Source organism: Rhagoletis pomonella, unplaced genomic scaffold (assembly GCF_013731165.1).
Source record: "Rhagoletis pomonella isolate Grant_MI unplaced genomic scaffold, Rhpom_1.0 Rhpom_scaffold_00004, whole genome shotgun sequence".
Taxonomy (NCBI): domain Eukaryota; kingdom Metazoa; phylum Arthropoda; class Insecta; order Diptera; family Tephritidae; genus Rhagoletis; species Rhagoletis pomonella.
The window spans coordinates 16,130,100-16,257,135 of record NW_023458558.1 but is presented as its reverse complement, the minus strand read 5'-3'; the positions used below and the strand labels follow the sequence as shown (position 1 = coordinate 16,257,135).

At 33.3% G+C, this 127,036-nt stretch overlaps 3 protein-coding genes across 18 annotated transcripts in view; 2 read left to right on the top strand and 1 right to left on the bottom strand.

The window, feature by feature from the left end:
• The first annotated feature begins 29,687 nt into the window (after positions 1-29,687).
• LOC118738123 lies at positions 29,688-70,478 on the top strand. The gene is made up of 10 exons (XM_036469044.1): positions 29,688-29,893; positions 31,501-31,622; positions 61,249-61,565; positions 61,730-62,864; positions 62,964-63,104; positions 63,836-63,960; positions 64,079-64,207; positions 64,844-65,562; positions 65,637-65,802; positions 67,749-70,478. The coding sequence occupies exons 1-10, from the start codon at positions 29,688-29,690 to the stop codon at positions 70,266-70,268; spliced, it is 5,580 nt and encodes a 1,859-aa protein (XP_036324937.1). The 3' UTR covers positions 70,269-70,478.
• Positions 70,479-87,344: 16,866 nt separating this feature from the next.
• On the top strand, positions 87,345-90,270 carry LOC118737103 (mitochondrial pyruvate carrier 1). The gene is made up of 4 exons (XM_036467400.1): positions 87,345-87,496; positions 87,638-87,793; positions 87,859-87,959; positions 89,578-90,270. The coding sequence occupies exons 2-4, from the start codon at positions 87,708-87,710 to the stop codon at positions 89,736-89,738; spliced, it is 348 nt and encodes a 115-aa protein (XP_036323293.1). The 5' UTR covers positions 87,345-87,496; positions 87,638-87,707; the 3' UTR covers positions 89,739-90,270.
• A 12,792-nt stretch (positions 90,271-103,062) lies between these two features.
• Positions 103,063-127,036, bottom strand: part of LOC118737101 (heterogeneous nuclear ribonucleoprotein R) — a 110,682-nt gene continuing 86,708 nt past the window's right edge. For 8 of the 16 annotated variants that reach the window (XM_036467382.1, XM_036467388.1, XM_036467385.1 and 5 more), the window contains exons 11-13: positions 122,420-122,601; positions 117,971-118,223; positions 103,063-104,154 (exon numbers count right to left, since the gene is read on the bottom strand). In XM_036467382.1, the coding sequence (XP_036323275.1) occupies positions 103,982-104,154; positions 117,971-118,223; positions 122,420-122,601 (608 nt within the window). In that variant the 3' untranslated portion in view covers positions 103,063-103,981. Of the gene's footprint in view, positions 104,155-117,751; positions 118,224-121,510; positions 121,933-122,419; positions 122,602-127,036 lie in introns of those variants that run through there. The other 8 variants (XM_036467394.1, XM_036467395.1, XM_036467396.1 and 5 more) reach the window with 6 other exon arrangements.

Below are 127,036 nucleotides of genomic sequence, written 5' to 3'. Positions count from 1 at the left end.
AAAAACAGCAACTTCCTCATTAAATAATTTCAATTAAATGCGAAAGTCAAAACTAAACTGGATATTATTGACACACACGTATATACCTATATATGTATAATAGATTCATTTTTATTGTAAAACTACATAGCATTAATCACTTTTAAATTGCCAGTCCGTAAGTGCATTTCCGTGCATTGCTAACAAATCAAAACTGTCAGAAATGTCTAAAAGCCTATTGGATCGGCACAAATGCATACCTACTTACACTTCATTGTTAACAAAAAAAAAAAAAAAAGCAGTGAAAGTTTTCCCATGCCAAGCAATCAAAACTCATAATAACAAAGCAAGTTTGATTTAGCATTGTAGCTTGACATTAGGCAAACCGCTTTTGGAAAATATTGATCGGAAATTAACTGAATCATAGCGGTACCACCACAATTGGTTATACAGACACACCAAACTTGGCCAGCATTGAAAATGAAATTTGAACAAAAACATTTGAAAAGGCAATCGAAATTGCATATGTTTGAGTGCACACACTATAGTAAAGAGCGACACATAAACACGAAGTTAGAGGTATGCATACACATTTATGCTCTATTTCATGCATAATGGACTTGAAAAATGTAAGTGATAGCGATGTTATAATCTTTTGCGTTACGATGCTATTTCGCTTTCATTAATTCTTAATACAGCGATGTGGTAAATTTTTCGATTATTTTGCGATTTTATGGTGTAAAACAATTGGGGCATGCCTTTTTTGTGCGCCGAATTTTTTCCGTTGCTCTTTGCTGTCTTTTTTTTATTTTGTTGTGTTACCGTTAATAAAAGTCAAGTGAGAATTTTCGCTTACAAGAAAGTTGCCATTATTTAAAAACAAAAAAAAAATTTATAAAAAAATAAAACCGGTGCATGCCTTGCATTGCACCAACAGCTGGGGAATGGTATTGCGTCCACATTTTTTTTTTATTATTTCTACAAAATTAATCGATGTTTTTATATTTTTTCTTTTATCTTTGCACTTCTTTGAATAATAACTCCGTATATACGCAAAACAACTAGAAAAGTTTGTTAATACTGCACGCCCACGCTCTTCCCACCACATGTAGTTACTCGTACAACCATAAAATGTTAACTTGTTGAATTTACTTTGGTTTCGCGTTTTTTTTTTGGATTTCTACCATCTTTGGTTTACGATTATTAATTTTCCATTATTTATAGTATATATGTATATACATTACGGTGGTCCAAAATAAGTAATGTCGGAATTCTAATGCTCTCACCCCCTAGGATTGTTTTGTAGCGAAAAACTACCGCCTTGTTTTTTTTTTTTTTTTTTTTTTTTTTAATCAAACAATATTTAGATGTCGCTCAAAGCGGTCAAAGTTTTCCATGTATTTTATATAGGATAAAAATAATTTTTCGTCGAAATGGTATAGCATTCTTGAAAAACAATGCACTATGCAACAAATTTCAAAAAGTTGGAGGTGATGGAAATTTTACTAGTAGCATTTGATTAAGCTGATCAAAGAATGAAAAAGTGCCAAGAGATTTAAAAAAGTTGCGTACCATTTCTTTTTTGTCTCAATTTGAAGTTGGAGAAATAAGATCCCAATGAAGACGTACAATTTCCAAAGTTAACGGAGCGGGAAGGGAAGGGAATGGTAGGAGTGTTTGGCACAGCTCAAAGTTCAACTGACAATTTTTTAGATAGATTTATTTAGGTATGAAGTTTCATACAAAGAAAAATCTCTACCTTTCAACCATTGGAAAAAAATTTTATATTTTGAGACTTCCGCTAAAATTTTAAGATATTACCCTACTTCAAAAATTGATTTTTTATAAATAATTTTTTTTTTAATAACCTCAGATAATTAAAATGGAAGAGTTTATTAAGCTTAAAAGGTCAACATAGAAATGTTTAAAAATTGTATCAACGGAAACAAAATAATGAGATTTATTTTCAAAACGATCTTGCTCACGTAAACCTGCATATTTTTGTTTAAATTCTACAAGATTTCCTCATTAATGTGATACCCATAGTTCTTCTCTAAGCACATTTCTCTGAATTTTCAAGAAAAGGAGTTTTTATTATTGCCATCAGCGCAAGTTACAAATCCCGAAAGTTCCGGGATTATTTGCCAAGAATTCCGGGATTTTTGGTACCGTAAAACAGCCGGGATACCGAGATCCCGGGATTAACATTCCTAGTATGTGTATATATATATATATATGTATGTGGCTGCATAGTTTTCAACAACAAATATTAAGATAAATAAAACTATGTTTTTCAAAATTAACCAATCTAATACAACGGTACATTTTTTACAATAGATGAAATGCGCGAATGATTGACTCTGAGCGATTGATAGAAAATATTGTTAATTGCGTTGAATATCTACATATATGGGTGTGATGAACTCGCATTTGCTAAACACGCAAATAAATAAACAAGCAATTCGCGTGTGTTTACATGCTGCTTATTGCAGGTCATTGATACGTTTCCAAATATTTTTTTTTTTATGTACAACATTAGGATAACACTTTGTTCTCCAATGTGAGTCATTGAACGTGTTCTAAGTAAGTTTTTAGCGGTCAGTAGGTGCAACAATAAAAATTACAGTTACATATACATATCTACCTACATACGTTCTTATGTATGTGTTGTATTACATGTGCAAAAAGATGCTAGACATATTGCGGAGAATGACCTGCCAAAGTCTGAAATTTTTGCGATTCTAGCTTGCATATTTACTTTACAATATTTTACTTAGCTTTGACCTTTGACACACGACGCCGAGAAGATTATATACGTACCTGTTTATTTTTCGTGCATTTTAGGAAGATGAGTCCAAAGGGCGAATCGATCAGTGCATTAAAGAATCATACGAGCGCTTTCTCCGCCATTTAAATACAAAAAAAATACTTCAAACGCTCAATAGTATATATATTTGAATTTTGACCTTAAAACAAAAGAATGTTTGTAGTATTTAAAAAACAAAATATTTAAGTATGCGATTGCTACTTTTTCAAAAGGTTACAATAAATAAAAAATCATGGTGAAATAATAATAAGGTGTTGTCACTTAGGGGGTGGTTGTTGTAATTTTGGCAATTTCGGCATACCAGCGTTACAGTAATGCCTACTCTATTTATTCCAATTTCATTTCTGGGCAAAATGGAACAAAAAATGGAGCATACAATTTTGTGAAAAAAGTATGCGCAGGTATCACTGTTTCTTTGTTTCGCTTTTCCTTTGACCTGGTTTCAAATTCATTGGAAAATTTGAGCGATAATTTCCAATATTTGTGATTTTGTAAGTAATTTTTTGGTAAAATATATACTATATATATCCAACATATTATTGGAGCAGTGCCTCGGATTGCTACGATAATGCATTTTGGTCTAACAATTTAAACGCATAATTATTTTATAATATAACTGATAGAATTCAGAAATGTTATTTTAAATTGGTAACGAAAATAAAGGTCGTAATAAAATTGCCTTTAAAGTTTAGATATTTAAAAACTATGTACGCATATACATGTACTTCAGAACTTCCATACGGGCTAATATGTAATTTTTATTAGAATTTAAGAATAATTAAATAAAGGGAACGGTATAATTTAATTTGTTTTAATATGAATAAATGAAAGACGGAAAATAGTCCTTATTTTTTAAGTTTTAACCATTGTCATATGTGTGTGGTACGACCGAGTGGCCTTTTAAATTTTACAAATAATAATTTTTAGGCAGAAAAATTGAACTGAATAATAATTATTAAAATCAATATATTTGATCGAAAAAATAAAAATTAAGTAATAATAATTTATTTTGAGCGAAAAAATGAAACTGTAATTACACTGGTTTGCAAAAATATTATTTTATTGATGCAAACTTCATTTAACTGGTGTGGGGTCCACTGATATATGTATGAATTGGAAATAGTACCCAAAAAGTAGTAAAAATAATCATAATCTTTTCTCCCTTTTTCTACTACCCCGAAATGCATGGCCGCAATTGGCATGCAGAAAAAGTGAGGTTATGTAAGTGACATCACCTTATATTTATTTCACCATGATAAAAAATAAATATTTTGCGCTTATACATTTGCTAGCGCTCGGCCAAACTTCTCCTCGAAAATAATCAACCGTAAACTGATGTTGCAAGACCTGCGCATCATAGATTAATTAGAGTCGCGGCGATCTGGCTTAGCCACCGATATCCTACAATTGATCGGCTTTGGGTTTACTTTTATAAAGGTCTGCGAAAGATCAAACGGATGAAGAAAATGTGATGAAAATTTCGGGTTTCATAGGAAATTGAACGCCCTATAAAAAAGGTCTGTTGTTATTTATTTAATTTTTTTCTTTTTGCAAAATATATCTAAATTAACCTTAATATCTAGTCAAATATGATAAATATGTTAAAAAGGCTACCTTAGTTTTAAATGTAGGGTCATTGTTACATAAGATCGTGTCACACAACTGGGCTTTTGCCGAAATATGTTTCTTTGTCCCAATCACGAAAAGCAACTAGTTCGCATTTTTCAATTGAAGTTCGCTTCATTGTACCAATCATGTGACTACAACAAAATTGTCGTTTCAGTTTGCACCAATAGCCCAATATACAATATTTAAAAATCTTTTACAAATGTACCAATCATGTGACACTGCCTTTACAGTGGTTTTTAGAACAATTTTGATTACCGAAGTATACGTAGGATCACCTTTTTTTAGAAAATCGAAATTTTATTGATATTTTTATTTAGTACATGTTGCAATTTCCTTTATGGCAGTTTTTGTGTGTTTCGGTTTTCTATTTTTATACCCAAGCGCACTTGTGCACAAGGATATTATAACTTTGTTCACATAACGGTTGTTTGTAACAGGCAAAACGAATCGAGATAGAATAACGATAATTTAGTAACAACTGAAGATTATTCACTCAAAATTGATATGCATTTACAATCATGTTTAGGCGAAAAATAAGAATATTATAAATTTTTGGAAAAGGGGCGTAGCCACGCCCACTTAAGATTGCACGTATGTATATCCTGGGAACCGCTCCACAAATTTCGCCAAAACTTGGCACGGTTGTTGGTCTTGGTCCAACATAACCAATCGCGGGAAATTTTTAAAATCGGACTATAACCACGGCCACATTTCATATAACGGTAATTTAGAGAAATACGAAATCTTCGATAAATCAGTAAGTACCGAAGGTAATTTATTCAAAATTGAGTTTTTAATAATTCTTTGGCACAAAATACGTTTGTGATCAAATTTTGGAAAATGGGCGTGGCACCGCCCACTTATGATCATATATATGTATGGCGGTAACCGTTGGACCAATATGCACCAAACTCGGTATGGTTGTTGTGCTTGCCACATAAAAGCAAAACATTGAAAATTATTGAAATCGGACTAGATTACGCCCACTTTTGATATAACGGTAAATTACTGAAATGCCTGAAACTTCGATATTTCGGTTACGCCCGAACTTAGACTTTTTACTTGTTGTATTTCATTTAAAGTTTATATGTTTATAAGTTTACATACATACGTATGTATTTGTAAAATTAGCAAAACCGGAAAGCTGCCGGCTGTTAGTCGGATTGCCTTTGAGTCTAGTAAAAAAATAAATTAATAAAAACCCACCCCCAGGCCCGTTTGGCATAAAAAATTGTCTGGTTCGCCGTTATTTGGGCGGTAGCGGGGGAAAACCATATTAATATTGTTCTCATTGTAAAACAAGTTTGAAACAATTTTGAATGCAAACGCAGCAGGGCAGCACAATGCCGCCGCGAACAATTTTTATGTTCGATATTTATAGCCTAGGTATGTTTTGTTTGCTCTCCTTGACTGCTAAATATTGTTGCTGGTATTGGAAATTTCGCGTATCAATGGCAACTAGTTTCAATATTTGCATAGTTATAAGCTTATGTCGTTAACTATATATACACATACATAAGTATATATGTAAATACAAACATACATACTACATATGTATGTACATATAAAAATATTTGAATGCCATTGGGTTTCCAATATAATTAAAGCGAGCGAAAGTGGAAAGAGCTGCTGCACAATGCTTGGATTAAATATTATTTAGTTTCTGAAGATACCTCCAGCAAATACTCCTAAATCACATACATACATACATAGCTGACCTACTTATGTAGATATGTATTAGCCGCTTGTGCCTTCCTTGTTTGTTATCCTTACAGGTATTATGAGTAAATTTGAATATTTAATGCATATAATTATCGAGAATGATATAAATTATGCATAATGAATGAAATGCAAATACACATTTCACTTAAAATCAATGAAAGTGTTGCGATGGTATGTGGCATGTGGAGCGGAGTTTCATCTAAAGCTTGTGCATGGATTATTGCATTGCAACAATTTAATATCCTTATTATAAATTATAAGTTAATAATTCTGCTCGTTAAACTGACTAAAATAATGACGACTGTTTTTTTTTTTTTATTTTTGGTTTTGGTGCAAGGGAGCTTTAATTATTAAATCACGTTGCATCATCCAGCATACTCTCATACGACGATCCCCACGGCCTTGGTTCCTCTCTTTCATAATTTTTAGGTCCTGCTCAAACCGTTCCCCTTGTTCTTAGCTAAAGGATCCAAAATTCTCTGGGAACTGATCAAAATGACTGTAGACGTGGTACACTTTTATTGACATATTGCAACCTATGGTTTTTAAGCTCCTCAGCATGGCGTTTCATTGAATGACTTAACGTCCGCTCACAGTGGTTCAAAAAATTGGCATTGACCCTGTCTAAAAATTTTTAAGTGCGAAGCGCCGAAAAAGTTGCAATTTCGAAGAAGAAAATCGATTCTCTTGTTTCAGTTAATAAATGTTACATAAAAAAAAAACTAGTTGAAAACAATTGTAAGGTTCCCCCAAAACGAAAATAAATCAAAAAAGAATTGAAATTTAACGATCCATAAAACTGCATACCCAAAATTTATCTATGTACATATATAAAAACAGTCACTTTTTTCATTAACCTTACAATTATTTTCAACTAGTTTTTATTATGTAGCATTTATTAACTGGAACAGGAGAATGGATTTTCTTCAAAAATGCTACTTTTTGCATACTTTTCACTAAAAAATTTATCTAAGCTTATAAAAATTCAAAAATCGGGCTCAACTTATTTTATGAGCTTTCATAAAAAAACATAATAATACACTTGGTTGAAAAATGAAGGCTCCAGTGAATTATGGACATTAAATTCCAGTTGTGAACCACTGTGCGCTGTGTAAAGCGCCAACATATTATTATTATTATTATTATTACTTGGCTTTCTAGAATTTTTTTTAGTAAATTCAACAAACAAAGTGAAGTTTCAAAGCATTCAACGACCTTAAGAAATCTGTATCCTTTGTTGAAATTCTTATTTCTGGGACATCGAAAGTTCGCATTTCAGAATAAGCCCCTCACACCTGAAGAAAAAAAAATACCGTTTCCCAAATGAAAAATTGGTTAGAACGCTACTTATTTATTGTTTAACTTGTATATCTCGAAGCTTCCTCAACCACAGCAGCGAATTTTTTCTGATTTTATATGCTGACGACTATTCGATATAGGCGTCCGGGAATGGGGTTGGTGACCTCTGCTCGAACGGTTAATTGTCTGAACTTTCTCACTTCATCACTTGCACGGATACTAACTCTCCTAGACGAAATGAACGACAACCTTTCTCATCACCTGGACAAAGGAGGTGAAGCTCCAACTAGGCATTCACCTAGGGTTTACCTTTGAGAGCCTGCTCTCCTTCTCCGCAATTGTCAACAAAGTATAGAGACACAACAAGTGGCTCATCGGCAGCATATGGAACAGAGTCAAGGAAACATTGTTGGCCGGCCAGTTGTGAATTATACTGCGCCTGGTTGGTCCCCGGGGACTAGCTGGACGCAGAAGTCATGCGGCAAAAGACTCGCTATTCTATAAGATACTGATATTAAATTTGAGAATTATTTTTATTTAATTGAGCTCCTAAAGCTATAAAGCCTACAAATACTCGCATTCATTCCCATAAATAAGGTGCCTTTTTCAAAACTCTCTCTCTCTCTCTCTCTCTTAAAACAATTATATTGGCTAAATTGCACTGGACCAAAGTTTGATACGTAGTCCGAGAAATAGCGCAAGAGTGGAACTTTTAGATACGCTTAAATTCAATAAATTCTTCGCCGTCGTTTGTTGCATTTACTCTGAATGAAATTACGCCATAAAATTCATAAAAAATTCAATACAAATGCCAGTCAAATAATGGCGTTTAATAAAAAACTCCACTGTCGATAATCATGTCATAAATATCGAAGGAATTTTATGTTCACAAAAAGGAAAAACAAAAAGGAAAAACAAAAATTGGGGGCATACTAAAACAGCAGCGAAAGCAAACGCGCGTGAAGCCCAAGTCAAACTAAAGCGGAAAGTAAAATATTAAGTTCGAAGAAAAATCTAGAAAATACACAGACCTATGCATAATACACACAAACAAAGTATAAACATGTCTACTAAATATAAACAACAACAATAATAGAAGAAACATTGACGCTGATATCAGGGAAAATCGCAAAATGGAATAACAAATTTTATACATAAACTTTCATCAGCGTCAACGTCATTGCTGCATTGCTGCATTGCCGTTATGTAGGAGCAACATTACACAGAGAAATTTTCGTTTTCGAAATTTTTGTGGAAAGTTTTACTTTTAAAAATGTTTCGACGCAGGTTTTGCGCCTACAATGTTTATTTAGGTTTCGAGAACGAAAACTTTAAATTTTTGACACGCACATTTTCAAATCGTTTTTAAAAACCCAAAAATAGCCATGTTCAAATAAAATTCTAAAATGTTTCTTTTTCATTTTAAAAACATGCGTTTTCAAATATTATATTAAAATGTTATTTTTATTAAATCACAAACAGTCATTTGGTATATAAATTGTAAATTTTTTTTGTTGTATACTTTTAAATAAGTTACAAAACTTAATTAAGAAAATACAGATGTTTTACATATATGCATTACATTTATAAACGCATACAGATTGTCTTTCCTTTCTTGCGAAATGCGGCTGATGGTTTTGCTTCACGCTAATCAGATCCTATAATTTATCATAGGAAAATTTTAAATTATTATTTCATAAAACATAGGAACTTTTACTTATAAGTTATTCTTAGCAAAGCTTTTTTTCGATAAAAGAAGTCCAGCATATCAATAATGCCTTCTTATTTAGGTGGTTAGAATGGCGATATTATACTTCAGCGCCTTTTCTGAAGAATTAAATCATATTGAAGCTTGAAGTAACTTATTTTCTACACACAAATTTTTCGACCAGCGATGCATAAAAATGAAATGTTTTTAATTATAAGTAGCTTTTTAAAATCTAAGGCAAAACGTTTTAGTTTTAAATATTTTTCATACTTAATTCACTGAAAATAAATTTAATTTTTATTTTAAAAGTGTCTCGTTTTATTTTACATGTTGAAAATTGTGTTCCTAGGGACAATATTCAAAAATGCTTCATTTTGGTTTTAAAAATACACATTTTCGGCGTTATTTTTTCCATTTCGTTTGTTCTCCTTATTCGAAAATAAAATATATCATAAGGTTCGTTTTTGTTTTGCGAATATTTCGTTTTAGAGTCGTAAATACAAGTACTGTATTTTTATTTTGTATGAAGTAAAGCGTTATCAACAAATTTTGTTTAACAATTTTTTTTAAAAACTTGCGTTTTACCCCTTTCATTTTCTCAGTGTACGACTAGAAATAAAATGTAGGCAGCTTCTTACTTGCATAGGTATATGTATAGTACGTACATATGTATGTATGCAATGTGCAACTCCGTTATGTGTAAACAACACGAATTCTAGAAAAGTATATTAACTCAAAATTTGACATTTTCGATATTATATAATTAACCAAAAATCCAGCAAAAAGTGATGTTACAACTTTTCGTTGTTTGTTGCAAATATCCACGTTAAAGTGTCCGTTCCTCGTTCTTTTAATGCATATGTAGGTATTTAGGAATTTTATATCTCCTGAAAAATGGAAATTTTTGAGTTAATGTAATTTGCTTGTGAATATGTGAGTGTGAATGTATAAGGCAAGAAAATGCTGGGAAGTTGTTCAACATTTTACAAATAGCTAAGCCACAAGCTGTGCCAATCGAAAGGGGAATAGCTAAAGAGTGCTAAAATGTATCTTCCCTATTTATATTATCGCCACTGTATCTACAGCTGATGTTTTACATATCCATTAATTTTTTTATAATTTCACTAAGTTGGCTAGGTTCATGGCTCCCTTAATTCTATGTTCTTTTTGATAACAAAAATGCTGCCACGTTTGTACGAAAAACTGTTTTTTGGGCCAGAGTACAGGGAGACTCTTATTAAATTAATAAAGAAAACATTGAAAATCGGGATTTAGTCGGTACAAAAATGAAAAACCGGGACACTTATACGTCCCTTAAAAAAAAAAACAAAAACAAAATAACGGGACAGCTTTCTCAAAATCGGTACTGTACCGTAACCAAAATGCATATCGTCGTTTAAAGTACAAAACCGCGTATGAAGATAATGCAAAACCGCGTATGTGAGGTTATATAAATTATTTTCTAGAGAGTAAAAACACTCATATTTCAAAATTGTTCTCTTTTTTATGAAGCAATCGCATTTCTGGCTAGTATATTTCAGGACGAATTTTTGGCAGCAAATGTCAGTTACGCGGTTTTTGCAGAATGACGATTCGCAGTTTTGTACTTTAAACGACCATATGCAATGTCCGTTTCCATTGGCTCCCACCATGACGAACATGAGAAATAGGCAACAATCGGTGATGACATATCGGCAACATCATGTCCTTCATGTCATTTTAGGAATATGTTAAGAAAACGACTCATTCAGGCAATAAATATGTAGTAAAACAACTCGATGCCTTCAGCGGACGTTTTAGAGCAACTGGTAACAAGGAATCGATACGATGGCGATATTACCGGTAAATTTGTTGCCGAGGGCAAAACACGTTTTCATATTGCCAGCAACAAAAATTTTCTGGTGTGAAGTCATTCATAAATATACACATATCGAACATCATATTCAAAAGTTTGGCATTTTTGAAATTGTGCACTAAAAATGAACACAGAGCCGAAATTTTAATTTCCAAGACAAGTGATGTCGGAAGAAGCGGTGGAAGCGAGTAAAGAGGATTTTCGCAATTTCCGACTGAAGCATGCGCGTAAAACTTTGTCGAAAAATCCCTCCCGTTTTCCAAATAAAAATATACATTTTAAAGGCGGTGCAGGCAATATCATTGCTCTTGTTGGTAGACGAATTCGTCCCCACCCAGAGCGGAGCGACCTTCCAACGCTCGATTTTTTTAGCCTCTTGCGAGACTATGATGAAAGTTGCTACGTTCCTTTATAGCGTCACGAGCTCAAAGCCGAACAGTGCAAAAACCGTAGTAATCTGTAAGGCCTGCGAGGGTTTTAACGGGACGGAGGACGGAGGACGGAGGCAGTCACGGCATTATACCACCATCCATTCCTGCTGCGTGTCACCCCAGCATACTCAGGCGGCAGAATACCGCAACCACAAGCCCAGGGATCAACAAATCCAAATCATATTTCATGATTAGTGCCGTTCAGGTGAAGGCCGTGAAGGCCGCATGCCATTTAGTGTTACCCAGGGCGAACCGCGACCTGGAGTGTCGACCTGCTCTCGACATTTTAATAGACCACAATTCATTTTTTTCACGCAGATAACAAAAATACTCGATAAGTACAAAAACTGAAACAAATTTCATGAAAACGTATAAAGCGGTTAAGCTGCATATTTACTCTATCAAAAAGGGTTGTAAACCTAATAGAACAAGTAAAGAAGTTTAAGTTCGGGCGAAACCGAGTTTTATACACCCGGCGCAGGTATCAACTATTGTCGTTCCAACTTTCTTTAAACTACCTAAAAGTCTATAGCAGTACTATTTATTGTTAAGAGATTGTTGTAAGTAGCAACTTGGAGTAAATTAACGACCTCAGTTATTGAAATAAAGGAGTTTTCGTATATCCGAAAATTACGGTTATGCGCGAAACCGGTGCAATTTTAGTCCGATTTGAATAATTTTCAACGAATTGCTTCTTCGTAGCAAGATTATTAAATTCAACAAGTTTGGTTAAAATTGATAAATCGGTTACCGAGATACACATTTGTGGTAATAAGTGGGCGGCGCCATGCCCAAAATCCAAAAATTTATAATAGTCTAATTTTTTGTACAGTGGTCATTTCAATAATTGATTTTGAGTCAATTAGCTTCAGTAGTTACTGACTTATCGTAGTTTTCGTGTTACTATAAATTACCGTTATATGGAAGGTGGGCGTGCCTATTGCCCGATTTCAATGATTTTCAGCAAATTTCTTAGCTGGATTCTAAGCAAGACTCGTACTGAGTTTAGTAAGGATTGGTGAAGCGGCTGTTAAGATACAGTATTTCATAAGTGGGCGGGGTCACGCCCCTTTTCCAAAAAATTTCATAACCATATTATTTTGTACCAAAATTCTACTTGACATACTAATTTTAAACAATTTTGATCAAATATTTACTGAAATATCATAGTTTTTGCATTTATCGAAAATACCGTTATATGAGAAGGAGGCGTGGCTACTGTCCGATAAAGGCAATTAGATAAATGACAATCTATATACCAAATTTCGTTGAGAAATCTCAATTTTTGTTCGAGTTATCGTGTACACGGACAGACGGACAGACGGATAGACGGACAGACGGGCGGAGGGACATTTGTCTATATCCATCTCGATTCCTTTAAGCTGTTACAAACAACCGTTATGCGAACAAAGTTTATAATACCCTTGTGCACAAGTGCGCTCGGGTATAAAAATACACAAATACAATAACAACAATTGTATGCTTGTTGCCTAGCGGGCCTATCGATAGAAGCTCAAACGAACATCTTCTGCTCCTCTTAACAAACGAATAGTTCGGAAAGTTGTGGTTGCTCCCAGCTATTGGGGTTTTAATTATTGTGCGAATTTTACAAACAAATAGTATACCAGTCTACATAAATACAAACAAAAGATGGCCACATTTATTAACAATCACGAAGATTTGCCTGATTTGAGTGCAAATAAGTAAGTAACTTCAAAATCTTTGAAGAACTGAATAACTTTTGCAAATCACACAATCTTCGTTTTTTCTTTTGCGGCTTCAGGCGCTTTCGACTAAAAAAAGTTTATTATTGATTATTTAAGACAAACGAAAACAGCTGTAGGCAGTTAAACATGCAAAGCAACTATGTACATACATACGTATTTTCAACGTGCAAAAGTAGTTTAGAATTTTGCTATTTATTGCTGAAAATTGACTAAAAGCCAAAAATATACCAATTAATTAAGAATTTAAAATATTTTATGCGGTCAATGCCATTTAGTTAATTAGACTCAACCCACACACACACACACGCAAACACAGACGAAGGTAATTTTTCAATACTGTTCTTCCACTGCGGCAAACGCGCTGAAATTAAATTTTCGCTTATAAGGGTAAATTTTATACAGAATTGAAAATTCACAAATTTAATTCATTTGCCTGTGTAGAGTCGCTGCTTTAAATGACAACAGTTTAAATTGTTGCAGATTTATTTGCAAATGGAATCGCATAAAACGAAATGAGAAAATACCATCGGCAACCGATGGCTACCAGTTACGTTCGTACATATGTATGTATGTATGTACATAGCTGCCAGCTACCAGCTACAAACGCAAACAACAACAACCGAATCAACAACAGCAGCAACAACCGAAAACCGTTGCATTCAAAAGGTAAATCATGATTTTAATGACGCAATTAGAGCGTAAAATTGTTGTACAAACAAAGCATTAGCAGCAGCAGCAGCAGCAGCAGCAGCAGCAGCAGCATCGGCGTCGCCGTTAACGACAGCGGCCAACAGCCAACAATTTGCTAACAACAAAAATACTGAGAGCATAATTTAAATAATTTCTGTAAATTAAAGCAGCCCAAAAAAAAAAATAAATCGCTCAAAGCCAAATTTCGTGAACTCGACCACCAGGTCGCTAGGGTGGCATAACCGCGTAGGTGCTGGTTGTTGTTGTTGTGCTGGTGATGCTAGCAAAGGAAACCAAATTCCAGCGAAAGGGGTTTGGGTGTCAATTGTTGCAAATTGCAACAATAAAATATTCGAATGTTGGTAACTTTTTAAGTGTTGCGTTGATTGCAGAGGCAGCGTGCGGATATGCCATGGAATGGGAGTGGGGGTGGGAGTGGAATTGGAATTTGTAGTGGCACTAAATGTAAGTAGTTGTGGATGTGGATGTGGATGCAGCAATGAGCGTGATGAAACAACAGCAGACGTAAGGATGTCGGTAAAACATCGATGCATCGAAAATATCGATGTTTCGCTTCGATGCATCGAAAAATTTCCACTCGATGCATCGACTTTTTTGAAAACTGACATCTCTAGCACATTGAACCATCATTCCTGTTTTTCAGTTGTACAAAAAAGAGAAGTGACTTTGGCCAGAAAAATTTAAATGGCTCCAAAAGGTTAAGCTAGAAAGCTCAGTTGCAGTAATTTATTTCAAGTTTTGTAAAACTTTGCTAATAACTCATTTGAGGTATTCTCTGAGTCTTGCAAAGCCCTTGCATGGTGTAGAGACTGCACAGTAAAAACCGATCTTCGTATGGGACAGCTTTGCAAACCGTGCAATCCGTGCACCGCGCACCGGGCTTTGCAAGACTCAGAGAATACCCTTATTTTATTGTGAAACATTATCTGAAAAATCCTATTCAAATCGATGTATCGATGTATCGATGTATGCCCTTCGGTGCATCGAAAAATATCGATGTACATTTCGATGCATCGAATCAAAGAAAAATATCGATGTCTTTTTGCCACTGACATCCCCAAGCAGACGGTGTGGGTGTAGCAGATTGTTTGTTGTGGATGATGTCGAAATTACGCGGGAGTTGCTTCCACTTTCAATTTATGTACAAAACAATGAAATATAAAATATTTGCTGAGCAATTGTGTTTACGTACACCCATACATATGGAATTTTGTTTCCTTTCTATATAAGCACATACGTATATATGTACATATGTATGTATATGCGTGTATGTTTCCGATAAATCGTTGTGCCACATTGTCTCGCACTTTTCGGAGATTTATTTGTTTCGGTTTTATTGGATTTTTGTGTCGGTTTCATTGTTTTTTTTTTGTTTTTTTGTTGGCCACTTTGAGACAAAGAGCTGCACAAGTTGCACAAGCTATACGCTGGCCACCGGCAAATGGTGGCATTCGAACATATCAAATATAAAATTCAGGCTGAGTGGCCGAAAAGTGCACTTAAACCTACGTACTTATGTTGATATGTATACATACTTACATACATACATACAAATACAAGTAGATACAATGTAGGTGCGCGGTCAGTGGGATTATATTCGTAAGTGTATTGTGGGTGCTTATAGTTAAGGTGACCAGAATTTCTTAACAAATTCTCCACATTGAAAACACATCAATTTTTTTTTATATTTATTTTAACACATAAATAACGAGTAAATTAACAATTCTACAGTACACAGCATTGCATAATTATAAGACCGCCACATATTAACAAGATTGGACTATGTAGTTTTAAATTATTTAATTGTAATTGCATTACTTGTACAAGAAATTGCTTTTTTTCTTCGTCTTTCGTCAAAGTTCGACGCTATACCTCGTTCAGTGCTATCTTTAACATATTTAATACTCTTAATCGTTTCTAAAACAACCAACGTCGGAAATTTTTTTGAGAATTTAATGTCCTACAAGAATATGCCTAGAAAAAACTTGTATGCCTTTTTTATAACCGTTTTAACGGTTCAAAAGTTCTAACATTTTTAATGAAAACAAATTTTTATACATACATACATGCTATTTATATAGACAATTTCAAATGCCCACCGATACCTTTTAAAATTGAAATTAAAAATTTTTCAAAAGGGAGATTTTCTTTCTCATTAAATAAGTATATTTAAGGCCATAAATTCGCTGGATTAGTTATTTTGTATCACCCTAATATATATTTGCAAGATTTACTCGTTTACAGTAATAAGAATAAGTGCCAACTTTTACGGAAAACACGAAGGGTAATTGGATTGCGAATTACGAATGAGAAAGCGAACTACGTAATTAGAGTGCCGTGGGAAAGCCGTATTAAATATTATTTATTAAGGCTAAAAGGCCTTTACATCGTTCAACTTTGACAGGCGGTTAGTTGAATAAAAATATTACATAATTTAACTGAAAGTTGAACAATGTAAATTCCTTTTAAATGTATTGATTGTGTATGATTAGGAAATAATAATATTCTGAACGAAATTTTTTTAAAATTATATAAAACATGAAAAGGAGGACAGAGAAAGACAATATTTTCGAGGAGGACAAATTACGTTTGAGGAGAACAATCCTGCTCAGAGGAGGACGGTTGGTCAGCTTATTATAGTGCACTTAAATACATTTGTTCTATATGAACATACACGGATAAAAATTCATGCATGCAATCTCGAGTAGTCATACAAATGTGTTAAGTTGAGCCAATTTGTAGTTATATTTCTGAAATATGGCTTTTTTTTATTGTGCTTTTACTGGTACTAAATGTAAGCCGCCGAATGCCGTTTCATACATAGATACATGTATGTCTATTAGGGTGATACTACTACAATCGAAGAATCACATATAAATTTTGATCTCGTGAATACATATGTATGTATATATTTACGCCACTTTTGATGAGCTTTTGACCCACAGTGCAATGCTTGGAGTCGAACATTTTTGTTGATTTGGATTTGGGTGAAATTTGTTTAAATTTTGTAATACATATTAAATAAAATAACTAGTTAATAAATACTTCGCAAAACAAATTTTGTTAAGTTTCTGGTCGAGCTTTACCGCCCACCACCACAGCTTAGAATCTGTTTGTCTGCCTAGGGTGCCCGCTATTAGATAGAACCTTTTCTATCAGCTTCGAATGTTGCAGTGGCGAGGAACTCAGCCCTTAGCATCAAATTAAGTTCGGTTCAAGGAGAACAGTTATTTAAAGTTCTAAAGTTACATAAGTGACCGGTAACTTTGTTAAACTAAAATTTATCGATCATTAGGGGGAACATGAAAATCCAAAAATAATTTGTTTTACAACCAAAGCACCAAATAAACTGTTCTTCTATCGCCTTAAAAACTGCATTAAGCACCTTATAAATTCAAACTGGAAACAGTTCTGGAGCAGTGATTTTCGTTCAATATATGTAAAAAAATAATTTTAATTTAAAAAATTTAAGTTCAAATATTTATACCGTGAAAAGACCTTTTTAGGGGTCTAAGGAATCTGAAGGATTTAAGTGTACTTGAAGCCAACCTCGGTTATGATGTCCTTTTCGTAAATTCAAACAAAATTTTATTGGGTTTTGGACTCTACTAACCGTTATTTTGAACACTTTAGGTCCGAATTTTTACAATTTATCATTATTTTGACCATTTAAGATTCTACCAAAACTTATTTACAACACGACTTCACTTAAACACGACTGAACTTAATCTTAACATTTTTCGAAAACATGTTTACATTTCCAATTTCCACTTGACCATTCTTGTCCAAAGTTTTTGCTGCAGGACAAATAGCGGGTAAGTTTTCACTTAAAAGTGCATTTGTGCTATAGTTATGGAACGAAAATCACTACACCAGAGTATATGTATTATATAATAGCATTCTCTTAATCGGGGCTGAATCGGTTTGAAAATGATTAGAAGAGGGAGGAAGATGTATAATTGTATAGGGTTTTCAGTTTTTTTTTTTGCGATTCAACGACAGCTTAGTCGGTGTGCTATAGTTACGAAACGTAGTATATTTATGCATGTGAAACAGTTTTATTTTTTATTTTTTGCTACACCATAATATGTAAAATATTTAAAACGAAGTCATGTAAATATTTACCTACATATTTTATTTAAAATTGTACAATTCGCCATCAGTGTACCAGACAAGCTGTCCGTCATCGTTGCACCCACACTTATCGTTGTTGTTTATTTTGCAAAACAAAGCCGTTAGGCAATAGGCAAAATCAAAAAAAAATAAATTTGTATCAAATAATTGTTGCCAGGTTTCGTCAGAAAATAACTTTATACTTCTGCAGACACATACATACATATGTATGTATATTTTCGCACATAAATTTATAAACCGTCTATTTTTATTGTTTAAAGATGCTTTGTGCGGTTTTACAGCTTAACGATGACTCACAAATTTGACTTCTTGGCTTTCGTTTGTGAGGGTATATTTGCACTTTTTATGTACTTCTACATCTCAATTTTTTTTTCTTAGTTGCCTTATTTGGCTGCTTGACGTTGTTAAACGTGCTTTGAGCATACATACATACATACATACATCCCCATGTACATATGTGCATATGCAAAAAATTTACAAAAATACCCCATTTCGTTATTTACATTTTTAAAAGAAACTTTAGACATGGTAACCGGTTAAATGTTGCTAATTAACTTTGCCGCAAATGGCTAAAGAAGGCGTTAATATTCGCGGATTTTGGTTTTCCGTTAATTTGTTTCATACATGTGCAAATTAAATACGTATTTATATACATAGGTAAAACCGTTTCAACAAAATTTGTTAATCATAATTCACTTATTCACTTAGAAAACGTAGATGAGTTTTAAGAGTTCTTTCCTTCGGAAATACATACTTATAGTACACACATTCATTTAAATATGTACATTAGGGTGACCCTTAGCCATAAGGAACAATTTTAATTTTAAATTTTTGTTAAGTCACACGCCCCAAATTGGTGAATTTTTTTCCATACAAAATAAATTCGACGCGATTTTTCAGCAACTTAAGACTTGCACATTTTGCCCTATAATTTAATGGGCTATTAAACTGCATACTCAGATTTTTCATAATTTTTGCACAGAGTTTGAAATCTGGATTTATGTGGTGTTTGTTATAACGAGCTAGACTTTTATGGAAAAATAATAAACATTAAATAAACAAAAGAAAAATAGCCAAAAATGATCAAAATGTTGCCGGCTTAATTAGCTTAATCACAAGTGTACATATGTGCATGTCATTTATCATAACCCTTGCCTAGGAGCTATTCATAAAAAGAGTTTTTTTAATTTTTATAAATCATATTTTTCATTGTGTTTATTCATTATTTATTCATTTTTTAGCTTAATACTATTTGTTAATCTGTGTTTTCTCGTGTTAGTTTTATTCCTAATTACCAGTGTATAAGTGTATTCATATTAACGGCCAGTGTTGCCATTTCAGTTACATGGTGACTAAATTTGATAATCGTTTACTCCTGTTTTGCTACAGAAATTGAATTTTGCTTCCTGATTTATTTCTTAAAATCAATCTTGTTTGGACAGTACTACTAATATACGAAATAATTTTATGCCAGGCCTTTTCCCGGACTATTCAATTCGCGGTCTCAGATTTTGTAGTTGTAATATTTAGATAGACAGTACCGACAAATTCATTTTTGTAAATGATCATTTCGTTTTCTTTCGCAGAAATGCTGCGAAATATTGGCCTATTTTAGGATAAATTTTAAGACTTTAAAGCTCTGTACGATATAAAATGAAAAAAAAAAAAAATAATAATAATAATAGTTTTCCTGGTCAAAAAAATGGTTTTTTAAAATTGTAGGCATATTTAATATTAAATCTTCCCGTCACTCAAAAATTTGCAACGGTAACACTTTGACTAATTAATAAATTTTATTTCTTCTGACATTTGCCCTGGTTGAAACTTTGTTTATTAATTTATACAAAATATATTAAGTAGGTTATGGAATTAATATCTTTGATTAAAAATATTTTTTTTTTACTTAACTTACGTACGTGCTCAAAATAGGTGAAAAATAAAATTAATCCATTCGCCTATAAGTACTTATGTACATATCTATGTATGTGTACATACATACATATGCGTGCATCTACGTGAAATTATGTAATTTAAGTAGTTAAACCACAACGCTCAGCCCGCGCCAATCAAATTCTGCGAAAAAGTGTAAATGAAATTATGCAATTAGCGTGAGGATAATTCAATGAGTCATGTTGGGCCAGTTGGCTGTTTCGGCTGGCAGAATATAACACACGGGCGGACACAGAATTGAGGCAGAGGCGTGACTGGCATTTGCAATGGGAGTTGAATTTGACAACTAATGTATCGAACCGTTCAGAAGACGCGTAACGATAACTGATTTTTTAGCATACATATCGTCGTTTAGAGTACAAAACCGCTTATCAACAAAAATGCCAAACCGCGTATCAAGATAATGCAAAACCACATTTTTGGCCAGTATATTTTTGAGGACGAATGGATAAGGATTGAGCCAAGAGCTTGTGTGGGCAAATGCAATTTTTGGCAGGAAATGTCAGTTACGCGGTTTTCCAGAATGACCATCGCGGTATGATGAAACAAATGGGCTTCATTGGTATACTGATGGACCTCTAAGTATTATTAAGTACTTATGGACAATTTTAAAATTGAGATTTTTCAATGAGACTGCTCGCCAAATTGTAATATTTGTGGGTAAAACGTCTAACGTGACTGCGGATCAATCTGAATCAACGGTCGCAATCTTCGAGGCTTGCATTATGTCAAAATGATGTGTTTGTTGTAATTCGTCCTGTCAGTTACCACCATTATGCGTAGGCCAATTCATGAAATTATCTCATGCGTTTGAGTAGAAACTGAGTGTATGAACACCAATTCATGATTTCAATTATTCGCGAAATGAAGTTTATGCTCGGAGTTTTCACTCAAATCCATGAAATGATTTCGTGAATTGGACTACGCATAAACGTCATAATTGTGCGTATAATTTCTAAGGTAATTTAAATTTTATATTTTTTTCTTGCTACTACATGAATATATATATATATATGTATATAAATTCGTGATAAGAATATATGAATACGCCTTGGAAGACAGAAAGCGAGTAAGAAGAAATGCCGAAGAAAGGAATTCGTAAGGATCTGTTGATTGCATTACAAACATTTGCATTTATTTGTTAATCATACAATAGATAATTATGTGACATCCCATCAGAACTCGGTTCTAAGGATGCTAGAAGGGCGAATTCATATAAGGTGGTGTTACCGGGAAATGAATAAATAAATTATTTATCAGAAAATGAATTAAATGAAATGAAATTATTGTTTAATTTCTAACCAAACCTATGTACGTAACTTAATCGGCTAGTGGTTTGCCGAGCCGTAAACATAAATTTACAAGCCAAATTGCCCGAGTACCTGGCACTCACACCTTTTTTTTTTAAGTTTCACTTCTATCACGTGTACGGGGCTGCACATGCTTTTTTTAAATTTGTTTAACTTTTTTCCTGAATTTTGCTAGTTGCGAATTTCCGCTAAAAGTTTGGCAGAACGCACTAACTTAATCCGTCTGCCATTTTGTACACTTGCGAGTATGTGTTGTCAAATAAAGTTGTATTAAATGCTACAGTATAGATGTGTAGATATATATATATATAGAGAGACACATGTATACACATGTATATACCCTGTAGTCAAATGTGCTAGTTTTAAACTACCTCACAACTCCTATAAACTGCATGCCCAACTAGTCAGACTAAAACCACTACTTTGGAAGTCAAAAAATAAAAAGAATTCATGAATATCCAAAAAAAAAAACACTTTTGATTAAGTACACTTTAATACATTACACATTTTTATTTAGCAGCCTTAGATTTGCCAATAATTAGTGTTAAATGTTTTGAGTGTTAATTAAAAGGAAAAATAAATACATAAATATTTCAAACTATCGGCCATTAATTTAAATGCATTTTCTTTTTATTATTATCTTTATCATTATCTTTTTTGATAATATTGAATATGGAAAAGAAATCCTTTTGTTAAAAATAAAACGAATACTATAGTTAATTTTTGAGCGAACTAAAATAAAAATAAAAGTTTTCATTAAAATAAATTAAATTCATTGCACATTTCAATCTTTTCTTTTTAAAATTTTATAAAAGTAATAATTAATGTTTAATATTTGAGATTTGGATAAGAATAAAATAAATAAATAATTCAAGCAGTTATTAAATATTCTTAATTTTTGTCTATATGTACTTTGGCTTGTTGATTGATAATTGAAATTAATGGCTTACAATATACCCAAATCAAAGTTATAATATTTTGTGTATTTTATTGTATTAAACGGTCGAAGTAAAATAAAACCGGGCATGAATAAATCGTTTTGTACTTGGTACAAGCCTGGTCAATTTCGTACTAGTTCGGTTTCAGACAGTAAATTCTAGTTTTAAACTAGTATTTTTCCTGACTAGTTTGAGGTTTCACTGCAGGGTATACATATGTATACACATGTTTGTGGTTGTATTGCAAACATTAGTCTCACTTGTGTGTATGTAGGTGAACTTTATTGGTGGATTTATTCCCGGAAAGGATGTATACGTATATATACATGCATACTTACATACATAAGTATGTGTTTCTATAAATATATGCATTAGTATTTTGTTTTATTGTTTCATATTTGTCATTCGCACATAAATTTTAATTACCCTTTTAAGCTCTAAGGCCAAATATTTGTTGTGGTTGCGAAATTTCATGATAAATTTATTTTCCTGAATTTTGGGTTTGTTGCCCACTCTTTCTCCGCAAACATATTATGAGCGATCAGAGTATATGAGTCCGAAAGAAGTCCTAGATGGGTAAGAAATATGAGTTTCAAAAATAAAAAAATTGTGACTCTTATGAATGAGTCTTTTAGGAGTCATATATGAACCAAATTATGAGCCAACACCTTGTGCCAAGACAACAACAATAAAGTTCCGATATTTATATCTAAACTTGTTTATACAGAAATTGCAAATTATTAGCAGCTGCTGCGGTTAAATGCTTGTTGGAATGTATACATATATGTATGCACTTACCTGTATGTATGCTATTTGAAACAAATTTTTGCTGAATGTTTTTGCAAATATAGTGCCTTCAATAAGACTCAAAGAAGAACCTAAAATAAGAGTCCGAATGTAATAATGATTCATATATGAGGCCAAACATTGTTTTAAAGAGTCCAAAATGAGCCGTATAGGAGGCCAATAAGAGTCCGATATGGCTCATTATGAGGCTCATTTTATGTATGAATTTAAGTTCATATAAGTCGACCTTCGGAGGAAGGGAAACATCCTCATATCGAACTCTTAAATGAGCTGATTATGAGCGTAAAGGCTCCAAAAAAGGATTCTTTAAAGACTCATTTGCGACTCCAAATGTTTGCTGGGTTAGGAATTTTTTTCTGGTTGTATTTAATGCCAACAGCTACTCTACATTGTATTTTAAATAAATATTTTTAGAGCTTTAAAATTATTGCTGGCCCTAAGGCAGCAATTAAAAAAGATTACAAATAATTTATGCAAATATTTTATGAATTGGAAAATAAAAGCAAAAATATGGAAATGTTTGTTTTTGTGGTATGAAAGGAAAACAGCCAAATACCAAATATGCTGGGCTGGAATTAAATAGAAAGAATTTAAATCACAGCATCAACTCTCAATTGGCTTCGAAAATGAGGCTATTCCTTAACTTAAATATATAAATACAAATTTCTCGTAATTCGTAAACCTTCTGACCAACTGATAACGGAGCTACTTTAGGAAAACTTTGAAACAGTATTGCTATTCTCGTTGTAAGAAAAAGTTTTTTTTAAGCAATTACGGATGTAGACTTTAAGAAATTGTACTACTTAACAGATAGCTTATGGCCTGGATCCAAAAATTGGTTACTTCTTAGAAGAGTTTTGACCTGATAAAAAAGTTAAATTAAATTTAATTAAAAAGTTCAATCAAAATTTAAATTACAGGCAAAAAATAAAAAAGGGTAAAGAGGGTTTTAATTCTGAAAAAGTTTTTTAAGGGGGCTAAATATTCAAAAAAAAATTTTGCAAACAGAAATTTTATAGACTCGATTGAAAATTAAAAAAAAAATTATGTGTATGGTCCGATTTCCCTGAAATTTCTCACGTATGTAGATAGCTTATTTCCTGGATTAACATTTCGAATATTTTTTGTGGTAGATGATCCAGGGACCGTTTTTGCTTTTCAACCATAAACCAAATTGGTATAGGACCACCTCTGGGGTACCACCTTTTCTCTAAAAAAAAGAATTATAGAAATCGGTTAACCGGGTCCAAAGTTATGCGGTAACATACTTAAAAAAAAATATTCCGAAAAATTTATATTTTAAGTCGGTTAATAAGAAATAGCAAATTAAATATTTTTCATTAGTTCTTCAAGAAAATTTACAGCAAAAGCAAACTACTTTTTCAAGCAACTGAAATAATGAAAAATATTTCTTGTGATTTTCTTGAGAGCTGCAAACATCCCTAAAACCAGCATTCCTTCTTGAGAGCTGTCAACCAATTGGAGTAATTTTAATAAAGAAAATTCCTTTTTAAATTTTTAAGCGTGATTTTATATGAATTTTCGTTTTCTTAAGCAAATGTTTCTAAGCTTAAAAAAAGAAATGCAGGTTTTTAAGAACTTTTGTAAAAAGTAGGCCAGAATATTCGCTTATTCTTCGAAACCCGGTTTTAGAGTTATTCGAAAGATGGCAATGTGAACAAAAAACGGTTCTCCATTTTCTAATTAAGAAAAAGTCGGATAAATGGGTTAATCATACATAATTTTGGAAAAGAGTAAAAAAATCAAAATTTTCAAAAAGTCGGGTCGAAGGGTATCGGTAAAATTGCCCCTTCAGTCTCACAACGGCAATACTGGCTATAGCCAGATATGTAAATGTGCTTTCAAATGGCCAGTTTTTATTGTGTGCACTTTATATATAAATAAAAATGTAAAAATATTTGTTACATATATTTGCTGATGTCTTTTCAAGCAATTTAAAATTACTTAGTATTAAATGCTGAAATATTTAATTGCCCAAAATTAGATGATTTGTCAACTAATATTGAATTGTTTGCAAAGATGTCAAATGTGTAAGCATTTGGTTTATCTAGATGATTATACATCAATTTGAAGTCAGTTGTTGCACAAGCAGAAATAAATTAATTTGTGTGAGGAAATTGGTTAAGCTATGCCGTACTGGGTACGTATAATCTACTCTCAGTGGGAGCTGCTGGGCAAAGACATAAGACTCTGTAGTGATTTTGACTCTTTTATGAATCTCGGTATTTTTAAGATGCTTACATCAACGTTTATTTTCGGAGTTGAGTGCTTGGAATGGAAGTAATTGTGGCTGGCCGAAAAAAAAGCAAAACCAATTTCAAATCACGCAGGAAGTATTGTTCAGTGTACTTGGAAAATACAGTTGGGCCGCGAAGTTATTACCAAGCTTCAAAATTTGACCTGGCAAGTCCAATATCGGCCATGATCGGCTTTCAATGTTCTATAAAACAAAAAAGAAAAAACAAAAAAATAAAAAAACGAGAAAGAATGTTTCGTATGTGCACTGAAAGCCATAATCCAACAACTTGTTATTGGAAGTTTAAAATACTCTCACCGTCCTCACCTATAAAATTGCTGCAAAAAAATAAACACACTTTTTTATTTACAAATAATACTTATCTGTTTCACAATTACGTTTCAAATACAAAATGAACAGTAGTTAAATGCTTTTGTCGATGTATGCAAATAATTAATTAAGTGTTAATCTCTCGATCGTCTTCATCAAATTGGGCAATTACAGGATACAAACAAAAATTAAATTCAAATTAATTGCAATAATTTCACGATTTTGGGTCTAACACTGAGCCAGCAGCCAGCGGCCAGCGGCATTTCGTATCCTCAGGGTCAATTAAACGATTAAACAAATTGATTGATAGCGCTTGCCATTACCATAATTGCGCTGCAGACAAATTCATTTGTTGCTGTTTGTTTTGATTAGACACATACATAAAACGCTGAATATGGCGCTGCAGCGAAGTGATTATTTCTTTGATGAAATAGGAGCAAACAATAAAATGGCAGGCTATTATAAAATAAAAAGAAAAGGAAAATGCTCACACAATAGTTAATGTATATTTTAATTGCACGGATGTTTCATTTTGTTTTTTTTTTTTTTTTTAAGATTCTGTGCACACTTTCGAGACGTGTATTGTCGCGACTGGCAATGGAACGTAGCGGAAATTACTGCACTTTTATGAGTACAGTTAGACGAATTGGAGTTGAACTTTAAGTTTGTTGTATTTCCTTTTTATTACGACTCAGCACCGTCAAAGCGAGTAAAGTCACGTTCGTATTTTACGGTGAAAAAAAAGTAGTAATACATGGCAAAGTAAGACAATTTTTCATAATTTTCAGTTATAAATTTACGAGCGTCGATTAGATCTTAACACGTCGCAACGCCTTCTATTAACGTATGTATGTGTATTCATACGATTTGTTTTTGTAATTTAATGTACAAATGTATATAAGTAGATGCTTTCGTGTGTGTGTGTGTGTGTGTGTTTGTAGCTGCTAAGTTGTGTGTGTGTGCAACGGACTGCATTATGGTAGATTGCGTTTCAAAACTTTAGCAGAAAACTTCAAGCGGGGCTACGAAAGACTTGCGAGCGCACACGGAAAATTTCAAAAGCAATAGCGATGAAAGAGGAGATACGCATACGAACATACATAAGTACATATGTACAAACATTAGGGTGGTCCGAAAACCACTTGAAAATAAACTATTTGGCAGAATTGCTATAAAATTGTTAAAAATAAATATTTTTGATCGAATAAGAATATTTCTCAATTTTGACAATTTTATTGAGCTTGAAGCCATATTTAATGACAATTATTGTGGTAAAACCACAATAGCTTACAAATGGTAGAAGTTAAAGCTGCTATTTCCGAGATCACCACATCTGCCCATCAGACTTCTTTGTCGAGTTCTCAAGCTCAAGTTCTAGGAGCTCAACAAAACTTTTGAATACGATTTGTTATTAGGCCAAAAAATATCAAAACACATAGCATATTTGACTATGAAATCTTACTAACAATTTTTTCAGGACGTGCGTGATGCGCTTATGAACATACAAAATAACACATTTTTGTATATAAGAGATAAGATTATCTATTTTGAAAAGCTCAATAAAAATTGTTGAATATTTTGAAAAAGTATTAAGTAAAATTTTTTAAGAAGGAAGGAAAAATTTAACTTTACCCATGCAAAATACATGCAAAGCTTCCAGGCTCTGCCGCACAGTGGGGCAGGAGACCCACAAAAGTGTCATCAAATAAAGTTAAGCTGTTAGACTTTCTAAAGTGAATCGAGTGTTTTCTTAGACCCATCTACTATTAGAAAAAAAAAACAATTTTGATGAAGAATATTATTTTTATTACTAAACTAATTGCCGAACATACGTTATATTAAAGAAAATGCACAATTTTGTTAAAACAAACGGTACAACAATACATCATAGCTACTTCCAGATTGCACTTTATTATAACCAAAATTATTTAATTAATTATTTAAGAAACCGTATTAAAAGGCTCGAATTTTGTACGAAAGTTTGTTGATTTTTTTTAAATGTCAATAGGTATGTGGTGCGTTTTGACACGGGATGTGTATTGTAAAGCATTATTATTAAAGTTATGTTAAAGCATCTTCATCTTCATCATTATCATTGTCATCAACAGTGTGACCAGATGATCGCAAAAAGCGAAGTTAAATTCTTTTTTAAAAACGGTTAGAAAAAATTATACGTTAAGAAAATTGAAATTAAAAACTATATAAGTTCTGCAAACCCGTTTTTCTGTAAATAACCACAACAAAATTGACCAAAACTTTTTAAATCATTTTCATCTAAACACAAATTAGCCACGGTGTTCTTGAACCAGATTCAACTGCATTGGTCTGAAGCGATGTAATCTCCGATTAGACTATTTTGGGGGGTGTTCCCGAGTTAGAATACGTGAAGTTCGAAATCGTGGCAAGTGCCGATTTCAAAAACGGTAACTTTTTCGATTTTCAGGTTCGCTTTCGATAAAGTGATGAATAATACCATAATTATTTTACATTATTTTATTTTACATATATACAAGTCGATTTTATACATATTTATGCATATATGTGCAGGCCCGACTATTGGGTGGGGGTCTTTCCACCCGAGGCCGCATTTTTCCTTAAAATTAGTTGGAAGATAAAATTTATAAATTTGTTTAAGTAGCTATATAAATTTAATTAATTAATATTCACATAGCTTTTACAATAAATGCGAAAGCGCATGTCTACATATGTAGATGTGCTAAGGTCATTTCCGTGATAGTCAAAACAACCGGCAATCTGGCCTAATGTGAAACATAGAAAGGTTCCGAAGTTAACACGTGTTGTCTTAATGTTGTGATCGTAATGATTTTCCCATGATTCATGAAATTTTTTGAGCTCGAAATTGTAGAGCGAAATTCAAAGAGATTCGAGGTTATTTACAACAGGGCAAAATCGAAAATCAATAGAAGACGAGTTTTTGCTCCGAGAAATAAATACATAATATAATGACAAAGAGTAGTAGAAAAAAAGAAATAATTTTTAAGAGCCTGTACAATAAAAATTCGTTTTACATAACGACCATAGCCCGGAATTGGTTAGTACCTAAACAAAATATTTATTAGTTATTCATTTTGGCATTACTTTATTGTATAATGAAATTTCTTTGAAGAAACTTCAGCTAAAAAACACCAACAAAGAATTTACTTTAGCGCGATACTATAAAATTGCACCAAAATCAGTAATAGCTCAGTGTGCAATACGTAGGCTTGCTTCACTGTAAAAACGAACTATGTACCCTAGTTAGTATTTTCATTAAGTAATAGTTGATGGTATCCTGAAATCAACTTTTTTTGCCTTTGCGGTTTGAACGGCCTAGGTTCCAATCCGCGCCTAATCGACTACCGATCGCCCTAATGTATGAACATCCATCTGTACATTCATACATATGTATGTACATATGTGTATGATAAGATTTGTAAAATCCAATGTGCGTTTATGTGTTGAAACGTTACTGAAGTAGAAAATTACAAAATTAATGTACAATGACTTAAACAATTACTCGCATGCCATATGTGTCGACTTTAAGTACAAGCGAATGCTCCTCCAAAACATTATATACACAGAAGTGCTAACACAAACACACGCATATCAATGGTTATTATTATAAAGAGTAAGAAACAAGAAAATATTATAAATGACTGTGCTGTGCAACTTTGCAATTAGTACACCTCAGCGCGCATGCATACATACATACGATATTTTGTTTTTGTAATAAAATAAAAAATAAATATCACACAAAGTTTTCATTTTGCGGTTGTGCGTTTAAAACTTTTTACACGAAAACTTTGTTGCTATTGTTGGTAATTACCGCAACAAAATACTTGCATACATACATACATACATACATGTACACTCGATTCGACATCGCACTCGAAATTGCAATCACAAAAAAAGTAGCTAATTAAAGTTGAACGCAAAAATTTTTTTGGTTGTCTTTTCTTGTTTGTGGCATTATTTCTATACTTTGTCTTCTTCTATACATACATATATATAGTATACCCTTTTAGTTTTTTGTTTTTATTTATTTATATCGTGGATAATTAAATTTTCACATTATGTTTTTACATTGTATTCCAGGACACACACAAAAGCTCTCACCCTACATACGCCATTGGGAGGCGGCGGATTTCGATCGTTCGTATTTGCACTCGGCACATCAAAAACACATCGAACAGAAGCGCCATCGGCGAAAAAGAGAACTGTATTCGGGCGAATTTGGTCCAGTTCACACTATCAGACTGAATTTCTTTGCTCATGACAGGTAAGTTGGCAATATTCAACTGTTATATAAAGTGAGATACATACATATATACATATGTATATACATACTTACTAGCTATGCATATTTTTTTCCAAAGATTAGTAATATTAATGGTTTACTCGAAGCAGCTTAAAGACTTGTTAAAAATTGTATAAAGGAATTCCAATGAATATTGTAATTGTGTTAGGTTTGCTTAAGATGGTTGCCCCGTATCAAGGGCCTCCCTTGGACCGTAAGTGTTGGTACTTTGTAACAGCACCGCTAACGGTAACTGCTGGGTTAAGCAGGCGGCGGATGTTAGTCCAAAGAGCTCCTCTAAACCAGTTAGAAAGTTCGAACGCAGTTTCCTAAGCCACAGTCTAGCAAAAGCTGCGCAGGATAAGGAACTGTTGAAACGATACCATCTCGTCGTCCTCCATGCATCTGCGACAAAAGGGGTCGGTTGTCGTACTGAGTAAACCTCGATAGGACATTGACCCACCAGAAGTAAGATAAGGCGGATTCGTCAACCTAAGGAGATACCTAGACCGCCCTGGCCCATGCTCTGTTTTTCACTCAGCGTTCGCTGAATTGACTGGAGGCCTTTTTTCCTAGCAAAGTCCCACTCTTTTCTTGACGATATTGACACGAGGGTGGCGCCCCTGGCCAGTTCAACAACCACACAATTTCCTTCGATATCGCCATGGCATGACACCCATACAAGTCTGACAAGGTAATTTTAAGACGAGATCGAAAGTGAATTAAGGCATTCCCCTACAAGCTTCGGCAGGGCATTAAGCCTGTCTGAATAGATGTTAATCTCCTTGCCGCCATCGCGCACAACAACGACCAAATGACTGCTGATCTGAAAGCCTAAATTTACGGTTCTAGCATGTGTTTGTATGGCCACGATCCATAGAAGTGGCGAGAGGACACCACCCTGAGACGTTCCCCAGGTAATTCTGCGCTAGATGGTGGCACCACCCCATTGGTTGTGCGCTGTCAAGGTCAGCGTCGGCCCAAGCTTACTCAGGGATCGTACTATTGCACGCCGGTAGTGCATTGTTAAAAGCCCGTGGTTATCGAGAAAAGCAGCTACATTAGAGTCTTTATGTATGACGACAATCGACGTCCCAATTGTGTGCAAAGCCATCTCTACTGACCATCAGAAATTCTGTGCCTAATTTGCAGCTCAAGCAGCCTCTCTAGAATTTTAAGCAGAAACGAGTAGAGACTGACTGGTCTGTAACACATGGCAGAGATGTCAAAATAAGTGAAGTTTAGTTTAAGATAGAATACCGAGGTTCAGTTCGATCCGTTTAGTGTCAGTTTAGTCGTTTCATCAAGTTATAAAACTCAGATTTAAAGGATATACTAACCACTCGAATATGATTCGTAAAATCCGAGGCACTTTCTAGAACCAGTCTGTATTAATAATTTGATCGGAAAGATGCATAATTAATTAATTTACAGTAATATATACTCTAGCTAATACTGCTGTTTCTATTAAAAAAAAAATAAATAATCATACTTTTCTAGATCTTCGAATCATTCCATCTACTCGTGCATTGGGTTAGAGACTCATTCACTGCTAACTAATAAATTTGTTCTTCATATTGGTATTTCAGAGAATTTCGCATGGTTCTACATCAGAATCCACTGTCAGTATTTGCTAATGATGTCGAAATCGAAAGTACGCATGGACCAGTGGATTATGATATTTCTAGAATATACACCGGCTCATTGGAAGGTAAGCAGGAAACAATTTTATTACGTTTTAATAAAATAAATAATATACCCTATACAAAGGCGTCAGTCAGTGTCAGTTAAATAAAAATTTATTGTCGTAAAACAAAGAAAAAACCATGATAAAAACATAGTAAGGTAAAACCGTTATCTCAACTCGTCGGCCATGATTTTTTTTTTTTGAAGTTTGTCAACATTTTAAAATCATATAAAATTTAGAGTGAAAAAAAGGAATTGTTTAAAGTTGTTTTTGTTTGAGATTGAAAATGAGAATGTGTGTGTGAGTTTGTGTGTAAAATTTTAAAATTAAATTGCTTGCAAACGTCAAGGATTTGAAAAATTCCTCTCAGCGGTTCTACCTTCCTATTTTTTATCATGGAAAAAACCGCACAAATCGTTTTTATTTTATATAGTTTTCATACGGTGAAAATGCTTAAGTTGTTATTACAATTAAACTATTAACAGTAAAGATAGCTTTTATATGGAAGAGAGAAAAGCAAAGTAAGTTCAAAGGTTCTTTTTTTTTTTGATCATGGTTGGTGTTATTTTAACATTTTTTTAATAGATACTTTATGGCGTTTTTTCGGATTTGTACAGAGCTCTTGCCGCCGTAGCCGAGTGCTTAGATGTTCCTACTGCTACTCGGCAGGCTCATGGTTCAATTTCTAGTCCCAACAAAATCAAATCAAATCAGGCTTTTTCAATACCTAAGTTGTATGAAATATTAAAGTATGGGTGTAACCGAAAGAGTGTTAAGAAATCTTTAGTTTGGAAATAGTTTTGAAAAGGCTTTATTTTTAAACTTCTTGTGAGGGGGTTGCCACCTGTTTAGAAATTTAAGTTCGACTTGAATTAAGAAACGTAGGTCATAGAAATATATATCACTATATGGGTGTCAGCGGTAAGAGGTATAAGAAGGGTTTAGTTTGAAAATATTTTGATCAGTTTAAAAAGAGAAAAATGTGAAAACCCCGACCGTTTTTGGCTGAGTTTAAGTATGCTTGGTATTATTGAAGGAAATTTCCGACATTCAGCAAAGTAGAGCGTGTATACACACATGCATATATCTGTCATTGATGGGCAAGAATATTCTAGGGTACTCATACCAATAATCGACTAGGAAGCTTATCTTCATAATTAGATTTACATAAATTTTACTTTATTATTATTACTCTTCGCACCTTTTCGATAACATACATATATAAATATTCTCAAACTTTCTTTAAAACAACTTACAAACATACACATATATCTATGTATGTACGAGCATGTATGTTCGCATGTATCTATGTTTGTTTGAAAATTATACAAATTGGAGCGCGCCTGAAACGAAACAGAACCAATAAATATCAAACACTAGGAAATCAATGATGTAGTCATGTCAATAACGTAATAAAGACTAGGAAATACATAGAATACGCAACGCTACGCAACGATAGGAAAACAGAGCAAAGCTCTCGTATTTTTTGAAAATGACCATTTCCGGGCCTCTACAGCACTCGCACACAGTTTCGTGCCGAAGTGCTCTGTCCATTTGGTCATTCATCATCTAACAGCTTGGCTGGCGGCAATGACTGTGCAAATATTTGAACTTGCATTCTCAAATGTATACTCTGACTCACATGAGCACATTTGCACAGCATCAATTTGGATTCATATATTTATCTACACATACATACATTTCTGCACATGTACAATACATACATACATATGTATGTCCATATTGGTATGATTGGGTGGGCAGTTGTAGTGAGTATTCATGCGTGTGGTCATGTGTATGCGAGTGTGTGTGTGTGTGTGTGTGTTTGTGTGTGTGTGTGTGTGTGTGTATGTGCGCACAAAACAATCCACCTTAGATTGAATGAAAGATGTCAAGGACGAAATATTTGCATTGACTATCACGAACGCAGAGGTAGAGAGTTGTTGGCATTGGTAGTGGCGGTGGCGGTGGCGGTGGTGGTAGTGGTTGCGTTAATGGCAATGGTGATGTTGTGTGGCTGGCCTGCTGGTTGGCACACTCGTTATGGATTGCTTGCAAGAGGATGCTGCAATGATTACTGCAATCGCTATTTTCCGTCGCCTTTGCCTTCTGCTTCGCCTCCATCATCGCATCGCCAGCACCTTCATTTCCATTCTCACACCATAAGCACTTTTAGCATTGTGTGCGCGTTGAAATATAATACTCGTGTAGCATTGGCAACTGTCCATTGCCGTAAACAATAACCACTTTGTGTTGCCAAAGGCAATGTCGAATGCAATATAGCTATAAATCTTACCTTCAACTCTCTCAAGGATTGTACGGAAATATACAAAAATGTTAGTAATAAAAGGAAACAAATCTAAAATCTAAAAGGCTTTTATTGCTGCATGCGCAACGTTTGGTACTTCTCTGATACTTACAATATCCATATACATATGTAAAATCTCATGCACTTATCGACAGGAGATTGAAATCAATAAAGTGGTATATATTTACCGACAAATTGTGAAAATTTAAGTTTATTTTTTTTTAGTTTGCTTCACTGCGCCCTCGCAAAGCTCTTATGGCGTCATTCATAAAACAAAAAAAAAAAAACAAAATAGATTTAAAGCGCTTCTGAAGTGAGATTTTCAAACACATTTTTTGATCTATGAAACATACTTTAATTTTTATGAATAAGGGTGTTAGCTAATATATATATATTTCCGACGATTTTTAGTCCTAGAAATTTAATTTATAATCCTATAACTCGATTTTACATAAAGTATACTGTCTTCAATTGTGTATTAATTAAATATTTACTTATCACTTTAACTGAATACATTTTTTTTTTCAAATAGGTCGCAACCCGCTACAAACATGTTTTCGGCGATAAAATTTTTTAAACCACTTTAGTTAGATATTATATTATATTAATATTTCATTTATTTCGTCAATTTAATAATTGAATAAAAACTTTCAGACAGTTGGCAACCTTCATCAAAAATATTTTTATCTGTAAACTTTCCTATACCTCTTTAGTTCGAAACCCATATTGCAATATTTAATTTATCTTATCAATTAAATCAAATTCAAATTTTCAAACAGGTGGCAGCCTTCGCCTAAAATATTTTCAACTGTAAGCCTTCAGAAATGTTTTGTCTTTTGACGACCATATTTCAATATTTACTTTATCTTATCAATGTGCATAAACTGCAATTTTCAAGCAGCTGGCAACTCTTTAATTATTTTTTTCCTATATTTAAGTTAGACTTTTAGCATTGCATCGCTGAAAACCGCATTCGATTCCGTTAGTTTTCGAGTGATGTTGCTCTAATAATAAAGAAATTGTTATCTTGACCTCTAAAACGGTTTTCAAAAATTGTGGATTTTATTTAATTTTTTATTTTTGGTTTGTATGATACACCAGTCCGATTTAATTATCGCTAGTGTAAATAAAACAAATTTACCTCAAAGCGATGGATGGTATGGTAGGAGGGGAACGGGGATAAATGGCGGCGTTAAAACTCCGACTTTACTTTTTCTTGACCACCCTAATATACATTTATGTACAAACCCAAGTATGTATGTATATATATTCTTCACATTTATTTGCGTTGGGTAAAAGAAAACTTTTATTTGGTTGTTGCCGTAAATAATTTCCTTTTCTCGCATATGTAGCATTTCGATTTTATTTATTTTTTTTGTAAAGCATACTGTATTTGAATCAGGAAGTGATTGGTTTGCAAGTATTTGCATTTCAATGCGAGCATAGTTTGCAGGCAAGAAAAAAGTAAAATTGTATTCATACATCCTGCTGCAGTTTCCATAAAGTTACAATAGCAAAAGCGGAAGGAAGTATTTATTTGAAAAAAAAATATATAGATTTTATTAAATGCTATGATCGTGGTAGTCAAATCAACTCTGGTGTATGTATGTGTGTGTGTGTGTGCGCAGTATAATAGAAATGAAGTAATTTACTTTTGATAATAAAAAAAAATTGGGGTTCTTTTTCTTTTGATGCAAAAAAGGGTCTATCAGTATTTAGTTTAATAATCTAGTTATGAATAATTTGAACGAAGTGAAATGTGGATTTGCCAGCAGCGAGCAAATAATCGTTGGGTATTTATTTGAAAACCACATACATAAATGCTTATATTTACTTGGTTGGCTATTGATTAAGACAGATATGGCAGCACTAAATGCCAGCGAGAAAAAATTAAATTTTTAATAATGTTACTAATACGCCATGTACATATGAGGAAAAATAATTTTGTTGGATAAACATTTCTTTTCTTTTTGCAAGCCCTTCCTGATGAGCTAAAGACTTAAAGCTTCAAATATCAATGTTTATAGTTATCGAATTTCATCGTATCATCGAAGTTCCTGGTTATCGAAATTTATCGAGTCGACCAATGTTTACTAAGTTATAGTACTATATCGAATTATTAAAACAGCTAAACAAATTTGTATGGAGAAATTTACTCGAATTCGAAATCGCGAACAGGCTAGCTGTTGTCAGTTCAACCGTTGTTGACCGGACAGTCCGATATTTAGTCTGTTTGTCCGCGTGATAATTAAAACAAAAACCGCGCCATGGAGTGTCCGGCGTTTTCTTATTCGATAAGCAAAGTCTTCTCAGAAATGTGAAAACTCATACGAAGAACTCGTATGTTTTATATAAAAGTGACGCCGCAAATTTATGAAATAGTCGGTGCAAATTATTTTGTTACGGGTTGGTGGCAATCGCATTGATTTTCTCAGTCGATACTTTTAAGTATTGATCGATACCGATTTAAAAAGAGCGTACAACAGCCTTAAATATGGGAAGACCATAGAGCTATTAGTGCTGAGTAAAATGATAAATTTATGTATATATACATACATATCCTGCAGAGGTTTTATGACAGTTATGTCATAAACAGGGAACGGATTTTATGGAAATTGCCTTTTTTTCTGCTAAAGATATAGAGTATATTCGATTAAGAATGTCCACGATTTAGCTTTCCCTGATTCCATATATACACATTTGATGTTGCCTTTTTTGCCTTTTTTAAGATATTTGCCTTTTTTTGCCTTTTTTAAGATATTTGATTATAGCATTTACAATATTTTTTTAAAGATTAAAAAATATACACATGCCTATGCAGCTTATAGAAGCGCAGGGACCTCTTGCCAAATTTGTGTTGGAAAAATTCAAAGCCGTTTGCTCAGCTAACGTAGGCTTGGAGACAATAAGGGATGTGGATAAAATTGTAAAGGGCGAGGAAAACGCCCTTATTCCTGATAATATGAACGTTTCAAACGTTCCATATTTAAATTTGTCTCCACTTGTATCAACTTAGGTCGAGCGCACATTTAGTACATTCAAGGCTTTTCTTCGCGAAAATCGAATGAAAATGCTGCCAGAAAACGTCAAAATGCATCTTGTGGTTCAACAACTATACAGATTAAAGTTTTATGAGTTAGAAACTCGAAAGGATAAAGTAGTCAAAGATTCAAAGTACAAATTTTTCATATAATTACTTGTAATATAAACATTTCTAAAATAAATGTATTTTTTGATTGTTCATCGTATTTTCTGTCTTTTTTTAGTGCCTTATTTTGCTTTTTTTGCAATACCTAGTGCCTTTTCCTGCCTTTTTCGCTATTTTGTTTTGCCTTTTTTTGCCTTTTTTGCAATACCTAGTGCCTTTTCCTGCCTTTTTCGCTATTTTATTTTGCCTTTTCCAGCCTATTTCGTTATTTTATTTTGCCTTTTTTATAGGTTTTTAGGTCCTAAAAATCCGTTCCCTGGTCATAAAAAATCGTAATGGAGATTCTCTCAAAATCCTTACAGAGTGCAGACATATAATTTATTTGAGTTTTGTTTAAAACAATTGCTCCAGGTTATTTGGATATAAACAATCTCGTCGCTCGATGTATATACGTACCGGGTTTGAACACATGCGTGCGCTTGGAACTGACCTCGACGCAATGCAAAGAAACTCATTTTTAATCGCAAATATTATCGGTTCAATAATTTGTTCTACTCCTGTGTATATTGCAGTTGTAGAACGCATTTTTACCGCTATGCAATTCATATGGGCAGATGAAAGAAACTGCCTTGACGTATCCATCATCCGATGTGACTTTTGTGTTCGTTTAAACGCTCCTCATTCTTGTTCCGAATTTAAGAAAACAAAATAACGTAACAATATTCCTAATATGATATAAATCGGTGTGTGCCAAATTCTAGCCCGATAGCTTCAGTGGAATTGACAAGGGAAGTTAAATAAAAGCTTGTAAAAGCAAAGATTAGAAAAAAATACTAAACGCTATAACTTCAGACGAAAAATATTTGCTAAATTTTAATAATAGACTGACAAACACGGCGTAATGTAGTTTTTATTATAAACTATAGTATGCTTTCTTGTTTTGTTACATGTAGTAACTAGAGGCCTGCACAAAGTTTGAAAATTATGAGTGCGACAGGGCGGATTGAGTTCAAAATGTTAGTACTTCAATAGAAGAGATTTCTTGGAATGGGTTAAAAATGCAGCCCACATCAAGATTGAAAATTGTTCGTGTTTAAAACCAAGGAATTATATCTTTTTTAGGAATGGCGCTCTTAACCCATCCACCACTCTGTCTGTGTCTTTATGGAAGTATTTGTGTTTCAAATTTCCTTTCAGAGAATTGTAAAAGTTTCACCAATCAAATTAAATGCGATTTTTTTAAAGCGTTTTTCATGTTTTGTAAATTTGTTTACTTTCGAAGGAACATTTCATTCTCTCGCCAAACAAAAGGCGTCCTGTTTTATTGAGCTTCTCACCAGGCAATCCTGCCTATACTACCGTGCTTACAAGAAAATTATTTTTAACTAAAACCACGAATATATCGTAAGCTAAATTTCTTAAATAACAGAGTTTTACGATATGTGAGTAGTGACTCTGTTATTTATGGTGACTGATAGCCGATGGGCAACTAAATATATACTAAAATTCGCACTAGAGATGGCAACCGGCTACTGCCTGTCGGCTATTGAGCCTAGTTGCGAAATGTTCTGTTTCCCGCTTATAACGATTTTGTTATTTGTTTACATAAATTCTTAAGCACATTACTGAGATTAATCGCTACACATAATACCAAATACGATACTGGTAGCCATTGCTACTGGACCAGCAACTACAGACGAGGCGCCATACACCGCCATACATTTACTTTGGTTAGTAAACTGGTCGTAATAATCCTCTCTAAAACAACCAATATACTTAGTTCATATGTATCATATATACACACATAAATACTCACTTAACGCAATAGTGCTGCTACATTGCGACCAAAGCCACTCAAGTTTGCTTGCGTACCTACGCCTATTGTGCACATTTGACATTCGAAAGTGTTAACTTATATTACACAATAAGTCAACCAAGAGCAGGACATACAAATTAGGCGTACGTGATGAAACAGGAAATTTGGCATTTGTCATTGTAAGTCTGCCGTACACGCCTAACTCTAAAACATTTTACAAGGCAATTTTGAAAAAAAAAAATATTTTTCGACCGTAACTATGGGTCGTCTTTTTACATTTTTCGGTGATAACTACAATCGTATGTATGTATATTTGACCACATTGTTCTTCTGAAATATTCATACATACACACTTGCTTAGGAAAAGTTTAAAGATTTTCGGAGAGCTTTATTTCACTGACATTAGGGTGGTATTTTGGGATGATATGAAGTGAGAGTTCAATGAATAATCTTCGGTAGATATGACGAAAAATATCGAATTTTCGAAATTGCCTGCAAAAATACTTAAGACTCGGGAGCGAGCGAACTTTTTTTTATGGTACGTTCTAATGCACAAATACATAGATATCTATGTGCGTGTACAAGTGCATTTCGATAGTCACAGAAATGTTCTAGTACGCTTTTATACTTTTGATGCAATAAAAGCATTCATAAAGAAAGTGTTTTTTTTTTTATGTTCAGGCAGCAGTCCTTTGGCAGCAGTGAATGCAAACAGCTTTTAAAAGTGTGAATAAATGGCAAAATTCAGAAGCATATGCATGCTTGCTTATACGAACTTAAATTGCATAAAACTCTGTGAACCAGAGAAAAAATATTCATTAAAAGCAGTGCGTAACTGTTTGTGATGATTTCCCAAAAGGAAAATATCAAAACCGCAAATTGGACTAAATGCGGGGATTTCTGTCAGTTTTGTGCATATGCGATAAGAGTGTGTGGAAAATGTACATATGTACAGTTATGACGACTTAACGTAGCTTGAATAGCCCAATCGCTTTAGATTTTTTCAACGAAAAAATTCCGGAAGGAAATTTTTTGACGCAGCTAGGTGACTCCTGCTTAGGTGAACACAAAATAAAATATTTTCCCCCAAATTGGGATATAGGAAATGTCCGCCATTTTGGATTTAGTGTTTTTTACAATTTTCGCGCGAATTTTGCATTAGATTTTTTCAATGAAAAAATTCCGGGAAGAAAAGAAATTTTTTGACGCAGTTAGGTGACTCCTGTTTAGGTGAACACGAAAATAAAATATTTTCCCCCAATTGCGATATGGAAAATGTCAGCCATCTTGGATTTTGTGTGTTCACGATTTGCGCGCTAATTTTGCATTTCTCACGAAAAAGGAGGAGAACAAATCTGTAGAGAATTCGATTCCCTACAAAATTCATGTGTCTATAATTTTTTTAAACAATTACATTACAATTAAACAATTGCGTACGACGTGTAGATCTCGACAAACAACGCACTCAATACAGCGGCAGGGGAAAGCTACTCCAAACTTTTTTCACAGTATCTCGGAGGTCGTATTTTTTGGCGCGTATTTCCAACTGTGGGTTCAGACAGCTGAAACTGTAATTAGCAAATAGTTTTTGTCCTTTTATCAATACGACTTTTCTCTGATTCTAAAGAGTTTTATTGTAGCGAAAATAACAATGTGTGGATTAGGACTAATTTTCATCTTTTAATTCTCGATTAAACTTTTTAAATACTTTGAACTTTATTTCTTAAAAGATATATACATATGTACATAAATACATATGCATATACATTCATATATAGATTTCAAATGCGAGTCATATTTTTGTTTTCCCCAAAATTTTTAAAGTCATAAAATATACCAGCACTGCAGGAGAAATGCAATGAAGCTCAACATATCTGAAAACCTGCAGTATTCCCTTGCAAAATATTTTTTACGAATTTTCACCTTTTCCTTCATTCTTGGCTTTGCTAAAAATGTGCAAGCCACAAACCATTTTGAAAAAAAAAACCACACCGAAACCGCTCAATGATGCTTGTTGGTTGATTAGATAAACAAAAGCTTTTAAGGCGTTAGCAGATAATCGTAGAGCACTCATCTTTTCCAAGTATGCATTTCAAATACAAACGTACTTTTCGTACTGCACGTGTGATAACTATCGTGTGTGTACTACGTACAAGCGTTCATGCAGACATGGATACCCTTTAGGGAATTCCGCTTGTATGAAACTAATGGAGTTTGAGTTAATTTTGTACTTCGCGTAATTTCTCTCTTAAATAAAAACAATATGATGAGTGCTACGGCGCATATTTTTTCATTTTAGAATAGGTAAAGTTTCCGAATTTTGGTCAAATCTCAACTTACACTGTAGGGGCGCTAAACTAACACACACAAAAATGACCGCCGAGACACGTGAACTTAATATTGCGTCGTAAATTGCGGATCCGTACACAATTTTTCAAGATCAGGTCATTTTTCCAAAATACTATTTCCATTTTAAGTTTGCATTGCGAATGGAAAAGAATTCAAAGGTTAACATGAAAAATGTTGCGCATACGCCATGTAGTCTATTTAGGATTACGGCCATGTACGAAATGGCGTAGGAGTAACATTATTTCCTACACCTATTTCATACAAAAACTAATTGGACATTTTCATTTGAACATTCACAATTTGTTTATTTATCCATTGGTACTCATCATTAGTAAGCTGAATACATAAGAAAAAAATAAAAAATGTGTAATTTTTTAAATTTTTTCCTTGTTAAAGTTTGTAATCTTCACTTGTTTCAATGTTTTTTTGTGTCATTTCAAAAGTTGAGATTTTCCCTTCAATATTATATTACTTTCTTGTTACAGTGGTAATTCGATAATCCGGACACGCGGTGGTCCGGACAAATCTACAATCCGGACTGGTCTCAAAATCGGACAATTTGACATTTTTTACTCTATAGTTCGGACACTTAATTGAATAATGGATATTTTCGTTCTATTTTGTATATTCTCGCTAAATAACGGCATTTGTCAGCAATTTTTCGTATGCGGTTATTTATGTATATATAATTTTCGTTCAATTTCATTCATTATGTATTAGTTAATACGCCAAAAAATATATATGTTTTTTCCGTCTTCATTTGGGGACTCTACTGGACCGATTTTAAAAACAAAGCCAGCATTACAGTGTAAAGGCGAATGCGAATTTTAATAAAAATTTCTACAATATGAAATGATCTACATACATACATAGTGGTGCCCAGGAGTACCCATTTATTTTAATTAATTTTTTGTGTCTGTTGCGTTTCTGTTCCAGTGTAGAGGTGCTACATCGCACAAGGTCATGTAGCTTGGAGTAATTCAGCTTGGAGTAATTCTATATAGGAAACTCTTTTGAAAGATAAACTTCGAGGGCCGCTCCAGCAAAGCCATTAATCGCCCTGTATGCCTGCAAGACAGCTATAGGCAAAAAGATGAGGAAAAAACTACAAAAAACAAAACATCTGCACTGTCTAGTCCGGTTTCAATACCTTCGTAAATACCACTCATACACTCCGACTGAGCACAATTGATAATAGCGTTGCAAGATCGAAACCTCCAAAAGAACATATTTTTATCTAAATCGCTATAAGCATAATTCTTGTCTTATCTACATTTGAATTTTTTCAATTACGCCAGTGTTTCGAAACTATTTAGTACATACTATTTCTGAAATCGTTAGAATTTTCCACATAGGTTATGTGAATATGTGCATATACATAAGTAGTATGTGTGTGTATGTGGATATGTAGGACCATGCGTACTATCTGCAAACTTTGTGAGCATTTTAATAATTTTAAGTTTTTCGGTCCATTTCGTCTATTACTAGTACTAGTCTTTTGTTCTTCAACGCATAATTTTCAATATATATACATACTAAACAGCTGCATTAATCCATTCGTTTGCAGCTTCAAAACGTTCTCCTGATATTAGAATAGCCGCTCTCTTTCATTCTATGTTAGCGAATATGAATCAAGGTCTGATTGTGCATACTTTGCATAACTTCGCACAATCATTTGTACCAGTGCCATAGAAGTGTAACTTAAGAAAATGTGAAGCAAAATCTAAGCTCAATAGATCGCTAGCTTTTAAAAGTTCTGCTAATTTCTGGGTAATGGAATACATAAAAAGTATGTATATAAAAAATTACAGTTTGAAGTTTATGCGAAGTTGTGCGAAGTTATGGGAAGCATGCATAATCAGGCCATTAGAATGCTATCGAAGAGAAATAGAATGGAGTGGAGTGAATATTCCCACTCAATAAAATATTCATATTGTCAACATTTGCAACGGAAGGTAGAGTATTTGCGAATACTCTAAATCACTGATGGGCACTGCCTTGCCCGCGGGCAAAGCCCTTTTAAGCTTTCTAAACATTTTGTATTGTCGCGACCAGAGTAAAAGCTCTCTCTGTCCAACGCTCCTCTAAATCAGTGGTCGGCAGGCCCTAGCTCACTGTGTTAGAATGCCGACCGCTGCTCTAACTCGAAAAGAAAATAAGATACACTCCGTTACACCAATGGTACTGATCATTCCATTCGCCAAATATTATACTCCCGCTCATTCGCATTCTCTTGCAGATATCGTTTGCAAACCTTGTACATGTTTTGAGATTAAAGAGAACGACCCCAAAAAAAAATGCATTCTAGCAGCAGTATAATACATACTTTCTTTTCATGGTATGGCATGCATATGCTCAGATAAATAGCGGTAAAATTGTATGTATGTAGGTAGGAATGCGTGCTGGTTCGCGTGTGCCTTAGGTGCGGCTTCTCACTTCAGTATTCGCCTGATTTTTTTTTTGTTTGTTATCATTCCATTTTTCACGTGTTACACTGCATGTGTGTGACCCAGCTTTTCGTTCATTGCTTTTTTCACGATACCGCTTTGGTGCTTTGGCGTATTTTAATTTTTTTTTTTACTTTTTTTTTTGGTTTCGTTGCCATGGCTACTGCGTTTCTCACGTTTCATATGGCCATTCGACGACGTTGTCGTTGTCCCATTTGTTAAACGCCCCGGAGTCAAGTTGAAAGCTCATTGCATGCATTCGGCGGGAAGCGAGTACCGGTACTAGTAGCTTAGCCTTTTGCTCAAGTACATGTACGAGTGTGCGTGTGTTTGGTTGCACGGGTATTTATTGCATGCTGCCCTGCCTACATACCAATGTTAATATATATGCTTGTCTGCTGCGTTCGCTAGCTAACTCCCCTTTATTGACCATTGTCATTAGGGCTCTACATGCATACATATACATATGTACATACTTGTATGTAGTGTATTAAGTGGCCGTGTTTTTCTGCTCCGGACCCGCTGTAAACAAACTGAACCGTTTGGTTGGTCCAGCCCTTTGGATTCCGCACTACATGCACATATGTACTTCCATTCATACACGTTCGTATGTATGTGTGTGTGTAAATACCCCAATTCTCCACAGTGAAATGCCAAACCAGCCTGCATAAATACTAGTTAATTAACTAGTATTTGCTAAAGCGACGGCCCACCATTTCGGCGATTTCGAGCAACTTATGCGATCAGCGACATCTGTCTTTGAATAGGCACAACCAACAGTGGCGTCGAGTGAAGACTACCGATTCTGGTTCTGAGATCTCACATTCGAGTGCACGTGGAGGTTGTTAAAGTAAGGTAAGAAAATTAATTTAAATAATTATTTAATGTTAAATATAAAATAAAAATTGTACATAAATTTGATTTCATTTGAAAAAAAACCTTAATACTCGAAAACCATAAAAAATTAGAAGAAATAATTAATTAAATTAAAAATTTCAACAAGAAATATAAAAAAAAAAATAAAAAAAGAATATAAAAAAATAAAAAAGACTCGCTTACTGAGATACGAACTCGGATCTCTTGATTTGGCGTGCCAAAGCTTAACTCTGTCGACCATTGCCACTGTTTTCACGGAGGATGGATAGGCAGTCTAGCCCGTCAACTGATATGATGCTACTAGTATTACTACTGGTAGCGTGCTGATGCACGAGCGAACAATTGACATCTCCTGAGACACCGCCATCTTAAAAATACCAGTCGCTAACTTTGAAAAAGGATGCAATGTGAACTAGTTGGGCTGAAACGCAAACTGGTAGCGTTCTGCTTCACAACTGGTTGCTTTCCCTGCAGGGTACATTTGGGCGTGAATATGTGGCGACAATGTATGTGTGTGTTCCTTTTTAGTAGGTGTGGCATGACATGCTCTAGATAGACGTACAAACAAACCCACTAACGTTTACGTACCATATAAATCACTAATGAACAAACAAGCAGCAAGTGCACAAACAAACAAAGGCTTACAAGAACACACACACACACACACACATGCATACATACATACCTCTATGAAAATAACAACATTCATTGCAAAGGGTGAAATTATTCTATTAATACTGTAATCTGATTAATTGAGAGTTTACTGTTTGTAAAAATAAACCCACATACATTCTTAATAAGCAAAAATTACCCATTTCTATTTTTAACACATACTTACATACATACATAAGTGCATGCATATACACATCCTAGCTTCATAATTTTGTAGGGAAAATCCCCTCTATGAGCCAACTTAGCTAACTTCAAAGCATACTGAATGGTTGTCGTGAGCGCGCAACCATCCTCAAGGCAAACGCGCGATTTAGTAAACAAACATCAAAAGTTTTGCTTGGGCGGAACTGGGGAATACCCGCAAGTAATTTGCGTGAGTCACCATTCATCATGGCTTTCAGCGCTTTCCCGCCAGTTGGGATAACCGAACAACTGGAAAACTGCCAAGCAACAACCAGCTAATAGTCAACACATTAAAGGCCAAAATTCGCTTCGCCTGAGTAATTGGAATATTATAATACATACATACATAATTAAGCTCGCTTGATTGCAGTAAATGTAAATGTACATATGTACATGTATATACATAGATACACACACATTAGCATATTTGCAACCCCTTACAGCAAAACAATTTTTAGAAGGCATTATTTTCATGTTTGACCGGTTGTAATGTTGTAAGTTTATGGTTTTCATCACGATACTACGAATATTTCGAAAAACATGCAATCGATGAAGTATTTACCAGTAAAAATGAAGACGATTTCATCATGGGACTTCCCTAAAGGCAAAGGGGAGGGACCTTTAGTTTTACGCCGAGAAATACACTCGGAGGTTTCCCATTGCCTGCCAAGGGGCGACCGCTGTTAAGAAAAAACCTTTTTAACAGACATTCCAAAGACGAGGAGATTCAGATCAGTTCGTCGGATAATTTTTTTTCTTTTTTTATGTATGTTACCGCATAACTTTGGACCACGTCAACCGATTTCGATAACTCATTTTGCATCGGAAAGGTAGTGTCTCAGAGGTGGCAACCATTCAATTTCTTTTGCGAGTTGCGAATAAAAACTTTGAGATCCTCCGACTAACTGGAAACAATATGTTGTTTTCTTTTTAATTTTTGTGTAGGATAAAAAATAACATATTCTGTAAACACGTACATTTGTTATGTAGTATGCATGTGAATCGCTCTTCTAGTGCTCTTTAAAATATTTTAACAACATTGTCATTGTTGAATCTATTATCGATTCGCCACTGCATTTCAAAGAAAAATATCTGATTTATAAAGCTGCCTTTACGTCCGTCGATATCCCTTTAGATACCCAGTGGATACAACTTCTTATAGCGTATACGGTGTTCAGAGAATCGCCGAAGGTAATTGGTGAAATTCGGTCTATGCCGCCAATCGCCGAGGTATGAGATACTGTGGAAAAATCAACAAATAATCTTGAAGCTAGCACAAATCATAAAAATCATAATAATAATAATAATAATGTTACTAATGAAGACAATCGATGTCCTGAGGTAGACCCGAAACGACCCCGAAATGGTGCTGAACTAGACCCGTAATAGCCCCCCTAAACTAGGCGTGCGCTAGTCCTGATATGGTACTGAAATTGCCCTAAGCTAGTCCACAAATGTTCATTTGCGCACGCAAGAAGCAACGACAGATTTTCTACTGTGTTACAGAAAAAGCAGTTACAAATTTACTGCTGGGTTAACGCAAATTTTACCCATGCCAAGAGCTAAGATTACAAATTTAAAAATTCAGAAAATAACATTAACAATCGCAAACAAATTGCAGTCAAAAATCTGTATCACCCATAAACCGCCCTATAGCGCTTCCCAGAAAAAATAGGACTAGATTGTTTCCTGCACCAAATGTAACACAAAACTAAACATGAGTTTTTGTTACATATGTATTTGAAGTTCTAACCCCAGTTTAAAAGCTTCGCTTCTTACACTTTGTTGTACATTCATAATCCCATCTATTAAAAACAAAAACAACCAAGTGCTTAAGTGGATGGAAGGAAAAGATGCACTACCTAAATTGTGCTGCACTCCAGTTGCTGTCAGATTTTGTGTACGTGAGTTCTATTTTATTTTGTGCATTTGCACTTGCATTGCCACTAAGCTTAAAAGCTTCTCAAGTGCGAGTAAAAGGTTTATTATTGACGCGCATAAGCCAGTTCGTGCGGCTGTGGCGTGTGATGACCACAGTTGAATGGTGACATTAACAAGAATTTTTGTCCTCTTTGCTACGACATATTTTAACACAGTTTCAGTAAAAGTTTACTGCATATTTTATGTGACATCGAGCATCATGGACATTTTTTTGTGCAGTTATTTTACTAGTACATACATACATTTTTTGCTGGGAATTCATTGTTTTCTTTTTAATCGATTGAGCAACATTTTGTTGTGTTTTTGTCATGTCTATTGTTTCTTGTTTATTATTTACTACATATTTTTTTTATTGCTGCTTGCTTTTGCGTTGTCAGATTTGTTCACATTTTTAGCTGACTTAACGCTTTGTTTTCCTTTTACATTGTGCTACTACATGAAAATTCTTTTAGAAACATCCTTGACAGAGAATATTAAAAATTGCAAGGGCAAAATATTTTACGTTATTTTACGTTATTTTATGTTATTTTATTTTCACTACCAAACAACAACTTTGATATGTGCGCTGCGGTTGTGTTTTATTTTGTTTAGTTTATTGTTCACTTATTCGGTTTATTTGATTTAGCTTTTGCTTTTGTTTTAGTTCGCTTTCGTTTGGGGTTTTCCGATTATTCTTTTGTTTTTTTCTGGCGTCTACTTGAGTGTCATTGCCAGTTAGTTGCGTCGTCATTGGGTCGTTAGGTCGATAGGTTGGTAGGTCGGTCGATGGTCCTGCTGTTTCGTTGTTCACTTTTGTGCAGTTGAGCAGTCATGTCACCTCGTTTACGTCTGCCATTTCCTGCCATGCGAACGACGTTCAGTTTGACGTTGTGCCTTGGATTGTTGGTGCTGCTGATGCTAATGTTGTTGCTTAAATGAAGTGTGCCTGCCACATTAATGTCCACATGTTTCAGGCGTACCAACACGCAAAAATATACAACCATATGTACTTATGTATGTAAGTATGTATTTGCTGGCACATGTTTGCTTTCGCATGGATCTGTTAAAGAAGTATAATCAACGGGATGTGCGTACAGATTTATTTATACACATGCATGCCACTTTTGTGCGCATATACGTATTTTTATGTACTTGTAAACATACATATGTACGAGTGTGTATCTGCAACGACATAACGTATACGCCATGGCGAATTCGGCAGCTTGCTGCTTGCACAGTTAAAAAAGTACGCATACGCGCTGTTGTTCGAATTGAAGTTATACATACATATATGTATGTACATATGTACATAAATATATACAGTTATTATGTATGCAAATACCTTTAGGCTTTATAAAAGGCTTTTCGTATTTTGTAAAAAGGCTTTTAACTTAACCTATATTCTTAAGCCTATGTAATCATATTCATTTGGATAATGTACTCACATCCTTTTTACGTATGGGCGAATTTAAGTACATAGATACATTCGCATACATTTTGGTATGCCACAACCTCAGTATTCACAATAGATCCGTCATATTGATGGCTCGAAAACCTGGAATCAATAAAAATGTCTCCCAAGCCCAGGCTATTTTTTGTGTATCATTTATTTTTTATTTTTAGATTTTTTTTCAATTTTCTTTTAATTATTAGATTTTTTAATTTTAAAAATAAAACAATGTTAGTTCGTTTTAATTTTTAGAAACTTATTTTTTTCTTTTACTTGCTAGGTTATATTATTAAAAAAAAAACTTTTTGGAACTTTTTTCTTTTTAATTATTATTTATTATTTAATTTTCCTTTAACTTTTATATTTTATTTATTTTTTTTTTTAAAGAAACGTTCTTTTGTATATCATTTCATTTTTATACCCGAGCGCACTTGTGCACAAGGGTATTATAACTTTGTTCACATAACGGTTGTTTGTAACAGGCAAAACGAATCGAGATAGATATAGACAAATGTATACATAAATGATCAGGATGAAAAGAGAAATCGATTAAGCGGTGACTGTCTGTCCGTCCGTCCGTCCGTCCGTCCGTCTGTCCGTCTGTGCACACGATAACTCGAGTAAAAATTGAGATATCTTAACGAAACTGGGTATGTGCACTTCTTTCGGGCGTAGGACGGATGGTATTGAAAATGGGCAAAATCGGACAATAACCACGCCTACCTCCCATATAACGGTAATTTTAAGAAATACGAAAACTGCGATATTTTAGTAACTTCTGAAGATAATTCACTCAAAACTGATATTTATGATAAATTTTAGACGAAAAATAAGAATATTAACATTTTTTTGAAAATGGGCGTAGCCACGCCCACTTATGGTTACATGTGTATATCTTGGTAACCGCTGCATCAATTTATTCCAAACTTTGCACAGTTGTTGGCCTTGATACAGCATACTAAATGGCCGAAAATTTTAAAAATTGGACAATAACCACGCCCACTTCCCATATAACGGTAATTTTCAGAAATACGAATACTGCGATATTTTAGTAACTACTGAAGATTATTCACTCAAAATTGATATTTACAATAAGTTTTAGACGAAAAATAAGAATATTATAAACTTTTGGAAAATGGGCGTAGCCACGCCCACTTATGGTTACATGTGTATATCTTGGTAACCGCTGCATCAATTTATTTCAAACTTGGCACAGTTGTTGGCTCTGGTACAGCATACAAAATGGCCGAAAATTTTTAAAATCGGACAATAACCACGCCCACATCCCATATAACGGTAATTTCGAGAAATATGAAATCCTCGATAAATCAGTAAATATCAAAGCTAGTTTATTCAAAATTGATGCTTGCAACAATTCTTTACCAAGATATACGTTTATGGTAAAATTTTGGAAAATGGGCGTGGCACCGCCCACTTATGATCACATATATGTATATCGGTAACCGTTCTACCAATTTGTACCAAACTCGGTATTTTTATTGTGCTTGCCACATAAAAGTAAACCATTGAAAATTGTTGAAATCGGACTAAAATTACGGCCGCTTTTCATATAACGGTAAATTTCAGAAATGCTTGAAATTTCAATATTTTGAACTTTAAGGACGCTAGTTTACTTAAAATTTATACACGCCGGCTTATCATGTAGCGGTAGCTTTCGGAAAGGTGGAAAGCATATATTTAATACTTGCGCCGGGTATTTAATGTTCGGCTCCGCCCGAACTTAGAGTTTCTTACTTGTTATAATTGGGTTTTTTATTTCTTTTCATTTTTATTTTTTTTTTGCTCTTAATTTTTAGTTTTTATTGTTTTAAAAATAAAAATATATCTACTCTTCCTTCGATTCGATTTAATTTCTGGAGCACTCTTCGCTAAAGCAAATGGAATAACATTTAGATCTCCTCGTTAACAAATATTTCAATTAGTCTTTCGAAATTGTAGTAATTGTAGTACATACTTACACATATTCCAAAACTATTCATTACATTTACTTGTAATTAACCACTTAGATTTTTGGAGACTACAGTAAGATTAAGTTATTGAGTTTTTTAATCCTAACTACCCCTTATCCTTTCAGCTAAAATAAAAAGTCCGTAATATATGTATGAAAACAAGTCAACTACTTAAAACCAAAAACCGAAAGGCAAAATGCACAAGGCTGACAAATTAAAACAGGCTCTAACATAAACTGTTCAAATTACAAAATGCTCAAGGGCAGTTTTTGTTTTATTGTTTCATGTGCAGAGATTCCTAGCAAAAAGGAAACATACTTACATATACATACCTACGCAAATTGCTTTAAGTATATTTAAAAAAGTACACATGTAGTATTAAAAAAGGCACACCCAAGTTCGTCTGCTCGTTGTTGCATTTCGTTTTCGTTCTTAAATTGTATTGCTGTTTGTATAGGTCAAGCGCGTCTGGAGCATCCTACATACATATTTAATGTCCTTTCGCATCGTTTGTTCTTTTCAATTTCAGTGCCCTAGGGTATATTTCTATATGTGTTCTTTTTACTTTCTGTTTTTTTTTTTTTTTTTTTGTACTCTTTATTCTACATCTGTATTTGAGGCACAACAAAATACATACACATATACCTGCTTGCAACATAAACACTTTCACGCAAGTAAACTTTCTGCGAATATTTAAATAGACTGTAAATATTTACATATGTACGTACGTATGCGTATGTATGCTTGTATAAGCATACATGCTTAAGAGTGTACATGGACTACTTATAACACATATGTACATATGTACATATTTATATTTAAGCTTCTACATAAAAATATGCCTAATAAAAGTAAAAGTCAAAATAAACAATCCACGTTGTGCGTGTTGTATATAATTTATGTGACACACTGCTCGACATATCACGGCAGTCATTTCGGTGCTCACCTCTGCACCTCTTCAATTTCTTCCGACAACTTAAAGTGCTTGTCAGCCAGCTTTATTGCTTCAATTACACATTTCTTCCTGGCCCCTCGGCTGCCGTGCTTTTACATAGAGGCGCTTGCCCAAAATTTAGTCATTCCTTTGCTCACTCATCTATGCACACAAACTCATACACTGGCAAGCAATTTGAAGAATTTATTTAGTGTTATCCTTTTTTGGGCTGTGTGTGTGTGTGTAGTGGAGTGTGTTAGTGCAAGTTTTACGTTCTCAATTTTCCTTATATTTGTTTTTTTTTTTTTTTTTTGGTTACATGTATTTTCTTTGCCTGCATACACAACAGCCACAGCAATGGCTAACAAAAATTCCAAACAACGCAGTAAATCTGCAAAGCTGGCACAGCATGGCTGACGCTATTTACATTCCTACGTGTGTGTGTGTGTGTGTACGTGTGTACGCTTGCAAGTAGCGGCAGGCAGGCAACAGGCAACAGGCAAATTAGTAACATAGCCTGCAATAGCTCACCTAGCATCAGCTTTGCACGACTGGAAGCGATTTGACTTTGCGCCGATGTTAACGCCGTCGTCTGAATCCTAACAACGCGCAAACAAATCCGCAATTTTTCGCATAGATTTAATAAAGCGTCTGCTGTTTGCTGCATGTGCGCAATTTTCGCAGTAGTAAACAGCAGTTGGTTCGTAAGTTACAAATCGTTAACTGACGATATGACAGATTTCTCTTGTTCGTTTACGACACGTACAACAAATAAAAGTTTATTAACTCAGTTTCGCTTTTTTACTTTCATAAATACATACTAGGGATGTAAGTTTTTCAGCTTTCTCCAATCCCGGGTTTTTCTGGATGTCGTTATCACAATATCGGGATTAGTCCCGGGATTTAACAAATTAAATCGAAAAAATTACTCCAATATTGTTTGAGAAGCTCTCGTACCATAAAATAAATAATAAATAAATGGGGTTGAAACCCACTTTTTTATTTAAAGTGGCGTTTTTATTTTTTCTCCCTGACGTCAGGATTTATTTTAAAGTACTTTGCAATTTCAAAGATATGATTAATTCCAAAAATCATTTAAAAAATTCAATGCAATGTAGAATAAAGATATGTATACCAAATGCAAGTGGAAATTTCTTTAGAATTTGAAAACATAAAATTTTTTTTTTTTTGGATTCACAAGGACGAATATGTAATTTTTTAAGCTGATTAAATGAGAGGAACGAAATTCGGGATGTTATCGATTTTATATAAGTCCCTAACATATAAATTTTTCAGAAACAAATATTGCGAAATTTGAAGGATAAAATTTTAAAAGAACATTTTCAATACTTACCGTCCTTCTGCGCCAAAATCTTGCATCTTTTTAAATTCTACATACATGATTTCCTCTTTAACATGATACCCATACTTCTTCTCTAAGCACATTTCTCGAAATTTTTTAAATCATTTCTGAATTATTGACGTCAGAATGAAAAAATAAAAACGCAATTTTACTATATTTGGCCCATGGTTTCACGAATATATTAATATTTGTGTTTACTACCGCGCGATGTCATATGTAAATTGAGCTAGACATTTACAAAAAAAAAATATTATTAAATAAAAAAGGAAATATAGCCAATACTGGTCAAGAAAAGGAGGCCGGGACCCCAGGATCCCGGGATTAACATTCCTAATACATACATACATAGATGCGTGTAGGAGTACATTTGAAACTCTTGCAGTTCATGTACGAACGTCGAAATGTATTGGCGCAATTGACTATGAAGCCATCAGCCACTTCATTTACGCACGCCGCGTGCATCAACTTCAATTTATGTAGACACTTCCACATATATGTACGTACATATGTTTATGTCTATAGGTATTAACTCGGACCGCAATAAAGAGACCGATCAATCCCTTTATGAAACACGTCTGTATTTGTAAAACGAGGTGCTGGCTCGGAACTAGTTTTATTTCGTCAATTTCGAACCAGTTCGCTTGTAAAGCAGCAGCGCCATCGGCGTTCGTTGTGTTGTGGGAATACTAAATTTCAAGTGTATGATCAAGGCATATCAAACAGGTAGTAGCATTAGAGCAAAAACAACTTTTGCGTGAATTTTGTTGTTGCTTCTGGTACTCGAAAGTGTCAAAAACTGTTCTGACTTTTTGCTTCTAAACCAAAGCGTGACATATGGAAAACAAAAAAAAAAAAAAAGAATTGAGGCTGGAAAAAATAAAAATTTTTGCAACTTTTTTTCTTAGAAAATTTGTTTGCTTCTCGAGGCATTGATCCATCCTTTACGAGACCAAGAAATCAGCGGTTTCGCTGCTGAGTTGTATCGCAATTTTCGGGATTTCTCGAAACTTTTCAAGATTTTCTCCGCATTTTTTCGAAATATTTCGAGATTCTTGCTTTTGGGCATTATTTTTTAAACTTTGAAAATTTTGAAGATTTTTCAGGACTTTCGTGGTTGACAACATAATGAAACGCTTTTCAAGATTTTTTTTACGGATGTTTCGGGATTCTTCATGCTTTTCTTTCCGGTTTTTTAAGAACTTTTATGACTTTTTCAGGACTTTATGGTTTGACGAAATAATAAAATGCTTCTTGATTTCTCGGAACTTCACATTTTTTGAAGAAATTTGGGGGATTCTCCATGTTATACTTTTTAGGGTTATTTATTTAACTTTGAGTATTTTATAAGACTTTAACTTTATTTTTGCAGAACTTTCGAAGTTGACGAGTTGAAAATTTTCCAGATTTTCTCCGAAATTTTTCATGATTTTTCGGAATGCTCCGTGATTTCCTTTTTGGGTTTATTTGTAGATCTTTGCGGTTTTTTTCGCGACTTTCTTTTTATTTTTTCAGGAATTCGGGATTTTTATACACGAGCGCACTTTCTCACAAGGGTATTGTAACTTTATTCGCATAACGGCTGTTTCTAACACCCTTAATTAATATAGATAGATATATATACATATATACATACCAAAATGCTCAAAATGAAAGGAGAACTCGGTTAAGCCAGGAGTGTCTGTCCATCCGCCGGTCCGTCTGTGCTCACGATAACTCGAGCAAAATTTGACCTAAGGACGGATGGTAATGAAAATGGAAAAAATCGGACAATATGCAACAACTTTTTACCTTTCTAATATGAGCACACCAACAAGGACACGTGGGTAAGACTTCATGTAGAGAAAGGAATTTTTTCAGATACATATTTAGATGAGTATGTAAACGGAAGTCTAACGTAGCAGGGATGGTAGGTACGTCTAATTAATTCTGGGACTTTGTACAAAAATTCGTCCTCCAAGTTCTAAAAATAGATAGCGATCAGACTATAATAAAATTCAGAGGCCACCATACCCGACTCGGTCCCGATGAGGTCCGAGTGGTTTCACAGAGAGTGCTATCAAAATGAAAATGTTTACCCCCACAAAGCACAGTAGATTGTAGAACATGATTCTCCTTCTAATATGCTGTCACTACATTGCCATGCATATGTAAATTTTTCCCCCGAAAAATATTCACCAAAATTCTGCCCGTTCAACATTAGTTAATTTCACTACTAGGATGTACGCGTAATCATGCCCACACATCAACTTGATTGGTGCATCACCACCACCACATCCTACACACTTGTGTAATCATTGAGTCAGTTCACCAGTTCATCAGTTACCAAATCCTATTTTCCAGCTCGCAGCTCATCATACTAAACATCCAAACTCATGCTTGCAAAATTTTCGCGTTATGCTTTGGCTCCTTCTCGCCCTTCGGTGTTTTCAAATTTTTGAATACACATACCGTACTCTTGCATACGTGCTACCGCAACCTAGGGTGGCTCTAATTTTAATTATGCGCGTTGCAGAAAAATAATACAATGGTACTCAAACCTAAAGCGCAGGGACCATAACGGTTATTATCTTTAAAATTAAAATACTAATTTAACTGTTAAAATAGGATTTTTATTTTTCCAATTAAAATTAACCTTTTTTCCGTTATAACAATAACTGTTAGGAATAATCGAAAAAATAAAATTCCAAAGAGAACGATTATTTTTGCTCGAAAAAATACAAAACAACGGTTAAATATTATTACATTTTTTTGATCGAAAAAAGTATTTATAGAGCGAAGAAAAAAGAAAATACTAGTTATTCGCATTAAGAGATTACTGAAAGTGAACGCAAGATCTCCGGCAATTCATTCAGGACTTGTCGCCTCAGTGTCTGACGATATTCCTGCATACCTACGTGTACACACATACCTACGTGTAAAAGAACTACCCTAATATTAACTCACACTTACTCGTAAACACATTTTGCCTAACTTCATTTTTTGAGTTTATGTTCTTGCAACCTTTATTGTTGCTATGCATATTTGCTATCAAATTTTTGTTAGCAACTTCGCCTAGGTGCAGCTTGTCGTCCCCACTGCCCATGTGCCCATATTCTTGGTTAACAGCAGCCAACATGTTAGCAACGGATCAGTGAGTCGGTGTGTCGAAAGCACTCGCTCCCACCACAAGGCATCCTTTTGTATAATTTAGTCATAGCAAAATTTTTGCTGTTAAGCTTCTTTTCATAGGCATTGAAAAAATGTTCGCCATCCTACTCCCCTGCTCGCATTCCATGCCACTAGCAGCTATGCACGTATGTACATACATAACTATACATACTACATACTCGTATGTACCCCAGTTATTCGGTTATGCAGCTGACGCATACAGTTATGCGGACATATTTTCACAGGAAAAAATATTTATGAATACAAGTGTTATGCACAGAGGAGCAAAGTCTTTGGCATTGTGTAATCCAAAAATGAAAAGAATCAAAAAAAAAAAACATGAATAGAAAACAACATTAAAAATCAAATTAAAAAGCGAACAAAGTAAGAAACAACAAAGTTCCAAAGTAAGTTTGGGGCAGGAATTTTGTTCTTTAAGTACTTGCACTTTCATAGACTTTTTTTTTTAAATTTTCAATGGGTGTATATGTGTATGTATATGAATGTATGTGTATACATACACATACATATGTTTGTTCTTGAAATTGATGCCCCTGTACACACACCTTTTTAATAAATTCATTATTGTTTTCCAAAACTTTGGGCAGAATATCATCCTCCTTCTCAGCTTGTCTCTTTACAACAAATTGTTTAGTAGACATGTGCAGCACTATAAAGGCATTTACCTATACATATAACATACAAATTTATATGAAATATATATAAGCATTAGGGTAGTCCAAAAATGCATGTGGGGGGGGAAAAAGTAAAGTCGGAATATTTATGCTCTCTCCCTATTTTTTATTTTGAAATCAAAAAGTATTTAGAGGTCGCTCAAAGCGCCCAAAATTTTCCATGTATTTTATATGGGGAAAAAACAACTTTTCGTAGAAATGGTATAGATTTCTTAAGAATCAATATTTTTCTATCGGGAAACTCTGCTTATCTGCAGGAGATTCCCAAAAATAATACCCAATGGCTTATTTAACCATTTTTCCATCGCAACTATAATGTATAGGTCCGCCAAAAACCCCAAAGAAAAGAATGGCGGAACAATAAAAAATCGTTAGTAGATATTGAAAAATGGTTAAATAAACAATTGGCTATTATTATTGAAAGTCTCCTGCAAAATCAATTTATGTGACCTTTGACCTTGAATAGTTTTTTTACAGATCTGGGATCGATAAGGACATTTCACATTTCATTTATTTCCCCATATATGCTTACATTCATACAAACATACACATGTGCATACATATACATATATGTAGGCACACACATAGCAAGCTTCATAATTTTTGTGGTGTAACTTTCAAAATTCCTTAAAAGGATTTGTTACCACGCTTTGTTAAGCGTTGATTCCTGCAAATATTTTAGATATTTCATAAATATTTCGTAATTAAAAACTTTCTTACCTGATAGGAATGAGTGAGTTGTTTTGTTTTTTTGTTCACGTTTGTTTACTTGAAAATCTGTGCAGATTACGAAATTGCTTTTAGGTTCAAAAATCTATTTCTCTTTTAAGTGAATTTATCGGCTAAATATTTCCGCTTTGTCACTCAGTATTCTATGGAAAAAAACGTTTAAAATAAATGTATATTAATCGCGTAAGGCAGTGGTTCACAACCTTTCCGAACTGGCGACCCACCTTTCCTTAACGTAATACCTCAACAGTTCATCGGTCCATGGGGAGGTAAAAAACCCTAACTTTGTATCGCATCCCTTTCTTATGTATGTATGTATATATAAATTACCATGAAATATTGCAAATATACAGGGTGTCTATCTTTTGGTGATACTACCGACTTCCGGTTTAGAGCGGAAGGGGGTTAAACTGACCGGAGGTCCATTTTTTCAAATTAGATATATGTACATGTTTTTACTACCGATTCGGACTCTAAGGATAAAAATTCGCAACTTTTGTATGAAATTTTTTTTGGAAGTGCCTTTTTCAACCTTTCTAAATGACCTTCGAACTTTAACTTGCCCTGAACTCCTGTCCTGTAAAGGTTCAAAAAAGCACTTCCGAAAAATTAGATTAAACCAAAAGTTGCGTAATTTTATCAACAGCAAAAATCAGAAATGTTGTTGTCCCAAATATGGACGTAATTGGTATAGTTAGTTGGCAAAATAATTAATCCATTATCAAGGCTCCGGTTCCAATTTTTTTATAAAATAAATTAAACACAGCAAAAAGGTACTTGAAGTTGATGCATTTTCAACCTAATAATTTAGTCACAGCCACATCAGTTTTAGTCTTTACGCGGGAAAAATTTTCAAAAGTACAACTTATGTGATATTAAGTTAAATTTCTCATTTTCCGTTTAAAATTCCTTAAGATAACTGCAAAAATTAATTTGTTAAAAAATCTATAGTATAGACTCGCTATATTTTAAATGAAAATTTATTTTGTTGAAAATAAATATATTACCGAAGTTTAAAGGAGTAAATCTAAAAATCATTTAAATCATAGAAAAATAATTTGAATAAAGTTTTTTAACTGGTGGCAAGCCTTTCAAAAAAAAGAAAACTTCATTGGGTATCTACAGGCCAATCCCTATAATATAACACCTCACTTTTAAAAATCGAACGAATTTTATGTACATACATACATAGGTAAATGCAACAAGAATCCAAAATTTGAACTTCAAACAGCATTTACAGAAAAAGTGTGAAAGGTTTAAAAATCAATCATGTTTTTGAATTCATCGTCCTCAATTTCACTAGGAAACAAGTTTTCATTTAGATGCGTCCATAATTGTATTTTTGCCCATATTTTATATGGAGCCGCAGCACTGTGTGACGTACGGATTTTTTTAACAGGATTCAAAAAAATGTTCGAAAAAAAATTAAGTGCAATGTATAATAATAATATGGGCACCAAATGAAAGTGAAAATTCTGTAGAATTTGAAATAGTTAATTTTTTTTTGGTTCAAAAGAACGAGTAAATATTAAAAATATTCTTTTAATTATTTTTTGTCTTTTTAAGCTAATAAAGTTGGAAGGGTGAAATTCGTGGAGGTGGTCGAGTGTACATTAGCCCTTAACAAAAAATTTTTTAAAAATTTTGAAAACGACACAGATCTGTTCGTCTTTATGCGCCAAAAAATTTAAATTTTTTTATGATACGAATATTGTCATTCTACATTGCACTGCGTTTTATAAACGATTTTTTGAATTATTAATATCTTTAAAATTTCAATGTCAGAGAGAAAAACTAAAAACGTAGTTTCACCGTTTTTGGTCGCTATTTTCGCAAATGTATTAAATTCTTTGTGTGTGTAATAGCGTTGACTGTCACATGGTTTTACAGTTATGAGAATATTATCACAAACTATTTATTTTTCATAAAACACTGAGTGACAGTTTGCAACTATTTAGCCTTGCTCCCCATGGTGCTATGATAAATTCACTTAAATACACAAAATAATTGCTTTTAGTAAGTTATTTCTTATGGAATTCGATCAATAACTTCTTCTTCTAATAGAATAAGACAATAGGACTTAAGTTGTCATTGACAAACACTAAAAAATTAGGAATCTTTTTCCTTGTGGTGAATAATAGTAGTTCGGTCTTCGAGGGATCAACGTTGAGCCAGCAGCTATCTGCCCAAGAACCCAATTCCTCTAGTGCTCTTTGAAGCATTCCGCTTATTACATTTATGCACAAACCGGCTACCATAATCACTACATCGTAAAAAAAATAAAATCTTTACCACACATCTACAGGTAAGGTCTTTAATTTGAAGTCTCATTTCTCAAACTAATTTAAAAAGTATTCCTAAACTAAGATCTTTTTAAATGTCTTTCGTCTGACATTGTGATACACATGTATTTCAATAAACTGATGAGCTAATTGGGAATTTTATTGTTCGAACAAATGGCAACCCTCCTATATAAATGTATAATTTGAATGTATCTTTTTAAACACGTGGCAACCCTCTTCGAAAATTTCAAATGGTCAAACTAAAGACTTCTTAACATTCTTTCGTTTGACTATGGTTTTTTTTTATATTTCATATACTTTTTTTTTAGTTAATTGAGTTAGACCTTTCAAACAGGTGGCAGCCCTCTTCAAAAGTATTTTCAAGCTTAATCCTTGCTAGCTCTCCTTCGCCTGACATTGCGATACATATTTTAATTAACTGATGAATTAGTGGAATTTGATTTTTTTTTAAATATGGTAACCCCGCTAAGTACAGTTCAGAAATACAAGTTTTTCAAACGCCCTTCGATTCATACCCATATTTTAATAATTCATTAAACTTATTGAATAATTTTAAGTTAACTTTTTAAACTGGTGGCAACCCTCTTTCAACACCTCAAAAATATTCTTAGCATTCAAACTAAATATTTCTTAACACTCCTTCGTTTGACATTCATATTTTGATGTTTCATACAACTTATGTATAAGTAAACTTAATTCGACATTTCAAGTAAGTGGAAACCCTATTAAAAATATTTTCAAGCTACTACTCTCTGAAACCCCTTTCGTTTGGTACCCATAAGGTGATACATATTTTTCTTACCTAATATGATTTTTTGAAGAGGTGGCAAGTCTCCTATAGTTCAGTTAGGAAACAAAGATTTTCAAACCCATTTCGGTTGATACCCATTTTGAAATAATTTATTTATTTTTTTTATTATCTAGTTTCAATATAACTTTTTAAAAGGTGGCAACTCTTTTCAAAAATATTAAAACCATATTGCGCAACTACAGTCCAAGCCATTTAATTTGGCACCTAATTTTGGAAAATCGAACAGAATGTGCAGATATGAGGGCAGTGATTATTAAATATTTGGAATTTAATGGTTCAGCAGGTGGCAACTCTTTTCCAAAAAATAAAACATCTACAGGCCAAGCGCATTGATTTGACACCCGAGTTTTGAAAATCGAGCGAACAGTGCAGACCCTTTATCCTGCACAAAAAAATGCCTTCTTGTCTTATATATATAGATTAACTACTATTTAAAACTTACATACATATCTATAAATTTAGAAAACAAATTCAACCTTCAATTCAAGTTGCATAATATTTCAATTCTATATCATTTCTACTATTTCAGGTGACGAAAATTCTCATGTGCACGCCATTCTTACCAGCGATAACCTGCTCGATGCCACCATTGAAACGGCCGATGAGCACTATTATGTAGAACCTGCGCAACGCTATTCCCGCGAATTGCCGGCAACGGGTGTGCACAGCGTCATTTACAAAGTAAGCGATGTGCAAATGCGCAAGACTGCTGCGGCAGAACATTGTGCCAGCGAACGATTGCGCCGTGATATGCTGCTAAGTGATTTGAAGCGACGGAAAGCGGCCACGGCCAAAGCGGAAGTGCCAAAATTGCTGGAGCGGCACAAACGTTGGCTGCCGGATGAGGTACATAATTACAAACACAAAAGCCGAACCAATTATGCGAATGCATGCCATTGCGCGCCGCCCGTTGTTGACGGAAAGTCCATTTGGCACGCAACTTGTGCCATTGACATTCATCGATTGACCATTCCGACTTTTATGCTTTCCACTTGTATCTATTTTTACAGCTGGCCACATCCACTGATGACCATCAAAATCCGCCGCTGCCATTGGACTTGGATGTCCCTTATAATGATGATTTCAGCATATTCGCGGGTGGGGGTACGCGTAATCGAAATCGAGAACGAGAACGAGACGGGGAACGAGAAAGAGACAATCGCGATGCCGCAGAGATCATTACAACGAAAACGGCTACTAACAATAATAACAATAACAACTACGATGACTACAACTACAATAGGGAGCGGCAACGGCAAAAGTATCAGCAATCGACAACAACAACAACGTGGCGTAATGCAGCTACAGTCGAACAAGATGCCACCGACAGATATGGCGATTTGCTGCGAAATATAAACAATGCCAACAACAATAACATTAGTGGCACGAATTCGTCCACCACTGGCGGTGGCATACAGAATCGCAACATCATTGTGAACAGTTATAATCCGAGCAACAGCAACAGCAACAGCAACAGCAACAGCAACACTAATTACAACAACAATAATAGCAATAATAATAATAACAATGGCTTACGCAAAACCTATGCAAAGCACAAGAATATCATTGTTAGCACCTACAATAATAAAAACAACAATAATAATAACAATAGCAATAATCGTTCGTATCCCTACGACTTTGTCATAAATGATGGCAGCAGTAATGCAAATGGCAACTACAATGACAACAACAACAACAACAATCGCTTCGATACGAACAACTTTTTCAACGCCAATTGGTCGACTATGTTCACCAACAACAACAATAACAACAACAACAACAATAACAACAATGATCGCCCCAGCCACAAGACGCACGTCGAAATTATAACAAAAAATGGCGCCACCAAGAAACCCAACATCATTGTAAACAATTATAATCCAGATATAATGCTAGTGCCAAATCCACAGAGTCCACACTTCAACAGCATGTTGATGACAAATTTATTGAGTGGACGAGGACGCGATGCCGCATACGAGACAAATTCCATCGATAGCGGCCGCTCGATGTACGATCGCAAAATCACCTGTATGCTATATCTACAAGCCGATCATACGTTCTTTCAGAAGATGGGCTCCGATGAGGCCAGCATTGAAGCGATTACGCGGCATGTGCAGCGTGCCAATTCGATCTACAAGAATACAGGTGAGTTCAAGGGAAAGGGACAGTGAGTAAAGACAGTGGCAGTGACAAGTAATTAATATCATTTCGCCATTGTTTGTAATTTATTTTCAACACACACAGATTTTAACAATGATGGCAAGCCAGACAATATAACATTTATGATTAAGCGTATCAAGGTGCACAATATGAATGCAATCAGGGATCCAAGTTATCGATTTCCAGGCAATTATGGGGTAGAAAAGTTTCTGGAACTATTTTCAGGTAAGATCAAATTTAAAAAATTTAATAGAGGGATCCAAATATTTTTTTTTGAATTAATTATTTTTTTGAATGCCGTAGGCACCTTTTTATGTTTAATTTTACTTAAAAAGATTCCGTCAAACCAATATTTTATTTCAACAGATGTATTTTAGACATTTTTTCGCCATGCGTAGGCTATGGCTGTACTCTGATTAAAATGCTTAGTATTAAATTTGCTAACAATAATAGCACCCTGGCGGTATATATGTACTTTGTTTTATAAGGAAACTTTGGTTTAATTCGTTTTAGTGGATAAATTGTGTTTACAAAAATAATAAACACGTTCAGACTACATACAAAGAATTTTCCCATTTTTGTCCACTAAGACGTCTCTGTGTGACGGTTTGCATCTCGTTGATTGCATTAAAATGGCAGAAATATCGCTACCTATAAAAAAGGCGCGTGTGGCACCGTACTCATATGGAGATTTGAGAAGTTAAAGAGCACTAATAACGCTTGGAATTTTAATTTTCCCATACCTTTTCCATATTTAAGTGCCGCACATCTAGTAAGTATTGCCCAGGGTTTGAAATTATTTCCAATTAAGCAGAGCTTCAAGACCACACATAGCCAAAAGTGCCTGAAGATAGCTTTACACAGAAGTCGAAATAACGAGCAATTAAAACAAAACAAAAATATATTTAAATTAATAAAATAAAGTAATTTGAGTTATTTAATTTTTCTATTCACAGAGGAAGATTACGATGCTTTTTGTCTGGCATACATGTTTACATATCGAGACTTTGAGATGGGTACCTTAGGCTTAGCTTGGACTGGTGACCTAAAAAATGCCGGTGGAGTTTGTGAGAAAAATGGAGTAAGTCTAATAAAACTAAAACTAAACTAACACTATTAATTTAAAACATTTTCACAAAAGGTAATCTCTTGTAAAAACTTATCATTTTCCTCAAAACATTTTACTTTTTCTACTTCAGCACTACCGCGGCTCTCTAAAGTCTCTAAACACTGGCATTGTGACACTACTCAATTATGGTAAACATGTTCCTCCGGCTGTATCGCATGTGACATTGGCGCATGAAATTGGACATAATTTTGGTTCACCGGTAAGTGGAGCAACTAGGGAGAGCGAGAGAGTCAAAAAAAAAATGTGGAAAAATTAACTCTTTCAGTACCAAAATTAACCGTTGACGAAAAAATCTGAAAAAAAAAAATTGTAAACGTGCTAATTTTTGAATCTTTGATTTCAAAAAGACAATTTTATAAAACTCTTACCCAAAATCGGTACTACTTTAGTCGAAGATATCACATATTAATTTTGGTCCCGTTTGGAGTCAGTTAAGGCGCGTCGCACAGGGGTCAAAGTTCAAATCAACCTATGAAAACGTCTTAACCGACTCCAATCGGGACCAAGTTTTATACACACTATGTGATAACTGTGACCGTGGTATTATCGATTGAGGCGGTGAGACTGAAAAAACTCTTTCATTTTATTTTTAAGGATCGCCCTAATGTACACATATACGCACATGTGTTACCATGTTTGGCAAGGCCACGTCCTCAAACGTTATTATTTGTATTAATATTACTTATATCAATATATTATATTATGGAAATCAAATAATTTCTTTAATGAATTAATTTAACAACCAATATGCTTATTTCACATTTATTTATTTTATTTTTTACTCTCATTTCATAAAACACACTTACATTTCATATTTGTTCCCATTTATGTCCAGCACGATCCGGAACAGTGTACGCCTGGCGGTGAGGATGGTAATTTCATTATGTTTGCCCGCGCCACATCGGGTGATAAAAAGAATAACAACAAATTCTCCCCATGCTCACTTAAATCCATAGAACCGGTGCTAAATGCAAAAGCACGTAGCGCCAAAGGCTGTTTCACCGAGCCGCAGGCATCAATTTGTGGTAACGGTGTTGTTGAGCCGGGCGAACAGTGCGATTGCGGCTGGGAGGAGGATTGCAAGGACACATGTTGTTTCCCAATGTCACGTCATCCGCGCATCGACGAGAAGCCATGCACACTAACACCACGCGCCATGTGCAGCCCATCACAGGGACCATGCTGCACTGGCGATTGTAAATTGAAATTCGGCGATAAGTGTCGCGATGACAACGGCTGTCGCGATCCGAGCTTCTGTGATGGCCGCACGCCGCAATGTCCGCCCTCGGTGAATAAGGCAAACAAGACTATTTGCAATAAGGAATTCGTTTGTTATATGGGCGAATGTACGGGAAGTATTTGTTTGGCCTATGGCCTCGAGTCATGTCAGTGCATACCGGGTCCAACCGATGACACAATTAAATCGTGCGAATTATGTTGTAAATTGCCTGGCGAGGGCAATGCATGTCGCAGTTCGTTTGAATGGAATGAGCCACCATTCGATGTGCCGGACATGTTCGCAAAGCCAGGCACACCATGCAACGATTACAATGGGTGAGTGCGAAGCGCATTTTTAGCTTTCTAATGAAGTGTTAATCTTGTTTGCTTATATGTTTTCTTGCTTTTAGATATTGTGATGTATTCCAAAAATGTCGCGAAGTTGATCCATCGGGACCGCTGGCAACACTACGTAAATTGCTATTGTCAGAAGAAAGTATTGCAACATTCAAGAAATGGGTGCAACATAATTGGTATACCGTTGTGTTGGCAGCGTTGGGTGTATTTATATTACTGGTAAGTTTCATTTAGTTTAATATATATATATATATATATATATATATATATATATATATATATATATTTTTTTTGTTAACAAAGATCTTGCCAAGTTTCCCAGATTGCTCAATCACATCAGGATTTTCAGATATTATGATCTAAAATTCCAAAATAGCTGCTTTTGACCATATTTGTAAGGGGAATAAGCAGTTATAACAACAACAAAAAAACTAAATAGTGATGTTGCAACGTCTCAAATATGGCAAAAAAACAGCTATGTTTATACTTTTAAATTTAAATATTTCAAAATTCAGACTTGATTTGAGCTATTTTGAAAACATTTTTAAGACGTCAAAATGCTTTGAATACATTTAGTCTGATCTTTGTTTCAAAAGTTTGATGGCCTGTGTAAAAAGATAATTCCTTTAACCCCCCGAGAAGAAACTGGAAAATTTAAAATTCAAAATAACAATCATATAAATTAACACAGTTCAGTAAAAGCTTCCAGATTTTCGTGGTTATTGTGGCTTTTTCAAAATTTGTAGACATAAGGAAATGGATAATGTTCTTACCTCCCAAATATTTGTGGTTTAATTGTTAATTTTTTTATTAAGGTGTTTTTCTTGCTGGATAATTGCTGCTGATGGAAATATTTTCAGCAGAAATGAATAAGCTTTTCTTGGAAAATAAATTCCACTTAGCTCTCAAGTTGTTGGCTCCTTGCATGGCAAAACTTTGTCGTGATAATTATGGGACTTAAGTATTAGTTAATTTGCTATAAAAATTAAATTTCTTTAGTTTTTCGAGTGTGCAAAAAAATTGCTCTCCCGACTCGTCAATTGTTTCATTGCTTTCCACACTCTTGTGGCTTGGAACTCCTTATATTTCGCGACGCTCTTTCGGGTCGATAACACAAAGTAGCATCTCTGCTGCTTTTCACTGCTAGATAGATACTGCAATGATCTGGTAGTTTAAAGGACCTATGAATTTCCTTTGAACGTCAGACATGATTGACTCCTTTTTGGATGTATTTTGAGGTTAGGCAAAATATTATCAGTTGTGATTTAAATTCAGTTAAACTGTAAACCTTGGGAGATTTTATGCCAAGCAAATTGTTTTGTTTCAATCTAAATTTTACAATACAAGTATATGTACTTAAATTTACGATACTATAACATATTGTCTTATTCGTAAAGATCATGAAGGTTGCGACGAAAATGTTAAATGACGAATATGAAGAGAAAATAGCTATGCAATTGCGCGAAACTAGTAAGTCCGTGATTAATCTAAGGTTTCTCGTAAATTCGCTAGAAGTGTAAAGGGATAATTAGATAAATGTGCTACTTAAAGCTTTATCTCATGCCAGTCATCATCATAAGAGGCTTTTGGGGTCTATGCTAACGCTAATTCTCAGTAATTTATACAAAACAGACTAAAATAATTATAATCGAAAACGTAAACGAGTAAGGCGCCTGTCACACCATCAATACGGATCGCGATATTTGGGTCACGATCCGGGATTGTTAAGTGTAGCATTGATGGATCGCGATCAATATCACAAGGTTTCTAAATATTTTTAAATCCATAAATTATGGCGATCCGTATTGATGGTGTGACAGGCGCCTAAGATTACGCTAGGTGCTGTCATGCAATCTCTCGTCATGCGAGCAGTTTTCATTTATGTACAAACATATTCGGCTTCGTCGATCAGCAGAAACATTTTAAGTGAGTGCGCTTCTAGTACTTTCAATACTAATCAAAAAGAATCGCATGGTTGAAAATTGCACGCCAGCGCCTGACTTAGTGATCTATGAAACCACTCTTTCACACTCAAAAACGCACAATCATGTGCTTTCAGCGCTAATTGATTTAGGCTAGCATTTATGATAAAAGAGAATACATTTTCAAAATACTATGCTATATACATATGTATCTGATTCACTTTTCACTTCAAATTTTCACAGATACTCAGCACGAAGCTGCTGGCGAAACGCTCGAATCTGAAACTAAAATCGGTGACCATAATACACAGCGCCACCACCGAAACCGTGCGTCTACCCGACGACAACAACGGCGTCATCGTGCATACGGCCGTCCGTACAAAAGTTCCGTTCAAGAAAAAAGTACGTGGCGAGCGCAGCAACAAAAGAAAGAGCGCCCACAGGAGCGGCAGTAATGGGAATATACGCGCTGGCAAGGCGAAAGATGGCGGTGGAAAGGTGGCCGCGAAGACCGGAGGCGATTTGACTGCGAAGTCGGCGCACGCGCATAGTCGCAGCGGAAAGCTGAGCAACGCGGCGGTAGCAGCTGGACTGACGTCAGCGGGTGGTGTCAGTGGCGTAAATGATGAAGTCTCGAAACCCTCGCGCACAAAAAAGAATCGCGTGGGTAGCGGTGGTGGTGCGACTGCATTGAAAACTACGCCAGTTGCAACAGCGCTTGGCACTCCTTTAGCTACCACAGTTGGTGGCGCTAAACTGGAGAATGAAACGAAGTCGAGGTCGAAGCGCTTCAAGAAGAACAGCAAAGAAATCATTGACTATTCGTCACGCAGTGGTGCTGACGCGGCGAGCGTTAGCGGGAATGCGCACACCAATACCTTTGGCAAAGTGCAAAAGTGGTTGTTAGAGTCGCCAATTGTTGTACAGCCACTATCGCATATTGAGCACTCTTCGAAAATACGAAAGGTGATGAGCAAATCGCAGTCCACGCCCGAACGCCTCGTACAGAAATCGCCGCAAAAGTCAAAGTCGGTTACGAATCTTGTCAATGACAAGGTGAAACTGCAGGTAGTCTATAAGCCGCCCTTCAAATTCGCGCTGCGGCTTTCCAAGAATATCAAGGTTAAAACGCACGTAATTGGCGGCGCAGTCAACAAACCGAAGCGACAGACACGCACTAGTACAAACGCAGCAGCGAATGGTGCGGATGGTAAACGCAAAAGCAGCAATCAAAATAGCGAGGGTAGCAAGAACTCTGGCAGCGGCGGTGGTGAGGAGATGAAGTGCAAGCGCATTGCGCTGCTACTCCGCAACAATAACGAAGACAATCAAGTATTAACTTTAAATGAACCGACCTACGAGACGCTAAATCCGAAAACCCTGCCCTCCAAGATGGAGAACCCCTTCTATGAGAATTTGCAATGCAGCGCACAAACTGGCGAAATGCGCGCCGCCAACGCCGTCAACAACGACGCAGTGGCCACCAATAGTGCTTCGACGGCATCAAACGCGAACGGGTCCAACAAATTGAACGCGAGTGTCAGTAAAATGCCAACAGACGCACATACAGCTACTGTTGCTGGCGGCGCGTTACAAAAACAACGCGCACACAACTATAACCGCTCCAATTCATTCTCAACCAACAATCCATTTGCCAGCAGTCATGCAGCAGCGTCTAGCGCACGAAAACTGAGCGAAAGCAATACCATGCAGCAGCAGCAACAGCACGCGCCACCCGCCAGCAATTTGGGACGCAACTTTGGAAGCACACAAAACCTCGGTCAGGCGGCACAAAATCAAAATCATTTAGCCAAATCGAAGAAGCGTAGCAGTTTGAACTTAAAGTTGAACAGCGCCTCTAAAAACAGCAAAGATCCGCCGGTAGCGGCACGGCGCAGCAATTCAAATATGAATTTACGCAGCCATGCTGCGGCCAATACATATCAGCCAAGTACCTTCCCAAATGACGCACAAAACTTCGTAGCAACCACAACCACCAACACAGCCACTTCCACATATGCCAGCAGCAATGGCGCCAATGCGACTGCAATAGTCGCTGCGGCTGTGCCTATACCCACAGAGCGGCAGCTGCGGCGCAGCTCCAGCAGTATAGCCTATCAACATCAGCCAAAATCCAACAGCCAAGGGACAGCTAGCATTGCAAATGCCAGCTCCGCGCTGCCGGCAACTACTTTTACGACGGCGCTACCTGCTGCGCACACTAGCTTCAGCAACATACCACGTGCCAGCCTCAGTGCCGCGCTCAACAACGGCGCCAACGCCAACGCCAATACCAATGCCAACGCCAGCGGTGCCAGCTCGAATTCTGCTGGTGTTCTAGGCAATTTTAATTTTAGTCGCGTAACAGATGCGGAACAACTAGTCGCGGTGGGAAGCTTGTCCAGTCATAGCAGTCAAGGTAGTAGTCACGCAAGCCACCCCAGCCACAACAGTAGCCACAGTAGTCACAGCAACCACCATGCACCAGCACGCCACGAGCACCGACGTAGTCGTAGCAGCGCACATTCCACAACAGCACCGCCATTAGCCACCACTGCCAAGTCAAATGCCACCGCTCCTCCAGAACAACAACAACAACAGCAACAAAAACGTTCCAACTCCATAAGACAGTTGCAGCATAGCTATCATCCGCCGCCGTTACCGAACATTGCAACGTCCAGTAATAGCGGTCAGGGTGAATATGAGCTGCCATCTGATTTGGAAGTACTATTGTCTGATGTGGAAAATAATTTAGTCAGTTAAGGGTTAATAGTTGTAAGCAAAAGGTGTTCGCTTAGCTAATTGGGTAGCGGGGTATTATTGTAAAAGAATTAAGTTATTATTATAGAGTTGTTTTCATGTGAGTTTTCAGCATTTCAGAATGAAAATTAGGCTGACTTTCAAAACGTATCAATACATTGTTTGGATACTGTTCTACTGCGGTATTGAAACTGTTTGTATATACAGAGTTGCGACCATGATTCAATAATGAAAGGTTTTGTAAGAAAAACTTTCTCTCGCTCTAATTTTATCAATGACACTCCCACCCTACTCCTAAAAACAAAAACAGTGATATTTCTTTTCCAAATTTCTTTGCAAGTTTTAAGAACATTTTTAAATTGTTAGTAGTGAAATTTTTACTTTTTAAATTTGAAGAAATGTTTGTTCTGCATTCGCTGGCGCCAACAAGACAAAATGGGTGAGAATCGTTGGACTACAGAAATTCAATGTTAAGAGACGAAATTCCCTTAAATGCCGAAATGTATTTGTCGATATTCGTGGAGACCTCTTGATTCTGCCAAGTCGCTGTAAAGTAAAGCGTTCAATGAGCCAACGAAGGTATTTAGGTATTGTACTCCACGACACAATCCTGGTGTCTCCGAATGAGATTTTGACGCAATATAACATTGCCAAACCGCATCCATAGGCCCAATCGTCACACGACAGCTCGGTTTAGTCAATGGCGCGATGTAATTGCACACTTAAAAGGTGTACGCACGAGGCGAATGTTGGCTGGCGACCAACTTTATTGAAAGCGATTAGCTGAAAGTAGAATGCAAAATTGAACAATACAAACGCCTTTTTATGGCGAATATTTTAATATTTTTTTATATTTTGATATTTTTAGTCATTCAAATTTTTTTTCGTGCAACCCGGCGGGAGTTGAACGCAAAAGTTGCCTGAAAAATCGCCTCGTGCGAAAGCCCCATTACGCCACTTCTCATTTGACGATGTAGATCACGTTCCCTATCTCAGTCGTTCAGTAGCTGCGTGCTCTGAGTTCGTCCGGCACCAATCGCCAACTGCGGCTGTGCGACATCAAAGAATTCGAAACAATCGAGCCATAACCGCGAAAGAAACGTAAGCTCCAAATTTTTTTATTTGCCGTTTTTTTGTTTAATAAATATTGCATATTTTCCGCAAACAAATAGCTTCTTCATGTCCATCAACTGGCAAACAAATACAACAAAAAAAAAGCTGAAAGTGGACCATCCATTCTCGAGTTATGCGCCATCTGACGTACGCAAGTTTGGTATAAACATAGAAATATTTATTTTTAATAACAATAGGGGGTTATATTCGATGTAAATAAGCTTGTTTAAATTAAATAATTAAATCAAATTCGTTTTTGTTTTAAAATACCACCATTCACTATTATCCACACGTTTTTATAGAATTTAGCTCCCATTTTAGGAAGTGTGATTGAATTCTTCCCCTTTTTCTTCTGCTTCCAAAAACCATCCCTGTGGGTGGGAGTGCCAAATTTTAGAAAAAAGCTACTTACAAAACCTTTAATAATTGAATCATGGTTGCGACCATATACATAGCATATTTTAAATATTCAATATAGCAATGAACCAGTTTTCTGAATTTTCCATTTTTTAAACACCAGTAACCAATAACAAACTTTGTTTCTGATGCGCTGATTGCTCTAGCGATGCGTTTCGACCACTTTTCAGATGCGTTTTGGAAAAGTATATATTTAGTCAATATTTTGTAGTTCGGCGTTATGGAAAATTATACTTTGTATGTATGCATAGCAATTGACGTTTTGGAAGTCAGCCTTTTTATTGCAACTAAATATTTACGTTTGACCTATTGCGTACACTCCATTCACAAACGATTTGTATTCTTTAAATATGAAATTTTTAAAACTAAATAATATCTCTATTGCCTTAAAACCCTAGACGTTGTAAGTTTGACACTCATTCCATGGTTTTTTTTTCATTTACGAGTATTCGATGCTTTTCTATATTTGGCGCTCACGATGGTCATGCTGTTCTGTCCCTTACCGCCGCGAAAAGGTTTTGCTCTCCCATTTACCATTAGTTTCGAGTTAATTTTCCTCTCCGAGGTTGTTGAGATCCTTAACAGCCATACCTAAACAAAAGCATTGGGCGGAGCGTTTTCTGACGCCTAGCGTTAACGCCGAAGGGCATACCTAACAGGTAAATACGAATTGGCTTTCTGCAGCCAATTTCACTTACTAACACCCTGTCCAATTGTATGAGCATGAGAAAGGAGAAAGTGAAGGAGCTTTTTTCTATATGTAGACAGCTCTTGCTGAGTGAAAACTAGGGCATTAGTGACCGCAAGGACTATACGGGGGGAGAATGATTAGCCTTACAAATCCACAGTTCTGAAATCTTGTGTGTGTTTTGCCGAGTCCATTCGTACGACATTCATTAAATTTTTATAAAAATATAGCATACTCTACAACAAAAAACATGTAAATCCGATTTTAAAATTTTATAAAACTTAAAAAAAATTTCAACAAAGGGATGCGTTTTGACCAGCATAAGTTAAAAATATTTGCGATCCCGTACGAGCCCGGACTAGTCAAAAACAGTCATCTGGAAATCGATCCCGTACTCGGTTCTCTGACAACTGAGAGGACAAAAAATATAGTAAACAAAGTTATCTCTCTGTCAGAAGTTACCAGTTTTAGTCCGGAGATTGTTTGCTGGTAAATTCTGGTAAATTGTTTAAGTGGATTCTAATGAATTTGGAGTACTTTTGGATATTCGGATGTGTGAGCTGAATTTGTTTACATACAAAATAAGCAAAAATTTTCAACCAAAATTTGGAGGTTATGTTGAAGTTGTCAGAAGTTACCATTTTTTATGAGAAAGCGGTCCCATACTTTTCAGTGTTGCTCTCTCGCTCTGAGCTAATTTTTATTTTTTTTACAGTTTTACGCGATTGGACGTGATATTTTTAGTAAAATTTCGGGTATACAATTTTGTAGTCCATTAAAATTTTGTCGAGCACTATTTGTATGGAAGAAAATGCCAATACCAATGTCAACAAAAAAAAATAAAAAATCCCAAACATCAACGGTATTATGTACACACTTGAAACTTGCATTTTATATATTAAAATTTAATGGGCTTCAAAACTGCAAACCCAAAATTTTTCTACAAATTTTATTAACTTATTCACTGGTGGTTCTTAGAATAGCGCACCCCTTTGTTGACTTTTTTTTTAATTTGCATAAAATCCTATCTATCTTGACCATGATACTAACGGGCTCGGTATATGTAAATTTGCGAGAAGAACGTCTTTGCCCATTCGAAAGGGACTAAATATCTATAGCTGTTCCACAAGATTCGCTAGTTCTTTTTCTATTGAATGGCGTACAATTTTTTCAAATGTTTCAAAAATCTAAAAAGCTGCATTGACCATAGACCTGAAGTGATTCGTTTGATATGGACTTTTTTTAAAGTTATTTTTTATGAGCACCTCGTAGGTCTTGAAACGTCTAGATACTGACAACAAGTATTCCACGCAATTCAAGTAGACTGGCCTAATGGCAGGCAGCCTCCACCACACTATCTTGCTTTTAGCGAAACTGTCCGTCGAAATATATTTTTGCATTACTAATATTGAGTGAAAAATTAAAATCTACTATGTCTGTATAATAAATATTTTTGTGATTGTAATTTATATTTGCATTCCAGTGAATATTGTTATTAATTAAGCATAAAAGGAATAACTACTTGTAATAATAGTTTTAAGTAATACTTTTGTAAGTACATAAGCATAATGAAAATACTCAATTACATGCATGCACGTACATACACATACATGTAGACTTACAAAAATTAATAAATAAATAAATATGCAATACAAAAGTCAGACATTATATTTTTGCAGCCGGTTTCATGAAAGTATTTTAAGTGAAAAATTGTATACTTTAAGTTTTAATTTTCAATTTATTTTCATCTAAATGGCTTTGATAGTTCATTGAATTTATAAGTAAATGAAATCTTTTATTTGCCGATTGGAGAGAAAAGAAATTAAATTTTTTTTTTTTTACTTAAGTGATAACTTAAAAAAAAAACATAAATCAAATTTCCATTCGAAAATCTCTTTGAACTGGCTGTTAGGTTTGTAAACCTTATTTATTTTTGGTCTAGGTACTTACTTGATTTCAATTTTTAAGGGTCTTTGCCTAAATATTTATTAAATAGTTGAAATAAACCGAAATAGTTCTGACTTATGAATCCTTGTGTCAATTAAAATTAAAAAACTAAATTAAAAATATTAAAATGCGTAAAGCGAAAAATGGCAGCAGCTGATATGTAGTGTATGTGTAGTACTTGCTAGTTTTAAGTATGTATGTATTTTTAATATTGCGTTGTGTATGTACTATTATATGTATGTATTTATGTATATGTAAAATGTATATGGTATATGTTGATAAGTAAAAAAAAATATTATAAAAGTGTTTTAACAAAACATCTTTGTTTAGAGCAACACAGCAATAATGGTGAAATGTATGTACTTAATTAATGCTTTCATTGTTATTATTGTAAAATGTATGTAAAATTTTGCAAATAATTTGTAAATATCTACGAGTGAAATTTACGTAATTACATAAAAAAAATCTCGAAGACGAATATGTATGTCCTAATCATTTTATGTCTGTGAAACATTTTAAATATTATTAATTAGTTACGATTTAAAAGAAAAAAAGCATTTAACTTACAGTTATGTAGTTAAACTTAATTAACACGATAACTAACCTAACTAAAGTACGTACACACGTACACACACATACAACTGTACATGTAAAATATCTTAACACACAAAACAAAAACATATATAGAATAAATTAATTCTAAGGCCAACTCTGAACAAACGAAAAACCACAACAACTAAAACTAAAATATACATATAAATACACATAAATAAATTAAAATTGAAACTAAAATAAATGTTGCCGCCTACCATTTCCATACAACTTAGTAAAAAAGTCGTTCAAAAATACTGCGAGAGCTGCAAAAAAAACATGCGAGAGCAATGCATTTTAACAATGGCGGTACTGCTAAATATATAAAAATCTTATAGCTTGTTTCCATCGAAGTGAAAATAAATTGTTTTCCGAGTTAATTTCATTTGAAAGCGCTGTTGTCCACACACGTGCACACGAAAAATTGTTAATTTTAAGCGATGTTTGCTTATTTATTTTGAATTCGATTAAAAACAGAAAACGGAATTAATAGGTTGGTCAATCCATGGCACACCGTCCATAGGCTGAAATTGACCATTTTTGATTTGCATGAATTTTGGTCAGAACTTTTTTTTATTATATAACATAGTACTACCAAAGAAAAAAAGGTGATATTTGCGGTTGTGTAACATCTGACATCTAAAAAATCGCAAAAGCAAAAACTTATACAAATATTTGGCCACATTTTTTTTATACCACGTCTAACTGATCTTGTAAGTTCGTGAAATTTTTAAGACGGTTTTGGTTTCAAGATATCAATTTTTCAATTAGAAAACACATTTAATAAACTTAAAAAATTAGTTAATAAAATTAAATTTTTTTTTAACGTAATTTTATTTAGAGTTTACAAAAAAATTGCCAAAACAAGACTAGAATAATTTTGTAATTATAATCGTTTTTGGGATATTCAAAAAATTAACTTGCAAAATCCCAGTAATTTTGAATTTTGCTTAGCTTTGGAAAAAATATGCCGTTGTATAGGCTATTCAAATTATGACAAAGTTTAAGTTTGTGATTTGGTCACAGAAAGAACTGCCAGCTCAAATATTTTCCGAGTCTCGATTTGAGCGAAATTGAGAAAAATTTGTTTTAGTTTCATGAATGCGACTTCGAAGCGTGCTTACTGTGAAATTTTTTATGCACACATAACAACTGATAAACAGAAAAAAATAACAATTCAATTAAATATTAGTTAAAAACAAGATGAGACGACTTTTTAGAGCAAATATTGAGTATTTTGAAATTGCCAAAGGAGCAGGGTTATAAATTGGTATTGGAATGAAAATCAATTGTGTCAACAGATAAAATTTCAAATTGAAGTGAAGAGTTGAAATTGTGCAATTTGAGGATTTTTGAGACGCGATGTAAGTTCTTCACATTTATACAAGTTTAAAAACAAACATTTTCACACAAATAAATGTTGCTCAACTTCAACACTAGCCACAATTTCAGCTGAAATGGCAATACGTACTTAATTTAGCCATACAAAAAACATGTCATCTAAAATTGCATATGAAGTTGGGAATCGAGGCGAAATTGCCTCAACCTTGTGAATACAATCCTGAAAATTATTTATTGTGAATTATAAATGAGCAAACAAAAGGGAAAACAAGCATCAATAAAAACAAAACAAACTTAACAATTTGGGCGGTGTGGAGACTCGCCATAATAGTGCATTTCCACCAAGCCTTAACTGCAGTTTATGCTTATTGGAATGAGGAGAATACAACTCCAAAACAACCAAAAAGATCACCCTCTGTTTGTGTTATTTGCATGTACCTGAGCTTTTAACTGCAGTTAAGCTCTTGGTGTGAATGGGCTATGTTTCAAAAATACATTTCATATTGGCGTCTAGAAGGTCAATATACATATATAAATGTGAATGTCTGTTTGTCTATTACCTTATAACTTTTGAACCACGACATTGAGTCGCACGAAACTTTGCACACTTATTTGTTTTTACCCCGGGAAGGTTATAGGTATGGTTTTATTTGCAAATGTGGTGGCAATTTTGCAATGGGGCGTGGCACCTCTCATAGGCCTGCAAATTTTTAATCAGCTATAACTGGGAACCATAAGTCACATAAAATAGAAATTTGGTATGCAAACATATCTATGGTAGGTGCTTATAGTAAGGTATACACATATACATAAGTTTGTAAATGGGGCATGGCACACAATATAGACGTTTAACTTCTTATCAGCCATAACTTCGTAACCACAAGCCCCCTTTAATTTCTTTTGATATGCCTTTCGAATTTAAAACACTTCGGTTTGCAGTTCGCTTAGCTTTTGTGATGACAATAAACAAGAATACCTTAAAGTCAAACCCAAAACTTTATCGAAAATAAAATGTATGACAGGAGTGTTGCGAATAGTTCCATTCGCATTCGTTATGCGAATGATTCCCATCATTTTACACATTCTCATTCGACATTCGCAATCGCATCAAATGATACGAATGTTTTGCGATTGCGAATGTGTACATTCATTTGTATTTGCATTTGCTCAGTGGGGCTGGCCCTACATACAAGCCTCTAAGAAATCGCCTCATGGGAGAAAAGGCAACAAAATTACTTTTTTTTTTTAATATAATATGCCCCTTTTGAACTTTGGCTACTAGATTGAAACACTGTATAGGTTAAGCACTTCAATGTTGTAATAATTTACAAAATTTTTAAGTGATAAAAACGATGACTTAATTTGATTATAGCATTTTCAATGTTATTCCTAGTATTTCGCATTCCGAAAATTCGCATTAACACTCGCGACTGTGAAAAATATGGCATTCGAAACATCCCTAATGTATGATAATTGCATTAGAACATGTTGTGGAATAGTATTAGAGTTATTATTCGTAAGAAATTAGGTAGTTAAAATTTAGATATTACAACATTGGTATTTATTTCTTCTATTATATAATTTGTTGGAGATATTTCTACCTAAACCTAAAAACACCTGCTGTGCCAAAAACCTAGCCCAACCAAAGCGAGTATGTAAATAAAATTTAACCCTAGTTGTGTTTCCGTACCTGTTAATTATTGAAAGTTATCAAAAACGATCAGCGTTTTGCGTTGCCGTACGCAAAAAACTTGCAAAGCAGGGGGAATTGAGAAAGAGAGAGAGAAATTCAGTCAGCTGCTCGTCTAACTTGCAAGTTTCTGCAAATCTTCTGTTCGCGTACAATTCTGGATATTTTTCTCTTATGAGACAACAGATGACAATTCACCGGAATTTTGTTGTTGGATGTTTTTTACTGGAGATTATAAACGAATGCATGTACCTATTATTGAGTAAAAATAAACAAAGATTGACAATGCAGTGACCATAAGCATGAACAAAACTAAATCAGCTGCTCTCTTGCTGCTGAGTGTTCAATGAGCCTTGATTTTTATCCGAATTCGTTTATTAATTTGAACATGCACACTTCAATTGAATCTCTCTTGTCTTTAAAGTTACTTAGATATATAATCTTTTGTTAGAGGAAGGAAGAAATTAAATACATATTAAGGTTTGTAATTTTCATTTTTATTCGCCTTATTGTTTTCTTAATCTTTCGCTTGTTTTCAGTTCAGTGTTTTTTACAATAGACTGCATTCTTCAAAACAGGCGTTTAGACGCGTCTGCTAACACCGCGCCTAAATGTATGCTGTATGCTGTAATAAAATTTTCTTAATCAGCCTCATTACGTAAGTCGTAAGTTAGGCTCAATTGTACGACTCGACAATATTGGCATTGTATACAGCCGTGCTGAAATAAGTAAACGACGAAAATCCTCGTAAACTATACAGTGCTGCCAAGTTTTCCCACTTTAATACACTAGTCGAGTGGAAATTTTAGGCAATGGCGTGAAACTTAAGATACGATTCGACTCTCGAAAAACGACTTGCATTCGACAGGGCTCTCGCAATGAGGGCGAATATATTATTTGATGGCAGTTCAAAGTATGCTCGACCTAGTCTGATGCATCCACCGGATCTTTACCATTGGCCCAGTGGCTACCCACCTTGTTTGGTGGAATAAATACTTTTTTTTACTTAAATAACTTCCCCCATTAATTTAACTTTCATGGAGGCATATTTCGACGTTATATAAGGAAAATGCAAACTGACATGTATGTACATATGTACATATATGCACATTAGACTGCATCACCAAAAAAGTAGCGATTTTTCCGGCGGAATTACAAGATCATTATATTTGAAGACTTCTACCAACATATTTCGAATAAATAAATCATTATGAAATTAGTGAAATAAAAAATAAAAATTATTTACACCTAATTCGCAGAGTCTTAGCTAGAGGAATATCAGGTGCCGATAAAACTTATAGACAACAGGTACACCAGAATCGCGAAAAGAGGGTCCTTTGGAGCCCTTTTTAACCGACTTCCAAAAAAGGAGGAGGTTATTACCACAAACTTTCCAGTAGGGTTCCATCTATTTTATATAGGAAAAAAACAATTTTTCTTAGAAATGGTATAGTATTCTTAAAAATCAATATTTCTCTTCAGCAGACTTCCAATAACAATACCTTACTGTTTATTCAATCATTTTTTTTTTTTATATTAATGATTTTCATTGGTCCCCCATTGCTTGATTTAGGGTTTTAGGTGACCCATAAAAATAGTTACTATTAAAATATGGTTAAATAAACGATTGGCTACATATTATAATATATATATATATATATATATATTTTTGTACCGAAAAAAATATATGTATTTTCAAGAATTCCATACCATTTCCACAAAAACTTGCTTTTTCCCAATATAAAATACATATTTTTGTAATAAATTAAGATGGGTATACTTTTTCTGTACAGAATAATCCTAGGTGGTGAAAGCATTAAAATTCTGACTTTACTTTTGTTTGGACCACACTAATGGAGATAGGTATGTATTTCCCGCAAGCATGGAGCAAAAGCCCATGTAAAGTGTATTTCTAAACTAAGAGAAATTCTACTCTCTTGCGAAATCCTTTCGTCCGTTCATCGGTTTTACTTAATTTAATGGATAATATTTCTAGACGATCATATAAGGTCAACCACTCGAATGACAATGACGTAACGTCACAAACATTAAAGGCCGTAGACCTTAAATTGCCCTTGATTCTGACCTGATAGGGTCAAACGAACACCGGATTTCAATTCAGTGACATCAAAATCAGAGATTTGTGGTGCACGGTTAGAAGGCTTTATGGTCCTGTGTAGCTAGTGCAACCTGATAGATCCTTTGTATCTCTTAAAGAGAGAGTCCCTAACCCAGAGTGTACAAGAAACCTTCGGCTGCCCAAATGATTCCTAAAAAAGTTATGGTGGGTGAATTCTTTATTACAAAGGATTCGACAATTGGTGCTTTAAAATGGATCAATCTTTGCCTGACCAAAGCCGGACATTAGCAGAGAACAAAACGGCTCAATTTGAATGGCCAAAATTCAGCTGGTTTTATTTCCTTCCTTACATTGCTGTTTTGCCGCATTGACGTACGTCAAAAGTAGAGAGTTGGGCGATTTTTATCAGTTGCAGAAATGCATATGTTGTCAATGTGGCGCCTTCTATTCAAAATCAAAGAGTTATGTAACTTAGATGTCAGTCAAAAGCATCCCTGTAACGCAGAAAAGAATTTCTATCTGGCGGGGCCTTTAGCCAAAGAGTCTGCAGAAAATCAAAGGGTTAAACGCAAGTTTTTAAAAGAAAATGTAAAAAAAAATTTTTTGATAAAGTCTTCATACAGAATAAAAAGGTCAGTATTTGTATTTACGGATTTAAAACGAAAAATTCGCAAAACGAAAACGAACCTTAAAATATAATTTATTTTCGCGTGAGGAGAACAAACGAAATGAAAAAATAACGCGAATTTTGAATATTTTAAATTAAAATGTAAATTTTTTTTCAGTCAATTAAGTATGAAAAATATTTAAAACTAAAATGTTTTGCTTTAGAATTTAAAAATCTTCTTACATACATATCGTCGTTTAAAGTACAAAACCGCGTATCGTCATTTTGCAAATTCGTCCTGAAATATACTAGCCAGAAATGCGATTGCTTTGTAAAAAAGAAAACCATTTTTAAATATGAGTGTTTATACGCTCTAGAAAATAATTTCTAAAACTTCACATACGCGGTTTTGCATTTTGTTGATACGCGGTTTTGCACTTTAAACAACGATATGTATAATGAAAAACATTTCATTTGTATGCATCATTTGTCGAAAAATTTGTGTGTAGAAAAAAAGTTACTTCAATAGCATTAACTTCTTCAGAAATGGCGCTGAAGTATAATATCGCCATTCTAATAATCTAAATAAGAGGACATTGTTGATACGGTGGACTTGATTGACCGAAAAAAAGCTTTGGTAAGAAAGCTTTGGTACTGCAAATCGGAAGGTCAGGAATGAACTGTGCAAATCTAATGTTATTAACATGCCCACATGTTATGTATTAAAAATGCCCTTGCATATTACACATACATAATTTTCAAATAGGTGGTAAACCCACTCAAACAAAAAATAAAAGCTTATTGCACATGCAGAGTCCATATCCTTTCACTTGGCACCTCAGTTTTTAGTCCAACAAACGGTGAAGACGTTATTATTTTAAAAAGTGGCAACGCTACTCAAAAAGTAGTACATTATTGAACATCTAAAAGCCGAGCCCTTTTATTTGACACCTCATTTCTTGTAATCCAACGAACACTACGGATTTAATAATTTTTTAGACAGCTGGCAACCCTATAGGGATTTAAAGTACTAAATATAATATTCCTATCATTACAGATGATACTTAAAAAATCTCGTATAAATCCGTTCAGTAGTTTTAGGGATTAGGAGAATTGACAGTGACTATGATTATATGATTGAATATAATAATTTTATTAACAGGTGACAACCCTATTTAAAAAAAAAACAGTGCTTTTGTAAAGGCCACTCCCTTTGATTTGACACCTCATCTTATGTAATTCAACGTGCGGATCTTATAGTTTGTGCAGGAAGCCCATTTGCTAAATCTTCGCAATCAAGGATTTTTACTTCGAAAAAAAAAATTATTTATTCTTTAACAAAACCATATACATAAATCCAAGTTTCAAACTTTGAGCAATATTAAAAAAAAAAAAAAAATCAACAAACTTTCGGAAAAATGTTTAGCTTTTTAATTCGATTTCTTAAGGAAGATTTTGAGTAAAATAAAAATCGGAATCAATAAATATTAATAACCCACACCAAGTGCTATGGACTGCTATCATAAACAGTATTTTGATTCAACTTTTAAATATGTTTTATGTATTAAAATTGCAAAAAAAATAACTTTTATTTAGAAGTTTATAAATATGTACATTTTTTAAATTGCTATTCATGTATTTATGTACGTATGTCAAGCGTAAGTTTATTACGAAATTAACTTCCAAGTAGCCAGTAGATGGTTTTAAAGCCATAAGTATTTTTCTAAGCAATGAGAAGTATTAATTATTTGAGACGCTGTTAAAGAAAATATGTTTAGACTTAATTGCAAAAACAAAATGAAGTGTAAGCTAAAGATTGCAAATTATGTATGTTTGTACGTGTACGTGAAATAAATGTAAAAATGGCCAAATATTTTCTTTAGCAGTTCAAGAATTGTATGCTAATTAAATTTCTAGCTTATCGCCACCATTTCTATGCGTTTAAAATTATGCAAGCAAGCAATTGTAATAAAGGATACTGCGGTTATGTATGAGAAATGCTCTACTTTAAGTATATTTTTTAACAAAATAACTTACCAAAAAAAAACGAAAATAAATAACAATAAATGATAGAAATGAATGTCTGTGTTTCCGTTAAAATAAATATCCCCCGTAGCGAATGTCATGCCTTAACCCTTCGTCGGGCGCAATTGATCTGTGAGGCACAGTCAGCAGCCGAAATACGTGAGTACGCAGAGCTTGAGAAGCTGGCCGACAGAAAGAACGCCCGAAAATTCTACCAGAGGGTTAGGCGGCTTACGGAAGGTTTCAAGACCGGGGCGAACTCCAGTAAGAACGACAATGGCGACCTAGTGACCGATGTACAAAATGTACTTAAATTGTGTAGGGATCACTTTTACAACCTACTGAGTAGTGGAGAGCACGAACCCCCCCAGTCGATGATGATGGAGTAGCTATCCCACCGCCTGACTATGACGAGGCTCGAATAGCGATTTAGCGGCTGAAAACCAACAAAGCTGCTGGAGCTGACGGCCTGCCAGCCGAGCTATTCAAGTACGGCGGCGAGGAGCTGATGAGGTGCATGCATCAGCTCGTATGCAGAATATGGTCAGATGAACGCATGCCCGACGACTGGAATTTAAGTGTGCTCTGCCAATCCACAAGAAAGGCGACCCCGCCATTCGCGTCAACTACCGCGGAATCAGCCTTCTAAGCATAGGTTATAAAGTCTTATCGAAAGACTGAAGCCCACCGTCTACTAACTGATTGAACCTTATCAATGTGGCTTTAGGCTGGGCAAATCCACCATAGATCAGGTATTCACAATACGCCAAATCTTGGAAAAGACCCGCGAGAATAGGATCGACACACACCATCTCTTTGTCGATTTCAAAGCCGCTTCCGACAGCACGCAGAGAAGTTGCCTTTATGCCGCGATGTCTGAACTTGGTATCCCCGCAAAAGCAATACGGCTGTGTAAAATGACGTTGAGCAATACCACCAGCTCCAGCTCCAGTCAGAATAGCGAAGGCCCATATCTCGATTTCGGAGCCTAACTTCGAAAAACGGAGAAACTACTTTTTTACCTGTGACTAAATCTCTTAAAAAAAAAATTGGTTTGGCCCAATACCCAGAAAAAAAGTTGATTTTGCCGTACAGTGTATTTTAAAACTTATATACTTATCATTGAGATGAATATTTTTTAGTCTTCAAAGACTTTTATTTTGAGACTTATATTATACAAGTCTTTTAATAATAATTATCAGTGCGAAAAAATTTTATGTATAGTCCCGAACGGGTCCCAAACCAAGCCCCAACTGGTCCAAACCAAGTCCCAACTGGTCCCAAACTACCCCCGAACTAGCCCCCACCTAGCCCCGAAGTGGTGCCTAACTAATCCTGAAATGCTGCCCGTCTATTAACAGTTAAACAATTTTTTCGCCCTCATAATTATTATGAAAAGACTTTTATAATATAAATTTTCAAATAAAAGACTTTGAAAACCTAAAAATATTTATCTCCATGATAATTATTATGAAAAAGCTTTTATAATATAAGTCTTAAGATAAAAGTCTTAGAAGACTTAAAAATATTTAGCTGTCATAATTTTTATGAAGGGACTTTTATAAAATAAGTCTTTCAATAACAATTATAGAAGACTCCAAAAATATTTATCTTAATATAATAATTATTGATTGACTTTTATTATTTTCTCTTATAATAGTTATGTCTCTGTTTATAAGATTTACACAATTATATGTTTATACGGTTTACAATGAACAAACGACGAACATACGTTCACAGTTAAAGCTTAGTATCCAGCTCTTAAGAAAAGCAAAAACTCCATATAAAATGACGTACAAGAAATGGCTAAGAAATTTTCTTGAGTCAAATTTCCTTAAGGCAGTACGCAGTTCTTCAGAAATTTAGTACGCTTTCTACTACGGTTTTCTAAAGTTTTTTTGTGAAAAAAAGAGCACAAGGCAACCCAGGTTTGCAACAGAAATATATGCCCGTTCCATTATTTCTTGAGGAAAGAGTGAGGCAACAGGCTGTGCGTTATCAAAAATGTCAAAATTCCTTGGACACACACGCGAAATAATGGCAATTTTTTCTTGACCGTTTTCTTAAGAGCTGGATACTAAGCTTAACAAACGAAAATAATGAAATTCTTGTATCTGCAGTAGAATTCAGAGCATGAATCACGTAACTTTGAAACGATATTCGTTCAAACGATACTAACTAAACGATGTCGTCAAAACACTGATTCATGTATTTGTTTTGCCGTTACGTGTTAGTGTTACGGTTTTTACATTAGTTCGTTGTTTTGTTCGGTGCCCTTCCTCCTTCCTCGTCACTCTTTTTCCCGCAAGCAAAGAACGTAAATCTATATAACTAGATTTACGTTCTTTGCCACAAGTAACAAGCTGCCGTGACAAAAGTTTCTCTGCCTGAACCTAGACTTACACAAAAAAAATACATGGGAAAAAATTACCGAACACCGAGCTAGGGATCAAGCGATACCATGCAGGTATCGATACTTTTACTTGGAAGTAGTGTCGAAGAAAAAATATTGATAACTGAAGAATATCGGATCTAAGGTATCTATACCTACTTATATCGATACTTTTGGCTATGAAGGTATTCCTTGTGAACTAAATAAGTTATTAATTTTTTATTTTATATCATAAGCTAACCATTATCTGGGGATCGTAAGCTCCAAACTATATTTTAATTTTAACTGGATTTGTTAAACTTTTTGAAAGATTTTGTTAAATTTTATTTTTCGACGCGGCAGCACTGGTTGATATGTCTGTACTGAACATTCATCCAGTCACTCTTCCATTCGAACAGTTCGCCCGTGTATACGTCGCTTTACATCGACTTTGGTGAAGAAATTGGAGCGTGTATTCATTGCACTATATCGACTGTGTCGCATTTGTTGGTTGGCAATTTAACAGCTATAAAGAACAATGGGCGCTTAATATTCGAAATAACAATGGACGAAGAATTGCCGAAGCCACATTTGCCTTAGTATCGGGTTTCGATACGAGTATTTGTTTTTCGATACCTACTCAGTACTTGGTTCAAATGTACCGATACCAAAATTGTTTGGTATCGATCGAAAAGTATCGAGTATGTACATGTTTTTACTCGTATCGTTTCATTCCTACACCGTGTAGTAGTGATGTGCTAAGTCAATACTTTTAAGTACTGATCGATATTCGGTACCGATTTAAAAAGTATCCTATACTCTCGATACTTGGTACCGAAACATTTAGGTTTGGAATAAAAGCGCACATAGGCCAAAACTATGGAAAACGGATCAGGGCAGACTCGCATATCAAAACCCGAAAGTAGGAGCCAATAGAGCTTTTAATACTGACTCAAATGAAAGATTTATATATGTATGTCGGCTCGAGGCCATAATACAGGGAAACTCTTGCTTCTTTGAATCATTTTTGTTCCAGCTGAATCGGAGGATTTCATTTTTGTAGGCCTGCGGGCAGATTCTCTAACCAGTTAGAGACAATTTTCGAATCGGTATCGGTTTTGTTGACGTATCATATGAAATATTTTACGTAAATAAGTGCGACATCGATCCGAAACTTGTCGCTAACCTAACTGGTTACGGAACAACCTAACTAATTCAGTAATGAAAGTTTTTTATAAACTTGACATGCATATAATGGCGAAGGGCATAAATGCAGAATACCTACAGTTCTCAAGTTTAAAAAAATCATATTGGGATCTATAGGGATCGTTGAGGTAAGCGTAGCGGTATATTTTTTTTTTTGAAACGGCAACAACAACAACAATTATTGAAGGTAAAAGTTTAATTTAAGCATTTGTTAAATCAATATTTGTTGGAAACCTCTTGATGGCTTTGCAGGATTTTGATGCCATTCGATAGAGAATTTAATCCTCTTTAATTTGATATACATATTTGTACATATGTATGCCTCTTATAATCTATAAGTGCGGCCTACGCAGAAAGGTGTTCTCTGCAAAAGGTGTTCAGCGCCTATTCTTCACAACACATCAAGATAATTCTACTTCCCTAAGTGCGGTCGAAGGCTTCCTATGCAGGAAAGCGTTTTCAAGAAATATTGTTTTAAAAACATGCCTAATTGGAACTTTGACCTTTAATAGTTGTTGTAGTTGTTGTTTCCCAAAAAAAAAAAAATATCCCACTACGATCACGTCAATGATCTCTATCGATCCCCGTATTATTATTTTTTTTTTTGAGAATTGTAGGTATTCTGCATTTGTTCCATGGCGAAGAGTTTAATGTAAAGAATCGGTGTCGGGTACCAAAAAGGAAGTATTGGGTGCCGAAATCTATTATTTAAGTCTTGGGTACCGAGTTTTGGGTACCGACAATTCAGCACATCGCTAGTACCAAGTTTCGGTGTGCACACAGTGAATACGCATATTAATTTAGCTTTTAGTGGAAGCAAAGAACATTAATATAGATTAATATAGCTTTACGTTCTTCGCAGAAAGGCAAACAGACATATAAATTGTGAACACTTTCAGTGCACACCATTAGAATGTAAAGATTTTACCTAAATTTAAAAATTGTTTAACTCTGGCATTACCGCGCGTAGTGAGGTGACCAAATTACTTTTATTGATTTAGACGTCAAATACTTTGACAGCTGATTGATGTTTGCAAATATTTGCTTCTTGTGTGCAAGTGAACTGTCTGGTTCGGATTCGAGTTGTTTTGGTGGGCATTTAATTGTCGCTAGCCGTTTCGACGTTGTCATTTACATAACGTGTTGCGGGAAAAGGTAGCTATCACCATCCTAATCTTTTAAAGTGTAGCATTTGTATTTAATATACCTATTGTATGGCAGTGTAATAGAAGAAGAAAGCCAAATTTAGATAACAATTTTGTAATATAAAATTAATATTTACATTTAATTTCCCAGTCTGTAGACGACCAGCTAGATCAGCCAGTGAAGTGATTCCATCAAACCACACTAGAAAGACAACATAAAGATGGCACAACGGGCACCTAATAAAAACCTTGTTGGCAGATTGGTGAACAGCCTTAAGAGCAAGGAGTTTCGTGATTATTTAATGAGGTTTGAACATCTTATATGTTACATTTCATAAATGGTATTTTATTTCTTCTAATAATCTTGCGTAGCACACATTTTTGGGGGCCAGTGGCTAATTGGGGAATTCCGCTTGCAGCAATTGCAGATTTTAAAAAGGATCCGAAATTCATCTCCGGCAGGATGACTCTTGGTAAGTTGGTCAATACGAATAAAAGCGTTCTGTTTTAGTTAGGATAGTTGAATACGTGCACACGCAAATGCATACAGTCCCGGTAGATGATTTCAGGAATTAAAAGCCCTTCCTAAAGGCCTTCATGAGAGTCAAGAGGCCTTCCACTCTACATGCCATTCTTTTTTGTATGGAGTGGCACAAATTGAAGGGCTTCCTCTTTCGCTACCCATGGAAGGCCTTCCAAAAGGGCTTTAATAGGACATACCTTAGAAGGCCTTTTGGAGGAGTTCTTTCAAAGTTCCTTCTTTAGTTTATAGAAATCATATATCTTTGAAGTATTTGCTTAAGGATTATATCAAATATGTGATATTACCTAAAATGTTTATTCAAACTCATTTGTAATGCATACCCGTAAAGTGTAAATGGATAAGCCCTTTTAGAAGGCATGCAACGAAGCCCTTTTTCAGCCCTTCTTGGGTAGGATTCTTAAAGCTTAAACAGACGGCAGCGTTGATCCGGATTAACTCGGACTTAATTCGGATCAACTGCAGTTAATTCCCCGAGTTGATCCGGATCAACGCTGCCGTCTGTTTATGCTTTTATAATGGCTTTACTTAAGAAGGCCTACCTAAATTATCTTATGGGTCATATATGTATGTACTTAAATACACATGCACTTACTGCTGGTGATGAGCGATATTTCACGTATTTATTGTCTGATTTGGTTCATTTGTAGAATATTTTTATTTTATTTTAAGAAAGCTTATATAATAATAACAATGATTATACAACCAATGAAAAAACAGCGCTAGCAATATGTAGAATATAGTTTATATGAAAGAAAAAATTTTGTTCAATGGGTGGTGCAGAAGACGAGATATTTGGGGACCCCTTTTTTGTGGTCCGATTCGGTTCAAACTTAGAAAGCGAAAAGTAGTATTATAAATTAACAAACAAAAAAACTTTAGCGGTGTATATTGCAAAAAAAAACTAATCACATGTTCATTTATGCTGCAAAGGATGTGTACTTGTAAGTAGCTGCAGTATTATTTTTAACAAATGTGGTAAACGAGTTTTACGTTTATTTGTTTCAAAAATTCATATTTTTATCATTCTTGAAATAAAAAGTTTGAAAATACCTGTACGATAATTTTTTCTACACTTTTTCTCTGAAATTCCGATTCAAACACGGCAATCGCAATTGCACTTCAAAATCGCGGTGATTATAAAATCACCGAATTCACCGATAACGGAAAATCACCCTACGCTCGTCACCAGCATATACATATGTATGTACTTTCATTAATAATTTCAATGCCCACTATTTTAGCTTAATTATGCATGCTAGTACTTGTTCAACCGGTGGGCCTCTGTGCGGGTCTATCTTATAAATCTAATTCCCAATTGTACGATTCGAAAACTTATACATTCATATGTATGTTCATTTGTAAGATAATAAACGTGTGTTAGCTTTATTTGAATGCAGCTCATGATCAGCAAATAGTTGTATTTTAATTGAAATTCACCGATTGTTCAAATGATCAATGCCCACAGAAGCTTGTTAACATTATCTTTTTATTTATTTTTTGTTTTGCGTGATAGTGATTTATTAATCAACATTATCTTTTATTTTCAGCGCTAACACTCTACTCGTGCGTGTTTATGCGTTTCGCCTGGAAGGTACAACCAAGAAATATGCTGCTTTTTGCTTGCCATTTAACAAACGCCACTGCTCAGACAGTTCAAGGTGTACGTTTTGTAAAATACGAATTTTTAGATAAGAAGCACACAGCGTAAAAAACATATAAGAACCTACAGTGCAGGTGCTACTACAATGAGCCGCTGTTATATTAAAGTCATAGTTAAATTCAAACTCAAGTGTACAAAAACTAGCACAAAATGAAAATCGAGACTTAGCGGCTCATGCGCTTAATAATGAATCCATTCTTAACTTTAAGCGCCTCACGAACTTACGCCGGCTCTATGCTTACATGTGTTCGTGTAAATAACTTCCAAAATATTAGATAAGCTCTTTGTTAATAATCGAATATGCCTCTTAGGGTATAATTATCTAAAGGAGTTAATGATATTTACTATCGAAAACAATGTAAATAATAACATATTTAAAACAAAGAAATGACTGTACCAGCCTGGTTAATCTACACTTTCTTTTAGATACATTTTAGTACTTTTAGCTATTTAAAGATCTACAACTCTTGAATGCTGGACAAGTGAATGGATGACAAAGTACAATATCAGCAAATAAAAAATTAAACTATCTTGACATGAAATAGCAAAATTGAATAAAGCGACCTTCCTTTCTATTGTATTATTGGTATCAGTCATCAAAAATGTTTGTGACGTGGGAAAGTTTTCAGGAAATAAACTGATAAGATTAAGCGGTACTGATTTAGTTTTGCATAACTGCCAGCAAATACATATTTGAAGAGGCGAACATAACATATCAAGTTTTTCAAGAGCGCATGCATAATTGAGTAGACCACTCGCAAACAGCGTCAACGACGTAGCGTAGACGTAGGTTGACGCAGACACGATCTACATTACAGTGGTGGATACAGGCAGGGGGGAAACGTTGGGTGCGATTGGGATCAACTTGTCAAATAACGTTAAATTACAGGCATCTAACCCTAATTTATTTTTCATGCAAATACATGTTTGAAGTGTTTTGCGATAAATGTTACTTTTACTTATTTTTATGAGAAGCTGTTTTTCATGGCAGAAATACACTCGGAGGTTTGCCATTGCCTGCCGAGGGGCGACCGCTGTTAAGAAAAAACCTTTTTTCTATATTTTTGTGATGTTGCTTACAATGTTGGTAAAATGAAGGATGTATGTAATTAAGTAACTTAACAACTTATTCAGAATTTTTATTGTAATAATTTAAATTGCAAATTCAATTTTGCGCTTTCCTTTTGCGAATCTTTCTATTATCCTTTCAGTGTCACTTTCAATATCTAAGTGTACGTGTAAAATGCTAGACCTATCAGTCTTTCTTCATTCATGGTACTATGCCACAATGTTTTTAACCGGCGAAGGGTTGAAAAACTTCTTTCGGAAGTAGCATTACTAGCTGGAAGTGTGACTAGAGTGCGGAGAGGTTTGTTAATCAATGGAAAAGCATATTCGTCGCGTTCTGTTGCTGATTTTGGGAATGGCTTTTCGTTTTCATTATTTGTCCATCGTTCCAACCACACTTTATATCGATGGCTGAGTGGAAGATCGACCTATCTCGGCAGCCAGTTCGAAAACGCTCAATTGAAGGCCTATCTTAAAGAAAAACGAGCTTATCTCGGTGGAAATCCTCTCGATTGGTGGAAAATTAAACTAAAATACGACAAATTGACAGATCTGGCCCGCAAATATTTGAGCGCTCCACCCGCCAGCGTTCCAAGTGAGCCCGTAAGAAATCGCATCATGGGAGAAAAGGCAGCCAACCAACTTTTTTTGAAATTTAATATGCCCATTTTGAACTTTGACTACTAGAATAAAACATTAGCTCTGATCCAATACTTTTCGTGTAAAATCCTGTAAAAATGTCAAAAAGCAAAATTATTCTCTGAAGTGAGAGTAAACAGTGAGTAACAACAAAAATTACGGGAACAAAAACAGCATTTTTCCTGTAAAAACGTCAACCAGTGATCGCTTGACACTTTTCATAATTGTACCAGAAGAAAAAGTTCGGGTAAAATCTTGCAACTTCATTCTCTACACAACTCTGCAAAAATCGCTCTCATTTACAGGATTTTGGAGTACGGGAACATTTTTTAAAAGATCCGAAAATATAATTTCTTGTGGATCGTATAGATCGACGAAATTAATACGTAAATTCGTTGATTACGGATTGCAGCCGAGCTTCAGTTGGGTGGCCAGTGGCTGAAATGGTATTACAGATGGCAACCGACAACTGAATGCTGGTAACTGAGTTGCTATATTGGCAACTTCATTTTTGTGGTTGCCGCAGAAATTTTGATTGAGGTAATTTTTTATTTTTTCAACTGTTTTTTCAGTTCATTTACACTCAAGTCTTAGTTTCCTGTTCTTCCAAATTTTATTGCCTTCAACTTTATAGAACTTAACTATAGTTGCTATTCATAATATACAGTTTCATTTCAGTGGCGTTGCCCATCGGCAACCCAACTGCGGTTGAGTTGTCATCCATAATCGACCCATTAATCATGAAGAAAAAAAAAATTGCATTAATTGCAGGTAAATCCTACGAATTTATTTATTAAAAAAAAAACCAGGCTAAATTTTTAGAGCTGTGCCTCTTTTTAAGGAGTGCGTTATACCTTTACCGACCGGAAAGTGATGACTTTAAGCCGGAAGCAAGCGAAGCCATTGAATAGAATTTTCTCCATAAGCGGAAGAAGTGGAAGCAGCATCTGAAGATTTGCAACTTCACCCCTGGCGGGAGTAAGCTTTGGCCAACCATACGGTCATTGTCCAATCAGACGAAGCGCGACGATATATTGGAAATCTCTTTCGGTGGCCTATTTTCGCTGACAGTTCATGCTATCATCCTTCTAATAACTACCCAGTAGATCATTTCAGGCGTTAAAAGCCCTGCCGAAAGCCCTTCCTCAGAGTCAAGAGGCCTTTCAGACTACATTTCTTAACCACTGTACTACCGCCGAGGTCTTGCATAGTGTCGGTTTTAAATAACATCAAATTTCAAATCATCCTGTACTGATAACAAAGTTCTTACTTCAAAATATTAAAATCAACCCACATCTGCAGGCCTGGGTTTTCACTTCGACCTACACTATTTAAAAGAACGGTGCAAATCTAATGACCTTCACAAAAAATTCTCGTATAATATACATATATACTTAGTTAGATCAGTGTGACTTTTCGAAAAGGTGGCAAGCCTAATAAAAGAAATTTATTTATTCAAGGTTTCATTTTAATATTTCACAAAACTTGCGTATAACGGCTCTAGTTGACTAAATTCGACTCGATTTACCCTAGTAAATATGTATGTATGTATGCATTTTAAAACTGTAATGACTTACCTTGTTTATAGCTTAAGTTAGCAATCGTAAAAAAATAAAAACACAGTATTGATTTATTTTAACTATATTAAATTTTTTTATTAATATTACAATATTTTTCTTAATTTTCTGATTTATTGTTTTCACTTTCATTACGCATTACATATTTATGCATTTATTTGCTTTCAATAAACTTACATATTGCTTCTAATATTTTTTTTTTAACCAATGGGAATCTGTTTGTATAAATATTTGTGAATCACAAAAAAAAATAAGCGGAAAACATATTTTCAAGCTAACATGAATGAACGAAATTGTCCACCGAAAGAATTATAATTTGAATTGTTTTTGTTGTAAACAAATATAATTTTTAATTGTTTGTTCTGTTCGTCGGCAAATTTGCAAACAAGCCGTCCAGTTATTTTTTATTTTTTAATTAAGTAAATTAAGCAAGCTAGGTCATTGCGTTTATTGTAATTATAAGTCGCCGGTTTTTCGTTAATATTGTTGATAGTTCTATTAAAATCGATTATATTAAAAAAAAATCATAGGATAAGTTGGAACATTAAAACAATTGTGTTGTATTTGAATAATAATTTTTAATATAATTGTTGTCCATTATATTGATTTGCGTTAATCCCTGCTACGATCAAATATATATTTTTTAATGGTTACTGGAAAGGTTAACGGTATTACTAAGTATGTATTATATTTCATCAATTCTGCATTTGCTTATTTTAGATTATTGGGATCCAATGTTGTTGCTTGATTTATCTACATATATAATAATTTCATTCTTTCGATATGAGAACTGTAAATTGTAATGTGTTTTAATTTCTTAGTTTTAGATTCCAATAGCATATTTTCGCAAAACATTTAATTTTCAATGCATTGTTGTCAAAAAGGTGCTGGTTTTGGCTACAATAAGATAATAATTGCGCACAATTATTACATACGTACGTATAACTTAAAGACACATATTTCCATATATTTTATTATTATGTAGTCAATTTGTTTTCATATTATTCACGAAAATGAAAATATATGTTAGTCGTTAGTGACAAATGCAATTATTAAAATTTATTATAAAAAACAAGCTAAAATAATATCACGTAAAGTGGTTTTTCTTGCTTTCATAATTTCATTCATAACTTTTTTTAAATCCTTCCATTTCATGTGGAAGAAATATGCTGCAAATCTTAAATTTCAGAAGTACACATATTTCTTTTGAAATTATGCTGCAAAATATAATTGTGAATATAAAAATATAATAAAATATCAATTACTTTAATCAAAATAGAAAATTTCGATTATTATTTTTTTTTTGTTTTTACTCCGAGTGTTTGGTTTTCAACATATCTATATATTAAATAAAACTGTAAGGTTGCAATTTTACTTTCAAAGTTTTATTTTTATTGTATTTAGTTCCTCCTATTTGCAATATTTCTTTCTGTAACTCCACTATGCTCCCCTAAAACTGTTATTAAAATTTTCCTTAGATTTTTTAACAGCTAAGAATATTTGTAGCAATTTTAGAAAAAGTCATACGTGTTTAATGTAAAAAACTGTTCTTTTATTCGGTTTCTTATTTGTTTATTTATTTATTTAATTGTTATATAATTTGTATATTCGGTTACGGCGAGTGAGTTTGTGAGCGACGCTACGTTCAGCGGTTTAACGTTGATGTTAGTTGTGAACTGTCCTACCTAGCAACACTTTCAAATCCAACGATTTATGCAATGGAAGCAGACGCCATCATTTTGTGTTGGCTTTGTCATTAGCGGATGTCGTACGAACCTGGGAAACGAATCGTTGCTTCCGCTATATTTGCGTAGATTTTGTGTATTTTATGTATTTGTTTATTTAAAGTAATTGCGCTGTATTATATTTCGGTCTTCAGTGCGTACAAGCCCGAGTTAAAATACGATATCTACTTTCAGTGCTTAATTGTGATAAAAAAAAAAAATTATGTGAATCTAGTTCGCCAGATTTTCAAGTAGCAGAGAGAGGTATCGAATCACATAAATAGTTGAAATAGAAGCAAGAAAAGAAATAGAGAATATATGAAGAGGATTTGCAAGAAAAGAGAAGGAAACAATTAGTCGCCGAGTTAGTGCGATGGCGATAATTGTTCCTGTTGAAAAGAGAGCACGGTTGCAGGATCCGATCACATAACTATATAAAAATTATGCCAAATTTCCACTAGGCATTAAATGACACAAATGTTAATGACAAAGTTGGGCATCAACAAATACCTGTGCTGTTATGTCAATAAAAATTTTTATTATGTTCGTTTCTACATGGCATTTTTTAGTGGCACACATTTTTCGTAATTTTAATGTCCAGTGTAAATTCGGCATAAACTAAAACAGCGAAACGTCGGATAAGAAATTAAAGAAGAGTAAGAGTTTTATTTTTTATTAGTGTAGCATCAGTTTTAAAAGAAAAAATTTAAGACTTTGCTTTAATAAGAATAAAATAAATCCGTTCAGGCGTGATAACAAAATTTTAAAATGTATATTAGGTGCAATCGCGTGTAGGGATCAAACACGTTCAAAAAGTAATGAAGTTTTACCAGTGAACATAACTTAAAAAGTACATAAGTACATATGAAGTTAAAAAAAAATACACTGCCGGCAAAAATTATTGGCACAGCTGTTTTTTTACAATATATGCAACAATTTTTATTGTAATATTTTTCCGCCAATTTTTATAACATACTTTATTCTACAACAAAAAAGAACATAAAAATATATCTAAACCTTGTGCAAAACACGCGAATAGTCAGCAAATTTTCAACATTTTAATCAGATTTTTTAGATTTTTTTTGAGTATGCCCAATCAGTTTTATTGTAATAAAGTAGACGTTTTAAGTAGCCACGAATTACGTTTGATTTTTGGCAATTTTTTTCACGCAATTTTCGAAAATACTTTATACATATATGGAAAAAATGCAATACACCTCCAACCAAAAAAATTTTAATTTTGACTAACTCGGAACTTGCATTTTTTATGCTAAAATTTAATGTGCTACAAAACAGCATACTCAAGAAAAAATGGAAAATTTTGTGAATTTTCGGGAGGTTTGCAAAAAGTTTTGAAATTATATTTTTATGTAATAATGTATGCATGGACCTTAACGTGGAAAAGCCCTATCTGACATTTAACGATAGAAAATCAAGTCGCTCCGCTGCGAATTTCTTTTAAACACTATTTTGCATTGAAGAATGTAATTGGTTTTATACTGTAGCAGTTATTAAAATATATTCTACAAAAACCCAAATAGTGGTAAAATATATCAAACATACACTCACGGCCATGGAAACTTTACCACCACTTTTTAATTTGGCAGAATTTTCTAAATATGTAATCAAAAAATATATATATATTTCTTTTAAATACGTGACGTTTAAACTACAACAAAAATTATATAAAAAAAGGTTTCAAACTTTGTAAAAAAATCAACAAATTCTCATCAAAAATTTTGTAGGAAAATCTCTCATATGCATTTTAGTGGCCCATTTTGGTTGATATTTTGACAATTTATTTTCCATACAAAGTTGCGCACTTTTCCCATAAAAAAGCATTCAAATTCCAAAATTTAACGATAAGCCCCAGCTACACAAACTTGCACATTGTTATAATAAAATTAAGTGGGCTATTAAACTGCATACCGAAAATTTTCCTATAAATTTTTATTAAATAGTTTGAAACTTTCATAACTTTATCAAAATTTTCTATAAAGCTTGTAAATGTATTTATAAAATTGTTGTTGCGGCTGGAACTATATTTAAAAGAGAACCAATTTTGTTAGTAATTTACGAAATTCTACTAAATTAAAAAAAAAAGTGATGGCAAGCCTAGCATGTCCACGAGTGTATGTACGTCGGCGTATTCACGAAAAATTTACCTCTTTTGCCCAACGTCAATAGTTTTTTAATAGGATGCTGTGAATCAAAGGTATCCTCACATGAATTGAGTGCTCAAGCACTGTGAAAACATCCATCGGCACGCAGCGCAATATTACATATATTGATGCTTAGTATATTACATACACAAATTTTCAGTCAGAAAATATAATAATGTATGTATGTATATATTGTTATTCGCCAAACAAGATACTATTTAAATGCCAAAATGTTCCAAATAATTAGAAAAAGTGCATGCACCCTAACAAATTTAGAAAAAATAATTTTGTTAATTTTTTTAAAATAATTTTTTTTATTTATTTTTTATTCTTTATTTTATTACTTTATTTGCCAATTTAAACTTAATGATTTACACAACAAAAATCTACTTTAAAGTTCGCAGTCTGTTATTTTTCTTCTTCAGAAAGTACGTTTTTGCTTTTCTTATTATTTTGCATTACGTTGCGCCACTTTTTTTTTATTAGATACATAATTACTTAAAATATGTCTGTATGAATATGCCATCTCTCCTAACTCAACGATTCGGTTACTACTTCTGCGATCACAATTTCCTTATATCATATTTATTTTTTACCAAATCATTCTGATTTTATGTTCGCACAATTTTCATGAGTCCATACATTGTAGTTTGCTTTTGTTTTTTGCTCCATTTTACAATTAGTTAATTTTAATGTGAAAATTTAACACATTGCTTAAATTTAATTTACACACTGCATATGCGTATATGCAAAAAAATATATATGTATATATTTCTGTTTAGTAAAATTTAGATTTATGCACTAAAATCTTAAAATGTTGTAGTACTACATACAAAAATGTTACAATAAGAAATATTGAATTATTGAGTGTTTTCAATAAAATAAGCCAATTTAAAATGTTCAATTTATAATTATAGAAATATTTTGCTACAACAAAATGAAATTCACGCAAATTTCCGAAAATATATGTTTACAAATAACTGAAATTTCACAATGCAAAATTTGTCAGAAGAAAACCAAATGGATCCAGTTAAAACCACTGAATAATTAAATCTAATTTGCCAAATGTATTTTCCCGATTTTAAACTAAAAAAACATAACGTAACATAGTGAGAACAATTAAAAAAAAATTTACATAAACGAGAGTAATGTGCCAAAAACAAAATAGTAACATTTTCAAATTTAATTTTGTTATAAGTTAATTTTAAGTGTACAAAGAACGTATTTAATCTAAAAAGGATTTAAAACTCGAATTCAAATGACGTAAAATATTTCAAATGCATTTGCACTTTGAGATTGTGAAAAAAGTCGAAAAAATCTTTAAAAATACTAAAATTTTTTAGAAATCTTGAAAGTTACAAAATAAAAAGAATTTTTCTTGCTTAACATAAACGTAAATAGGGTAATTTACAGCGGTTTGTTGTTTGTTTCTTTTATGTATTTTTAACGTAGTCAAATAATTTTTTTTGTTATATTTCGTTTTATTCATTTTTTTTTTTTTAACAAGAACATAACTTAAAATACATACATATAACATAAATCAGTACAATTTCATTTTTGGAGATTTAATTTTAAGTGTTAATTATAAAACAAAAAAGTATTAAGTTTAAAATAAAATAAAACGTAAATTAATAATAAAATACAAAATATTTGCAATCCGTTTTTAGTCGCGAAGTGGTTTTATGTCACCAATTTTTAACTAATCAAAGTCTTCACAAAGGTTTGTGGCAATTTGGAAACAGTTTTTTTGCGGCGTTTTGGGGCAGAGATTGCATTATTATAATTTTTTGTTTTTGTGTTTATTTGTATAGGGATTTGCAAATAGTATATACGTTGTGTGTGTGTGTGTGTGTGCTTAATATTTTTGTATGTGCTTACGTGTGTTTTAATAAAATCAGTTAAATGTTAATATTTGAAAAATTATTGAACAAAATTATTGAAGCATTATATTTTTTAAATTATTAAAATATTTTTATGAATAAGTATAATGTATGCAAACAGTAGAGAATTAAAGAAGTGAATGTGCAAAATTATTGTTTCTATCGAAGTAGTTTTGTTTTTTTACTTTTCCCCATTTCTCATTGAGCTATTTTTCTCTCTTTACTAGCGAAAATGACAGCAGGCTAGTACAGGTTTTTGGATAATTGGTACGGGCGAGTTAGGCACAAAAAAAAAAATATATATATATAAAGTATAAAAAAGAAAAAATAATGCGTAAAGCTGGTGTAGTTACTTGGAAGTGAAAAGTGTTTTCTTCATTTACTAGGATTTTTTTAAACAATTGAAACAGCGATATCGCGTTTTAGCGTTGACATCGATTACTTTGTATATAAATCTGTACTGAAATCCGAACTAATTTTAAATTTTAAATGGTTTGTTTTCTACTACTTTTTTATACTTTTAAGTGAATTTTTTGGATATCTAATTTTTTATATTTTAGCGTTGACAGCGTTTAAATTGTAAATAAATATGCACTGAAATCCACACTAATTAAAATTTTTTAATGTTTTTGTTTACTAATTTTTTATACTTTTAAGTGAAATCTTTGGAAACTTAATATAAAAATATTAAAACTGATCTGATCGAATTGAAAATTATAACTGGGGCCGTTTAAAAATTTTGATTTAAAATTTTTTTTTAACATTTTAGAATAGAAATGCCATGTAACGCCAGATTGGAAATACCCATTTGTATGGATACGTGATTATACACTTAAGTTTATTTTTCATAAATTTACCTCGCTGACTTAAAAATTTTCATGCTGAGAAAAGAAAATGTAATGTAAGTTAATAAATTTTTCTGCAATTAACTATATTTGATAGCAATTTTTAACCGCTTTAAGAATTTTTGTAATCTGTCCAAATAATTTCATTTTTACTAATTGCGAAACATACAAATGGGCAATCTTAGCATTAAGAGGAAATAGCTGTCACGCTAAAAATCAATTTGGCTCAGATTTCTTTAGATTTTTATCATTATTAAAGTTTTAATAATCAATTTAGTGATTTAGTTTAAAAAGGTTCGAAAGTTTTAGAAGACTATTTATGCTGTAAATTAAATATGTATTTTTTTTTATGGAAAAGCTTTTGCTCCCAAGCACTGCCTTACTATTAACGCACGAAAATATTTGAATAGAATGGAACAGCAACAATCTTTCTTTTCTTTACTCCATTTCACTCTGCCTCTTTCTAAAAGCGTTCATATATGTACATACATACATATTTGCCACCACACTTTTTCATCTCTCTCTCTCTCTCTCGCTCTCTCTCTACTTGAAACTGTTATTTGTTGACAGCAAACGATTTGTGCTTATTGTGTTTGATTTGTTTACCCCTGCACTTCTGTCATTCAATGTAAGGACCTCTATGCATATGTATGTATATTATATGGGTGTATAGCTACATATATGTATGTAAGTATTTCTTGGGATATAAATAATTCTAAGTTAGGTTTTGTTATTGCATGTGAATCATTCAATTGATATTTATTTTTAAATTTTTTCTCTGAAGTATTGCCAGCTTTCTAGTTATTATTATTAGCCAATTTGAGTTAGGGTAATTTTTTTTTTAACTTTATTAAGTATGCATGTATGTATATATTTGTTTAAAATCTATTAACTTTAGTTTTATGCGCGTAGTTTGGAAATATTTAAAAGTTTTTTTTTGTTTAAATTTAGTTATATATTTTTGACATAAATTTTCTGTATGACATTTTATTAATTATTTGTTATATTGTATATTTAAGTTAAGCTTACGTTTTTATTATTATTTTTTATTTTTGCAATTATTTCAGTGGATTTTATTTATGAAAACTAAAAATAAAACCCTATTGTGATGTTTAATTAGTTCGTTGCCATGTCATTGATAATTTGCTGCTTTTTCGCGCAGCAGATTGTGATTTTTTGTTGTTTGTTTTTTATATTTGCAATTCGCGTTAATTGTGCACTGTTATTTTATTTTTATTATCTAATACACCCCTTACATTTTTTCAATAAAAAAGGTTTTCAGACAGTTTTTTTATTATTATTAAAGATTTCAAATATTATAGATTGCAATTTCTTGAAGGCATTAATTTGAAAACACTAGCTTTCTGCATTCAACTAAATTATGTACGTAAAAAATTGATCTTTTAATAGCAAATAATTGAATTTTTAAGTGTAAGGCCAAGACATTTACAGAATTGATATGGTCATAAAAATTACTGTAACAAACTTTAGCTGAATAAAAATTGCCAAAAACAAATTTTACGTCTATAAAAAAAAAAAAAATAAAACAAAGAAAATTTTATCAAATTTTTTCTTTTTGCGAAACATTACCTTTTTGATATTTTCCACAATGTTATCTACATACATATGTATTTCTTTAGCTTTATAAGTGTTTAATTAAAATTTCTTATAACACCCAACATGTTGACATTATAAAATAAATTCATATGCCAGCGCACATTTTTTGCACTAAATAACCGTCTAGCGGATATTGTTTTCTTATTAAATTGCAACTCTTACTTAATTGCAATTAAAAATTTACCAATTCATGCACATTTGTACGCTCAAGCCCATTAGATATACTCATATGCTTGTACATACAAATTAAAATTCTATTATGTAATATAAGTTTTAAGAATTTTCAATTATCAGTCAATTTTTTTTTCGCCAAGCTTTGCTTTTTGAATTTTCAAAGTATTCTCCATTTTCCACAATTGCGTTGTTTTTCTTTTTCAATTCGCACAGTACAATTATTTGATGTTTGCTTTTTTTAAATGATAGATACTTCTTTTTTTTCGGCAACATATTTACAAGATTTAGGTGACCAAACATACATACATAATTTGGGAGTTGTTTTGCTATAAAATATTTTTTATTATTTTGATATTTTTTTTTTCATTTTTATTTCATAACTTTTTCTTGTTTTTAATCCTGTCTGAATTTCTATTTTTATATAATAGTGTATAAAAAGTGCGCATCGAAATAGTACTAATCAGTTAGATATAACGTTGGCTTGTTTGCCCTCTTAATCGTATTATTATTATTATTTTTTTTTTTTGACGACGTCTCCTAAGACGGTTATGCGTCGGAAGTAATTTTTTCACAACGATTTTCCGGCTTCAGTGTTTTTGTTTGTTTTACTTTCTAACGCTTTATTGTTCACCTAATTCTTATGTATTTTTAATAGTTTTTAATTTTCTGTTTTTCAATTCATTCAAGTTTTTGCGTGTGTGTGTTTTTTTTTGTTTGTCTGTTGTGGTACTAAAAGATTGCTCTGTATGCATTAATATTTTTTGTTTTGCTTTTTATTGTTGCAATTTAAAATGTCCAAAGAAGCCAAAATAATACTTGAGAAATAAATCGTTTAAAATTGTATGCCGACTGCTACTTTAATACAAACAGTTAATTTTCGAGGACATTAAATATAATTTTTTTTTTTATTAAGTTTCACTGAATTTAGACTACGTACTCTTTATTTTAAAAGATATACATTTACTTACATACATGCTTACATATTTTTTTCAAATTGCAAAATTTACGGACGCGAATCTTTAAATGAATACAGCACTACTTTTTTGTTGTTTTATGAATTTTATATTTCTACTAATTTTTGCGTTGGAGAATCATTGATTATTTGTTTGTTTCTTTGTTTAATTGAATTAAAATCTCCGACCTTTCGTTTCGCTTTTCACATTTTTCTTTTCTAATAAATGTACGTGCCATAAGTGTTATTATTTAATTTTTATTGGACTGCTATAAAGTTTGTTTAGATAGTGGCGCTATATATGGTGTTTATGAATGTATGTATATGTATGCATTTGCGTATGTACAGTAGGGTGCATCATCAAAAAAATATACATATCCTACGATTTCCGCCAAAATATTTCGCAAAAATATTAAGACTTACGCGAGCTAGCCTGATTTGAAAATACTTGCAAAATTTATAAATTTCTTAAATATTTTTAAGCAGACCCTTTAAGCATATGTTATTTGACGTATTTTTTTTATATTTTTAAAACTTATTTTATTCATAAAAAACAGGCTTTTTAAAGCTATTTTAAAATTGGGTTCACCTCACGAAAATTAATGTTTTTTGCGAAATAAAAAAACTTTTCGTATAAAGAGTGATGCACCCTAATTTACCTACATATGTACCTACATATTCATGCTTGTAGTATATGTATCTTATGTATGGTTATTGTTCATTATTATTGCTTTCCCGCGGATGATGTTGAAATTGCATTGTTAGGGCTTCAAAAAGAAAATTTCTCCCAACGGTAAATTCCTGAACTAATTTTTAATGGTTTTTATTTATCCTTATATTTTTTTCTATGTACTTTTTTGCTCTATGAACGTTCATCCTTCATTTATGTTATTACATTTTGTCAATATTTGACCCTTTTTTTCTTTTTTCTTTCCTCTCTAATTGATTTGGTGTTGTTGTATTTGCATTTTTCATTTCACTGCTTTTTATGCTTAACGAGTAAATAATGTATGTATTTTAGTTGTAATTATTATTGTTGTTGTTGCTGCTTCATGACTACATATTTTGGCTATTGGCCTCGCGCTCTCCTTGCATTTCACATATATATGTATATATGTATGTATACATATTTTGCAAGAAAGTGCATTTTTTTTTCTTTGAATTTTGTTACTGCGGTTGTTTTTGTTGCGGCTACATATATCGCACTTTTGATAATATAGAGATGTAATTCAAAATTTATGTTTTTGGAGATTTCAACACACAATTAATAAGCTTCTTGGGGAGAATATGCTCTGCCTAAAAGATGACTAAACTTCCCAAAAATGGCGAAGATATGTGTCTTTCCATCTGTCTTTTGTATGAACTGATCAAACTTTGATTGCGTTTTCCCATAAAATTAAAATTTTGAAATACATACTTCTGTATATTATTAAACGTGCGCTATATCTATGCATATACTCCTATATAAACGCTGTTCAAATTGCTGCTATTGTTGTTATTGCGCCGGGGTAAGTAATATGCAGTTGTAATATTGTTGTCATAGGTATGCAGTTTTTTTACAAGTATTTTTGCTGTTTTTTATGGTTGTTGTTTATTGTTGTTGTTGTTGTTGCTTTATTGTTTTTTTTTTGTTTTTGTTGCTGCTGTTGTTGTTTAACTCCATGCTGGAAAAGTATCTGTGTACCATTGCTCGCCATTAGTGCCAAGTGGTTGTTGTGGTAACGGTATACTGCCCCAACTGCCATTGCCGATTAAACCGCTTGGGTAACGTCGCTTAATATCTGCAGGATTTTGGTGACCACCATCAAATTTACGTTTACCGACTACTGCACTCGTCACGGTGGTAAGTGGGTGGATAGGTAGGAACATACATACATATATGTGAGTGTATGTGTGGGTTAGATTGTACGTGCGAGTGGTTGCCACAGCGTTAAGTAAACGTTGAATGGTGTTTTTTTTGAGATTTTTTATTTAATTTTTTTTTTTTTTGATTTTTGGGTGAAAAATTGTGGTTGTGTTATCAAAGAAAAGAGAGAAATGAAATTAGCATTATTACTTGTTTTAGAGAAAAATTTCAAAAGCATTAAAAAATCAATTAATAGATCTATTTTTGACCTGTTTAATGCATTTGTTAAAACTTTTACTAATATACTCTTTTTGTAAGCCTTTTGTAGAAAAAAAATTTAGAAAATTTTATGTCTTGCATGAATGGAAAATAGAAAATGTGGAATTCTTTTTGTAATATTTTTATTTTTTTTAATTGTGCAGGCATTTTAACATGTGTGTATGCTCAAATTATCGAAAATTTTAAATTGTTTTTATTACTGCATATTTTTTTTCTTATCCGATTTAGCATTTTTATTCATCACCTTCGCCTCTATTTTCCATTCACAGACAATATGCCCTATCTGTTGTTTATTTTTTTTTTTTGCATGTCTAAAATCCCAATTGAATAAAATTTAGGTACAAAAATATTTATAGTACATTACAAATGGGAGTGAAAACATAATAAACCAAATAATAAATAACATACAAAAGGTTCATATAAATTAAGCATAGGTGAAACCTGCGTGGGATAGAAAAATATACATACATATGTATGTATATCTATTTTACACATTCGTATGAAAGGGATTTCGGGCTGGCGGAGTTACAAATAAAATTAAAACAAATTCGATGTATTTTTTTAATGATTTTTATCATTACACAAGAAGAAATTTATTTCCAGAAATTGACATAATTTTGCATAGTACAAAATGGTATTGGTTTTTCTCTCGTCAAAAGGAAATAATGTTAGAAAATTTACAATAATGTGTTTGCGGTACGAGTACTTAAAAAAAAAAAAAAAAAAAACAATTAACGAACATAGTAAATGACAAAAAACAAAATACAAAAAATTGAGGGTACATATTATTTTACATACATATTCAAATTATATACTATGTATACTAGCTATATACGATCAATCAAGTGCACATACATACGTAGATGATAGATACGATAGTAGGTAATAGCGACAGTTGAATGAGAGAAAAGCCAAAAATGATGGCAGCGTCGACAATTCAGTATAGAAATTAGAATTCGTATTCGTATTCGTAATGAAATCGCGCTGTTAACTTCAATGGGATAATTACAATAGATAGATTTGCTTACGCTTTTATTCGAAAAAGCTTTTTCCAAAAATTGTTGTTATTTGCTGGGTACTTGAAAGAGTGGCGCAAATGCAATCAAAAATTTCATCCGCCATTTTGTTCTGAAAAAGTTTTCTGGGATTTTTTTTTTCAAATAATTTGATGTGCAAATTGTTCGTGAAATTAAAAATAAACTCTTTCATCCAAATTCTGCGTTCTTGATTCTGATTAATTTCTCTAAATGACGGTTTGAATTCAATGAAAATTTGCCAAAATATTTCTGATAATAAAACTTCTATTTGCAATTTAGGGTAGACCACGTCAATGATGCGCAATTTTCTTATGCATGAACTCCGATGGAAGCTGAAAGTTTTTTTTTTTGGTTTAGTTATGCAGGAAAGGAAAGAAAGTATTAGGCATGAAATATGACTAAAATATGAATGAAATTAAATAACTTAACACACACATAATTGGCAAATTATTATAAAGCTACAATATGTACAACTACGCGAACGAAATTCGTATAAAGCTTCTGATAACAAAATTCATTAATGCTAGAGAGACACACTTCGTAAAATGGTAGTATTAAAACTGCGATCTAAGCCACACGTGTCTGCCTTATGCCGAATTTCCACTATGTACTGAATTGAAAAAAAATTGGAGGCTGTTCTTAGATATCGCAAATTTTTTAATTCGTTAAAATGAACGCAACCATTTCTAGAAATAAGTATATTGTCAATTCATTCAGCTATTCAGCCAATAAATTTTGTGTTCACACGCAGCCAATATTCAATTTGCTCAATTTGCAATTAACATTTGAAAATAGTTATTTTTTTAATTTTTATTTTTTTTTGTATTAAAAAATTGGAATTATGTATCTACCTGTCACCATATTTCCCCTTTTTAGATTAAATAGAGTTCACCTAAAATATACTTAAATTAATATTTCTTAATTGTTCAATTTCGTTGGCTGTGTGAACATAGCATAATTTTTCTATGAAAAACTAGTCTTAAAAAATGTATTATCTCCGGAGTTGACAAAGAAGCCGCCACTTCTGGGTTAAAATTATAAAGTAAGTGCAAGTTAGCCACTTAATTGCAGTTGCAAAATGGAGTTATTTCATTAAAGAGACACAATGCAGGTCTGTAATGACCTGGTCATTATTATCGTAGTTATTGTTTCTCGACACATATTTTTATGCAATAATATCTGACTTTTTGAAATATATTCATTTTGTTATTCGAAGCTTTATATAATTGAAACAAAATTTTTCTACAACACAACACACGTGTTCATACATATGCATTTAAATAATGTCTACTATAAAACCATTAAATACATTAGTATATGTATGTATATATGTATGTACGCAAATAAATATTGAATATCTGGATGATTTGCAAACAATTTCTATGATAACAAAATAATAAATGTAGCGAATAAAAATAGAATAAAGTTTTATGTGTTTAGCAACAATACCTATGTATGTATTAAACACAAATAAATATGCATTTGTTTGATTTGTTCGGAAACAAAAAACATATTAAAACTTTTCTTAAAGAAAAACTAAAGTTGTAATTAAACGAATCGATTAGTATTTAAATGTTCAAAAAGTATTTCCCTACACGTAACAAGTAGTTATATATGTTTGAATAAATTTTTCAAAATTTTTATTACTACCTATATAATTTTAATCATAAAATTTTACTAACTTATATGAATAATGTTAAAAATATTAATATTGGAAAATGGTAATAGCAGCATTTTTTTTATTTTTTCGAAAATTAGCATATTATACATTAGGGTGTTCCTTGAAATATAAAGCTCTTAAGTCAACCCTTTATTTTGTTCAATATAAAAAATAAAGACATACACGAAAATTTTTACATTTTTTTTTTTAATTAAAGGGTCGTTACCTGAGTTTAAAAAAATTAAATTTTTAAAATCGCAAAAATTCGAAAAACGTTTCAACATTAACCAGCTATAACTGAGCGAGTTTATAGTTATCATTCTCCATAAGATTCCATAGATTCCATAAAATGTCAAATTGGGTAGCGACCTCTAAAAATTTGTTAAAAAATTGTAAATTTTCGTGGATGTCTCTATTTTATACCCAGAACAAAATGAAATGGTGTTCCAGTAAAATTTTTGATGTTGCCATTTTAGATAAGGATCGCCCTAATGCACATATTGTGTTAGGGGCAGCTGGCAATAGATGTGATTGCATTCCTTTTGGGAGTAAATTTTTTTCACTAATTAATTGTTAAAAAATGTTGAATATTTTCTGTGGCAAAAGACAAAATTTAAAAAAAGGATAATTTTTCGATTTTCTTAACATATCGGCTCCTGTACGCGAATCTATGGCATGTGCCAGAAACCAAATTTTACAGGAAAGCATTTTTTTGCTTCCAAATTTTTTTCGAAAATTATTTTTTTACTTACTTACAAACTTTTATGTGATATTTTCGCCCACAACAAAAAAATGCGCTGAAATAAACAGGAAATTTTTGGCGTAACTATGTAAATGGATTTCAGCTACAATATTTTACAAGGCGATGCGCGGTGGGTTGTAGAACAAATTTGCATCAAAAAGTCAATTTCGAAAAAATGGCTCATGCGATAATTTCGCGCAAAGGGTTCGATATATTGTAATATAAATAAATATTTTTATTTTTACATAACTTAATGACTTAAATTACATTTTGGAGTGGTAGTCCGATTCGTTGGATTGCAATTTTGGAAGCTTGCCACCTTAGGGCATTCACAGCTTCATTGAACAGGTATTATAAGGTGAAACAATTATCACACCTGATGGCTGACAATTTTGAAAACAATATAAAATAAAATAGAACTTCGAAATTTGAAAGGATTTTTTTTTTTTTACAACGAAAATAAAAGAACTTTTGTTATGTTAATTCGAAATCCTTCTTTAGAGACCATGGGAGGTACAGTGTTTTAATTGTTTATTAGTCTCTATCGCAATTGTGGAAGGCGTCTGAAAAGTTCGTCTTCTACAAAATCGCCGCGAAAAAAATTGGAAATTTGTCTATTTCCAAAGGAAAGTTGTTACCTATCTTGCTTGTGATGGTTGTTTCAATGACTTTTGTATGGTATTTATAATTAGGCAAAGGAGTGCATGTATGAAGGTACCAACGATCTGTCAAAAAGTATAGGGAATTACTAAGTTTTCATTATTCAAAATTTTAAATTACCTATTTTGTCGCCTTCGAAGTGGGGAGCATATCTACAAAGATTTGAAAATTTGTGAATTTCTGAAAATTCTTATCGCTCGAATTTTTTCGCACAAAAAATTGTGCTGCTGCAAAAAATTCCGTTTCGCAGTATCTCCATTTAAAAAAGAATCATTTTTTACAGTACGAGTATTAGTTATGTTTGAAATAATTTTACCATTAAATAAAGGAACTCCTGATACTAAATATGTGTACATCCCGCGACAAACAAAATTTCTAACATTGTCGAAAAATCTTTAGAATTTAACAAAGTTGCGCAACAAAAATTTTCTAGTTTGTAGTGATGTACTGAGTAGATAATTTTAAGTTTTGATCAATATTCGGCACCCGTTCGAAAAGTATCCAACACTTTATAAAATTTCATAACATTAAAAAATAGTTGGTTGTGATTTCAAGTCCTCTAAACATTTGTTTAGCCGTTATAAACTTTACGACTTACGATAGTACGACACACTTACAACACCTTGTGAACCACCTAACTATGTTCGATCATTCTTTTTATAACCCCGCTCGAAAAAAAAAAATTATCAAAGAATACATACTTGAATTTTCCCAAAAATTATGAATGAAGAGCAGAACTGCAAATCAGTTTTGAAACGAACCGGTTTTTTAACCGAACCACCGCTTATTTCGGACTTCGACTTAAACGACGATACCGTTTTGTATTAACGACTGATAAACCAATACTACTGCTGTACAATACAAAATTAAGATGGAAAAAAATATATTTTTTCATAAAAATTCAGTACTTTGGAAAAATAGCAGCATCCTTTTTAAGAATCGAAAAAAGTATAAATACGAGCGTTGGGTACAAATAGTTATTGCTAGATTTTCTCAACGCCTTTGTGCACACTAAGCAGTGTTGCGGGACTTTTTTTTATTGTAAAAAACGGTAAATTTCTGGGAAAAACCTGAATTTTCAACAACGAAAAGTTAAAAAAATTCAGTTTTTTAATTTTATCAAATATAAATAACAAAACGCGATTCTTTTAAAATGAAATACCAAAAACCGTTTAAATTATACCTAACTAAACAAAAATAGGCTCTATAAAATGGTATATTTTGTTTTAATGAAGCTCGGTTTCATTATTTTTCGTAAATTCCTTTGTTAATTTTTTTTGAGCATTTAAATTTAGTATCTTCTGAATCATTTTTTAAATAAATATTTAGTTCTTCCGATAAAAACGGTTTTTTGAGGAAGAAAAAAATAAACGCTAACTGTTAATTTCTGTCCGCAGATTTGGATTCAGTGACCTAAACTACGTAAGAAATCACTATTCTGGTCTGCCGCACTTGATGTTTTGTTTTGTGTGTCTGTCGGTGTTATCAATGCCAACCTGCCTTGGAACAAGAACAACACTTAAACTCAGCTTCTTTGAGATGAATTTGGTTTTACTCCGATTCTCGTGTGCGGGGACGGACAAGTTCTCCCTCGGTTATAAATTTAACACTATTTTTTTTTTTTTGCTCGAGCGGCAAAATGTTCATAGCGCGAGAGCTCTGGGCGTTAAATTTCTTCTACGAATGCGACTCAAAATGATTACCACGCAACGGCAATTTAAGTTATGCATCAGGCGATGGATGGTTCGTCGCTAATTATTTGTTACGCTTTTGACTCTTAATTCTGTCAACATAGAGAATCCCTTTTCGTCATGCAAAATCCATCAATTATTATTCGATATCGCCGGCCATCGGTGACGCCCGTCCTTTAACACTCTTTCCGTTTAGACCTAATTACACTGTAGAGAATATCATATCATTATCAGATTACGGAGCTGTTTGCCGTTTTTCTAGATCAGGTAATTTTTCCAAGATATTTTAATTTTTTATGAAAAAATTCAAACTTTAACAAGGAAAAAATTAAAAAATAACAGTTTTTGTATATTTTTTTTTGATATGTAATAAAGCCTTTTTTGCAAAAAAAAATCAAGCTACTAACGATGAAAATCGATGGATAAATATAAACTGTGAATGGCCAAATGAAAATAAGCAATAATTTTTTGTATGAAATAGGTGCAGGAAATAATGTTACTCATACACCATATCGTACAACGTATTTTCCATGTTAAAGTTAGATTTTTTTTCATTCGCAATACAAACTTAAAATGAAAATATCATGGAAAAATGACATGATCTCGCAAAATGCTGTACAGATTTTGTGCAATTTTAGCGTCCCTATAGTGTTAGTTTTGTTTTGGCGCGTTTTTTTCTCTTTCGGCATGTAAAACTCGTGTACCGACAACTGTTAACTAGTTACATGTATTTAGGGGATTCCCGTGTAAAACTTGTAAGTTTACGAGGCTTTTATGGGAACGCCCCCTTTGCGAAAAGGTGTTAATAGGTGCGTAAAGTAACTGTTTGACAGATTAACCAGGATTTTGTGAATCAATTTTTGTTTCGTTGTATTTTCCATAACATCTCGTCATCTTGTCTCCATCACTCTTGGCTAAAATACCAAAAATTTGCAGAAAACCTAAGTCAATACAGTTAGTGGATGAATTCATTCATTTTATTCGCGTATTATTTTTTTCATTAATTTCCATTATATTATCATACATTTTAGTATAAAAATTTCGGCCCCTTGGCAACACTGAAGTTTACGAGGTCGCCGCGCATCAAATTTGCCTCGTAAATTTACGAGGGGCTCGTAAATAGAGCTAGATACGAGTTTTGACAGTTCTCTTACGAGGCTCGTAAATTTACGAGGCTTTTACGACTTTAAGGGAACACGGCGATTATGTTCCTTTAAAAGTGAATCAGAACTGACATGTTCAAGCATATGAGGCATTTCATGTCACCGCGACCACCTCTGTGCGCGACCTCTAAGGATTTGGATGAAAGTTGAAAAGATTGAAGGTCTAGGTGACATGAATATATGTACGTGCAGCATATTTTGCTCATATTTTTATTTTTACATAGAAACATTGTCTATAATTGTCAACTTTAAGTACCCAAATGAACGTAATGGGCTACTGATGCGTTTGGACTCTAGATCGTCTAACGCTCGAGCACTATGATAAACATAGACATTGCAATTTATATCAAATTGTATATTTATGATATAAATATGAATAAATCATATTAATTTTACTAAAGGCCTGAAATCATGAAAATCCCTTCAAGTAAATGGCAGAATTAAACTTTATTGCAAGTTCACATGGAAAATCGGCTTACGACGTGACTGGAGGAAATTTTAAGAGACTAGCAGCTAGAGCAAGTCTTCAACTCCTGATGTTGCAACAAATTCGTACACCCGAAGCCCTCTACCAATGGGATGCCTGTAAAAAATAACTGCAACTAACTTTTCAATGGACTTCATTTCGACTATGACTACATGCCAGTTACTTTAGTCCTATTTTAAGATAGTTTAAAAGGTTAATTAACATCAAGTTAGGTTTTTTTTTGGGAATTAATCTAAGCAGTAAACTTCTAACAGGGCAGATAAATTGTTCCTCACTTTAAAGCACATAATAGGTATTTGATACATTTTTTATTCCGAAATTACGGCAACGCCAATGTAAAAATTCACTACAGTAGTTATAAAATTAAAATTTTGGCGATGTCACATAATTAAAGAAACAAGGCTAATTCATATGAGGTGATGTTACCTGAGCTGCTGATTTCAAGGCGAATTTGTACTGTTCACCAAAATGATGTGTTTGTTTATTGTACTTGTGTTTTGATCTGATTTTCAATGTGCGTTTAATGTGTTAGTGTAGTTTTTGTTTTTGAGCAGCCGCCTTGCAAAGAATCAGTAAAAGCAGCTGTTAGCCAAAACCAAAACATTGGTTCAAAACAACGAGTGTATCTGAATCATGAACCAAAACCAAACCAAAATTTAATGTTGGGAACAGATTTTTAAAGGCTACATCGAGTGAAGAACAACTTATCGATTCGTGAAATTAATGCGCTGATGAGAAGACGAGAACTCATACATCGAGACGATAAAGTGTCGTCGGAATATTTTTTTCAAGAAAAAATTTGGACCACCTGAAGCATTTTCCAGATATTTTTTTTTTTTTTATCGGAATTATGGTACCACAAGTGGTCCCATACTAATTTCGTTTAGTTACGATCATTGGATCCAGTACTAAATTTTTATATGAGCATTGAAGTCGGTTGTTTTTTTTGTTTGCTTAAAAATTACTTGTAAACATCAGATGAGTACTGTTATAAGTAATAAAGTAACATGATTTCTTTAATGTTTAATGTATACTATGTAGTTGTTAATAGCTGTTTATGAATTATTCTTAGATAAGTTTAAGTTTTTTTTTGTTGAAATTTAGTATGTAAGCCTGTGAATGTATGTATTCAATTTATTTACTTTCTACGCTATGTCTAAGTATGCACAAGCAAGTATGTTATGCACATATGCACTTAAGTATATAGTAGATACATAAGTACATACATATGTTTGTAAGAATGTATGCGCTTATGCATTTATTTTACCCCACTGTAGTTTCCCGCTGCAAGGCTGCTGAAAAACTACTGGTGCTTTTCTTTCATATACAAATTACATATTTATCTGTATTTAAACTTTAGTGTGTTAGTATGTATGTATGTCGGATATACATATAGCGAATAAATACAAAACAAATATCGAATCTTAAAAAAATTATATATACACGTCATTTGGAGAAACAGGAATTTTGTACGGTGTTTGCTTTGAATTTGTTCGATTTTCATCTTTTGGTTTGTCATAATATGGTTGCTGTTAAGCTGTTTTTGGATTTTCAGAATAAAAAAAAAAATAACCGTAATAACTTAATGCCGGGTCGTTGAATTTTTGATTGATTGATTTTTGTTACTTTTTTTGTTTCGAATTTGCTTTATTTTTTTTTTTGGAAACCGATTTTTCGTACATAAAAACACAGACCTTATGTGATATAATATAAACGTACACTATAAAGAGGCCAAAATACAAACTAAACACTTATAAGTTATATACATAAATTAATTTGTTGTTGCCTTATAAACTCCTTTATTAGTCATGAAGCTTCTAAATATCAAAATATGTACTAAAATTTGGCACGCAAGTGGCCAAGAAGGGCTATAGATATGTATTAAGGTGCGCCACATTGTTATTTACTTTTTTTTCGGCTTTTCAGCCCCAAAAGGCTTTTATTGTAGCATAAGATATCGACTGTGTCATAAGCTAGGATAAAAATAGAGGTTCTGAAGAGAATCATAAGAAACATACTATTTTAACAAAATTTTAGACATACCCCAGGGTATGTGTATGCATCTTGTTTATGCCTATATTTGGTTCGTTTCCTTCTAACTTTTCTTGCCATTAAATACTAATCGATTCATTTGATTATACTAAAAAATAAAAAAATATATTTTATTTAAGAAAACAGGGAAGAGGGAAACTGAGTAAAATAGTATCTAACCACAGTGCTGGACAAAAGTATTGGCATAGAGAATTTTTCGCAATATCTGCAACATTTTTTGCTCTAATTTATGTTCGATAATTAAAAAAAAAATATATATATAGTTCACCGTACAGCAAAAAACATCAAACTGAAATCTCTAAACTTTGTGCAAAACTCAGGAAAATTCAATAAATTTGCATACTAATTTGCAATTTCTATTCAGATAAAAAAAAACTAAGTATGCAGTTCTATAGCCCATCTAATTTTAGTATAACAAAGTGCAAGCTTGAAGTTGCTAAAAATTCGCGTTGATTTTTGGCAATTTTTTTCACTCAGGTTCTTCCATACAAAGTATGTTCAACAATTATTTTTTGTATGGAGAAAATGAGCAACAACTTCCACTAAAAAAATTTTCAAAAATCAACACGAATTTTTAGATACTTCCAACTTGCACTTTGTTATATTAAAATTGAATGGGCTATGAAACTGCATGCATAGAATTTAAAAAAAAAAATCTGAATAGAAAGTTGCAAATTAGTATGCAAATTTATTGAATTTTCCTGAGTTTTGCGCAAAGTTTAGAGATTTTGTGGTTATGTTTTTTTTTGTTGTGAAGTACGAACTATATTTTTATTAAAAATATTAAAAATAAATTAGAATAGAAAACTTTGCTTATATTGCGAAGAATTCTCTGTGCCAATACTTTCCTGCGACACTGTATGTAAAGATGAAGCAATGACATACAAAGTATGCAAACTTATGTATGCATTGACATTTGTATGTGTTTTGGTTGGGCCACTTGAAACATTTGTAAAAATATGCAATGTACCAAGGCTTTTAAAACTGTAAAAAAGCAGAAAGCTAAGAATATAGAGCCACATAATGAGAGATGTGGACTTACATACGTACATAGGCATATACATACATACATTAGGCTGCATCATCAAAAAAAGTTGCGATTTTTCCACGGGAATCATGAAATTTATTTTATTTTAAGACTTTCGCAAAAATATTTCAGAAAAATGTTAATATTTCGCGAGCTAGTTGGACGCATTAGAAAATACTTCTTAAAATCCCTTAATTTTGATTCCGTTGATACAATTTTTTAACATTTTTTTCTTCTATCATCTGAAGTGATTAAAAAGAAAGTTTTAACTAGTTTTTAAAACTAATTTTATCTATAAAAACTTGATTTTTTTTAGGCATTTTCATATGTGTACAGCTCATGTAAATCCTTATATTTTTACAATATATTTTGACGGAAGTCTTAGAATATAATAAATTGCATAATTATTATGGAAAAACAGTACAATATTTTTTTTGTGAAGAGTGGTGCACCCTAATGTACACACGTGAAAATTTTACGACAAGCTAACAAAGGGCAAAAATAGGATAACTAATGATGTACTAGCAAAATATACATATATTTCAAAACTTTATAACTGCATGCAAATAATAAAATATGTGACATAGTACAAGTGAGAAAATATATGTCATGTACACACATATGTACATACATACATAACTTTCTATGCTCAAAAATGCATTCAAATGTAAGTAGGTATGTACATACGGTGGAAAGCTTAGCTGTAGCTTAAAGTAAAAAAAAAAATAAAATTCTCACGTGTTTGTGAACTTTTAAGTGAGAGTGTAAAATGTCAACAGCGGGCTGGGCGAATGCATACGAATTTCGCGCTGGACCCAACCAAAAAATCCTTTAAAACCCTCAAATACCAAACGCCAAGGTATAGGAACTAGCGACAGCGGAAAGGTCGCAATTGAAAGCAAACAGAAAATATAGCTAATTTACGTTCGTCGGCCGTTACGTTAGGTGGGCGCAACACCTTTTCTCACGCTATGTATGCTAAATCAAAAACGTAGTAGAACTAGTGAGTTAAGAGAAAGAGAGCACACAATTATTAGTTCGAGTGCGAGAGAGCAAGTCTCATATTTATTTGTTTTCTTATTCTTCTTCTTTCTTACAAAATGCGAACAAAATACAATATTTTATTAAAATTAATTGTGTGTTATTATTAAAACAACAGAATTCTTTATTCATAAACGATTATCAAGTAATTAAAGTCGAGTTATTAATGCAAAGAATTAAAAGTACACATAAAATGTAATTACAATTTGCAGTGCATATTTATATGTATGTATGTATGTATAAAAAAAAAAATTCAACTATATTATAATAATAAAAATAATTCACATTACTAGATATTACTTCGACAAACAAAAAGATTTACACAAATCATACAGCAACATATCTATATATGTATGACTAAAGTATGCAAACTTAAGAAGAGAGAGTCATCAAAGAGAAAGATACGGTGTGTGTGTGTGTGTGTATGTGCTTACAAAGAGTAAAAAAAAAAAAACAAACAACCAGGTGTTGAAATTGCCACCTCCATACATACTTACATACATATACTTACGATTCCGGCGATTTTTGCGAATTTGGTACAAGTCAGTCATAGAATAGCGCGCGTACGTTTATTAAATGATATGTATGAAAGCATGTATGTACATATGTATGTATGTATGTATGTATGTAGTTGCTTACGAGGTCTTTTTTTTTTTGTTTTTTTTTGCTTTTTGTTTTTGTTTCTCGAAACAGTACATTACATACTTAAGTAAGTAGGTGGTAGTAATTATTATGATAACGATTAACGTTTAAACTAATTAATTAACAATAAAAAGTTCTTGTATGTACTATGTAGCAAAAAGTTGTAGAAAATTTTATACCGCTAGCACAAAAACAACATTACAATCAAAGTACTTAAAATAGTAGTAGTAGTACAAGTGGACGTCGTAGCACATTTCTAAGGAACTTCCACTAACTTAACAGTACATTCTTATTTGTATGTAGTATGTGTGTATGTATGTATGTATATGCATCAAACATTCTTCAATTGTGTTGCATTTTATGCGCCTGCATGTGTGTGTGTGTGTGTGTGTGTGTGTGCGTGGAAATTTTTACAACACAGCACATATGTAGCATGTACGGTATGGTATTTAGTAGAGCTGGCAGTATCCGTATATTCGTATAACTGGATATCCATTCGGATATTCGTGTACACGGATAAAATCCAGATATCCAGTTAATATCCGTTCTCTTATATAGATACGTATTTTTATTGAATCAAAAAATACGGACAGAACTCCCAGCCCTAGTATGTATGTATGTATGTATGTATGCACATAGTTTCAAAGTGTTAACACAAATAAAATCTCACTGATTTATTAACAGCCAATTTCACGAAAGCAATTTAAGTAAAAAATGATTTTAAGTTTTTGAATTTTAAATTTAGATTGCTGGTGAAACCGGCGGTAAGTTTGCAAGTATGCTTGTTTATTGTTTGTTTGTTTGCATGTACATATCGATGGTCCTTTGCAACAACGAAACAATTCAAAATTAAAAACCAAATAAAAACATGAGCCACTTAACAGTAGTAAGGGATTAAATTTTTTTTTTAATTTTGCATTGTGTCGTTATTGTAGCGGATCATCGAAATGTACTATATATATGTACATATGTATGTATGCACGGCTATGTGGTATTATCAAATTGATTAACTGCATTTAATTAATTCTATTTAATCGATATTTAGATATGTACTATGTATGTATGTATGTATGCATGTGCGTGTATTTATGTTCCTTTTTTGTTGTTGTTGTTGTTTCTGCATTTTATGGTAAATGTGATACTGTTTTACATTAAGCTTACACACACTGGCTGTTGTGATTATTTATTGTTGTTGTTGTTTTTCTTTTTTTTAAATTTAATTCATTGTATATTTTTTGTTGTTTTCAAATGTTGTTGTTTTGATGCATTATTTACTTTTTTCTTCTAATAAATTTGGTTGAAATGAATTTCTCACCTGGTAAATTTTGTAGCGGCTTGGCGTGCTGGGTGCCACGAGCGCTGGGACGCACTTGTCCCACCCCACGGACCCCCCCGGTTGCTGCCTGAGCCCCCTGAGCGGTGGCCCCCCGCTGAACTGCCACCGCCGCCGCCGCCGCCACCGCCGCCGCCGCCGCCGCCGCTTGAGGGGCCCCCTGACGGCTGATGTTGCCACGGAGCCCAACGGCTCGGCCACGCGTGGCCGTGATTCCACGTCCACGACCAACCCCCTGTTGTTGATGTTGTTGTTGTTGTAGTTGTGGTTGTTTCAGTTGTTGTTGTTGTTGTTGTTGTTGTTTTCACAGTGTAAATGCATGCGTATATGTATACGTGAGGTTTATATGTTTAGTGGTTGCGTGTATTATTGTGTTTACAGTGTGTACAATTTGTGTGTAGTTCGTTATTTGGGTTTTTTTTTTTTTTTTTTGGGTTTTACGGTTTTCGTCAGATTTAATGGAAAAAATGATTCATTTGCGTTGGTTGCATGGTCGGTCGGTTGGTTGGTTGGTTGTTTGGTTGTTTGGTGGTTCAATTGGTTGATTTCGGCCATTGTCATTTAGTTCGCACGAGCATTATGTATATAACACATTATGTACACATAAAAATTACATACATTTTATATACATGGATCGCCAAGGTAGTAGCCAAATTTAACAATACAATTATTGGTTTTTGGACAATAATGCAATGGTTTAGTAAATGGGGTTTTTTTTTAATAAATATTATTCGGTTTTCGGTTACCCGTGTACGGTTGTTGGGTAGTTTCCAATGATTCGAAATTTTCGAGGGTTTTTTTGCAAATATTTTCCGGCACATATTTGACGATTACGGTTCAAATTCAAATTAGAAAAAAAAAAACAAGAAATAGAATCGTTTAGTAGGTTTTTGAAAAGAAATGTGAAAGGCATTTTTTCAAAGAAATAATAGGTGTTTTCGAAATGGTTTCATTTTTAAACAAATGGTTTTGGTTGCAAATTTGAAGTTGTTTCGCAGTTATTGTGCGCGTTTCATTTTTAAAATATGTTTCAAATTCATATTTGTGGTGGTGATTGGTAAGTTTTGTTTTGTATTTGGTATTTGTGATTTGACGAACATATATATAATTTTTTTAAGATGATATATTTGGTTTTTTTTTTTTACCGAAACATAAAAAAGAAAAAGAAAGAAAAGAAAAAAATCGAAATTAACGCGTTAGATTTTCATGTTTAAAAATCAATTAATATGAGTAATTATAATAAAAATCAATGTCTTTATAAAAACTTGTGAAAAGTATAAAAGCTTAAACGTAATAATTCCAAATTCAAAGCGACACTATTTGTAATTGGAAGTTTTGTTGTTAATCTACATATGTATGTATGAAGTCTCTGTATATTTTGCCGAATGTTTAAAATTTTTGTTCCGCATTTGATATACTAAATTTCGTGATTATTTATGTAAATTTCGTAGACTTGTTTACCTCTGGTGACTTTAAAAAACACCAATTTCAACAAATAAATTTGCTGAATATACATACCTATGTTTTATAAGCCTAAATTCGAATACTTTAAATTTGAGATAAATGCTTTTATACCATAATATGGACTATGAATAAAACCTACTTAAAGCTTAATTTCCCTTTTTTGCTTGCCTGCAATTGACTTGCATTGCTTTCGGCGCCTTGAAGTGAATTGCAGGTACATATCTCACAAATATTGTCATTTTGTTTTGATTATTTTCGAATGGAATTTTGTGTTTAATTTTTTGCAAGAATTTTAACGAAATTTGCGATTGACACATTTTTTTATTTTTATTTTTTTGACTTGCAATTTTGTACTAACATCAATTTTGAGTAGTTTTTCTTTGTAAAAGTTCGAAAGAAAGAAAAAATTTTAGTGTTGTATATTTTTAAGCGATTTTTACGAGGCCATATTACAATAACTTGTTTTATGAACTTATGCCAATATTATACATTTATGCATTGATATATAAGTAGTTAAAATGAAATCAATTAGCTTAAGGTTAGTTGGCTTAGGTTAGTGGGCAGCGGTGAGCACTTATAAATGAAAAATAAAAATAAGTTTCAACAAAAAGCAAACTAAAATTAATTAAAAATTAAGTATGTAAGTATTTTCTTTTTTTTATCCTACTTACACTCGAAACCGAAGGAGCTATTGGTGTGAATGAAATTTAAGTTACACATATTCACTGTACGAGTTGGATATACAAAAAACTTAGTGCCGGCTTTACCAGCAATCAGTGCGCGAACTTCGAAAAAATTACGAGTGGTAGATTTTACTCAGAAAAATTGTGAGAAGTTGATAGATGGATAGGATAGTGTTTGCCACACATCGCAAGAAACAATGGCCCTATTGCCTACGAAGTTCCTAGGACGCATTATCTTTTTTTGATATACATAATTGCACTTCTTTCTCTGGGGCTACGTGAGAAGTATGACTTATGCCAATAATCCTGAGACGATTCCACAGCTGAAGAACGAAATCATACGCGTTATACATTTTATACAGCCCGAACTATTAGTAAAAGTCGAAATCGTGGCGCGCATTTAACGGATATTGTGTTTCATATATAAATTCCATATACTAAAAAATAGATAAATTTTCTCGTGGTTTATTTATAAAATAAAATCTGTGGTCATATCGAATCACCCTAATGTGAAAAGATCTGAACCCATTACCGTATATTAAATTACAAAAACTTTTATTGAGAAAATTGGGCATTAAAGAAACCAATGCCTGTCATTGGGTTAAAAATAAAAGTCATTAAGTTTGTTTCCTCATGCCATTTGTTTGATGGTAAACAAGCTTGCGTAAGTTTTGTATATGTATATGTACATAAATACATATTTGTCAAATGTCGTTATAATTTTTTTTTTACACAGCATAAAATAAATAACAACGCTATTTTCTGCATATTAAAAAACTCTTGTTTTTTTATTATGGCACTCTTCCAGCGAGGCAGCGATATGTATGTAGCTCCCTAGATTTCAAAAATGTAGATTTAAAAATAAGACAATACAAATTGTTAGCACACTTCATTCAGCTCAACATTTTTTTTATATACTATACAAAAAAGCTTTATAAAATTAAACCAAACCATTTGTATGCCTTGTTGCTTGCATACTCCAGCTGAGTAGTAATATTTATAAAATAAATATAAAATAAAAAAGATTTAACCGCATTGATTTTTCATTTCCATTTTGGTTCCCTTTTCCATTTTATTTTCTTTTGTACAGAACCACAGCCAATAGTTTGCATTGCCACTTAGCATCAAAATGCCTAGCTTAAAAATATTTCTCTAACTATTAAATAAATTAACAAAGCAAATAAGCATCAAATGAACAAAAAAGCTTTCCAATTCCAATTCAACAAAAAGCACTTAGATTAAAAATTATAAAATGAAACGCAATAAATAATAAGCATGGTTAAATGAAAAAGTGTTAAAATTCTTCATGTAAATGTGTTTTGTATACAACAAAAAAAAAAATAAAATAATAATAATCTTAGTATCTAAGGCTTATTAGAAACACAAGAAAGTGTATGCTAGATGCTGGATGAAATTGTATCTAGGGCGGTTTGTTTGTTTACACTCTTAATTTACTAGTTGTGGATGGGTGCACTTTAGGGTTAACGCTCACAGGACGGACGAAATTTCAAATTTCAAGCTAACAAAACAGATTTTCTTGTTAAATAAAAGTCAAAAAACCAAAAAAACACTAGATGCATTATATTTATGTATGTGTGTAATGTAATTGCTAGACGTGGTTTCAAAAAAGTATCCCTGAAAGCATGTGAGTGAGGCCGAAATTTTGATGCCGGGTAATGGCAGTTTTGAAGTTTTTGTTTTTGATGATGTCTTCACGCTGTCGTTGCTGATTATGTCGTAGTTGATAATGTTCAAATTTTGATCACGTGTAACTTTGTCTCTATCCGTATGTGTGTACTTTTGTTTTTGTTTTGCATAAAATTTTGTGTAAGCCAAAAAAAAAAATCAAAGAAAAATCACAATAAAATTAAAAGCATAAAAAGAATAATAAAATCAATTATAAAGAAAATATGCTTCAACACTACTAGCGCGTAGTTCTACGAAAATTTTGAAAATTACAAGAAAGTATACAATTCACCACCAACTGTATGAATAAATATGTAATAGCAATTCATTTATTGTCTCGCTTCAAATACCAATAGTTTTATGCGAACGCAAAAATTGTTAACTGCTGCTGTGATGTTTTTTTTTTACGAAAAAAAAAATTATGTTTACGAAATTGCAAAGTATACAACTGTTGTTGTAATGGCAGGAGTGGCAGGAGTTGTAGACAACTATGTAGTAGTGAGAATCGTATTTATTAACAGTTGTGGTAGTATGTACTAGTAGTTATAGTAGGTAGTTATAGTAGTAGTAAGTAGTATTAGAAGAATGTTAGACCCACCACATTGTTTCTGGCCGTTCTCTGCAGTCCACCAGCGGGTCCACCAGTTGGAAATGGTGCTACACCGCTCGGTGGATAATCAAAGAAGTACTCTCCATCATAGGTGCGATAAAAATCGTCGTAATAGGATTCATTGTAGCCGCCACGATAATCCGAATAACCATAAAGGTCGTAATCATAATCTATAAATTGGGAAAAATTTTGCTGTGGTATTCTTTTTGTGCTTTTTTTCAATTTTTTCTTCTAAAAAATTATAATTAAACAATTTTTTTTTTTACAAATTTTGAAAAGTACAAAAATAACAAATTATCTTAAATAAAAAAGACTTAAAGAATTTAGAAAGAAAATTAAATTATTTAAATGCAGTTATGCGCACAGCAAAAGTTTATAGCAAAAACCCTCCTTTGTGCAAAATCTATTTTAAACGTATCCATTTTTTTTTTTGTATATTCTTAAATTAAAACTATCTTAAATGCAATGGTGGATCTACTAATAATGCTGAAATTAAAATCGAGCAATTTCGACAAATGAAGCTTATGCAACTCGATTACAAGCACATTCAGTGTTGCCGTTTTAGCAGAATACGTTCAAATTTGGTGGAATATTTTTCTAAATTTTAATTTTGGTAGTTTGGTAGATTCGTTTTCCATTTGGTTTAATATTTCTACGACCTCATTCCTTTCAAAAAACGAAAAGTTTCAGACGAATAAGGCTAACATATTTTAAATGAATATTTACTTATGCAAAAATAGTCAAGTTTTCAAATAAATGATTGATACTAAAAGACCATTTGAATTTTTGCGCTCATCATTGAGTGGGATTAAGATGAAGAGAGCGTTCAAAAATTGTTGTTAAGATAAAGCTTGTTTTATTTTTGAGATAAAATCATAATGTCTCCTTCCGTAAAACTTTGCTGAAGTAAATTCAGCATCTCTAATGGTAAAAACATAGTGGAGCGGCAAGCAAAGAGCATCGAGCAAAGCGTCGATTTCCAACGCATATGTTTCAATGGGAGAGCGCATAGTGAAGAGCAAGGCATACATACACGTTTGTTATTGAAGCTTTGCTCGATGTTAGCTCTTCGATTTGCTCACCGCTCCACTATGTTTCGACCCTAAGAGACCGGAACAGATTTGAAAAAAAAATGGCACAAGGTCTAAGTTCGATTGTAGATGCATGAAGAAAGCTTCCCAACCAAGCGCTCTTAATTTTGGCGTGTGATTCGTTGCTGTCATAAGGGAACACAACACTTTCTGTAAATCAGTACAGGTAGTTTTCTTGAATGAACTGAGTGGTTAGAAATAGTACCACTCCGTAGGGCCTGGGCTCGATCCCTGGTCCGAGCAACATCTAAGGAAAAGCGTTTTTACAACTTTTAGTAGATTTCGTGTATTTTGCATTTGGTAGGCAAATATTTTTGGTTACATTATGAGGTGAAGGGGATTTTTTTAGTATCTTCTCTAAATAATTGTTTTCTATTTTTTTCTTTTGGTGTGCAGCAAGCTTATTTCCCGGCTCCGATATCTACTTTTTCACTGGACTTTTCCTCACGCTTTCAGTACAAGTGGATTTCGTAACAATACCAAAAGCAAATGGATTTTATTCACTCTGTACTCTATTTCTAAGCAACTAAGTTTACGTGCGCGTACAAAGGAAGCGGCGCCTAGCCGAGCGGAGTTATTTCGAGCAGTGCAAAGCTTTTAAATTTGGTTTAACTACCTACGAGTGTATGTGTGTGGTCATACAGCAACATATTTGAGTAGCGTGTTGGAGGTGAGAACAAAGTTCTCTTTAATTTTGAATTTTGGTTCGTCTAGAGAATGATTAAAAAATAAGTCAAATTCGAATCCGTTTCTCTATGGTACAAATTTAGACGACGGCCAGGGGAACTGCAAAACGAAGATTTATGTTTCGATATAGAGAAAATGGTAATTTTCAAATGGCATTTCAATGTTGAAATCCAAAAACGGCATTTTCTTAATTTCCTATTTTCTTTGAATTATTTTTGAAGCACTTTGACGAAGCAATTTTGGAGGCTTGTTTTGAGTTAATCCCAGAAATTCACGTGTGGATATTTCAAGAAACATTTGGCGATCAGAATTGTCTTAAAAATTTGGTTCACCGCAGGAAAAAGTCGTTTTCTGCCGATGCTTAAATTCCTTGTAGTCTTAAAAAATATTCAACGATTACCTATCGTATAGTCAATTCTTTGCATTGTCGATCTGCCTGATTGAGATGGTTACTAACCAGATAACATGAACGTAATTTTGTCGTTCGTGCAGCCGTTCTTAGCGCATCTGAATTGCGTGTGAAAATTTGGCAAATTTTTATTGGAATTATACAAATTGAATTTCTTAAATAGCATATGACTGTTCCGACATCATTCCATTTTGTCGTTTCTTTTAAAGTTGCCGACGCAAAGAGTTTACAGGAATTTATAAACTTAAAGTACTACGTGCAATTAAACTGTCCAAATGGGTCTTACCAATCTGTTTAGTGACGCAAAAAATGTAGATCGCGTGCAAGGCTTTTTAAAGCTTTCTATCCATCTCTATAAACTCCGCTACGGACAACACGGAATTGATTCCTTAATTAGTTGTTCACTTGAAATCAGAGACGTATATAGAAATGTATATTTCAGATAGGATTTGCTATAAACTTTTGCATAGATACCACATTTCTCAAGAACGATAATTTGTTTTCAAAAAAAAAAAAAGTGCCAAAAATTAACTACTTAAAATTTCGAACAAAAACATATTAAATAATCAAAACTAAAACAAACTAAGTATTTATTAAGCTACAAGTTATGAGCGCACTAGGTTGTGGGAGTGTAATTAAATTGTATCACTTTCATGTCAAAGTAATTGGTATACTATATAGTCTTGTCTTGTTGCTGCGACTGTTGCGTCGTGTGCAGTCAACATTATATTATTAATAGTGAAACGTCAATTTGAAGTTACTTGTCGGTTTGTACAGGTTCTTATGGTATGTTTAGGGATATACATATGGTTTCGTGTTCGTCAAAATGTGTCTATCCAAATACGTACTGTGTAAGGAAAACTTTTATTGCAATCGATTGTAGGCAGACCTCGCTGTGTTTGCTCAGGAACGCTTTTCTTAAAGGATCTTTGCTAATGAAATTGTTAGGGTTGTGATCCTAAAAACAACTTATATGAGTAGGAAACACATGGGAGGTTTTACGAGTATATAATAGGTGTGGTGTGCTAAAAATTTTGTAGTTGTTTCAATTTCTGATTAGCGATTGTTAGTCTATTTAATTTCTTTAATTTTAGGTGAGATGTTTGTTTTTATTCCATTTTGCTTATTATGCGTCTTTTTGGTACTTTTTTTTTTGTATTAGCCCTCACTTGCTTCAGTATTATTTTTTTTCTTTTCTGATATTCACAGTGAAGAGTACGCTGATGTATGGAAAGGCGGTTCCGCTAAATGAATTACTTACCGGTGTTAGAGCATCAAATAGTATACGGGGTGCTTAAAATTCACTATACGTAGAGGCATTTGCAACATTTAAGGTAAGTAAAAAGAAATGTATCACTAAAATTACTAAACATTGAATTTATGCATTTAGTTACTGTTGTCTTTGTTGAGTTGGTTTTAAATTTAAATTGAATAAAACATTTAGAAAAAAACTTGTCTATATATGAGGAGTATATTGTATTGTAAAAAAAATGGAATAAAAACAAATTTATTTAGTGACTCTAAAGATTAGCAGCATTAATAAAAACATCGAAAACATGCAGGCAGACTAATAAAAAAAAACCAAAAAAATACATACACGCTTATTAGATGGAGAAATGAATTAAATGAAGTATAAAACTAACACAACTAAGTTGCTCATAAAGTTTTGCAAATTTTTGTGTTTCAATAGAAATGTAACAAGAATTGAAAGTGCAACATTAATTTTGATTACACAAACTAAACAGTTATTTATCTGTATGTAAGTATATAGTAGTGATAACACATCGATTACAAAAAAAGCTATTTTGCTTTGATAATAAAATATTTGTAGTACGATAAATAAATTTGGTGAAAATGATCGAATAGTTCTAAGTTCCAGGGTGGTACTAAAAGCTTTTTGCAAAAGCTGGGAATTAAATTCGCAGTGAGAGTAAAGGGATAGGTTGGTAGAAAACGAATAAAATACCATACTTAAACGGGATACAGGAAGGGTTGTTAATTGTTAGTAGTAACTTAAAAGAAACGAAACTAAATAAATTTTGGATACAATTTAAGTAAAAAATACACAAAAAATATAAAACCATAATGAACCCTATGGAATAGATAAAAAAATTTCATTTTCCTTCGACCCACTGACACATATACATATGTACATATACATATATGTATGCAAATCCAGGGATTACTAGCGAAAAAACTTATATATTGGACTTAGCCTTTTTCCGCTGGGGCCATAACTGTTATGTTTTTTGTTTCAGAAAAGTCGATAAATAATCGTTATTTTTTCATCGATATGTTTTCGATCAAAAATTAAGAGTTACAAGTTGACTTAAATTTTCGATAAAAAATTAAGAGTTGAAATTTGACTTAAAATTTTTCGATCAAAGATACAAGTTCAGTCTTTTATTGTTTCGTTAA

Excerpts from the sequence above, each read along its gene's own strand:
- LOC118738123 (XM_036469044.1), top strand. The coding sequence starts at position 29,688 with ATGTTTTTACATTGTATTCCAGGACACACACAAAAGCTCTCACCCTAC. Across the intron at positions 62,865-62,963 it reads TTCGATCTACAAGAATACAG|ATTTTAACAATGATGGCAAG; the intron begins GTGAGTTCAAGG and ends CAACACACACAG. Across the intron at positions 65,563-65,636 it reads CCATGCAACGATTACAATGG|ATATTGTGATGTATTCCAAA; the intron begins GTGAGTGCGAAG and ends TCTTGCTTTTAG.
- LOC118737103 (XM_036467400.1), top strand. The coding sequence starts at position 87,708 with ATGGCACAACGGGCACCTAATAAAAACCTTGTTGGCAGATTGGTGAAC. Across the intron at positions 87,794-87,858 it reads TTTCGTGATTATTTAATGAG|CACACATTTTTGGGGGCCAG; the intron begins GTTTGAACATCT and ends AATCTTGCGTAG. Across the intron at positions 87,960-89,577 it reads CTCCGGCAGGATGACTCTTG|CGCTAACACTCTACTCGTGC; the intron begins GTAAGTTGGTCA and ends TTTTATTTTCAG.